Source organism: Phaseolus vulgaris, chromosome 10 (assembly GCF_051622355.1).
Source record: "Phaseolus vulgaris cultivar YP4 chromosome 10, ASM5162235v1, whole genome shotgun sequence".
NCBI classification, from domain to species: Eukaryota; Viridiplantae; Streptophyta; class Magnoliopsida; order Fabales; family Fabaceae; genus Phaseolus; species Phaseolus vulgaris.
Genome location: NC_143507.1, coordinates 4,026,226 through 4,155,045, shown reverse-complemented (window position 1 = coordinate 4,155,045; position 128,820 = coordinate 4,026,226). Strand labels below are relative to the sequence as shown.

At 32.9% G+C, this 128,820-nt stretch overlaps 5 protein-coding genes and 1 long non-coding RNA gene across 15 annotated transcripts; 3 read left to right on the top strand and 3 right to left on the bottom strand.

Annotated features, from left to right (window-relative positions):
* The first annotated feature begins 17,471 nt into the window (after nucleotides 1–17,471).
* On the top strand, nucleotides 17,472–19,786 carry LOC137818255 (stemmadenine O-acetyltransferase). Its single transcript, XM_068621555.2, has 2 exons — nucleotides 17,472–18,031; nucleotides 18,834–19,786. The coding sequence occupies exons 1-2, from the start codon at nucleotides 17,508–17,510 to the stop codon at nucleotides 19,606–19,608; spliced, it is 1,299 nt and encodes a 432-aa protein (XP_068477656.2). The 5' UTR covers nucleotides 17,472–17,507; the 3' UTR covers nucleotides 19,609–19,786.
* Nucleotides 19,787–24,429: 4,643 nt separating this feature from the next.
* Nucleotides 24,430–31,015, top strand: LOC137818256 (uncharacterized). Its single transcript, XM_068621557.2, has 3 exons — nucleotides 24,430–24,809; nucleotides 25,578–25,738; nucleotides 30,584–31,015. Exons 1-3 carry the CDS (start codon nucleotides 24,617–24,619, stop codon nucleotides 30,821–30,823), a joined length of 594 nt encoding a protein of 197 aa, XP_068477658.1. The 5' UTR covers nucleotides 24,430–24,616; the 3' UTR covers nucleotides 30,824–31,015.
* Nucleotides 31,016–34,911: 3,896 nt separating this feature from the next.
* Nucleotides 34,912–37,264, bottom strand: LOC137818257 (stemmadenine O-acetyltransferase). Its single transcript, XM_068621558.2, has 2 exons — nucleotides 36,701–37,264; nucleotides 34,912–36,472 (listed from the first exon to the last, which is right to left on the bottom strand). The coding sequence occupies exons 1-2, from the start codon at nucleotides 37,222–37,224 to the stop codon at nucleotides 35,698–35,700; spliced, it is 1,299 nt and encodes a 432-aa protein (XP_068477659.2). The 5' UTR covers nucleotides 37,225–37,264; the 3' UTR covers nucleotides 34,912–35,697.
* Nucleotides 37,265–42,634: 5,370 nt separating this feature from the next.
* Nucleotides 42,635–46,834, bottom strand: LOC137818258 (uncharacterized). The gene is made up of 2 exons (XR_011082048.1): nucleotides 46,553–46,834; nucleotides 42,635–42,943 (listed from the first exon to the last, which is right to left on the bottom strand). It is a non-coding gene; the product is annotated as an uncharacterized LOC137818258 (long non-coding RNA).
* A 936-nt stretch (nucleotides 46,835–47,770) lies between these two features.
* LOC137818260 (Core-2/I-branching beta-1,6-N-acetylglucosaminyltransferase family protein) lies at nucleotides 47,771–55,518 on the bottom strand. The gene is made up of 4 exons (XM_068621562.2): nucleotides 54,750–55,518; nucleotides 49,958–50,033; nucleotides 49,750–49,865; nucleotides 47,771–48,339 (listed from the first exon to the last, which is right to left on the bottom strand). The coding sequence occupies exons 1-4, from the start codon at nucleotides 55,306–55,308 to the stop codon at nucleotides 47,825–47,827; spliced, it is 1,266 nt and encodes a 421-aa protein (XP_068477663.1). The 5' UTR covers nucleotides 55,309–55,518; the 3' UTR covers nucleotides 47,771–47,824.
* A 6,339-nt stretch (nucleotides 55,519–61,857) lies between these two features.
* Nucleotides 61,858–96,188, top strand: SGT (UDP-Glycosyltransferase superfamily protein). 10 transcript variants are annotated; one of them, XR_016516200.1, is made up of 15 exons: nucleotides 61,858–62,321; nucleotides 66,880–67,061; nucleotides 72,655–72,891; nucleotides 75,151–75,262; nucleotides 76,929–77,099; nucleotides 78,318–78,381; nucleotides 78,528–78,585; nucleotides 78,674–78,851; nucleotides 83,684–83,814; nucleotides 89,739–89,914; nucleotides 90,337–90,439; nucleotides 90,524–90,600; nucleotides 92,951–92,998; nucleotides 93,072–93,221; nucleotides 95,817–96,188. XR_016516200.1 is itself a non-coding variant. In XM_068621559.1 (14 exons), exons 1-14 carry the CDS (start codon nucleotides 62,198–62,200, stop codon nucleotides 95,982–95,984), a joined length of 1,803 nt encoding a protein of 600 aa, XP_068477660.1. In that variant the 5' UTR covers nucleotides 61,858–62,197; the 3' UTR covers nucleotides 95,985–96,188. The 10 variants fall into 10 exon arrangements, 7 of the variants coding, with proteins under 7 accessions (XP_068477660.1, XP_068477662.1, XP_068477661.1 ...); XR_016516201.1 differs by having other exon boundaries at nucleotides 92,932–92,998; XR_011082049.1 differs by lacking the exon at nucleotides 89,739–89,914 and having other exon boundaries at nucleotides 92,932–92,998.
* Nucleotides 96,189–128,820: the final 32,632 nt, after the last annotated feature.

Genomic DNA, 128,820 nt, shown 5'->3' with positions numbered 1-128,820 from the left:
ACACTTTTGTAAACTAAAATTATAATAAAATATGCATCAAAAATAGTTATAAAATATTCTAATTTTTTTTAAATTACAATTATACAATAAAAACATTTTCAATCCTTACAAATAGTTTTTTTTAATAATAAAAAAAAATTATTAACTTATAAAGAATAAAAGAGGTAAAAGAAAAATGTACACAACAATTACAATGTTATCATTAATTGTTATGTATAAAAAATTGAAAATAATTAATTATGTTGATAAATTACTTAAGAGGAATAATAAGTATGAGAAAAATATATTAATATTGAAATTATTAAAAACATAAATTAATATATGTAAAGTTATAATAGTATATTTATTATTATATATCCAAATTTTTGCGTCCTATCTGAAGGTTCAAAATGATTTTAAAGTTAATTTTACATCAAAAGGTATACATATGTACTTCTAGGCATTTAAGAACAAAAACTTTTATAAGACGTTCCCTCTAATCCCATGTTTATTGGAAGTGTTATATATTTATATATTTATATTTATATATTTATAGAGAGAAACTTTGAATTAGTAAAACAATGTGTTTAATTCTTATGTCTTGAAATTTTTAATTTTCTTTTTTAATGTAATTTAAGATTTTTGAAAAATTAAGACAAAATTAAACTCCTTTATTCTAACAAAAATAAGTTCAAGAATATTCATAATCTATATCCATTATAAAAAAAATAAAATATGAAAATATTCATAGTTTTTGTGCTCTCATTATTATTATTGACAGATCAAAATCATAAATAAAGATCTATCATAGTATATAGTAGATGATTTAAAACTTTAAAAGAAGGTTTACAAAAACTTAAAAATAAATTTCAATGATATGAAAAACTTAGACTCCGTTTGTTTCAAAAAAACGGAGAAAAGCACGTAAACACTATTTACCATGAAATGCGAATGAATTCACATAATAAAAACAAAAGTGCACATAAATTGAAAAAAATTTCCATCCAAAACTTTCTTCGCAAATATGTAAAGAAAGTTGTATATTTTTATATTTTTTAATTAATTAACTTTAATTTATTTTTTACCCTTTTTATTTAAACTTAAATTATTATTATTTTTATTTAAAATATAATTAAAATTTAAATATTAAAAATATAATCAAAATTATAAAAAAATTATTATAAAAACATAATTAATCATATTATATATAATAAATTATAAATATAAATAATAAAAAAAATATTTTTTAATAATTAAAAAATAAATTTATATAATAATTATATTATATTAATTAAAAAAGGAAAAATAAAATAATATTATTATTTAATATAAAAATAATTTTTTATCAAATATTTATGATTATAAATATTTAAATAATATTTTAATTAAAAATCATTATAATTTATAAATAAATATATCAAATTAATTTTTAATCATTTTTAAATATAAGGATAAATATGTAAATTTACATTTTTATCAATTAAAAAATATATAATTTCAGTCACATCATTTACAAACTTTTATAAACTTTCCTCACACTTTTCACTCTATTTACCTTAATCCAAATACCTTATCTTTCTTTACATTTTTCCTTCAAATCATCTCAAATTCACTCTCTTTTTCACTCCCTAATCCAAACAAAGCATTAGAGATGTTTATTATTTAGAAATTATTTTTGCAAGCATTCTCACGAAAGGACGTGAGAAAGGACTTTGTCCTTCTTCAACTGAAGAATGACTTTTTTATATATATATATACATTATAATTGTTATACAAATAGAACAGAAATCAAATGGCGGATAACTTGTATTCTTCCTTATCGACATAAATTTCATCTTAACATGTTTATTGTTGAGAGATTCTTCTTTTGAAGTTAAAACATCTTGTTTTATTTATTCTTCTTATCTTCATCTTTGTTGGTAGATTTTTTTGCAACAATTTTTTAATGCATATCCACGTTCTAAATGTAAGGATTTGGTTAAGACGACCCTTCTTTAGAACTAGCTTTGTCAGTTCCTTGTATTGAAATTTTTTTTTGAAGTATTCGGTCAAATTCCTCTTTTGAAGAAGTTGAGGCTAACTTATCCATTAGCATTTGCTTTTCTGCTAAAAATATTGCTTCTTTACTGAGTTGTTGCAGTAAAGACTCTTTATAAAGAGATCGATTGGTTTTTAACCATTCTTTAATTTTCTCTTTATTAACTATGTCATTGTTAAAAAATTTCCATCATTTTATTTTTACTCTCTTACCAATATTTTAATCTTTACTCCCTTATAAGGATGTACTAAAGTATAATCCTAGACTAGTATCCAAGTAATAAACAAAGAACCTACAAATGAAATTAATTTGTACCCAATTACAAATATTAGTTGTTCTCTAAAATATGCATAGACTTCACTTATTTCTTTTGGAAATATTGAAGACAAAGGTCCAAAGTCATAGAATTATTTGATAAATCACTTTGGAAACTTTAAGGATATTACTCTCTTGAACCAAATGAACCAAAAATGTCTTTCTAGAGTAATATATTGTACATTGGATCATGCTTCCATATAATCATAATAGATATAACTTTATGGTATAAAAGATTGGATAAAAGTTATTTTTGTGATGAAGAGGCTTTTTCAACTCTTGAGGAGTTAGAATGTGTAATATTTTTATTTTTTAATACTAAATATTACCATCACTATCTCTATTATGATAAAATTTTAATGAATTCAAACCCACCACAATAAATTCATAGAAGGTTCTGTTTTTTTGACATCTATTGGGGGATAATGAAAACTTTCAAAAAATAGATTGGAGACTATTTGTTTATGAGAGTTTTGAATCAATGATTTTTCTAGGGTTAAAATAAGAAAGTTAGTTTGATTAGGGATTCCTAAATAGGATTTGGTTGAGATGACCCCTCTTCAGAACTAGCTTCGTCAGTTCCTTGTATTGAAGTTGCTTTTGAAAGTGTTCGGTCAAATTCCTCTTTTGAAGAAGTTGAGGCTAGATTATCCATTAATCTTTGCTTTTCTGCTAAAAATATTGTTTCTTTATTGAGTTGTTACAGTAAAGGCTCTTCGTAAGAAAATCAATTGGTTTTTAACCATTCTTTGATTTTCTCTTTACTAACTATGTCATTGTTAAACTTTTTCCATCATTTTATTTTTACTTCTTTTGTCAACATTTTTTTGCAAACATAATACTATTGAAAGTATGTCTTCTTTTCCCATATACTAATTCAAAAGCATCGATTTCCACAATAAGAAAGTTAGTTTGAGGGGATTCCTAAATAGGGTAATTTTTTTAACTATTTATTTAATTTTTATAATGGTTGTAGTCACACTAGTGCAAAAAATATTTTCTATGATGGTTTTATATGACTTTTTATGACGGTTATAATGGCGATACAGAATCAAGTGATATAAAAACTTGACACTTTCTATGTTGGTTGAAAAACTGACAGAGTAAGTTGACTTACTATGACTGTTGTATATAAATCGTAATAAAATGTGCAAAATATTTGTCATAATATATTCATAATGCACTTTTTATTATTGGTATTTCTAAGAACAGTCATAGAAATTATGACTTACTATGATGGTTCTAATATGAATTGTCATAGTAAGTGATTTTCTATGACAAATATTCATACCACCCATCATAGTAAATCAAACTTTTTATGTCATATATTACAATAACCGTCAAGTTTTTTTTTTAAACGTTTGCTTTATCAATTTTCATGCATTCATTAATAACAATCACCTGCATATTAATGTTTTCCAAACAATTGCATACAATTTTCAGACAGAGACATTCATTGATCAATTTCCCTCAATCATTAATAACAATCACATGCATATCAATGTTATCCAAACAATTGCATACAATTTACAGACAAAATCATTCATTGATCAATTTTCTTCCATTCATTAATAACAATCACTTACATATCAATGTTATCTAGACAATTGCGTACAATTTCCAAATACATTCATTCATTAACAATTCAATAATATCCAATAAACATTGTGCAAAAAAGATAAATATAACATTCATTGTATATTTAAATAAACTAACGAAATTTACATCTTATCAGAAACACTTAAAAGGAATGAAACTCAGTGCATTCTAATGTCTTTTATATCTTTATTCTTGAATGGAGATGAATCATTGAATAACAACAAAATAATTTACTTAATCAATAAAAGGTGAAATTCCCAATTAAATAGCTAAAATATTTGAGTAAATTTTTTATTACCTCTCTCCGTAAGTATACAATAAAAAGAATAACAGCAATGGATCTTATGCACCCAACAACTTTTTCCATACACTATATTAGACTTTATATCTATTTTAAAGAAAAAGAAAAATCCTCTATCAACGATCACTTAATAGCACTCATAAACTACTTATTTATCAACTAAGAAATAATTCATTTATGGGGTTGATTTATTTTAAGGATATATAATTAATTATTTTATTGTCATTTTTATGAAGATTTTTAAAAAGTAATTACCCCTTAAAATTAAACTTGAATAAATATGCACGAATTAACTTTAAGGAGGAATTGTTTTTATTGTTATCCCAAATTTAGTGTTTTTAAATAATCATATAACCTTAAAATAAGTATTAGTTTACATTATTTCTGATTAATTATATAGTAAAAAATTATTAACCTTAAACATAATAAACTATATATTTATATGGTACTTGTATTTGTTGCACATAGTTTTTATATATTTTCTTCATTTGCTTTAACCAAATGAATTAGGGTTTTTACAATTTTAATAATGGTTTAGTACACTCAGGCATATTCAAAGGCATCAATGTTTAAAAAATATACTGGTTCATCCTAGCATAACAACAATTCAAAGATTCCAATGAATTGTAGAATTAGAGTTTGTGGTAATTAGTTTCTAAGTATAAGTGTGTAACATGGTTTATCTTTCCTTCTTTTTCCCTCTAAAGATGTGAAATGTAGAACAATATAGGTTAAGATATGGAATATACAAAATACAGATTTTTTTTTTCATATAAGGGCGTGATTTCTCAATTTATGAATTAGTTCAATGTCTTTTCTTTTACACTATCTGTAATCAACAAATGTATAAAATTTACTTAGAAGTATTTAATTAACTTGTACACGTTTTTTCTGATAATGTCTCAGTTCAACACTTATCCACCAAGTAGAATTTAGTTATTGTCTTTGCACGCAATCAATTAAAAACAATGGTAATCAATACATGATGAAGTTATCAAAACATCGTCAATTAATTATCTTCTGAAAAAAATGTATTCTTAACGATGAGATGAAACTACATATGAATGGACACACCTAGAAGATTAGAGATGTCTGTTAGTCAAAAATTGCACTACAAATAGTCCATATGTTGTTCTATCTTAACACTCAAATTAAGTTAAATGAAAATTTCGATAATTTTATTAGTAATGGATTTAGCAACAAAACTAATGATAAAATTAGACATAGTCTTGAAATTTAGTCAATGCATTTGTATTAATTAAATTCCTACTTAAAGTTAATTATCAAACAAAGTTTGGTGCAAATTTATTAATTATAAGTCAAATAATTAATTTACATTGAAATTTTAGTATATTTATAAAAATTAACATAATTTGTTAACTAAGGATATAATTACAAAAACTTCAAGGACTTACATAATTAAATGTATAAAATTAAATGGCTTACGGATGTAGATATCCAAAAGCATTCAGTGTAGATTCTGATATTTGCATCTAGAAGGTAAAAAAGGCCTCCGGATCTCGGCGTCCAGAAGTCATTGTTGGAGTATGAATAGTGATATCTGGAAGTCACTTATCAGTTTCGGACGAACGAAGATATGGTGTAGGGAGAATTAGCCATATATTATGGATGGTTCGATGACAACTCGATAGCGGGTGACTTGATAAGCCCAACAAACTCTCGTTAGGATATGCTCTAAATAATTTTGATACCATATTAAGAAATGAAGTTTAAGCTTAACTCAACCTTATAAAACCAATTTATATATGAAGTTTTCATCCATTTATATACTATGAAATGTTTTTATCTCTAGTCAACGTGAGATTTCCAACGTTTATTATTATTATTTTCATATTGTTCTTGTATGGGTCGGAAAATACTCTCCTTATCATTCTGAATACTTTTAGTCATCAATATTGAACATATCCTATCTCTATTAAGGAGGGTGGAGTACTTATAAAAGATATTTCAATGTTAGAATTCATAATATGATAAGTAAAGATAATAAATATTTTCTTAATACATACCTTTATACTTGATAGTACATATTTATAAAATCATAATAAACTTCCAATTCTAAATTTAAATTAGGACAAAATGCAAAAAATTAATCTTAATTTTAAAATAAAATTATATACCTTTATTTAAATTAATCACATCATATAAAAAATTAATCATAAGCTATGGTGAACATATATATCTGTTTTCTGTACCTAATAGGAATCTTAGTAATCTTGTTATAAAAATAATTTTGTTATTTATTATGAAAGGGGAAGAGCAAGAGGTACCTGAGAGAGCAGAATTATACAGTGAAATCATGGTCTGAGAAACATTGGATGGCATCAGCTTTATCGAGAAACGTGTTTGAGAAGACAAAAGCAGAGAGACCAAAAGCTCATCAAATAATTTTGAACACCAAAAACAAAATGTGTCATTGCAACTCCTCTCACTATTTATCTTTCTTCCACACCCAATTGAATGAAGTGAAAACCATGCAAACACTGCTATAAAACACAAAAATACACCACTCAAAATAAATTAATATTAAAATATAAAAACAATTTTTTTCATACTTGTACCATTCAACCTTTGTTTATATGTATTGTTTAAGGAAAGTGTGAGTTTGCTTCCATTCATTTGAGATTAAAAAAAAAGGAAAAAATTATGGACCACTCGTATTTTTTCTTTTACCCCAAAAGTAAATAATGTGAAAAAATAATACAACTAATTGGGTTGCATATATGATTGGTTATATTGTTTTAAAAAATATTTTAATTGCTATATGTAACCTAATCAACTATACGACATTTATAACTTGTAATTAATTATGATAAGTTATAATTATTGTAAATCATAGTTTTTATTTTTATTTTTTTCTTTTAGTTATAATAAATAATTAATTAAAATTAACATTGAAAATAATAATAAGAATACCATAACAAATAAAACTATCCATTCTTCATTTTTTTTTCTTTTTTTTCACTCAATTAAAGAAACCTCGTATTTCACTCATTTCTCCTTTTTTTCTCTGAAACTTAATAAATATGCTAATTTTATTCTCGTATTTGCTTTTTTATTTTGGAATAATATGTTAATTTTTTTTGACAAACTCACATCTTAGCACAGCTTAATGTTGAATATTAAAATCAGTAAAACTGTTTTGGAGATGGTTAATTTCAAACCAAATTAAATTGATTTATAGGTAATTAAAACTTATTTTATCTTTTTTTTTTCTTTCCCAGCAAACAACTTACATTAATTTTATCCATTCGTATTCTTTGTTTAACATGTTTCTCATTGTATCTGTGACATTTTTCTCTATTTCTTTTTCTATTTTAATCGCCTCAAAATAAGCTTAAAACATTTATATACTCCCATAATTTTTTATATAATTAATTTTAAAGAGATTAATGTTGAGATAAAAATATTTGATACAATGAAAAGAAACCATAAACTATATAAACATTAGATAAATACTATAATTGTTTATATATATATATATTCAGTTTATTATGCATTACTTTATATAGTACCCATATTTTTCTGTATAGGTATCTTATTCAAGATATTATTAAATATATAATTAATACCTCTCCTAACAAATATATGAACAAGGGTTCATAACCCTTTTTGTTAGATTCAACTCACAGTGATACATTATTTTTTTCCTTCCCATAGTATTTAAATTTGATTTATCACACAATAATACATATTAAAATATAGTCTCTAGTTAAAATTCATTTAAACATGTACATATTTTAATAAAACTCAATGTTTTGAATAATTTTACTGATTAAAAGTGGTTTAATTTAAATTAAAAAATATATTACTAAAAAAAATAATCTTAAAAATAAAAAATAATTAATCACTATATTAACTAAATAAATATTATTTAAAAAAAAAATTATTAATATATAAAATAGTTTTATTATTAATACTAAATAAATTTTATGTTAATATTTAATTAACTATCAAAAGTTTAACTAACTACCTTAAAAAGTTAATGCAGATGTAACACTATAAGCCCATTTACTATAATAATGAGATTAGACATATACAAAAAAAAAAGAAAGAAACAAGAATCATAAATACTTTTAAAAAAATAAATAAAATAAACTTATATATATATATATATATATATGTTAAAATTAACTCAGGACATCAGTGGTTATGTAGTACATGATTATAAATTTAAAATCTGGATCTTATAAAAAAAATTGTATAGAAAATTTTATTTAAATGAGGAAATAAAATTTGTCAAAAACACATCTTAAATAAACTATAGACTAGGATTATGAGGAGATAAAAAAAAATCATAATTAAACTGTCCAAAAATCAAAGAAGAAAATGACACAATTTAAAGAAAAAATGAATGCAAAAAAATACCAATTAATTTAATTTCTAAGAATCCAAAAGCACAAATTTGAATGCACTTTCAGAAGAAATACAAAGATGGAGCTAGAAGGTCTGAAAAAGGCAGAAAGATACTTCTTGCTGTACACACTTTTTAGCCAAAAAAACAAAAACAAAAACAAAAGCAGCAGTGATGACAAACAATGTTACAATGTTGAACTAAAACAAAAACTATGAAGATGACAACAATTACAACAACTGTTAAAAATCCCTGTCATCTTTGATGTTGGTAGCAGTGTCATGCCTCTGTCTTACCGGTTTTGAATAGGGTTTGGACCACTGGGAACTTCATGAGCCTTAACTCCAAATTCTGCAGAAGCACTCTTTGAAGAACAGCCATGGTTGTTTGGTTCAAGAGGGTGCAAGTTCATGGCAGAAATAGTTGATTCTGATGGTTTAACGGGTTCTGAGAAAGCCATTGCATATGGGTGGGAAAAACTGAAGAGAAGAAGGAGAATGAAGAGAAAGGTGAGAAATTGGAAGAAAGGGTATGAAGTTGAGGAGGCTATAGATTGTGTTGAGGATGTTATAGGTTGTGCCATGCAATTTGAGAGAAGAAACAAACCCCAAGAACCCAGAAAAGTTCAATGGCATGAACCAGTTAAAGATACAGTGGAGAGAGAAAAAGGAAGAGAAGAAGAAGATTCAGTGTAAAAAGGTGATTTCGAAATTCGATGCACATCTGTTTGGGAAAAACCTGCTCAAAGTAACATTGAAGTTTGAGAAGAGACTTGTGTTGACAATATATGTGACTGAATTTACCACAGTCTGTGTTAGGAATTATTTAACCAGGGTTAAACCTAACCCTACTGCCACTTGAGGGATGGCAACTGTGTGACTGAGAGTTAAGTAAATATTAAAAATAATATTTAAAATAAAATATAAAATATATGATGTTATTAAAAGTTTAATGTTAATATATATGTATTTTAGATCTAATAATAATAACGAAAATATAATTACATAAATTTTAAAATAGATTGTTGAAAATTAAATTTAATAATTTAAAACATAAATTATAAAATTTATTATAAAACTTCATTAAATAGAAACTAATTTTAGAGATAAAAAATAATTAGTTATTATATTAAATAAATTAGATATTATTTTATACACTAAAAAATTAATGATATTTGAAGTAGTTTATATTATTGATAAAAATTTGGTACAATTAATTTTTTGGTTCCTACAATTAATATTCAATTTAATATAGTTGTTTTTTTAAAAAAATCAATTTGATCTCAAAATTTTTTAAAATGTTTAATTTGCTCTCTTTCGTTAGACATTAACTGTTGATGACGTGACGTAGGTTTTCACATGTGGACTGAACGAAATTTTAGGGTTTGAAAATTGGGAAAAGAAGATTGAGGGAGAGGGAGGCGGAGGCAGTGATGACTGTGGTGGTGGAGCCAAGGGAGGGTTGGCGGCTAGGAAGCGCCGCCAAAACGTCTTTTATGTGAAGGTAGGAGGGGAAGAGAGTGAGGAAGAAGAAAAGGGTCTTGAAGAATGGCTATTTTGGAGTAGGTAGTGTCAGTTTCATAGTGAGTTTAAGAGGGTCTAACACATTGAATTCCAATGAGAAAGGGGAAATGATGTGAGTTGATTTTAGATTTAGCCATTTTAGATGTGACACTTTTACTTAGAATTGAGATTTTATCAATTATATGGTGAGAACCCAAAGAAGATCCCCACTGGACACGAACTTAACCAAGTGGTTAAGTAAGTGTGAATGTTCACTTCTAGAGAGCAAAGGAAAAATACAAGTTTGTGGTGATTGATGATGAAGGGCGGAATTTAAATGAACATGGAAGGAAACATAAAAGCATGATAGAAACCAAATTGACAGTGGAGGAAAAACAAGAACATAAGAACACAAAGATACATGGAGTAATGGAAAAATGGAAGAGATGAAGGAAGGAAATGCTTATGTGATGGAAGAGAGTTGGTCACACCACTTGGAGTGTGGTCTTCCTCCAAGATAAGTGAGATGACCGCCCCTTGAGAGTTCTCCAATCACTCAAGATGAGACCTAATGCTAAGAGGAAACAAGCCTCACAAACACCTCACACAATTTATGCAAAGTAACTTTTCTATTCAAATTTAACATGAAAAATACAAGGAGTATGACACCCTATTTATAGGAGATGGTGCCTTGGAAAACAATAAGCAAGGGTAGGATGAGAAACCTAAAAATGGGGTTGCCTTTAGGGTTTGACTAAATCAAACCACACCTTAGGCTTGTTCTTCTAGAAACTAGGTAAAAAACAAGCTAAAGTGATAAGCACCCCCCTATTATTCTAAAGGCACCCTATTATACTGAAATTAAAAACAAAGACACTAGTTGATGCTCAACTCCCAAAGCCTGTGCTCTGCTCCTCGTGATCCTCTATGGAAAGCTAGGTGCTGAGGCATTGACTAGTGGATCCTGACCTAGCCCTGTGTCTTGAGTCATGCTCCTAGTCATCCGTCGGGAAGGCTGGGCTTGGTCAGTGGGCACAATCTCTCCTAGGTTCTCATCAGGAAAGAAGGGTGTGGAGTGAATGTGGATGTGATTGGTCTCTTGTTTTTGTTCTCTCACCATAAAGAAGAGAATATTGGGATGTTATGGATGTGGTGAACTCTCTTGGGTCATTTTCTATTTTCTTGTCACTTTTCCTAATCTATGAGTCTCGTGGTAAGTATCTTCATAGAAAGATACATTTGTCTAGACAAGATAAAATTATAATTAACAACAAACAAAATATTCCATGATTTCAAATCTGTCATGTTTGGTGTTTTCAGATATTTACTATAATTATATAAACATAAATATGCCAGGAACAAAAGATTGAAAAAATGACAAAAAATGATTGAACCTAACAAGTTGAATATGTTGTTGTTAATTGTTGTTGTCTTAGATTCTAAATACAAAATGAGATATATGAATTGGGCAATTGATCAACTTTTTGATCTATAAAAGACAAATAACGGATGCGTGTTAAAGTCAAGATTGAATATTTCTTTGAAATTGTTATTTGATGAATATAAAAGTAAAAAGAAGAGCTAAAAATGACACACAACAAATACACGCAGAGATACCTAATTATAAGAATGATCCACATGGTTGGAATAAATTTTTGCAAACAACCGGGTTAACCTCTTCAAATAAATCTGAGCTTCAAAAATATTTAGAGGAAGAACTTGATACAGGTGTAAATTTGAATATTATAGATTGATGGAAAATTAATTCATGTAGATTTTTAATTTTCAATCCTTTCAAACATAATTATGCTTATTTTTACAGTAGGATTTGAGTTTGCGTTTAGCACAAAAGAAAAAGTGTTTGACCTATATGATAGTTTTTATCACATAAAAAAAGTGGAGATACTTATTTGTCATAAATAATTTAATAATATATATATATATTATTGTGGATAAAAAAATCACGAAAAAATAATATATATATATATATATATATATAATTCTTTATATTTAAAAATTAAGTATTTTCTATTTTTTTTATTGATTTGAATATTTTTCTTTAATATTAAAACAAAGACAGAAAATATCCACATGAAAGAGTTTATTTTGTTATCTATTTACAATAAAAAAAATTAAAATTTGAATAAATGAGTTTAGATAGTTACAATTATTTTAATATTGTCAATAATTATATTGGAATTATTTTTTTTTATTAATTTCATTGTTCAATAATACGTATTTATTATAAAAGTTCAACAATAAAATAAATAAATCTTACATATGTTTCTTCCATGTATATATTATATATTAATCGGAAGTTTTAATTGAATAATTTGAAGTCTTGGAAATGAATGGTGGTGTGATCACATGTAATGAAGCAAATATATTGTTCACCTGTGATGTTTGTGTTCCTGACACACCAACTAAAACAAAGCTACCACTGCCTCCTTTTGCACCATGTGCCAAAGCACTAAATTCATAACTAAATTAACAACATAATAATTTATAACTGAAATAAAAAATAAAAAATAAAATAAAATAGACAATGAATAATAATATACTTTTATTAAAATTTAAAATATTAGTGTTCTAATTCTAAAGGCAAATTAATAGTATTTTCTCTGAAAATAGAAAAAAAAATTAATAGGAAAAATTTGAAAGGATTAACTATTTTTTTTTTTTTATAGTTTTATCTCTCAAGTGCATTAAAACAGTAGAAATGAAATGAGTTAATTTTGATATTTTTTTACTAAAAGGACATATTGTCCCTTTATAAGAAGGTAAGTAAGCTTCAAAATAAATTTATCTTGATTTAAACTTTTCTTCTCATATTACAATTTTGATGAAATTAATCAAAACTTTATATCATGTTTTTTTTATTTGCTATACATGCTGCTTACTACTTTTCCGATAGATCACAATGAGACCAAATTACAAAATTGTTAATGCTAATAACTTTATTATAACATCTATTATATTTGCATTGGTTTGAATTTTTTTATTTTTGTTTGCATATCTAAAATTCCTTCTTTTACTATTTCTCGATCAGAGGTAACATATACCTATGTGTGCTTTGTCCTAGAATGAAAGATAGGATTCTACAGAGAAAGAGATAATAACCATGGTGCATTGTTTGAGGACGTGGAGGCACTACGAGCCTGACTTTCAAGTGGGAATGAAAGTTGATATAGAGCTAAAAAGCTTTGCCTACCCTTATTATTATTATCGAATTCAAACCATCATAGGTACTCAAGATATTGTGTATGGAGAGGTGGATAGATAGGACTACGTCTTGCTCGATCAGGACACTTTATTGCGGGCAAAAATGACTTCTCTTTTCCCTTTTCTGGCATTCTCCCCCTGTTATAGAAGGTCAAAATAATGGAATTTCAAAAGACAATCAACAGTTTGATTTTGTTAATTGTTCTTTATTGGCTCTATATTCATATAATACTCTATTTATTTCATATAGTAAATTTTGACTTCAAACTGACTCTATTTCATTATATTACATCCATAAACTAATTTCATTCATTGAATATCCCTGTAATGTGCAAGACACTCTAACTATCACAATAAATAACAATCTTCTATTGCTTGTGCTCGAGTTCCTCCATTAACTTTTGAATCCATATAGTTTCCCTGCATCCTTAGGTAGCTGCCATGTGCTCATCAATATAAACTTGTGTTGTGTTGTTTTAGTTGCTTGTTATTTAGATAATGTATTATAGTTTTTTGTGAGAAGAGTCTAAGTGCTCTATTCACCTTCGCTTTTAGAGCTAATTGTTCCAACACCCTTCACATTGTCAGCATTGCCTAAGAATATATAGTTTATGGATTTGGGATCTAGTTTTTTATTTATTTATGAGGAATTGTACATTACATATAGAAGACAAAATAAAAAAAACACATGTAAGGAAGAATAATCAACTGGTTTGCCTTTCCACATCCGTCAATGTATTCAAACCCATTGTTGTTGATTGTGATCAACCTATCATGTAATATGAGGTTTTGACTACTTCCGCTAAAAAAACTTGGCCATTCTTGATATTTTTAACATACTCTTATTCTATCTAAGAGAGTTTTGTTCATCCTTCCGCAACACCATTCTGTTGAGTTGTATGTGGAACATAAAAGTTGTCTCATAATACTCTTATTTGTTGAATGCTAAAAAAGTTCCATCTATATATTCTCTTCCATTATCTATCCTTAAGCACTTAATTCTTTTCCCAGCTTCCAACTCTACTTGTGCTTTTGAATTTCTTGAATATTGTAAACACATTTAACTTCTTCTTGTTGGGTTACACCCAAAATCTCTTGGAATAATCATCAATGAATGATACAAAATCTTTTTCTCCTTCGAGGGATAATAATCGATGATTACCACACATCATAATGAATCAAGTGTATATGGTTGCTTTTGGTTACCACTATAACAAAGTTCAATTTATGTTGCTTGCTTATTACATAGTGCTCGCAAAAAGGTAAAACAACCTCTATGATCTTCATAAGAGATTATGTTCCACAAGGATGTTTAGACCTTGCTTTGAAAATGACTAAGTCTATGATGCCACATCGTCATTGCTTCTTCTTGACTTGTTGACGAAAATGATGCATTTGCTTATTGCAACATATGTCCCAAAAGCACATACAATTTTTTCATAATATTGTTTGTTTTCATCATTACTATAATCCTTTCACCACCTTTAAGATCACGCCTTCAATATGAATCTTACACCAAAGGTCATCTAATTGTCCAATATACAATAAAATTCTTCTCCAAGTCACGTGTTGTACACCTTAAACCGTGCATATAATACTATTTATATTTTTATTCCGACATTACCAAATCCAACAATCTCTAAGGCATAATCATTTCCCATGAACACGAATCCACCTGGGTTAGGTTCATAAGCATGAAACCAATTTCAATATGGAGTAATTGTTGCACCTGAATCCACTATCCACCTATCATGTAATTATTTTCTACCATTAGAGCTATTTTTTCTTCACTCACCATAATATCTTTGTCTTTTAAATTACTTTCAAGACAACCTTGTGAGGTTGATGCTTTAGAGTTCTTTCATCCATTCTTACTTACAAACTTCAATCTACAATGAGTTTGACTCCCACTAAAGTTTGTTTTATTATCTACCTCTCATCATTGTCAAAGCCTTTACTTGCTTTGAATACCTTATTTTTTTTCCTTTCTTCAAGAATAACTCCAACAACATCCTCAAAGTGTAGGTGTCCATTGGGATAGTCCTTCTAATTTCCTTATTCTCTTTTGCTTGAGGACACAAATTTCTTCAGCACTTTTTTGTTTCATCTTGGCTAATTCCTTTTGAAGAGTCTTAAATCTATTATCCGTTTATCACTAGTCATATTTCTTGTAGATATCATCAGATTTTTAAGTGTAGCTCTTTCTTGACCCCATGGTGGACGCCAATTGTTCACATAGTCTTGTAATCTTGGTCTGGTACTCCTTGGGTCTTGCAAAAGATTCCCTGTCTCTCAAGCTAGCTAGTGTTCGGAATAATAAATGCTTCTAACGAAAGAACGTATCTTTCACCAACAAGTGTTCATCTATTAATAGGAGTAAACGAGAACATTATTCATACTAGACCCAAATTATCTCGTCTTTTCAAGTTAATATCTTACCGTAAGATTCATTAATTTTTAAATGTTATTAAAATTTATTAGTCCTTCTAAATTGTCTACATGTTTTCGGTCTCAATGATCTTAGCCAAGACCTCGGCTATCCACATTACACATTACAATTATAAATACAAACATAATAGCTTATTAAAGAAAATAATATAATGTAGAAACTAATTAGAAATTTCTAAATCATTTATGATGTGAACAACTATCCTCTTTATATATGAGATCATCTCATGAAACTTTTCATCCTAAATTCACAAATAAATTTTTTGCACAAAATCTCTCTCAACCCACTATAACTATTTCTTTTTTAAATAAAAGCAGCTAATGACTGTACAGTTAAATTTTATACATATAGTATGCAAATAGTATTCAAATTAAGTTTTTAATCAAGTTCTTGTTTATCTTTTAAAATACAATACTAAAAAATAAGTTTTAAATTTTAAATTTTAAATTTTATTAAAATTATTTCTTATAATTTTTAATTAAAGTGTATTATTAAGATTAAAATAATATATAAAATAAATTATAAAAACTCTTCATTAATTATATAATAAATATAACTCAAACCCTTCTTAATTTAATAAACTAATATGAAAACACAAAAAAGAGACCCGTGGGTACTTAGTTGTTTTAAATAAAATTTGACATTGTCAAAGAATCTTTATTCTTTGACTTTAAGGAGATTCTTTGACTTTAAGGTGCATGGTAATGAGATTCAAGTATTTGTATAAAAGTCTTACGTCAAACTCAATGCAAATATTTTCAAAGGTACGTAAACAAATAAAATTGATTTATGCAATATCCAAATTATTCTGAATATCTCATATAGATATTCCATGCTTATTTTATTTTCTGTTGTAAAATATAAAATACAACAAAATTGTTTGACCAATATACTTTTAACGTGGGCAAGTAGTGTGATTCAGGTAATAATGTATATAAATATCTTACATTAACACCCAATTTTCTATTAAACACTCATCCCACACTAATAGTATAATATTTTTATTTTCAAATATAAATTAATTTGAGAAGAATCAACTACAAATTTAAAAATACTACATTTTTAATTAGGTGTTTCATAGGTGTAGGAAAATTGAAGGGTCCATCTAATTTTTTTTATAAAAAAACATTTATATTTTACATACAATTGTTTCAATTTTTTTTATCAAATTAGAATAGTTTTATACATTAATTATTAAAATAAATAAAATTTAAAAAATTATTAAAATTAGACGTGTCATATTGGTACCATTTCATTATAATAAAATTTCAATAAATATTAAAATCATGTCAATTTGACATGATTTAACTTAAAATTAAATTATAAATATTATATTTTGACATAATTTTTTAAAATAAAATTGTGTGACTTTGACATACCTATATGTGAATATTAATACTCTTTATCTATTTTAATTATTTTTTAAAAATTGTCTATTTTAATAATTAAACTATGAGATTAATCTTGTAAAAAGTCAAATTTGTTTCTATATAAAGACAATAATTGACATGATTTAAATTAAAATCTAATTATACAAGTTGTGATATTATATTTTGACATTTGTGTCATCTTGACACTATTTCAATTATTTTTTTTTAAATGTGATCTATTTTAATAATTAAACTATGAGATTGATCTTTGAAAAAAGTCAAAGTTTTTTTCAATATAAAGGCAAGAATTAATAGCATAGTCTTATTATACATACATAGCAATAGCTTATTTTGTGAGAAATGGAAGTGAAAGTTGAGATTGTATCTAAGGAGAGAGTAAAGGCATCATCTCCACCACCCAATAAGCTTAAACACTTCAAACTCTCCCTTCTGGACCAATTGGCTCCTCCATTTTACGTCCCTGTTCTTCTCTTTTACTCTGCTTCCGATGCCACAGACATCACAACAATATCTCACAACTTGAAGGCTTCTTTATCACAACTCCTCACTCTCTATTACCCCTTTTGCGGAACCCTCAGAGACAACTCAACCGTTGAGTGCAACCATGAGGGCGTTCTTTTCACCCACTCTACACTCCCCATTCATCTCTCAACCATCCTCAAAAACCCTCACCTGCACCGCATCAACCAACTTTTCCCATTGGATCCCTACAACCCTGCCAGGGATACTCTCTTAGAGACCATGGCTGTTCAATTGAACCAGTTCAGCTGTGGGGGTGTTGCACTTGGCGTCTGCTTCTCCCACAAGATCGCTGATGCTTCCTCTGCAGCATCCTTCCTCGCTGCTTGGGCTGCAACCTCAAGGTATTTACATTGGAGAATACTATATTCACACCAGTATTAATATTTGAAAATGGTAATACATGGTTTAAGAATCGATGTTAAGTAGAGTTTAAATAACTATTTAGTACATACATTCTGACACGTACACTGATATGACATGGACACGAAGATATGTATAATATCTAAAATAGAGGACACGAGGACACAAATCTATATATTATATAATTATGAATTATATAAATTGACAAAAAGATTTATGTGCACAAGTATGCTCCAGATTATATTTTTGAGCAGAAAAATGTTTTTCAAGACTTATTCAAAAGGATTTGTTTTTTATTTTTATAATCATAATAAAAATTTATACAATAAATTTGAGTTTTTAAAAAATTAATGTATTTTTTCTTTTTAAAATTGTATTAGAACCGTACTAGAATTGTTAGAAATTCAACAAATACTTTTTGAATTAGACACTTCACGGATACGTGTCCTACAAGTGTCATATGAGTGTCGGTGTTCGATTTGAGTATCCGACACCGATACACCACTTAAGAGAAGTGTCTAAATATTTTTTTCCATAATCCATCTTTTTCAAAACAAAATTGTAAACATTAAACTTCAAAGCCGACAATATCTCGAATACGGTTATTAACCCTAACTATGTTACCCGATCGAAAATATATTTTTAAGGACAAAACCGTAATGGAGTATCAAACTCGAAATTAGACCATAACTAACTATGTTATCTCTTGGATTGGATTTGAGGTTGGAAGAAGAACTTTTGTCCTGTCTTTAAATGTTATGTGATGAATTTGAACTTTTGCAGAAAGGAAGAGAACATATTGATAGCACCTCAAATGGAAGAAGGGGCACTGGTTTTTCCGCCGAGGAAGATAGAAATGGACATTACTCGTGGCATGGTGGGCCACAAAGACATAGTGACAAAGAGGTTCATGTTCAACAGGACCAACATATCCAGACTGAAGCAAAAAGTGGGGAGCTTAGAGTTCTTCCCCACTAGTGTTGAAGCCGTGACAGCACTCATATGGAAATCATCACTGGAAGCGGCGAAAGCAAGTTCAGAGGAAGGAAAGTTTCCGGCGTCTATGGTATCCCACGCGGTCAACATTCGCAGCAGAATGGCCTCAACTCTGGGGAAGCACTCGATGGGAAATCTGTGGCAACAAGCAGTGTCTCCGTTGGTGGAGGTGGAAGGAGAAGTGGGGTTGCGTGATTTGGGTGAGAGAGTGAGGGAAACGATAAGAAAAGTTGATGGAAATTATGTGAGTAAGCTTCAGGGTGATGAGTTTTATGAGGTGATTGAGGGTTTGAAGGAAGCAAGAAGAATGGCGTCAGAAAAGGGTGTTCCATGTTATAGCTTTAGCAGTTGGGTGAGATTTGGGTTGTATGAGACGGATTTTGGATGGGGAAAACCAAGTTACGTGAGCAGGATTGGAGTGCCTATAAAAAACGTGGTGAGTTTTATGCCTACAAAGGGTGGAGATGGCATAGAGGCATGGATAAGCTTGACTAAGCCTCACATGCTACATTTTGAACAAAATCAAGAACTTCTCCAGTTTGTGTCCTTTGATTCGAAATGAGTTCAGTTTTCTTAGTAACACAGAAGTTAAGAAAGAATTGGAGACACCGATATTTATGTTTATAATTCATTTTGAAGTTACAAAAAAGTATATGTTGTTTTGTTTTATGTAAGTTATTTGATTTTAATAATAATGTGTGATGTAATGTATACTTATATATAAAGATAACTATGTTTGTGTATATATTTATTTTTTAATTTTAAGCTATATCAATATTTTATTTTATTATTTTAGAAATATATATTACGAAAGTGGACTTTAAGCCTAACTCAACCCCACAAAACCGACTCAATGGGGTGAGGTTTGCACCCACCGAGAGTGATAGATAAAAGCTCGAGCGTGAGACTATATATTATGGGTGGTCCGATAGCGGCCCGATAGCGGGTGGCCTGATAAGGCCAACAAACACTCGCTAGGATAGGCTCGGAATGGCTCTGATACCATATTACGAAGTGGACTTTAAGCCTAACTCAACCCCATAAAACCGGCTCAATGGGGTGAGGTTTGCACCCACTTATATACCATGAAAGGCTCTAATCTCTAGTCGATGTGGGATCTCCAACCTCACCCCATTGAGCCGGTTTTATGGGGTTGAGTTAGGCTTAAAGTCCACTTCGTAATAATATAAGAGGTTTTTATCATTTTATTGTGGCTATAATCAAAAGTAATTTTTTTAACAACTTCCCACTACCTCTATATAATTTTTTTTTTCACTTTCCTCTCCATAAAAAACTTCTCACTTCTCTCTCTCAATTGCCCATTTAAAATATTAATGTATCTGAAACCTCACTCCCTCCTCACGTCCTTCTCTCTTAGAGACAAACGCATTCTCACTTCTTTTTTCTCTTTCTCTTCTCTTTCGTGTAGATAGATACGTATTCTCATCCTCATTTTTTTTTCTTCTATTTTTTCTCGTTTTGTTCCAATTGTTCCATTCTGGTTTTGTTCCAATTGTTTCATCTTCTTTACATGCATTGTGTTTTTGTATATAGTTTTTTTATTGGTTTACAATTGTTAGTTTACAATTGTCGTCATCAAGCAAATGGTGTTTGGTCCATTGGTTGAATTAAGACGAGTGACTCTTTGTCCAACGCGCTCTCTTCTCCAATTCCCCTCACTCACTTTGTTCCTCCAAATGAGTAAGTTTCTCAAAAAAAATTTCATAAAACACTACAACTGTAAACCTAACCACATTTTGTTTTCTGCATTTCAGATATCCACATGGCGTAGTTGCTTATTTCTTCACTATTTTTTCCCCAAATCCTTTTTCTTTTTATTAAAGACTCAAATGTTCTTTTTTTTTCTCCTATCAAGAGAACTAAAATGATTGTTTTTATAAAAATTAACTATTCACTACTTCTTCTTTGTCTTCAAAGATAATTTTTTAAGCCTTTAAAACTAAAAAGAGATAAATGTTTTATTAAGCTTATTTACATGTTTCTATTTTGTTCCCAGGCTTCTTGGACAAAAAGTGTATAATTCATTAATCTAGAGGGGTAAAGAACACCAAAGGAGGAAGCTCAAAGATGAAGATAGAAACAATAGTGTTTATTTATTCCCATTGACTCTTTTATGTAAAGGAAATAAATGGTTACTAGAAGATGATGTAATCATATGTTTATATTTGTTCGGATGTAACATTGATAGTGACACTAAAGTTATTAAAATATTCTTTCTCTTTCGTATATTTAATTGATGAATTCTGTTTTAATAAATCTTATTAAATGTATAATATATATATATATATAACCTTTTTTATTCAATTTTTAATATTAAACATAATTATAAATAACAAAATAAAAATGAGGATACACACTACACTACGCTATTAGTGCTTGTGTTTTTGTTAGTTTATATAATGAATTTAATGTAATGATATCTAATGTGTTTTTTATTAGATTATAAATGTATGAAACTCAAGGAATTATTTTAGAGGTATGAAAATTAATTCCTTCACTTATCACTTCATTAAGGATTTAATGGTTTTTTTAATAAATAATTCAAAATTTTGAATTATTTAGAGAAAATATTTAAATATGGAGGGAGTTATTAGAAGTTAAAAAAATGTATTTTATTTTATTTTATGATTTTAGGTTTTTCAAAAAAAGAAAACTAAGGAAGGAGTAAAAGAAGAAGAAAAAAAATTAATTATTGTCAAAGATTCTTTAAATACTTTAGAATGGGTTTAGATAAATTTTGAATCCTTCTATAGAAAGAATAAAGTTAAAAAGAGTGTATAATTTTTGTATTGTAGCTTCTTTGTTTTTGTTTTTCTATTAGACTCTTTAAAAGATTTGGATATTTGTTTGCGTGTAACATCATTTCTAAAACTTTCTCTGTTTGTATAAATTATAAAGATTGAAGTATATCAGACTTTAACTAAGGTTTAATTTGACGAAATATAATCTAGAAATCAAATAATCTCTAGAATAAACAAATTCTTCTGTTTACTTTTGCATTTTTCAGAAACCTTCTCTCTTTTGTAAGATTTGAGAATGTTGATGCATATCAATGTCTTAAATAAGATTTATTTCATTAGGAAGATATATTTTATAAAGATAGAATCAAGAAGAAGAATATCTTCAGTTTCTGAAAGCCTCTGTTTAATATTTGAATTTTGAAAACTTTCTAAAAGGATTCAATTGAGACATTGAATAACATTTTTGATACAAATGAATAAATAATATCAAAATGAGTTTTGAAAACATTCAAGGATCATTAGTAAACATTTTAAGAATACAAATATTGATTTTAGAAACTCTCCGATACGTTAGACTGTCTATCATCTATCACGAAAATAAAGAGTAGACCGTCTAACACAAAGAAGAAGAATAAATCTTATAACACATTTTGCCTTTTGAGATTGTCTATGGGTTAAACTCCAATGAGATCGTCTAGCTAGTTTAACATGATAAGACTTTCCAGCATATTGAAGTTTGTGAGACCATCTAGTACTTGTAGTATTGTGAGACTGTCTAACAAATTTAACAATGTGAGACTGTCTAACAATTAATATTATAGACTTGCTAATAGTTAAACTTTGATACCTGGACATCAAGAATTTTTTTTATAACTTTAACACATCGAGTTGATTGGCCTATGCTGAGCAGATCACTAATCCCCATAGACCCTCTTCAATCCTACTTCTAAAAACTATAAATAAAGGTCTTGGGGTAACATTAAAAGCATCGAGAGGTAGTGGAAAGGCATGCATTGAGAGAAAGCCTTCCAAGAGGCATTTAATGAGTTTTAGAAGGATCAAATGAGATCTTTAGAGGTGGTTTTGATGATTTAGACTCAGAGAGTCTGAACTTCTGAATCCAATTAGGTTAAGTAGGTCAAAGTCTTAGAAGAAGTGAAGACCAATCTTTGGAGAAGTAAGCCTTGAAGACAACCTAGCCGTAACATCAAAAGAATCATTCTTGTTGTAATTTAGCTTCTCATCAAATGAATATTTAAAAACTTAGTTGTTGAATATGAATGCAAGTTTTCATGATCAAATATAAAACAATCCAAACATTCCGAACGCTTCTCACAAAACAGTGACACTTAAGCATCGTGTCTAAGGGCAACATAACATAAAAAAAACTGAAACATCAACTATCAAAAGATGAAATGTCTCAAAGGGGTAAAAAAACTTACCATTGATATTGAAAACCCCCTCATTAATGCACATTGGGAAATGCACCATTATGAGACACATCTTACCAACTAGAAAAGTCGAATAAACTTAACCTCGTAAGACTCACAAAGTATCAATCTCAAAAGATGGTTGTGAAAATGCAACCTCAGACTTTATTTACTTAAATTTGAACACTAAAACTCGTTTATCCCTTAAATCGGTCCACCTGCACCTCATTCATGGATTCCGAGCTTGAGGTGCTTATGTACCTATCCATTTCCAAGATATACAAAAATATGCATAATATAAAATCCAACCAAATTAGATGTAGTCTAATCAAATCGAATGCAATCCAATCAAATCAGATGAAACCGTATAACTCGAATATGTATTCATGTGTACAATTAATAATATCTCTTATTTATTTTGAATATCTCAACCAATGCCCAAAAATGTTCGCAAATACTGACCAATTCCACAGAAGTACTCACCCAATTATGATACTCACTTATTACTTATAAATTATTTTGCTACTTTTACTGACTTGAGTGTCAAAAAATCTTCTGTATTTGAATTTTTTCTCATCATCTTCAACAACTTGACGATCAACCATCTGAAGTATAAACTCAACTTCTTTTGAATACTACTTTTTCACATTGGGAGAGTGGTCGATAAGAGATAGTATGTAAAAAAAATCAAAATAAGATTTTGTATAAATTAATAATGCCCACAATTACAATTTTTTTTAATAATTTGAATTTAAAATTGTATTTATTAATTGATATATTAATAAATTATCAATTCAAAAAGCTTTTTTTTTTCTATTAAACCAATATAAAATTAATAAAGAAAACAAGAATCATACAATTTTATCATTTCAGATAAATTTTAATTAAATAATTAATTAAAGGGGTATGTTTAAAACAATGTCAGAGAAGTGTTTCTTTGTATGTAGCAACTTCAGGACAATTAATTAAAGGGTATTTTTTTGTATACCTCCATGCATTCTTCCTACATCTTAAGTGTAGAAAGATTGGATAATTTAGAAATACATTCTATATTTTATAATACATTTTAAATAATATAATCTAAATATATTGTAGATTATATAAATCAGAAATTTAAAAACATATTTTAAATTATATAACTTAGAACATATTTTTGAATTATAGAATTTAAATGAAGTAAAATGGAGAATATGCTTGCGAGTTTTACCATCCAAGCATGTGCAGTAGCCCGTGAAAGTGAAAGTGCAGGAAGAATCGAAATATGAATAATTTTCCATAATTAAATGTTTTCAGTTTCATAAGATCCCTTTAGAAAGTTCAGTTCAGATCTTTTAGACAAATCCAACTTGTGGGGTTAGAGGCACAGCAAGAGAGAGAGATGAACACTGTACTTTCACCTTCAGCGTTTACAACGTTGTCCAAAACCTATGTTTCTTTTTGTCCCTTATTTTCCAATTTTTCTGTTCCCTCGTCTTCCAAATCCTCGCACATTGAACTTCCCCGCAAAAGGGGTTCTCAAAACACTGCACTTCGCTGCAACTGTAGCATCTTGCCCGGCGGCCCTGGCTCTGGTACATTATTGTTCTTTCTCGCTCTTGTACTGCTAGTGATGTTGCTGATGTGTTCTTCAATGATGTGAAGAGGGTTTTTATTTTTTTAATATCAAGTTTTGTTTTCATGGGTTGCTGCTGTTTGAAACAAAATTCACCCTTTCTGCTGTTTCTAGTAGCTTATGTTGTTACAGTATTATGTTTTTTCTTTTCTTTTTATTCGTTTTGATTTCACACATGCTGAAGGCATTTAAGAATTGAGGATTGGATTCGTGGGGACTTAGGAATTACAAGAATGTCCATTATTTAGGGTGTCTGGTTGTCTTTTTGCCTTTTAGATTTTATAAATTTTTTCGTAAGGCTGTTTTCAAAAACTATTTTGTGGATAGTAAGAGACGGGTAAGAAGATGCAATACTTTTAGGAGAAACGAGTATCAGAAAACTGAAAGTAGAAACCAAAATCAGCAAGATGTTTTGGTTTTTTTTATTTTAAAACTTAGAAAAACGCATTCCTTTTGAAAACAGTTTTCAAAATATACTTTTTTGTTTGAGTTTTTATTTTAGAAAATAGAAAACAATTTTGAAGAATAGGAATCAGACAGACCCTTAGACTAATAGTAATGTTTCACATAGTATATTGGGTTAATGATAATCCATTCTCAAGGATTTACTTTTTCAAATTTGTAGTTTATGTTTACATACTGGTAAATAGTTCACTTAAAATTCTCTATCTGTTAGGTGTTTTATTATGTTTTCTTTCTCCAGCTAATAAATGACTGAATTATGCAGGTGACAGTGATAGCAGCAACAGAAGTATCCTGGATGCATTTTTCTTGGGAAAAGCAGTAGCTGAAGCTCTAAATGAGCGCATTGAATCCACAGTTGGTGAGATTTTGAGCACCGTCGGTAGATTGCAAGCTGAACAACAAAAGCAAGTGCAGGACTTTCAGGTATGGAGCTGTTTAAACTGGCATTATCTTGTGCTGGATTTATGTAATATGCTGTATCGTGTTTACCTCATGACAACGTAAATTGTAATACTTTCCTATTATTTTGTATGTAAGTCTATTAATTGGAAAGTGATAATCTGCTTAAAGATTTTATGTGGTAACATGATCCAGCACTCTCTACATTTTGGATGCTCTGACAATTAATGTTTGATTGTAACTAAACTTTTAGAGTATAGTTCAGCCCTTTCATTGGACCTTAATTTTCCAGTACAGGAAAACGTTTGTTATTGTATTTCCAATTTGAAAATGATATTATAGGTAATGAGGACTGTCAATTGTCCCAATAAACTTATTTCAGATTCCACTTGTTACCAAAATACATTTTTTTTATTTAGTCTGTCATCACTTTTGTACTCCAAGGTGTTTCGGGCTGTCAGGATTAAGTTACTTACCGAGCAGGATAGTTATGTACATGAAGACATATTGTTGAGCTATAGAATTAGAGTCATGCTGATGAAGAGTTGAGAAGATGAGTTGGAAAATGAAAGTGCCAAACAATTGGGATGCTGATAAACATTGTGATATAGAATAACTAGAATGTTGTATTCTTTCTAGACCAAGAATGTGCAACACTGCTACATTCTCTAAAAATTAACACAAAGAAGACAGAATAACTAAATAAAATAGGACAAGAAAGGCTGTTCTTTTCCTTTCTCCAAGTGCAACAATGTTTAAGATTGTAAACTCCACGTAAACAAGGGTCAATCTCTATTGGTTGTAATTTTAGGCAGTTTGAGAAAGAAGAGGAGAAGGCACAAATAATACAAAGGAAAGAACATAGAGGAGTCTTTGGTTTTAAACAAGGGTCAATCTCTATTGGTTGTAATTTCAGGCAGTTTCTGTAAGGAGAGGAGAAGACGCAAATAATACAAAGGAAATAGAGGAGTCTTTGGTTTTATAGTGGAAATTATGAGGGAGAGTTTACTATTTTCAAAATCAAATTTCTGTTTTGGAATATTTGTCTCCTGAGCACATATGGAAGTGTTTTTTCCTAGAACACATTTTGGGTTTCTTAAATTTGGTCTCCTGTGCACCTGAGCAGAGAAGTTGAAGCAAAAAACATTACCAGTTGTTTTCTTATTTTTTTATAAAAACTCTGTAAACAATTTTAAAAAATTAATAGATTTTGGGTGGGAAATTGATGAAGTATTGTAGAGTTGTTTTAGAAATTATTTTTTAACAAAGAAAATGAGAAGAGAATCAAACAAGTCACAATTCTCTTGGGGCATGAGGCGTAGAGAAGAGATTCATGTATATTGTAAATCTTTAATCTCTGACCTTTGATCATATTGAAACTGGTCAGAAGGTATCCGTTTGTAATTAAAGTATGACAGGCCCATAAATAAGAGGTATGAACAGAGAAGGAAGAAGGGAGATGAATGAGTAGTGAGTTGGGTTAACAGACTCCAAGAGTGAGGATTGAAATGAGATGAGAACAGGGAGGGACATGTGGCATCTGATGATGAAAAGAGAGAGAAGAAAGGCAGGGGAGGAATAATAGAAATGTCACCTTGCACGGGAAGGGATGTTGTAGGAGGGTTTGTAAATTGTTATAATTATAGAAATAAGGCACAAATCCTTTATAATCAGGAATAAGTAGATTATATGTATATTATTAGGAATGTTTTTATTTAATCCCATTATCATATTTTTATCATTAGAGGATATCAAATCTTCTCTATTTTTGTATTGATTCATTTTACTCAATAGAAATAAAGCACTCGTATTGTCTCAGAAACACGGTTGAATATCAATGTCTTTCACTTTCCTATAGTTTAACATGGTACCAAAACCTCTTGAAAACTGTGCTGGCCCAGTGGATCCATTGTATCTGGGAAGATTTATTTTATGCAGACCCTAGTTCACTATGTTCGGCGACACTTCTGATAACTTTTATAGCGACCGCTAGGTTAGGACAGACACTAATCTACACATTTGTCCAAGTGTTAATCGGAAAGTCACTCATGCACCCACCCTCACACATGTCCTTTTTGAATGTAGATCTGCCACCCTTGCTAATGTGTAGGATCATGTGCAGCGGTGACTGCCTTCTGGCCACCCATTGTTGTGTATGCCTTGTCCATCCAAAACACAACCTGGTGATTGTGGCTCCACTGAACTTTGTTTAGTGGTTCGATATGTGTTTCTCTGTCCTATGATTATATTATTATTATTATTATTCTTTTCCCAAATTTCAACAATGTCTTCTAGCACCTAATCAGCATCCAAAACAGAATCTCATATTTTCTAGGTATATCGTTCATATTGAGAAGATAGACTGGTTTAACTAATCAACTTGGGCTTCAGAAATCGAGTTATGGTCAAGTGGGTTAGGCTTCAAATTCCGTATCGTTTGCCAAATCTGTTCCTAAAAAAGAATGTGAACAATGGATGAAGATTGATGCTCAACTACATAGTGTTATTAAATCCACTCTCTACCCCTAACTCAAACCTAGTTTTTGTCCCCATGAGATGTGTACATCAATTTGGGGGTGAGGTCTATACCAATGGTATTCTTTGTTAAACTTCATGTCTTCTTACTCAACAAAATGGAGTAATTAAACTCAAAGGCAAACATCCTATTAAAACTATTTGGATACTTCTTTTTCACCATCATCTTCCTCGTCGTTTTTGGGGGAATAGTGTTGTAAACTTGTAATAACATGCTATCTCATTAACTAGAAATCATCATAACTCTTTAATGATAAGGTGTACCACCCTTTGTCTTTTTTCCTCATTCTCCTCTAAACAGTCTTCCTCCATGTGTTTTTAGTATGACATGTTTTGTACACAGTCTCATGCCTGGTTGAAATAAACTATCTCTTCAGTCATTCAAATGTGTTTTCTAGGGATATCATCATTCTCAAAAAAGGGTATTGATGTTTTTCTTCTGGTGTCTTTTTCTTTGAGCCTGTCCCATACTATACACCCATTCCTTCTAGTGAACTGTCAATCTTCTTTGACTTGGGATGCTTCTCTAGCCCCTCTTTAGGTATATCAATGCTGCTCTTTACTTATTGACAATCCTGCGTGAGACCTATCTTCGATACATAATGATATAGTGTAGGCCATGCCTGATCCTTCCTCGAGACTATCTCCCTGATCACGGATGTTGGTGTTTATACACTTAAAATAGGTCTTGATGGTAAAATTGATCATTATAAATTTCGCATGGCTACCAAAGGGTGCACACAAATCATGTACAAAATTACATTAAAACTTTCACTTTTGTTACCAAGATGACATTTATCTGTCTTCTTTTCTCTATTATAGCTACTTGTCACTGGACTCTATTACAACTTCTATGCAGTAATCTTGAGGAGGAAGTCTAGTATATTTGTTATTCAGGAGCAGTCATTTGATATGTATGACATCTTCATAGGTCCCTATACGGCCTTAAGCAATCATCGTGAGCATGGTTTAGGCAGTTTCAGACTGTCAACCAACAATTTCGAATGATACATAGTGATTTTGATCATTCTCTATTTTACCATCATTGTCCCAAGGATTTATCCACCTAATTGTATGTTGTCCAACTAAAACAATATTTTGCTCAACAATTCTAGACAAGATCTTGGACACTTGATGTATTATTTCCTTGGTATAGAAGTTGCACAATTCAAGGATGGTTTGGTCATATCTTAGAGAAATGTGCTCTAGACATTTAAGAAGAAACCAAGATTTTAAATGGTAAGTTTGTGGATCCGAGTGTCAAGCTTGTACTTGACCAAGGAGAACCATATTATGACCTTGAGAGATATGGACGATGAGTTGGTAAGCTAAATTACCTTATTATGACTCATCTAACATTGCATTTGGAGTGAGTGTATTAAGTTAATTTTGAACTCTCCTTTTCAAGATCACTGGGATGCAGTCTTGTGGATCCTAAATTATATTAAGAATGCCCCTAGAAAAAGGCCTCACTCGTAGAGGATAGGGAAATTGGATATTTTGATGTTGACTGACCAGGGTCATCAAGCGGTGTTCCACTTCAGGGTATTTTGTCCTTGTTGTAAGTAACTTAATATTGTGGAAAAGTAAGAAAGAAAATGTTGTGTCAAGCTTAAGTGTAGGAGCAAATAAAGGGCAATGAAGTTAGTTACTTGTGAGCTTATATGGTTAAAGAAATTCCTCATAGAGCTTAATTTTGAAGAAAAATCCCAAATGCGCCTTGTATGTGACAACTAGAAATCATTGCCCTTTGCTTGTAATTTTGTCTCTTATGAGAGGACCAAACATATTGAGGTAGATTGGCATTCCATAAGAGAAAAACTGAAGTCTAAAGACATCACCGCTAGATTTGTCAATTATAGTGAATAGTTGCCCAACACCAAGTTGATAAGAGAACGAAGGATCGATCATATCATAAGCTCCAACTAAGGGAGAGTGTTACAATTATAGAAATAAGATGTAGATCCTTTATTATCAAGAATATTTAGATTATATATGTATTATGCTCCAACTAAGGGAGTGTTACAATTATACAAAATAAGGTGTAGATCTTTTGTAATCAAGAATATTTAGATTATATATGTATTATCAGGAATATTTTAATTTATTGTCGTATCATATCTTTATTATTAGAGGATATTAAATCTCTATTTGTTGTATTGATTCTGCCTTTTTAATATAGATAAAGTACCTGCATTATCTAGCTTCTCACACATAGATTTTATATTTTGAAGTTGATCAATGCCTTTGCATTCCACTTTCTAGCTTCTACCACTTTCCATGTAGATTATATACCTGTCTGTTAGCTGTTAGAAAATAATAATGCTGATGCAGGAAGATGTGTTGGAAAGAGCCAAAAGAGCAAAGGAAAAAGCAGCACGTGAAGCTATGGAGGCACGAGGACTCATTTCAAAGTCTGCAGTTGAGACAAAAGTCACAGATTCAGGCAATTTCAAAACTTCAAATTCTGCAATAGATCCACTCACTTCTGTTCAGTCTACTGATGCACCCGAAACAGATTCTGAATCTGCCGGTGAGGAGACGCCTAGTATTAGTTCAATAAGTGGTGAATGATCCATCCTTGTGTATTTGGCCCTCAACTTTTGACTGATTTATACTGAATTTGCTTCATCTTTTATTTTCTCCAATTGAAATATAGTATCATGTTTGTAGATGCATAATAACTTTTTCATTATTCCATCTTTTTCTTCTGGATATATTTTTTTTTTCAGAAGAGAATAATATCAAATTCTCAATTGGATTGTCCTTGTCTGTTCCTCTTTGTAACAATTTATTTAACTGTGTTTTTTGAGATATCATTGACACTTACCATGACTATTCTAGTGACCAAGCTTAAAAATGTTGGAATATTACCATATACCAATGATAGTCTTCTATCTAATATTTGTTGTGGACGTGCACTTCGACCTTAACTAATGATAGAGCTATAGAGCTCTCATTTTCTTAGATACCAAGGTTTTTGTGAAATTTTCAACATTTGTTAGTATTTTCTAACATGATCTGCATGACAAAAGTCTCTACTAAACCGAAGGTTCAATGTTTTAAACCAAAATATCTAAAGCTTGGAAACGTGGATAAGAAAGCAGTATTAGTTTTATGAGCCTCAAGTAGAGAAGCTTGTTACTTGTAGAGTTATTCACTTGCCTCATCATGTTTATCCTTGTCCATTTCTATAGAAGATGAAAACGCAAGAGTTCACATTACTGTTTTTTTGCATGTTTCATACATATTGAATCCTTTTGGCAAGCCTCTGTATTTTTCTTGATGGGTGAAGATAGACACTGTTATTTTCTGTTTTTGCTATTTGAAGAAATTTTCAAATTCTGTCATATTCATCATAAACCATTCTTCATTAGTTTGGTAAAGTTTCTATAGAGCAGTTTCTTTCAATTGCTCTTCTGCTTCACGTTGCTTCTAGATCCATCCATCCAACACATGCATGCATTTTTTCTGCATTGTTCTCGTTTATGAACAAATTAAATTCAACTTGATCCACATGCACCTTCATTTTTCTGACCATGAGATTCATGAACTGTCCAAATTCTATGATTTCGTTGGCATTCATATTCACTTCATTCATCACGATTTGCAGCTGTTGGATTATTTTGATTCAGTGTTATGTTCAAATCCATATTCCACACTTTAAAAATACTACCCAATCTGAAATTAAAAAAATGTCTTGGATGAAAGGTTCCAGAAGTTATGCCTGAGAAACATAATTTTAATGTCATTCATCTTTCGGAGATTATAATTAAAAATAACACGAAAATAACAGGGACATTATGAATTTTCTTCCTGCAAACCCATGATTTCAAGCTGCATTCCCTTAAGTTTCAAAATTTCAATTTTAATCTTACGAAAATAAATTGATTATGGTGTACATTGAGTGCGTTGGTGTTGGAGTGTCTTAGAAAAACCAGCAAGGCTATGTAATATTTACAGAAGCAATAAAGGATGTTGAATCTTTGATGAAGAACAGAATCGTAAGAGAAGAAAACGAACATGGAAGATGAGAGAACTGAACAAAAATATTATTGAGTAGTAAAACCACATAAGTGCAAGAAAACCCTAAAAGGGATCTTAAATACAAGGGTGCAAACAGCATAAACATAAAAGTAAAACTGGAAAGGGAAAAAAGTCCAACAGAGCCCAAAAACCCCAAAAGCCCAGTTTTGACAGCCCCCCTCAAGCTAGGAATAAATATCTTTCATTCCTAGCTTGGAAAACAAAATGTTAAATTGAGAAGTAGTAAGGCTTGGTGAAGAAGTCTGCAGCTTGTAATGAGGAAGGAATAGGGAGAAGTTTGAAAAGGCGTGTGTTGAATTTCTCCCTGACAACATGTATGTGTAAATCATGCAACATGTATGTTATCCATTGAATCTCACAAGTGGTTATAGCAAGGGCACGGTATTTTGCCTCGGATGAACTTCTGGATATAGTTTGTTGCTTCTTGGACTTCCAAGATATAAGAGACTCCCCCAAATATACAGAAAAACCAGTTATGGATTTGCGAGTTTCAGGGCATGTAGCCCAATCAGAATCACTATATGCCTTTAATTGAATGAGAGATTTATTGTGTAAGAATATACCTGTGCTCGAAGTTCTTTTAAGGTAGCGAAGAATGTGCATTGTTGCCTGGTGATGCTCATTGGTTGGGTGTGAGACGAATTGACTGAGGTGATTTACTGAGAAGGAGATGTCAGACCGGGTGTTGGTAAGATAAATGAGACGTTCTATCAGTCGTCTGTAAGCAGTGGATTCTGCATCTCCAAGGGGAATGCCTTTTGTGGCTGAGAGTTTAGTATTGTGAAGCATTGGTGTGGGAGCAGAAGCGCATCCCAGCATGCCAACATCTTTGAGCAGGTCCAAAATGTACTTTCATTGGCTCAAGTGAATGCCAGTGGTATTACGAGCCACTTCAATACCAAGAAAATAAGTTAAATCACCAAGATTTTTAATATGGAAAAAATTGTGTAACAAACTGGTGATGGTAGAAATCTCCATAGGATTAGTCCCAATGAGAACGATGTCATCCACATAGACCAGCAGTGCCGTGGTGTGTTTGCCATCATGTTTCAGAAATAAAGAATGGTCAGCAGTGGAAATTTGTAATTATGTGAAAGTAGAAAGCTTGAGAGTTTAGCATACCATTGTCTACCTACTTGTTTGAGTCCGTAAAGAGATTTCTTAAGGCAATTAATGTGTAATAATGACGTACATTTTTTCTAAAAAATTGTGACTATTTATATATTTATTGTGGACTAATTATTATTAGGCCAGATTAGAGTTTGAATCATGACTAAAAACATATTACCTAGTATTTCTGCTACTTAGACTCGTTCATCTTTTTCTGATATTTTAGATATGTTGATCGTCCGGTTCCAACCAGTACATTTAGAAACACGAATTCTATTTTCTATTTTTTTTTATTTGTAGAGAAGTTAAATGTTATATATGTTATTTTTGTTTTTTAATTTTTAATTTTAGTTTTTAGAAGACGCAATCTTGTTTTTTTTTCAAATCCAAAAATCATGGAATATTACGAGCAATAACGGTGATGTGCTGCTTAACACATCATCCTCGAAACATGCACTGTTGGGTATGAATCAGGTTTGCAGTATTCTATGATTTTTAGATTTAAAAAAGTCATACATTAAAACAAGACTTTTATAAAAAAATTAAAAACAAAAAAATTATGTATATAATATTAAACTCATCTAAAAATAAAATTATATAAAAGTCAAAATTTTCAAAACATAACTTTTATTTTAATGTAAAAGTAAAATTTATTTTAAAGTGATATTTCTCAAATACAATTTTTTAATTTTTGTAATTTTTTAAGAATATGGTCGTTTAGGTAAATTAAAAAAACTTAAACCACTGTAAATGTAAAAACATAAATATTCCCACAACTTCTTGATATTTTCAATTTCATTTAATGTTATATGCTATGTTTTCAATTTCATTTAATGTTATGCTATTTTTATCAAATTTGATAGGTAAGGATAAATTTGGCTAAAACTCCAAACCGACAACCTTCATTTATTTAAGGATAAATTTGGATAGACAATTTTATCAAATTTGATAGGTAAGGATAAAAGACGTAAAATAGCACTTTTTTTTTTCTTTTTTCATTGACATCTTTTTCTCTCTTTTTATTTCAAATTTGCAAACTTTAAAATTCGAATACATTCTAAATTTTAGAATTTATAATATAATTATGTTTTTAATTTTTTTTAATTTAAAAAGCATTTTCTAAATTTTAAAATATATTTTAAACTTTAAAATTTGAAATATAATAGTATTTCGAATTTTAGATTTCGAAAATTTTACAAGTTTACAATTGTACCGGTATGGCCGAGATGCCGAGACCTGAGAAGACTTGGCCGAGAGGCCGAGACCTTAGAAGACTTGGCCGAGAGGCCGAGACCTTAGAAGACTTGCCCGAGGGGCCGAGACCTTAGAAGACATGGCCGAGAGGCCGAGTCGACCGAGAGGCCGAGACCTTAGAAGACTTGGCCGAGACGATCGAGACCACTGGAACATGGCCGATGGCCGACCCATGCCATGATGATTTGGCCGATGACCGACCCCTATTACAGTTAACGCTCAAACCAAGATCAGTGAAGCTAATCTATCATTAAGAATTAGGTAATGCAAACCTAAGAGGTGTCCACCTCGATAAATGGGCCCAACAAGGTAGGCCCACTAGAATAATATAAATAGTACGCATCCCAAGGAGTAAGGTATGTCATTTATCACTTTGAGAGCTGACCACCCGCTTTACTGACTTGAGCGTCGGAGTGCCTTCGCAGGTACCCCCACCATCCGGTGTTCAGCCGAGGCCGAGGGCCGAAGGAGAAGCAGGAGGACGAAGAGAACCTCAGTTCACTACCCAGTCATCTGACCGACCGAAGGAAGGAGAAGAAGACTTCAACAGTTCTCTAGGTCCATCTCCCTAGCAGGAACAACAATTTAAAAATATTTTTTTATTTGTTAAAGCTCCAAAATCAGCTGCATTTATTTTTGTTTTGATCTCAAATTGGTATTATCCGGTTTAAAATTTAAAATTTTGTTACAATTTTATTTTTTAAAAAATTAAAAATAAAATACATTTAATTTTTTTTTTATCTATTCTTAATTGATATTAAACTAATAAACTTTCCAGAACAATTTTTAAATATGAAACCCATTAACATTTTAAGATTGAACAACTCTTTTAAATATTTCTAATAATACGATTATTCACAAAAACTTATTTTAAACTTAAAAAAAACAGTGTAGTGGTAACCTCAACTTTATTTAACCTTTTACAATTCAAAATACGAACAGCTAAAATGTAAATAACTTTTTACTTGGATGTGAAATAACTTATGTGTTTACCTATAGCTGTGAAACTAATATTTTTCTAGAACACCTTATTTAACTCATGGAGAATCAAAGGATAGAAAGTGGAGAAGTTCTGGATTTTGCTGAAAATGTAACATGTCATTCGTAGTCAAGGTTATCCATGCTTCTATGCCATCTCCAACCTTTGTAGGCATCAAAATTACCACGTTTTTTATAGGCACTCCAATGGTGCGCACGTAACTTGGTTTTCCCCATCCAAAATCCGTCTCATACAACCCAAATCTCACCCAACTGCTAAAGCTATAACATGGAACACCCTTTTCTGACGCCATTCTTCTTGCTTCCTTCAAACCCTCAATCACCTCATAAAACTCATCACCCTGAAGCTTACTCACATAATTTCCATCAACTTTTCTTATCGTTTCCCTCACTCTCTCACCCAAATCACGCAACCCCACTTCTCCTTCCACCTCCACCAACGGAGACACTGCTTGTTGCCACAGATTTCCCATCGAATGCTTCGACAAAGTTGAGGCCATTCTGCTGCGAATGTTCACCGCGTGGGATACCATAGACGCCGGAAACTTTCCTTCCTCTGAACTTGCTTTCGCCGCTTCCAGTGATGATTTCCATATGAGTGCTGTCACGGCTTCAACACTAGTGGGGGCGAACTCCAAGCTCCCCACTTTTTGCTTCAGTCTGGATATGTTGGTCCTGTTGAACATGAACCTCTTTGTCACTATGTCTTTGTGGCCCACCATGCCACGAGTAATGTCCATTTCTATCTTCCTCGGCGGAAAAACCAGTGCCCCTTCTTCCATTTGAGGTGCTATCAATATGTTCTCTTCCTTTCTGCAAAAGTTCAATTTAATCACATAAACATTAAAAGATACTAGAAAAGTTCTTCTTCCAACTTCAAATCCAAATAATATTGTCTGGTTTGGAGTTTGATCACCGGTTTTGTTCTAAAAAATATATTCACAATTGGTTAGCATAGGGTTAATTACCTTCCATTACGGTTAAAGTGTATTTAAGCTGCACTAATACTGGTGTGAATATAGAATTCTCCAATGTAAATACCTTGAGGTTGCAGCCCAAGCGGTGAGGAAGGATGCTGCAGAGGAAGCGTCAGCGATCTTGTGGGAGAAGCAGACGGCAAGTGCAACACCCCCACAGCTGAACTGGTTCAACTGAACAACCATGGTCTCTAAGAGAGTATCCCTGGCAGGGTTGTAGGGATCCAATGGGAAAAGTTGGTTGATGCGGTGCAGGTGAGGGTTTTTGAGGATGGTTGAGAGATGAATGGGGAGTGTAGAGTGGGTGAAAAGAACGCCCTCATGGTTGCACTCAACGGTTGAGTTGTCTCTGAGGGTTCCGCAAAAGGGGTAATAGAGAGTGAGGAGTTGTGATAAAGAAGCCTTCAAGTTGTGAGATATTGTTGTGATGTCTGTGGCATCGGAAGCAGAGTAAAAGAGAAGAACAGGGACGTAAAATGGAGGAGCCAATTGGTCCAGAAGGGAGAGTTTGAAGTGTTTAAGCTTATTGGGTGTTGGAGATGATGGCTTTATTCTCTCCTTAGATACAATCTCAACTTTCACTTCCATATCTCACAAAACAAGCTATTGCTATGTATGTATAATAAGACTATGCTATTGATTCTTGCCTTTATATAGAGAAAATTCTTGCCTTGATCATCTGAATATGTAAAATATAAATAATATTTTTAAGAAAATTTTAGGTGGACCCCTTCAATTTTCCTACATCTATCTATGAAACACCTAATAAAAATAATCATGTTAGTTGTGATATGATGGCACTATTTATCTGAGAGTTATCAGGAGTCAACTCTAAACATTAAGGACGCGTCTAGTCAAGGAACTTTCAAGTTTGATGTGATCATGGATTCAAGAATACACATACAAGAAAGAGTAGTTACAACAGAAATGACAAAAGCTATAGAAAGGAAGAAATAAGTCCAAAAAATCCAAGAAACTTTTAGGAGAGGCTTAACTAGAAGCTTCAGGAAGTTCAGGAGATCTCATTTTTTTTTCTGATAAAAAATGTTTTGTACCGATTATATCATTTACATTATTTCGAGTAAAGAGACTCTAATTAAGGACAAATATGTACTACTATTGTTTGAAGAAGGAAAAACCATTTAATTCATGAATGAAACATATTTAATGCATCATCTATGTTCAAGTTTATCAGATAAAAGAAAGACCTCCATATTAGTTGAAGCTCCTCAACGGCTAAAAAATGATTCGCAACTTTGAGCTTTGTCTTAGAGTGTGACACATTTAATTTTGACTATTTATGTGTTAGCCTTTGTCTTAGAGTATAACGTTTGGTCCATTGAGTTCCGTTGCAGTATGACCATTGTCTAACACTATCTGTGATATTATCTTGTGCATCTGATGCATTCTTTTGCTCATAAGATTGTTTTGTTTTTAGTTTCGACTGTTCTTATCATTATAAATTTTTGTTATCATCAAAACATGTTTCTAATCTTTTACTATAAAATAATCTATGACTGAATCTTCGTAACACAAACATCCAAAACCAACTAATAAACAAATTAAGAAGTCGAGTATTGAAATTTATCTTTGACTCTCCGTACATTTTAAGACATTCATTTGAATTCTTGTAAGCCTAACCAAGTTTTCAAGAAATTATTGTTTCTATTCTATTTGACTTAGGTTATCTAATGATTGATCCTTGGATGAAAGTTGTTTATTGTTAGTTACTTCATCAAAATTGTTTACTCTCAATTCCTAGTCTATTATTTGTTTTTACTATCTAATCTTACATGCATGTGTTGAGTTTATAATCCTTTTGCCGTCATCATTATCTTAAATTTATTCATGGTTTTGAAAAGTAGTTAGTTCTTGGAATTCTTTTAACAAATAAAGTTTAAAATTTGGTCAATAAAATATAATTTCAATTATGTTTATCTAAATAGAAGCATGTATTTAAAATAGAAGAAATTGTGTATAACTTCAAGTTAAGTTCAACTATATTTTCTCAATAAACTATTGAAGAAACATTATTAATTAAATTCATTATTCTTAAAATTAACAAAAAAAATAAAATAATAAGCAACACTTTAATGCGTACAATCCACTAATTTTCTATTATTCATCCATTACTTTATGAATCTCCATCTATTGAACACTTTCATGCACCAACAAGAAGTAAGAGAAAATGACATCTTAACCTAAAAGACATTTCACTTCACTTAGAAGAGATTAGTTAATCTTGTAAATAGTAGCTATAAGATCATATCAGATTCCAGAGAAGAACAAAAATCACTTTATTCCATCCATATATATATATATATGTTCCGTGAGGTTTTAAGCATGGAAGAATTTATTTATGTAAAGGATCCACTTATTTAATCGTAAGCCACGTACATTAATTGATTCACTCCACGCAAAAAAATACTTATACATTTTTCCATTTGAAATAGAATTTGTTACAAATTCAGGAACTAGAAATTATATACTCTTTTGCTTTAATCATACTTGTGTAAAGCGACATGGATAAAACTCTGGCTGTATTATCGTGAACATTTCAAACTTTCTACATATTTCCTTCTCAGCGAAATATATATATTAATTAGATTAAAATAACATGAATCAAATATAAAAAAATAACTTAATTTTGTAAAAAGATTGTCACCAAATGGAATTAATAGGAAAATAATTCGGCACTAAATTTATTTTATGAAAGAAGGATTTAAGTGTGAAGTGATAGTAAACGAAAATTAACATGAAACATGATGATGAAGCAAAATTATAAAGCAAGTGAGAATGACTTCATTTCTGAACTTTTTCTTTCTTATTCCCATATATATCGCTAATTGTTTGGTTCACAATAATAAAAAAAAAACAGGAATGAAATTGAAAAAAAAAAACTTTATTAACTCTAGAAGACTCTATACACTCAACAATAACAAAAAAAAAACACAAGAATGAGATTGAAAAAAAAAACACTTTATTAACTCTGGAAGACTCTATACATAGTCTACTACAACATAGAGCATAATCTTTATATATAAAATTTAGATTAAGAGAATAATAAAAAAAACCACTTAAAACAATTCAGTCTAATAAATGTCTGCACTAGACGATCTATGACACTACTATTAAACGATATTCTACTTTCTTCTATCTGAGTATCTAATCACCTGATTAAATTTTCTATTTCTTGTACATTATTTAAATTCAATTATCACATTACCCGTTTCTTAAAAAGAGACCTAATATGTTGGAGTAAAATTTGTTAACATATTTGTAACATAATTATTTATATATAAGGATAAATGAGAAAAGGGAGGGGAATGATAAAAGTTATTGAAGATAAGATGAGGAGCACTAGCTACAAGAAAACTATTGACTTGTTTGAGAGTTAGTCATATATAATAATAATTATAATAATAATAATAATAATAATAATAATAATAATAATAATAATAATAATAATAATAATAATAATAATAATAATAATAATAATAATAATAATAATAATAATAATAATAATAATAATAATAATAATAATAATAATAATAATAATAATAATAATAATAATAATAATAATAATAATAATAATAATAATAATAATAATAATAATAATAATAATAATAATAATAATAATAATAATAATAATAATAATAATAATAATAATAATAATAATAATAATAATAATAATAATAATAATAATAATAATAATAATAATAATAATAATAATAATAATAATAATAATAATAATAATAATAATAATAATAATAATAATAATAATAATAATAATAATAATAATAATAATAATAATAATAATAATAATAATAATAATAATAATAATAATAATAATAATAATAATAATATAATAATAATAATAATAATAATAATAATAATAATAATAATAATAATAATAATAATAATAATAATAATAATAATAATAATAATAATAATAATAATAATAATAATAATAATAATAATAATAATAATAATAATAATAATAATAATAATAATAATAATAATAATAATAATAATAATAATAATAATAATAATAATAATAATAATAATAATAATAATAATAATAATAATAATAATAATAATAATAATAATGGCACCGCGTGAATACCAAAATGTGCATACCTCACTCAATCCACCATAGCCCATCAATCTAATTAATTAGGTTTACGTCACAGCATCGATCATCAATTCCACCACATTCCTAAACTACGCGCAAAGTGATTTCGGCTACATGTATAACTATTTTTCACATATACTAGTGGAGAAATATAACTCTAAAGATAAAGATATGTATTAAAATTAAGATAGTCCACATAATTATCTATTTAGAAGAAGAAAAACATCATATATGTATTTAGTCCAAATTTATTTAAAGACAAATCAACTTTAATAAATTCACGTGACGGAAAAATAAATAAAGCATTTTCACGTGATTATTTATTTCTATTGCTATAGTTATAGTAGAATTTTACAATTTTATGAGTTTTAGAAAATCGTTGCATTTCTCCTTATTAGTATTGTGTTAGAGTCCTCTCAAATATACATTACAGATAAAAAAAAATCTTTAAATTGCACACTTTACATGTTTTATAAGTGTCATACGCGTATCAGTATTCAAAGAATACAACATTTAAAAGGTGTGTCTGAGCTTCATATATATATATAAAATATCATTTTCTCATATTAAAAGTAAATATTGTAAATTGTTTTTACAGTATGCAAAATATACGAACATACACGTAATAATATAAAATACATCAAAATGGATGCAATCCGACCAAATCAAATGCAATTCAATTAAATCAAATATAATTGTATAACTTCAATATTTATATAATAATAATTGATTGAATGACAAATATTCAATAATCAATCATATTTATTATTTATTTTAAATATTTAAAAATATTTAGAAATATAAGTCAATCTCATATAAAGTATTCCGACTTTGTTTGGATTAGAAAGTGTAGGAGAATGAAAGATTAAGGATGTGAGAGAGTAGAAGTGTAAAGATTTGAGAAGAAGACGGAAGAAAGTTGAAGTTGTTTAAATTTGTGAGAAAAGTTTATATACTTTATCATTCTTAATAATTTAAATATTAAAAAATCTTCTACCTATAAATATCTCATTATTATCTTCAACAACCTGAACAACCATGTCTCATTTAAATTGAGAGTTTATCTTGATAGGCAAACAACGTCTTGTGTCTGGAGAGACCTACACTTTTTTGGTGAGAACATTAATAAAAACTTTGCAAGTGTCTCAAAACAAATGACCTTCCAAAACATGAAATTTTCTTTATACGCCAACACATTTTCCTTTCTTTTATATTTACGCAAGCTCCTTTTAATCCTCTGAAATTACTGCAATTTAATCTCATTCATGTTTATTCTTCTTTCAATTTCGGTTTTTCCTTTTAAAAATTTAGACTTAATTAAATATCTTTACGTTAATATTAGTATAGTAATAACTTGTTTAGCTCCATAAATCTATATTATTTTCGAGTTCATTATTTAACTTATTCTAAATAAAACTAATAAATTAAAAACTGAAAAGTGTCAATTATCTCTAAAGAATTTATAATCATATAAGTTGTTATTGAACGGAAATTAGTTTTGTTAAAAAAATATATAAAACATTTTTTAATTGAAATAGTAAAATAACACATTTCTAGGCTTCTTCCTGCACCTCCATAGAGAGCTTCCTCTGCACCCCATAAGTCATGCAAAAGACTGTTTTGTCCTTAAAAAAATAAATTCTGGATTCTACAATTTGAAAATATATTATTTTCTATTTACATCTTAAATTCAGAATTTTTTTTTTCTTTAACAAAATACATTCTAGAATACAAAATCCGGAAGATATTCCTAAATCAATAATTTGGAATATATTTATTTTAAAGAAACTCATTTTGGAATACCTTCTTAATTCTTTAATCAGAAGTTTTTATGGATCACCCCTTCCAAATGAAAAACATCAATAGAATAAAGAGTATTTTTTATATTTTAAGAAATATGGAAGTGCCACAATAAGCTATGGAAGCAGGAAGAAAGAGCCCAATCTAAACTATGAAATCGAATCCACATAATGAGGCTACTTACATTGCTTGTTATTATAGTAATGGTATGGAAAATATGGGTTTTGACCACATAATCCATAAAAAACAAATTCTCTTCAAGTCAACCTGAACGTAGAAGTTTCAAAAACATTGTCACCAGCTTTATTACGGATCATACTTTATTAACGGCTCCCCATTGCTAACTTGCATCAACAAGCAATCCATATGCTCCTGTTCCATTAGAAAATTAAACCATTAGGACAAAACGTTATTTCAAATTCTTCTTTTGACATGAAAAGAATGCCCAAATTCACTTTAATATTGTCAGTCTCACACAAACTTGGATGCTGTGCATACAAACTCGCCGTGAAAGAAATTTAACGGCTCTTGTTTCCAATAATGGAGAATCACATACTAGTGCACAAGGTTGTCAAGTGTACATCATTATACTCAGTGTCAAATTGACCCCATAAGCGGGACCACCACCCCATAGCATGTTGCCACCAAAAGCAAAACTCCGTATTTCTTCTAGAGAATATTCTAACTGTTCCAGAGCAACTAGAAAGAGATTCTTTAACCAAAAAGAAGTCAATTCAGATGTAGGATACCTATCCAAAAGTTTTCGCAACTCAATCATGTATGATGGAATCATCACACTGAGACATGGTCCTTGTTTCTAATAACTTAGAAGACAACAGGGCTTCCTCAGGAGTCATAACTATACCAAAGCTTATAACAAAACAGATACCACCAGAGAAAGAAAATACAAGACTATATTGAACTCTTCTAAGGGAAATGCAAGACTATATTGAACTTTTCTAAGGGAAATGCAAGGCTATATTGAACTCTTCTAAGGGATCCATTCATCACCAAGAGGAAGTAATAAAGCATTTCATAGCACTAGGAAGGCACAAGTACTCAGATAGATTATACAAGTGTTATTAAAAATGATCATGGCAATGCAATGGCAGAAATCTATGTCTCATGGCAGAAATCACACTAGTCCCACGCCGTAGCCCCAAGGAGGAAGAAGTCTAGTTCAATGCAACCCAGCCTAGACCTAAGGCAAAAGAAACCCTGATTTGGTGGATTCCTTAACCCGACCACCTCAAATAGATTTAAAAATAAAACGGGCTATGTTGTACAATCTGAGCCAAACCCAACCCAAAATTAAAAAAAAAAACTAAGCCAACCTTCGTGAACCATTTGTAACCCAACTACGGTAGCTGCAGTTAGCCACCAAAGACACTGCCACTGCATGCAACCTATTCCTCTACCTCATGCAACCTGTTTCACCGCCACCTGCCACCTTTTTCGTTGATATCAATTCATTGTAGCACCACAATCAACCACAGCAATGCCACCACTTGTACGCTTCCCAACGCACTCCCCTAGCCCAAACTACAAGGCTCTAATTTTTTTCTTTTTCAATTACCTTGTTGGTTTTTCTCTTATTCTCCCCTCATTTTTTTTTTCGGTTTGTTTCTATTATCTCGTTGGTTCTACTCTTATAAGGGAGAACCACCAAAGTAACTCTGATGGTGCCACCACTACAAGTATGAGGTCCACAGAGGAAGCAACTTAGGCAAGAGGTTGGTGAACATCAGGCACCAGCAAAGCTGGCATGGAGTTCGAGGGCACGAGGAAGTGTGGATGAGCATTTGGGGTAGTGTTTTTCCGATTGGATAGATCAGAACAACTATATAAAGATAAAGGAACCATTGTGCTGAAATGGTATTTCTCTGTGACAGCAAAAATGGTTTATTTATATTAAGAGAGAAAAATCAATACAATAAATAAAGGAGATTTTATATCTTCTAAACCCAAAATTAATAACATCAACAATAAACGATAAAAAGTCTAAGTTATCTTCAGCAAGACACAGAAGTAAACACCAACAAAAGTTCAATTACAAGTTTCCAACATGGGAATTATCAGTCATCATTTTGTAAATCCAAGTTTTCTTTATCATTTTCACTATTACTACATCTTTAGATTTCAATTTTGGAAATTAATATCCCAAAATAGTCCTCTAACAAAGCCCAAATGTCTCTATTCAAAAGTATTTTTTAAATCAACACATAGCACAATGTAGCGCTCACTACTGCTGTGCTATTCAACCCGCTATTATTTGGTCCCCTCTCCACTACGGCAGCCCCCTGTAGTGGGCAGGGGGCTACTCTGCTCCTCTACATACACTACTATGGCAATGCTATAGCGGCACTATTTAAAACCTTGATACAATTATTCCATCATACTGCCATTAAGCCACCAAAGGAGTAATGAGATGAAAAAAATCTAAGGCTTAATTACAGCTTAATCTCAAAGCTGAGAGGAGAGAGCAGAGTTAGGGTTATGTCAGTCAAAAACTTCTTCCCATGTTCATGCCTGGTTAACCAGAAGGTTCTATGAGCTGGATCACATCAACCAAGGTGTCAGCAACCAATCCAATCCACCTTTTTGTTGGATGGGGCAAGGTTAGCTCATAGGTTAGTTAGCACACTTTGATAGTTATAAATCAAGTCTAAATTTAGAAATGCAAGCAGTTGCTAACCAATCATAGGTTGGTATATGATTACTTTATTGATATAGCCACTATGTTCCAAGCTACCCAGCACCCAATACCTTCACACTTCCAAATGTAGAGAATAGAATTAGGTTTTGAGAATGTTGGGCAGTTAAGTGCCAACAGAAGCAAACGTATATTTAAAAGGAGATTAGAATACTGACATGGATGAGTGGACATATGTGAAAAATGAAGGTAGTTGGGTCACAATAGAAGACAACTAGAAAGGCTCCAAGTAGAAAGGAGAGGTATGATTATCAGGATGACCATAAGAAAGATTAGGACAAACCATTAGAAACTATCTTTATTTGAACAGTTCTATTATAACCAAAAAGAATATAATATTTTTATCAAGAGATTCAAGACTGATGCTGTTCATTGACTAATGTATCTAAACCCTCTCACTAGGACAAGGCCTGGTTGTAATTTTTTCATAGATCCTATATAACCAACCAAATCAACATGAGGAAGCCCTATTTCTTACAATTTTTTAAAACACTGAATATGAACATAATTAAAAGACATCCCAAAACAATCCCAGTAAGCCCTAGTACAACAACAACATCCTTCGTGAATCATGACCAGAGTTTTATCTGTTCCAAAATGCTTCTGGTTCCTTCCTCCAGTCAAGAATTCCTAAAATTTTCTCACATTAGTAGACATGATAACATGCACAGCATGGTCAAATATTAAGAACCTTAGACCATACAAATATGGGCCCATAGCTTAATAGCCAATTGAAGGAGACAACAGAACACTGTAAGCAAAAAAAGAAAAAAACAACCAGTATTTTTAAATTTGAATACAAACAGTTGAAACCATGAAACCCAAATATAACTTGCAATCAGGAAGGTCAATACCCCACAGACACAACTTCTTTCTCATAGGCAGAAGGAAGAAAAAGAAAACATAAAAAAATAGCAGCAATGGTAATCAAATCAATCACAACAAAATAAACAGAAAGATCAATGGCTAAGGGGACAAACCTAGCTACCCAAACTGCCCCATATGCAGCACAAAGAATTTACAGAACAGATCCAACATAGCATGATGACCATATCCCTCCTCAGATAAAAAAATTAAACTTCGAGTTACTTAAGATCTCTCTGTTTCCACACCAGTTCCCAGAAAAATATAATATTCACAACAATAATAAACTCAGTTGAATAAACTTGACAACGAAAAAGAAAACAAAAAGTATTCAGTACAACAACACAATAACATGGATTATAAAAAAATGGAAAAAGGAAGACATAGTGATTGAAGTAACGAACCGAACAAAATGAGTTTACTAATTGGAGGTGGCAGAAGCATGTTTGTTGGAAGAAGAGGAGTAATTAGGTGGAGAGTAGAAGAGCGCAAACGCCATGGTTCCTGGGAGCACCCCATACTTAGCCAACGCTGCCACTTTGGTGATCACTGCCTTTCCCTTCATAAATGCCATTCCTTTCCTCGCCTGATTAACAGCTCTTCTCTGTAATTGGAAGCCTAAGACAGAGATAGGGTTTTCCGTGACGAAGGACGAACCTCTGAAAATGACATGCATACATATACATTTTATATATATATATATATATATATATATATATGATTTTAGTTCTTATTCATAGAATAAATTACCTTAACATTATACCACTCATATAGATGGTAAAATAATTTTTAATATGATAATTATTAATAAATTTTAAATTTTAGTACGGTTAATATTTTGTGAGTGGTCTTCATATATTAGTAATTAGTTCATTAAGTATGTATTAAGTGGAGTTGTAATATTTTGTATTTTGTCGTAAATTATATGAATGATTTTAAATATCAATTTAATATAATTGATTTATTTATGGTTCGTAAAATTAATTTATTTTTTAATTGGGAAACTAAGTAATTTTTTTAAAATTTAAAGCTTAACTATTTTGAATGCTTTAATAATAGGTGATCAACATGTTTAAATAAAATATATTTATGTTAGAATAAAAAAATAAAATATTGATATCACACATGAGTTTTGAATTGGATCAAATTAGTACAAGGATTTGCAAATAAAAATTGTATTTGAAAGAGGTATAGGTTGTTGTTCAAAAATTAGTTTCTTCCTAAACAAACTTTTTTTATTTGATTATTCAACTGTTTCTTGTGGATTTGATATTTTTTTTTAGGAAGAACTATAATTGAATAATTGCATTTAGGAATTTTAATATTTTAATGGGTCAATATGCAAATTTAAACCATTACCTATCTTTTCTAGTAAATTAAAAAAAGACATAATAGTAAATTACACATTTGTAAAATGCATTGATTAAAAATGGACCATAAAATAAAAACTTGTTTTCTGTTGTAAGTTCCTTTACCAATACCACATCATGTTTCAAACGAAGCAAAAGTTTCTCTTGAAACCAAAGGTTCATTTATGGCATGAATTTATAAGACCTACTTAGGTTCACACATGACAAGAAAGACACGTTTCATAGCAATTCACAGTGTTAAATTTGGACAGATTGAATAAACACGCCAATAGAATCATGAATAGAGATTCCACGTGGGAGTGACAACTATTTACACTGTTTCGGCCTAAAATTTTCAGAATCTAATAGTTTCACCATTAGTTTTTCTAGCTTCTTTGATTGTAAAGTAGGTTTAACTACAATTGGATTTCCATAAACTGTGCAAGGGTCTTTTCCCAAAAGAGGACTTCCAAAACACCACCCTCCAGGCGTAAAGTGACCCTTTGATTTTCTCAGGAGTTCCTTGTCAATTTTGTCAAGAACTGGATCATCCTTGGCAAACTTTCGAGCAAAAGGAATACCACTACGTACCATGTCATCAAAATGCTCCAACTTCAAGAACAATGGATGCTGTTTTGGTGGGTTGTCCCACCTTATATAACGTAAATCATGATTAATGGTCGTGTTTTGATAGTCCTTATTATTGCAAATGACAGTATGGAAGTAGCCCTCTGGGGATGAAAGAAAATTTGTGTAATACATCAGGAGAGTGCGAGGAAGATTATCCCAACCCCAAACACAAAACTCCAGAAATGACTTTGTCAAGACAATCCACGGAGAACCTGGATGAAAGCCACAAAATACCATTAGGTAAAACAACTAAGACTTATTCACAAATACTAATAAGAAAAAATATCAAGTAAAATGAAGCTTCTCTCGAATTAAAAATAATGTTATGGTAATGCTTGTAAAGAGAGTTACCCAGATCGTCTAACCAACCCCAACAATCGTCTACCACAAGAATAACGTATAACGTCAACGCCGAGTGGAAAACGAGAGTCTACTGTGGCGAACCAGGAAGGAAGAATGAAGGAATGAAGAAGAAGGAGAAATGAATCTAAGCGCAAACTCGAAGATTACAGAAAAGGAAGGCCAGACAGAAGGTGTTCACCGAGATTGATATCAAGAGAGAAGAAAAACAAGAATGAAGATATGTGTTCTGTTCTGTCTAACATAGGAATCAACCTTGCTTTATATATAAGGTTGATTCATAACTCCTAACCAAACAGTCTAGTCAATTTGACTAGGGTTAACAAAATTATCTAAAAAATAACATCCGCACCCTAATGATTTGTGTTTTACTGTTGCTCAACTCCTTGTGGAGCACCAAATTGCACTTTTTATTCCTTAATTACTATGGTATACGTAGCATGTTTACTATGTTATGCAAAAGCTCTGTGTAATAAACAAAAAAAATTAAAAGCAACAGCAAGACCTGTGATGTTTCCAGAAATATACCTATGAGCTAATAAGAGAACTCCATTGCAATCTTCTAAAGAAACTTGTATGTTTGATGACTCAGCCTTCAGATTGGATATCAAGTACATTTACTTGGGGTCAATTTATTTTATAAGAACATCGAAACAAATTTCAATCATTTGGTCAATGAAATGGCTGAGCATTCATTCCAATGCTTTGTATAGAAAGACAATACAAATATGCTAACCACTTTCTCAATAACGTTTTAGATCACTTTGGCTAGTTAGACCATTAAATTCATGTAATGACACATCTAATTAGAATAATTCCTTAATCCCCTATTATATTGAGCTATGGTCAATAAGAAATAACAGCATTTGCAGAGCCTATCATGCATGCCGAAGTCATTGTTACTCTGCGATGCTGATCTTTATGACAATGAATAAACTAAGGTTCCCTAGTGCCATAGGTCCCCACTTCAACAAGGTATGAGGGAGGGTAATTTTCAGAAGTCTTCCCCATACATATGCAAAGAGATTGTTTCCATGACCAACTGGTCACCAAGGTGGAAGGTTAGTGTTACACCAGGGTTCGTCCCCCATTCATATTTAACACAACAAAACAAAACAAAAAACATAAAAGATAGAATAGGAGGTGCATAAGAGAAACTTAAGCAGCATACATTTATAAAGAAAAATAAGAAGAGAAAAAAATGGGGGATAAGGACTAGAAGAAAATATGTCAAAGTTTTGGAAATGCAGCATAATTAATACCTGTGAATAATTTGAACGATGAAGGAACAGATCTCTTCTCTTTAGCCCAGTAAACGCCAGATTTCTTCAAATGATATAAGCCTGGATCTATAATGATCGGTCTAGCTCTTTGATGCCTGATGCCACAGTTATTACAGGTACACAAAATTATGAACAAATAGTTTAGCAACAAATTGAGACAATGTCAAAGAACAGATAATGTACATACTCTTTCCAACCAATATTACTTGTATGCTCAATGAAATTTAGATCCCTTGGCAAGAACGAAAAGATGTGCAAGAGATCTGAAGCAAGTTACATGGAAAAAAGTCAGCAAAATAAACATAATTTATATTGGTGAAACAGACTTGGATTCATTAATATATATGTATTAGAGATCTTATATCGACTGGATATATGATCAAATTATAGTATATAAGTGGGTACAAACTTCATCTTACAAGCCGGTTTTGTGAGGTTAAGTGAGACTTAAATTTCACTTTTTTAAAATAGTATCAAAATCATTTAAATATAAGTGGGTGAAAGTCTTACCTTACAAGTCATTTTTGTGTGTTTTAGTTAGACTTAAATTCCATTTTTGTAAGAATAAGAAGCCAAAAGCACTAAAGAAAAGTACTTGTTCATGTAATTGACTTATGATACAAAGTTAGATGAGGATGGTCAAATGAGAACTTGAAACATTTCCTTCCTATCCATATACTAACTAATACAAATGTGGCATCTTAATAGAAGAAATAAGGGATTTCTTTGCTGAATATAATGCTTAGCTTGCAGACTTCCAGCCAAAATCCAAAGGTCCCAATTCTCTCATAGGTAAGCAAGATAATCTCTTCCTTCACCTTTCCTCTCATTTAAATGCAACATGCTAGATTTCTTCAACCAATCAACTTAAATAACCATCTAAACTAGATGATAGAGCCCTTCTTTCAATTTAGTCACACCAATCATCTTCAAAGAGTTCATTTCTTGAATTTTGAAAACATCATTAGAGAAGGTGAGTGTGTAATTTAGCAGGAAATTAGTTTGGAAAGAGAAATGAGGTTAAATTTAATTTAGGAACAGGAAGAACATTATGAATAATAATGTAATTAAGCATGCCTCAGTAGGAAACTTAATATGAATAGGTTTAATTTTAAAATAAGCTTGAAAACAATCGAAAGAACAAGTGATATGATGATAGGTAGCTCCTAAATCTATTATCCATGGAGTAGAGCCTAAATGATGTGTGGACAAAGCAAGAATGAAACTACTAAAAATGCAATTGTTAGCAAGGCTTGGGTCTATATTTTGTGGAGAGTGAGAAAGGTTAACATGACTAGATTGTGTTGTCGCTTGTGCTTGTGCCAATAGAGTCACTAGGTTGTTGGAATAGAGCAATTTAACATTGATACTGAGCTACTGTAATATTAGGAGCACTTGAACTATGTAAGGAAATAAATAATTATTTTATTGATAACAATTACACAAAATTTATTCTCAGCACCTCTATTTGTAACAATCAAACTCCCCAAAATAAAGAAATAAAAATATGTTGAAATGAATAAGAAAATTCTAAAGATATTTTTCTTCTAATTACTATGAGATATTAAGGATATTTTTATCCTAATAATCCTCTATTTACATTACTTCTCCTCAAATTGGTAAATGAATTTCGATCCTTCCCAACTTACCAACAAAATCAAGGAATCTACCCTAAGGAATCCCCTTAGTAAAAATATCAGCTATAAGTCTTGTAAGGACATGGGTTGTAACCACAAGACCTCTCTTAAAATTTCAAAGTCTTATCGTGTTGTATTTGATTATGCGTCATGCTCATGGCTCTGACTTATCACAATACAATTGCATAGGAATGTCAACCTTGATTTTAAGATCACCAAGTATGATTTTCATCCTAACTCCTTCAAATGCACACACACCTTGAGCAAGGACTCAAAATTCAACTTTTACAATGGAATGAGATACTCTTTATTTTGTTTTTTTTTTGCTTGCTTAGGTTATCAAACTTTCTCCAATAAACATTCAATGCCCATAAGTAGATTTTTTGTCAGTAATAGAACTTCCATAGTCTGCATCAGTATAAATCTTCATGGTCAAAGTGTCTTCTTTCCTTCACAGTAACCCCTTTCTTGGGTTTTAACTTCAAGTACGGAAGAATTTGGTAAATTTCTTGCATGCATTTTTTTCTTTGATCATGCATATACTGACTTATCACACTAATTGCATGAGTAATGTTTGGTCTCATGTGGAATAGATAAATAAGTTTCCCTATCAATATCTAATATTGGGTCTTTTCTATAGGAGTTTTCTCTTCACTTTTAATTTTATGATTATGTTTAATAAGAACTACTCGAGCTCTACATCCCAACTCCCAGCGTATCTATTTCTTTGAGGAGATCAAGTACATATTTTCTTTCCTCTTTTTTAATAAGCAATCTCTATTCCAAAAAAATACTTTAGTTTTCCCAAGTCTTTCATTTCAAATTGGGCTACCAATTTTTCCTTTAAAATCAATTTCTTTGTTTCATCGTCTCGTGCAATATTCATATCATTGACACAAACCATCACAATAGTGAGTTTACCTGTAACAAAGTGTTTTTAAGAATAAAGTATGATCCCTTTAGCTGTGGTTATGTCCTAACCATTGCTTTTGTAAATCTCTCAAACCATGCCTTTGGAGATTGTTCCTGTTGTAGATCTCACATCCACTAGAAATGAGAATATTTCATTGTATATAAATGGGTGCAAACCTCACCCCATGATTCGGTTTTATGGGGTTGAGTTAGGCTTAAAACCTATCCTAAGAGGAGAAGAAATAAAAGTTGTAAAAATAACATAACAAACTTAACACAGGACAAGCAGGTTTTTAGAGTTTTATAGAAGCTAGGGGAGAAACATCAGAATTCTCATTTTGGGCCAACTGGCTTGATATGGGCTGCTCGTTTGATAGGTATCCATCATAAACAGAAAACAATGAACCATAAACTTCTCCTCTAGGATTATCATGTAGCCCACCCCCAAAGGTAGAAAAATATTATTTTTCCTGCTACTTTGTAGAAGCATATTAACAAAAAGAAATTAATGTTGTGACATCAATGTTTATGACAGGTGAAAAATCCTATCCATAGGCAGATTAGCACAAAACAGAATAAGTAGGAGAGAGACCGCATTGATGATGAGAAAATGGAAGATGCTGGAAATAGCAAGAGCAGAAGCTACCAGCCAAGAAAAGTCCTTTGGCCCCAAGCATAATGTCAAAATAACTACCATTACCTTCTTAGAACTTAAGTTTAACTCAACCCTAAAATTCAGTTTATAGGATGAGGACTGACTCCTACTTTTCACTCCTTTGTAACATGAAGCCAAAATAACACAAGAGAAAATGAATTTAAGCAGCCAAATCACATGGAAAAAGTGGGAAAGTTTGTTATACCAAGGAGACACATGTCAAATGATCCAGGAGAAAGGGACCCGAGAAGAAGCACTAGGCTAAGGAGGAGGAATGTTTTATTGGAAGGCTTTGGAGAATGAGAGGGTATCCATGTGGTATCGCCCAATTCCTTTTGATTCTTCTCTCATCTTTGAGCTCATCCTTCTCTGTTTCCTCTGTTTGTTCTAATTCTTTCTCTATCAGGTTGTTGGTGTGATTGATTGTGATCATTGATAACTTGATTCTACAGTCACTATAGTTGCTCCATTATAGCCAATTACAGTTTTAAATCCCACTCACTGATACTACTACTTTCAGTTCGTACCCTCACTCTGTTATTTCGTTAATATACATCCATAATTTTTCATCCTTCCATCCCACATTTACTGCAATTTAAAGTTTTTTTACGGAACTAGATTAAGAATAACAATAAATATAACAATCTTTGAAACAATTTTACTAAAATAATCTATTTTTCTCAATAAACACACTACTTTTATTGAAGACAAGGTAACTAATTTGGGGACAAATTAGACATATAAAGATCAATATTTCATTAAAAAGTGATACATTAAAAGTCTAAGACTGCTATCATTGTGGGATATAAACTATTTTTACTACAGCATTGGTCAATATGCAATCAACAACACCCACCCCTCATGTTGATGACGGGGAAGTTGGACCTCTCGAGATGGTTCAATAATAACATAATAATGGCTGGTCTTATATGCTTAAGAACATCTCCACTTGTTTACAATAGTTTTTTCTTATCAATAAAAATATTGCTTTAATATGGCCCTATAAACATAACTTCTTTAAAATCGAAGAGTAGCATCAAATATTGACACGGACACTATCTCGGCACGCATAATCTCTAAAATATAGAACATGGAGACACGGATTTATATATTACATTATTATGAATTTTGTGACAGGAGATTATCATCATCGATGGAAAAAACATTTTAGTTGAAATTCATTTTTAAAGACAAATTAACAACTTTAACAAATTACACAATATATAAAGATATGATAGGAGATTAAATAAAAACATTCTCAATAATACATATATAATTTAAATATTTCTTATTATATATAGAATTTGTTCTTTATTTCTATAATCATAATAGAAACTTATACAATAAGTTTAATTGTCTTTTGAATTACACATTTCACCAATACATGTCGAGTATCGTACGCATGTTAATGTACGTGTCAGACACATGGACACAGCATTTAAAAGGCATGTCCAACTTTTTAATAGAACACTTCACCGATACGTGTCATACGCATGTGTGAGACATATGGACACACCATTTAAGAGGCGTGCCCAGCTTCATATCTTCAATTTTAAGAATTCTATGTTTGTATTATTTAAGGAACTCGTAAACAACTTCTATTGGAAATGGTTGAGAGCAACCGACAAGAGCAATTCTAGTAGAATCCTAAAATCTGGGTTTTTGTTCTACGAGTCAATTCTAACTGTTTCCCATGTGTAGATTATTCGGTGAATGTGCAATCATCTGGAAAAGTGTAACACTAGAAATTAAAAGAGCAAAGAGGAGTGACAGACCGTCTTGGGAGAGGAGAGGATAATCAGAGGCACTGAGATTGAGAAACCAGTCCCAGTGGGGAACCCTCTTGAGCAACAAGGCAATGCCGTGAAGAGTAGAAGCAACCATGGTGGGGCCCTTGTAGGTGACCAAATCAGACTTACCCACGACCATGACGTTCCCAAACGCCGCAAACACAGTCTCGAACTTGACGTACTTGGCCAGCTCGAGCCTCTCCGCATCAGAAGCTTCTAGATCGAGATGAAGCAGGTAGTAGTTTCTGGGATGATACACTGCCTGAAGGACCCTCTTCAGCTGCGCTTCCTCCCCTTTTGTACCCGTCAACAGGTACGCCAATCTGGGAAGACCCACTCCAACTTCTTCCGTTAAATTGAACGAAGAAGAAGACCATGTTGCAGAAGAATAAGAAGATGGTTTAGATGAAGAAGAAGAAGAAGAGGGTTTGGTGAGGGTAAGAAGCAAGAGGGTGATGCATATTGTTACAATGGCGATCGTCATCATCCATTTTTTTGGTCTGTAGGAGTGGTGGTGGTTGTGGGAATTATGGTTTCGTTTCATGTTTTTGGGTGTTTCCAATGCTTCTTAGCTGTTATTTGTTGGGTTTGTTGTTATGTTTTTTGTCGGCTCCAACGTTGGTTGAAATTGGGCTTGAATTAGGTGGGGTAGCGTGGATTCATTTGTGTGATTTTCTGACAAATTGTGAAGGAGACCTGCTACTGCTTCTCGTTCTTATGTCTCTGTCAACGCAAGTGTTAACATTGTCCTTACTTCTATCTTTAAAAAGTAATGATATATTCATAACTAAGTTTTTTATTTAATTGTTATTAGAATTTTTAATACTATTATTTTAATATTTTTTTATATCTATTTATATATAAATGAAATTTTTTATTTTAATATTTTTTTATACAATTTTAATTTTAATTTTATCCTTATTTAATATATCTCATTTTATTAATATAATGAAGTATTTTATCATTTTATATAAATTATTTAAAAAATAAAATTATTTTTTAAATTAATATTAATGTACAGTTTTTATATGACTTATCATTTTTTTCTTAATTTTTTATTTTAAGGCAACAACATAACAAAAGAGAGAGTATTCATACATTTTTACACCAAATCTCACATATCAAATAAAATAGCTTCTATTTTTTAATCGTTCTCTTCACTTTATTTTTTGTTTTTCAAATTTGACTCATCTAAAAATTATTTATGTATGTATATTAAATTTCTATTATCATAAAAAATGAGTAAAAGAGGAAAATGCAAATACACAATCACAATGCACCTGTATTTCCGCTAGTTATTATAATATAAATTTCTTTTTTATTATATATATTTATATTTAAATTTATCACATAAAAATTATATATATAACTTTTAAGATTATCAAAGTATAATATTCTATGAATACATTTCAAATTTTAGGAGTGTCTAATTTTTTTAAATTATCTAATAAATTATAAATTTTCAGTTTAATTTTGTAGAAAAATGTTTTATTATTATATTCATTTTTTTAACTAGTTCCTAAAAAACTTTAATTTTTTTCATGATCTCTTATTTATTTTTATTATAATAATTGATATTTTGCATCACATAAAAGTTAATGTATATAAGATGCATTGACAAAAAAAAGGTGGGATATTTAAACTGAAATTTTTAATTTATTAAACATTTAATTTGAAAGGTTGTTAATATATATCGCGATATAACATTTTTTTAAAGTTCTTTTAATATATACTTTTGGTCAAAGCCTTGTATAACTTTAGTCCATGTATTCTTTGTTTTTTTTTTTTTTCCTTTTAGTTTTTATACCTGTTAATTTATTTAGTTTGATTACTGTCTTTATCCTTGAAGTATAAGAAATGTTTCTTTATCCTTATATTTGTTTATCAAATCTAATAGAAAATATTACTTGGATAAATTTGAATTTGGACTTAGTGGTGTAACAATTTTTATCTACAGTTAGTTTTACCCAATCTTCACGACTGTGGCACATCAGAGTATGCAATTACTTTTTCACCTATGATCTATGGAGTGGTAAGAAAGGTATAAGATATTTATGTTTTAAATTTTTAGATTATAGAATTTTTTATACATTCTAAAATATATTTTTGAATTTAGATATTAATAATAGTTGTTTTGTAATCAACTTAAAATGATACTAAAGAGATTATAGTATAGATATGGTCATAATGACCTCAAGTCGTCTTTTAACGAATTCAATAGTAATTTTAATAGATCAATATTCAAAACCTATATACAAACAATGAGGTGTGATAACATTAAAAATTAAAAGGGGTTTAAGTGTGTTTTAGGAGAGGATTAAGATAGATAATTATACAATAGTAAATAAAGCAAGTTAATTCTTAAGCTTTTTCAACAATGAATTCTTCATCAGTTCATAAAAAATATATCTTTCATTCAATCGTCCAAACAAAATTGAATTGACTAAACATACGTCAACCAAAACAATGGTACCTAATTAATAAAACATACGTCCACTAATTTATTCAATATCTTACTCATTTCCATGTATCTACTCATAAGTTTTTTTAAATACTTTACCTCTTTAAATCATGCACCCAAAAGATTGTTCAGAATAATGCAAAATTAAACCAACAATAGTTTCAATTAAAGAAAGAAATTAATCATCAACATTCATTTAGGAACAATTTTCAAAACAAAAATTAAAACTCCAAAAGATCATACCATTTAATGTAGTCCGATATTGAAGAAGAAAACTTCAATTGCATAGAACTTCACAATTCATTGTGAAATTACCAGAAAAAGAGTTTGTTCTTCTATGCAGAGGCAAAACGAAAGAATTGCAAAAAAGAAAATAAGGAAACTAAGAAAATGCTAATGCTTTGTTTTCTTGAACATTGTTGTGAAGCTCAATGATTTCTCCTTGAAGCTTGCATCTTTTTATAAGTTTATTTGCTCCAAGGATCTTGGAATAATATTTTAGTTCAAATATTAATCACAATTGCTCAGTTTCCAACTTTTTATAAATCTTGGGTTTTGTTTCGAGTTTTATCATAAACTTTGTTTCTTCATATTTTTGCAAAATGATTTCCTTCCAATTTTGTTTGTGAGATATTATAGATTTAATTATGCAATTCTTCTACTCATATTTTGTTTCCCATTTTGATTTAGAAAAACAACTTAGACTTTTGCTTGATCAGGACCACTCACAACGATAAACGCTTCCTTCAGACTTTTTGCCTGATCGTCTAGACAAACCATCTATTATGAGAAATATTAGACCACCAACTACGTCTAGAACACAAGATTAAAAAAATAGTCAAGGCCAAAATAAACCGAGTCAAACGAAACTCAATTAAAATAGTGAATTTATTCATGATTACAACTTGAGATTCTATCGTTAAAGCTTTAAATACATAATTCTAATTTATTTCTAGATTTATTGATTATGTAATTTGGAATACATTTCGAAATTACACAATTCGAAATGCATTTTTGGATTCTCTAATTTGGAAATATATTGTATATTATCTAATCTGAAATATACTTAGATTACACAATTTAAAAACACATTACGGATTATACAACCTGCAATGCATTTTCAGATTACGTAAATCAAAAACATATTCTAGATTATATAATTTGAAATATTTTTCTAGATTGTGTAATCCAAAATACATTTTTGGATTCAAAAATGCATTTCCAAATTATGCAATCGAAAACACATTTTTGAGCTTTGTTCGAATTGCACAATCCATATTAGATTTTCAAATTATGCCGTACAAAATGTTTCCAACTCATGGATAATTTAGATTTCGGACACACTTATGGAGATGAAAAAGAAGGTATAGAGATGCTAAAAGAAATACCCATAAGGTTTTTGGCTTCTAATTCATGCATTCTCGTAAGTTTTTCATATACCTCCCAATATTTCAAAAAATCACTTTACTTCTTTGCCTTTTATATTTGTAATGGGCTTTATTGTTGTCCATGGTTGATAACTCATGGTACATGATGTAGTTATTACTAATAAAAAAAAGTTGTTAGTAGAGAAATTTGACTTTTAAAATATAGTTTGAAAAATATTTGGTGAAATAAATCCAATTCCCAATACTAGTTCTAGCTAGATTGTATTATATTAAAGCTCTCTAAATATGACATTTCTAAATTTATTTTTGGATTTTGTATTGTAATTTTTGAAAGATAAAAATTACATTTTGCAAATTAGAATTTGAAGTTATAATGGTAGATGTTTCATATTGTATTATTTCGGGAAAGGATCTCATTGGAATCATTCTAAATAGTGCAATTTGAAAGTTCATTTTATAATTTTAGATAGGTTCATTTGTAAGGTACTGTCAAATCACCTATTTGGAAGGTGATTTATGACTTTCATAATAGTTAATCTATAAGTTAATTTGATAATTATGGATAACGTAAGTCGTAAGATATTTTGAATCACCTACTGCAAAAGGTGATTTATGTCTACCAAAATAGCTTATCCATAAACTGATTTGATAATTTTAGATTGACTCATTTGAAAGAGTATACTAACTGTTATGAATTATGTAAGCCACTTTAAGATTTCTTGTTTTAGAATGAGTTTGTTTGATAAAACTATAATAAATGATATTTTTGGAGTAAAATATCAAACAAAGTCTATATTGTTAACTGATATGGATGAAGTTGGTAATATTATGATATTGACTCATCTACACATGAATTAGTTAAATGTATTTGTTATTTTTGCTCAAAAGACGAGCAAGTGACTTATACTTATATTGTAATGTATTTGTTTGATGTTTGGTAGATGAGAAGACTTACTTGAATATGTCTATAGGGGTAGTCTTTAAGTTTGGGTTTGTCATTTCATATTGAGATCAAATATAACAAATGCCTTAATAAGAAAGGAAGACATACATATTAGATTGTGGAAGGGTGACAAATACATGCGTTATAAAAAGGATTTAAAACTCACTATATCTAGAAAAAGGAAATGTGATTTTCCTTTTAAATTGCATGAAAAACCAATTATTAGAACAAAAGATCAACAACCCCATAGTTTTGATTAAGTGTTTGTCAAAACGAAGTAAGAAACATGAAGAATTGTTTGAAAGATGTTGAAATATGAAAACAAGCATATCATGCAAGATGCAAGTACTTCATCTGAGAGGCAATACAACATCTTGCAACTTTTACTTTGTCTAATAAATGAAACATTTATTGGTTGATAAGTGCACATAAGCTTTAAGTTTACATTGTACATACAAGAACATACTTTAAATTTATTACTGTGTTGTAGGGAATGTCTTCATCTTGTATATATTGAGACAATCCTCGCAAAACACACGTCTACATCAAGATCTCTTGGGATACAAGCTAAAGTTGTTTTGTTTCAAGAACCATTCTAACACAATTTGAAGTCAACTTTGGCCTAGTTATCTTCATATACGGTCTCTACTTTTACTTTGTTTTAAGTAAAAAACTATTTGACCTAACATTGATAAGTATTGTCACCTATCATAATATTTTTAGAAAGGGGAATGAATTTAATGTTGTATGAAACACATTTAATGCATCTTTACATCCACGCTCAGTAGACAAAGAAGATGAAGTTATATGAGTTGTAAAGCTCTCAACAATCAAACAAGGAATTACAACAATTCCTTCTTCCAAGCTCTATAAAAAACTGTCTTTTTAAGAAGAGAGATGTGATCAAGTACAAAGTGCTAAAATGCTACAATTTTTTTATCTAACCTTAAAGTTTTTGTAAAAGAACAATGTTGTGTTCATATAGTAAATTAAAAGAGAATGTATATATTTGTATATGTTGTTGAGTCTCGCTGAGCCTGACACAAATTGATAAGAGTTTGACCATACTGAATTGTTCTCGCCGGTTGACTCGAACGACAGTCTTTGGCCTACCTGTCTCCGCCTATGAATCAAGCTTCCTAGGGTTGAAGAACCTTTCACCTACAAAGACAAAGGGCGCCTTGGCGGCCGTTTGCACTCTGACGCTCAAGTTAGTACTGGGGCAAAGAAACAGTAAGTGTATAAAGTAGTTTTAGTCTTAGAAACAATAAGTGTATAAAGTAGTTTCAGTCTTAGAAACAACGTACCTTGCTAGGGTTTTTACCACCCTTTATATAAGTTGTAGCTAGGATTTACTTTTGTTATGTTACCCATGTCTATGGTTCCTTGGCGAACGTTCCTATGCCGCTATTACACAATCTTAGCATAATCTGGCACATATGACTTCCCTTTACTAGAGTTCAACGACTAACAAAATGGCCGCCAATGTACCAACTCATGCACCAATGCTGTGGGGCCATCTATTCTATGGGTGCCCTAAGTATTCACATGCCATACATGAAGCCTACCATTGGAAACCCTACTCATGTTCTAGTATCTGAGTGTTTTATTGGGTAACTGATATTGTTTTTGGGGCCCACCTTACACGACCCACCATTACTGTCGGACACCGATGTCCGATGTTTGAGGTCTTCTCTGGAGTCAATAACTGGTCAATACATGAACTTAGTTGAGTCTCACATTCTTGTATTCTCCTAACCATAATTCTAGTGATTGATCATTTGTTCATGAGTCTTCCATAAAATCTTATCATAAAAGCTTATTACCTTCTCCAATATAACATCATGACGTAAGACCTAAGGAACAATTGTTATAGAGATTGACTTTATTATATCCAAATAGGATATAATTTTGTACACAATAAATAATGCTCAAAACCAATAAGTAATGTTAAAAATCAAAGAATTACACCATATACAAGCCTTACAAGATCTAGTAGATGTTATGTTGTACAATCTAAAGGAAAAAGTTTCTACAACTCACCAATTTTTTTTCATGAAAAAGTAACTTCACATCTAAATATTATTTTTGTTATAAATAAAAAAGGTAAAGTAAAAAATTTATATTTACAGAAATGCAAAAAAAAATTATTAGAGGTAAAAAAAAAATCCCTGGTATAAAGCAAACGAAAATGAGTAGCAATACGTAGATTCTCTTGCCACCAACAACGCGGACCCCATTTCCCTTTTTATCGCAATTTGTTCTAAAAAATATCAAATCGAATCGATCGTTTCAGCCTGTAAAGTCAGGGGAACCTGGAAAGAGAAAAAAAAGATAAAAACTCTTTATGTTTTTTTGAAATTCCTAAATAAATTAATAAAATCTTCTTTTTTAGGACCGAAAGTCCTTAAAAGTAAGGGTTACAAGTTCACGGGTTATGATTTTACCAAAAATGATTCCTTATGCGGTGGCTTTCCTTTCCACACGCGTGTGGCGCACACGTGTTCTCTTCCCTCCCCTACAAACACGAGGTCCTGTTCCAATTTCGTGACAGCACCGTTACCCTTCTCTCGAAACTTCTCTTCTTTTCATTTCTGCAATTATTCTGAACGCTGCTTGCGACAGATCTAGATCGCCGGCAATGGCGGACTTGCCGGAAGATTGCCGGAACTCTTCTCACAGTTCAAAGGATCCCGAAAACCGCAAGGACGTGGAGGAGAGTGTGCACTCTGCTGCCAATGGTACAGAGAGCTCTTCAGCCTCAGGTTACTGTAACTCTCTCTCTCTCGACACTTGTATTTTTTCATTGAATTTCTGTTTTGTTTAGTTAAGTAGTGGTTAACGGGAATTGGAAAAAGGAGTGGTAACGGACACGAAGAGAGAAAAAGGGGAGAAAACTAAGTGATTGAGTTAATTTCTTTTTGATGAAAGCTAGATCGCCAGATTATTATTTTTTTCTTTTTTTAAAGTTGCTCAGGTTGCTGTGCTGTGCCGAGTTGTTTTTTTTTTGGGGAAATGGTGTGAACCGAAAATATGGGATCAGATTCCTTTCGGTGCTGGGATAAGCTATTGGTAATGTATTTGAACCCATAATATAGGGTGTAAATTATGTGATGAAAGATGTGAAAATTACGCTTGGCGGGGTTAATGATCGGTATTTAGTTTAGGGAAGGCGGAGGATAAGCGGAATTTTGCTGTTCAGAGATATCGATTAGAGAAAATAATATCTAGATATGCTCTGTTTAGTGATTAGGGCATGCATAAGGTGGTCTCTGCAAGGTAAGGTCTTTTGAATTTGAATACAATCTAAACCCTTTCTCTTGGAGTACGGCTGCAGAAGGTGGACTCTCTTTTGACTATAAGAGCAAGTGAGTTTAGAATAAGATATCAATTAATTAACAACGGGGTTGCAGAAGGTGGACTCTGCTTTGACTCTTCAATCCCTCCATTCTAGATGTCCACATTGTGAACCCTCTTTGTATCTTGCAATACACGGATTTCTCAATAGACCTAAGAATTGAAGCTTTAATAATAGCTATAAAGTGTAGGTACGGTTGGCTATATAAGGGGGGTTTGAATGGAGTCTTAGACTTCTTTTTGCGGTGGACAAAATAAGTAGACTGTCAACAATAAAAATGAAAATATAAAGAGCAGCAAGAGTAATGAGATATTAGCACAAGAAATTTATCCGGGTCCTATCCCTTTAAGCAATTGCTAATGAGTTTTCACTAACCAATTAGTTACATGAGTATTCTCACCTCTTTAGGATACAACGAATATTCTCACCTCTCTAGGTTATAACACATATTCTCACATCTCTAGGTTATGACAAGTATTTTTACTTCTCCAGGTTACACCTTCATAACCTCCCCCTGAGATTAAGAACTCTCAAGAACAGTGTTGTTAAATTTGAGGATCGGAAAGGAGATAAAATATCGTAACTCGAGAGATCATAACTCGACTCGTAAAGAGTCAGTGGTATATAAAAAATAATGTGAATATGAAAAATAATATTCATTATATAAAACAATCAAACATATATTATAATTTGCAAGATTAATACATAAAAATAAAGAAGAAATAGAACATATAGAAAATGTGACACCGGACGCACGAGCGGTAGAGAGGCACGACAATGGAGGCACATGTTTGATATTAGATTTTTTTAGGGTTTCCTTTTGGGCCTCATTCTTGGGCTTCATTTTCAGGGTTTTTTTAAATGGACTGAGTCACGGATCAGAGAGACTCCTCGATCCGGCTACCGACTCACTGGATCGCTTCGATCCATTCAGGTAGCAATCCATCGTGCGATTCAGCACAATTTCTTCTAAAAAATCGCAAGATCTTACGATCTAAATCGCGATTTTAACAACATTGCTCAAGAAAACAGAGAACATTCTCAAATAGAGCACAAAGAAAACTCATAAGGATATAACTTCACAATGTGAAGAATTACAATGGTTTAACACTCAACCCAAAAGACTAGATGCTCTAACAGCTCGATTGGACGCTCACTACAACTTCTGTATTTTCAACAAGATCACCCGTATAACTTTTGTTGCTTGGTTTGCCTTACTTTTGTTCTTCACGTGCAATCTTTTTTTGTAGTTTTTTATATTTGTCCTTTGTTATATGAATTGGTTAATTTTGGATATTGCAATATCTTCATATCTTCACCTTTTTTCGTGCTAGACGTTCAAAATAGAAAGCTTGGATTTGTAATCTTCCAATTTGTTTTTGCTTCAAATTTGTTTAAGAAAATAATTAGAATGTATTTGCAATATGGGTTAGTAAGAACAAATCAGAACATAATTAAAAACGTCTGATACTAAAATAGAGTATTTTTCAATTTATTCAAATTGTTTTTGTTTAAAAAAGCTTGAGAGATATTCACAATATATTAAAAAAGATATTCGCAAGATTTATTTGAACAAACCTGTTTAGGAAAAGATTTATTTAAAGATATACAAAAAACAAAGTCATTTCACAAAATATGCAAATTGAAATATTTTCGTTTTTGGGCATAATATCCCTTTGATTGAATGCATTTCTAGTAGATATATGTGCTCAGAAGATTTCGTTTAAATGTTATACTAAAAAAAATGTTACTCAATAAACACGCTCATTTGTCTAGCATGAAGAAGACGCTTAGAAAGTCTACTGTATATTGCAGCTATACAAATCCTTGTTAGAACCAGATAAACGATTCTAGTTGTTTTTGATATCCTCAAAACACAATTCCTCATATGATCTTTTAGTCATCAGATCATTTAGTGGGTCATAGATCGTCTAGTGTTTCAACATACCGTCTATAGGTTCTTAGACTGTCCAAGGTCTCAACGAAATCTTGTGTTAGTTTTTGTTCACATCAAAACATAAGAACATAAACTCTACATATAATATTTTGATCATTAATCCATCTAGTGGTTCAATAGATCATCTCGAGGCTTAATAAACCGTCTAAACAAATCGTCCAAGGTCTCAACAATCTCCCCCTTTTTAAGATGAAAAAAAAACACTTATTCAAACACAACAATAATCAATTCAAACACCAACAATAAGCACATTGCGAGATGCTTCTATTTCTCCTTTTTTTACATAATCAAACAAGAAATCTTCACTACCAATTTGATCTTTAGAGATCATAGAATTAGTAAAAACATTTTTAAAAAAAGTAAGGAATCAAGAAAGATGTGAATGAAATTCCTTAAGATTTATCTAACAAGAAGGTAGCTGAAAATCATGAAATGAATAAAGTGATACAGTTTACACTAGAAAACCTTTCCAACTCTCAGGTGTTTAGGCTTGTGTATACGCACTCAAAAGAACTTCATGCACGCAAACACTATCATAAGCTTAGTAAGACTAATAATAATATCTTATGAGTTTCTCTAGCCGAATATATATCCAAGAAATCTATTTCTTAATCAAACTCTTCTGATGCAGAGGTACCTGCCATGAGACCAATTTGGATTTGCTAGTCAAATTTTAAGTTAGAAGAATCTAAATCCTCCTAGCTAGACATTCATCCTTCTTTGAATTGCCTTTTTTTTTCTTCTTCTTCTCTTTCTCCTTCTCCCCTTCCTTGTCCTCAAGATATGGACATTCTAACTTGTAATGTCCAGGTTTTTACACTTATAACAAATGACCTTCTCCTTGTGGTCTATATGTGCTTGAATATTTTCCCATTCTTCTTCTCCATCTTCTTAAATTTGTCGGTGAGGAAGAATAACTCATCATTGCCTTTGTTTGAACTGTCTAATGTATTATCTACTTATTTACAAACTATCAGACACTATCCTTTTCTCTTTGTGTGAAGTCTTGAATGCAAGATCTTTCACTAACCATCTTGGCATCACTCTGCAAAACTTGTTTATCAAAATAGAAGAATACCTACCAGTTCTTTCATGGGCATGTCTTCCAGGTCTTTAGACGTTCTTGGAGCAATTTCCTAGGCGAGGGGGAAGGGTCCTCAACACTTTATCATTAATCTCATATTGGTTCCAAGAGATCTCAAACTATTAAGAATAGTCTGCAGCCTAGCAATCATGGATTGGAGCTCTCATTCGTCCATGGTGAACATGTCGTATTTGTGTCTAGACATAGTAAGCTTGTTTCTCTTGACCTCTTTGGATTATATGATAAGGCTAGAGTCTCCCACATCTTCTTTGCACTTGTCAACATCATCAAAACCTTCTCTTCAGTCTACAAAAATTGCAAACTTCACCTTCACTTATATCATTACATTTGCACCGACAAGGTACCTTTTTAAGTAATTCTTTCTTTCAACAATAAGTTTGATATCTTGATATACATGAAGTTTGTGCAAATAATGTGAAAAATAAACATAAAAAATTAATAAATTATATTTAAGGATATAATGTATGATCTTGGGTTTAAAGAATGAGATTAACCAGAAACTTGATAATTGTTACTATACTGATTCATTTTATCATGTTTTCACTTTGTATCTACACAAGAAAAAAATCTTTAGAATAGAGAAAGAAAAATGTACAAAATATTTAAATAGGAAAGTTATCCTCCTAGAAAAACCAAAGAAAAGTGGAAACTAGAGATACAAGAAAACCCAGTAAGTAGAAAAGATTGTCAATGCCTTTATATTTTCAACAAAGAAACCTTCTTGATTGCGTAAAGTTGATTGTGCCAAGGAGCTCTTAGCATTGTGATATCATACTTGATACATCTCTTGAATTTCTTTTGGAAGTCTTTTCCTTTTATTTTCTATTCTAGAACGTTTTGTTTAATTTTATGCTCATCTTGGAACTATATGTGTAAATGTTCTTATTTTTGCTCCTTATTCAGACATTCCTGGCAAGGCGTTGTCTAAAGTGGCCACGATGCCAATAGACATATCACATGGAGATAAATTAGAGTCAAGTTCAAGTAAGTTTAGGATTGAAAGGTCAAAGACAGAGAGGATTAGACACTTGAGTCCTGAAGATGCAGCTCAAATTTTTGATAACAAAATTCCTGTCCAGGAGAAGGTATATTGTTGTGTTTTTGTCCCTTTTACCAAATACTTGATAAATTTTTCATACATTTTGGTAAATTCTTATGCATTGTTTGGATAGGGGATTTGGTAAGAAAAATAAAACTAGAAAAATTGATGATTTTTTTAAAGATGTGATTTGATATCTACTAATATGGAAATGTGTAAACCAAAAAATTAGGATTACTTTTCTTTGTTTGTTCGACTTGAGAAAAAAAGAAGACAATAGAGAATGAATTTGAGAGAGTGAATTCCCTTTCTTACAATCTCATTTATAATGACATTGGAGATCTCAAATAAAATGAATGAGAGGAAAGATAAGAGAATATGAAAGGTCATATCTATAAACTAGATACAACATATTAAAGAAAAAGGAAGAATAGGGTAAATCCCTTGTGTATATTGAACACATAGGGTTATGTTTATATAGGAAAAGAAACATATGGGCTAAGCCCATTACATAAATATGAGATATCTAACAATATCTATAATATCTCATAATATCTAATTATATCTAATAATATCTAATAATATCTAATAATATCTAATAATATCTAATAATATCTAATAATATCTAATAATATCTAATAATATCTAACACTGTCCCTCAAGCTGGTGCATATAGATCATATGTACCCAGATTGTTACAAATATAATCAATCCTAGGCCCTCGTAAGGGTTTAGTAAAAATATATGCTAATTGATTATTTGAATTAACAAACTCAGTCTTGATATCTCCCGATATAATATTTTCTCCAATGAAATGACAATCAATCTCAATATGTTTTGTCCTTTCATGAAAAACTGGATTTGAGCTAATATGAAGAGCAACCTGATTATCACATATAAGTGTCATTTGAGTAACCTCTCCAAATTGCAATTCTTTAAGTAACTGTTTAAGCCAAATAAGCTCACAAGTAGCCGAGGCCATAGCTCTATATTATGCTTCTGCACTAGATCTTGCCACAACACTTTGTTTCTCGCTCTTCCAAGAGATCAAGTTATCACTAATGGAGACACAATAACCAGAAGTTGATCTTCTATCAGATGGAGATCCTGCCCAATCAACATCTGAATAACAAACGACTTTAGTATGGTTATTATGACCATATAACAAACCTTTTCCAGGAGAGTCTTTAATGTACTTCACTATACGAATGACTGCATTCCAATGATCTTCACATGGAGAATTAAGAAATTGACTCATCACACTGACTGGAAAGGAAATATCAGGACGAATAACACTGAGATAGTTCAATTTTCCAACTAATCTAGAACAGTGGCACCTGAATCTAGAACCCAAGGGCCAAGGGAAGTGGAGTGAGTGAGACCAACAAAAGATGTACCTGAATGTGCAACAGAAGCCGTGGAATTAGGGTTCTGACAATCCTCATACCATTTAAGAAATTCATTGAAAATAGCAGGCTGGCCTAGGGTATCAATTGAAGTATGGTCCATGGTAGAAGGTTGCACAGGGGCAGTTTGAGCAACCCCAACAAATTTAGGAGGACGACCATGTAAGGCATAACATCTGTCAATTTTGTGGCCAAGTTTGCCACAATGGTCACACTTGTGACGCTCTTTGCCCGGCTTGTGAGGGCGAGTACGATCACTATGCTGAGAGACTAAAGCAGAAGAGTCATCAACATGAGACGTTATATCAGTGGTGTGTTTACCTGGGACGCGCAAAAGGGTAGAACAAGTGGAAGTAAAATTGGATACGATAGGAGATCCCAAAATTTGATCACGAATGTGAGAATAATCATCAGGAAGACCATGTAAATCCAATAACATGAAAAACTTGGATCTTTGTTATAGTTCTTGAGAAGGAGTGGGGGCAGGAGGTAATAACTCATTAAAATCATGAAGAAGAGCATGAAGTTTACCCAAATATTCCGCCATTGTACCATCAAGACCTTTTGGAGCAACAATTGGGAGAAGATTTTGACACATACCATAAAGGCGTTGAGTATCATTGGTGTATAATAATTTTGCTTGTTCCCAAACTTCTGAACATGTCTCATAGGTACGAAAAATTTGTTTTAAAGATGAGTGAATGGTAGATTTGATAACAATGCATAATTGAACATCAATTTTGAACCAACGGGAAACCTATTTTCAACAACAGTAGGATGAGTAAGATGATCAACATAACCTTGACTCTTAAGCCATAATTTAATATCTGATGCCCAAGTGTCATAATTGGTTCCATCCAATTTGTCAATGGAAAGATGAACATTGATGTAATTAGTATAAATAGATGGATCAGACATAATGACTGCGGAAGAAGCCACAGTGGTAGCGGCAGCGGAAGCGGAAGAAGCCATAGAAGACAAGGACAAATCCAGTCACCGGTTAATTGGCGGCAGCAACAAAGATGAAGGCTCCGACAGCGTCTCCGGCGGAGGCTCCAACGAGATTCCGACAGCGGCTCCGGCAAGGCAGTGGCGGCTCCGGCGAGGCAGTGGGACGGTGGCTGGAAAATGCCAGTGATGGGTTCACCAATAAAAATTGAACCCTAAACCCTAACCTTATGCTCTAGATACCATATTAAAGGAAAACAAAGAATAGGGTAAATCCCTTGTGTATAGTGAACACATAGGGTTATGTTTATTAAAGGAAAAAAAACCCATTACATAAATATGAAATATCTAACAATATCTATAATATTTCATAATATCTAATTATATCTAATAATATCTAACAAAACTTATACAATCAAAAACACATGGAGAAATATGAAATAGAGGTTCATTTGAAAATAAAATGTAGTAGGGAACATATGGTCAAGTGATGAAGAAAACATTTTGTTATTGAGTAAACAGGTAGTTAGGATAACTGTGTAAGTACAAGTAGACTGATGCAAAATGCCATGTGAGCTCAAGAGTTTAGAGAAATCATACGAAAAACATTCTTTGCCATTATTGCTTTGTGATTACTTTTCGAAATTGATTTATGATTTTATTAAGGAAAGACATAAGAATAGAAAAAATAATTTAGAATGATCTTTGATTAGATACATTCGAGTGCATTTAAAAAACTCGTCAATTAAAGTAACAAAATATCTAAAACCATAAGATGAAACACGACTTGGCCCCCAATTATTAGAATGGATGATAGGAAAAACTAGTTATATTTAAATTCAGAATGTTTAGGAAAAGTAGACCTAATAAGTTTTCCTAATCATGTCCTTCGCCAATCAGTTGACCCTACCACATTCTTGTATATGAAGAGTGGGCATCAAAGATAACTGAACAATTCAATGATTTGGTTAATTGACTTAAAGGACTGAGATTAAAGGGATAAGCAGAAACAAAAAGAACAAATTGAGGGAAACTTGACCAATTTCTTAGGAAGCTACTTTAGATCCGTTTGCAAGGGTTATGAAATGAGGTGTTTTAGGAAAGGAGAGAGAAAAAAACCAAGAGGTATTACTAGAAATATGACCAGAGGCACCTAAGTCAATTATTCATGGATTTTGACTTTTCATGGATTGTGAAATATTGGGAGTTGTAGATGATTGTGCTAGGTTGTTAGATTGCAACCTCAAATATTCCTGATATTTTTTATTAGAGAACTTTGGCTAAAAAACTGCAAATTTGGAAATATTGGCTTTCTTCTTTCTTGTCAAGAAAGCCATGTAAAGAGTAACAACTGTTTTGGTGTGACCCATTCTTTTACAATATGGGCATTGAGGACACCCTTTACCACCATGCCCTCCTCTAGTGGCATGACCTCCTTTTCCATGAATAGAAATCATGGTAGAAGACTCAACAATTTTCTGAATATTTCTACTCTTAATAATTGAACACGAAGGAGTCTTGTTGTCAGGTTTTCCATAAAAAGAACTTTCAGACCAATTAAAATTTGATGTCTAACATGATCAAAATCTGGCTTTAGTGCATAGAGGATCATAATAATATAAAACTTATCCAACTTCTCTTTTATCTTATCTAATGAGTCAATTTCCAAGAATATCTTTAATTCCTTAGTTGCAAATTGAGTTTCAACAATAAAAGACATCATATCATTATCAGATTGCTTGAGAGAAGCCAATTGATTAGCAGAATTGTAGAGGTGTCTGATATCATTTGCAAAAATATTTTGGGCCTTTTTCCAAAAAGAATTAAAGGTTTTGAATGACCTAAGAGTGCTAAAAATATTGAGCTTTACTGATTGCCAAAGTAGAGCACAAAGTTGAACATCAATGTTTTTTTTCCTACTATTGAACTTGATTTGGTGGTACTCTACTCTCATACTCTTCTAAATAATCATGAAAACCTAGGCCAAGGAACCGAAGTTTAACTGAGGCAGACCAAGATAGATAGTTTTTCCCATGTAATTTCTCAAAAGTTCTAGGAGTCCCAAAATGCTGTTTGTATAGTTATATTTGATCAACACTAATTCAGCTACTTCAAACTCCACTGTATACTTTTTTTATCAACAAATTTCTTCATTCGATGTTGTGCCTTACTCAAATGAGTTTTTAGTTGAGTGATGGTGAGATCTCATTACTGTAATAACTCTTTTTGGGAAGGTGGATTAGTGTATTCCAATTGATAGTTGGCAGTAGTCGGGGGATCTCTAACATACACAACTCGAAAGGGAGTCATGCCAATGCTAGAATCGAAGGAACTATTGTACCAAAATTCAGCCCATGGAAGTAACTTACTCCATTCCCTTGGATTATTCACCATGAAACATGTCAAATACATCTCTAAATATGCATTGAGGGCCTTTGATTGTCCATCACTTTGAGGGTGATATGCTGAGCTCATGGTAAGAGTAATGCCACTCAACTTGAAAGCACCAAATCTATGAGCCTCACGTTAATAGAAACTTAGAAGTGCATATAAAACAAGAATTATTGAAATACCTCTGTATTGTATTTTAAGTATTTAATTATTGGATGTCTTACATAATGGAAAGAAAGAAGACTGTATGGGTGAAACAAAATACAAAGAAGAAAGTAAAAGATGTCCGTGAAGGGCCAGAGAGAACATAAGATTCTATAGAATTCCCCTCCTCTCTCCTTTTCTCTAATTCTTATATAAAGATCTCATTCACCACACAATCCCTTAATGTTTGATTGGCCCTCCATGTGCACTCACTTTTTCTGTTAACCTTGTCTTCCTCATCCTCTGCCCTCCATGGCCCTCCAATGGTTTTTCCATGTTCTTCTCTCACCACTTCATCATTCCCATGTGACTATGTAATGACGATTTTGCCCTCGTAACAGATCCTAGAATTGATTGTGTGTAACAAGTTTGGTGCATATGATTTATATGCTCCCGTTTGAGTGTGTTAAATGTATCTTATGCATGGGCCTCAGTCCCATCTCTATGCAAGGCTATGCTACATATTATATATATGCGCGTGTCTGTGTCTCTCTGCCATGTAATATACACAAGGGGATTCCATAACAAATGACTATACTGTTTCTCTCTACACAATGTAATTATGAGTAACAGTTACAGAACCTAAATATAGACAAGGTTGACTTTCTTAACATTATTATCATCATTATCTTTATTTTTGTTTTTAATCGTGTATGACTGGTACATCAGTTGATTTTTACAACTGTGCAGCTTAAATTGTTGAACAGAATAGCTACTGTCAAGGATGATGGAACTGTAGAATTTGAAGTTCCTGTAGATGTTGAACCTGAGACAATTGTTGCTCAATCCAAAGAAGTAAATCATGTTGTTGATGATTCACATGATGCAACAGACTTTCATTACATCCCACCATTGAATATAGTCATGCTTATAGTTGGTACACGAGGAGATGTGCAACCATTTATTGCAATAGGCAAACGCTTGCAGGTATAGAGGCATATTCTTATGTCCTAATTTTCTCTTTTCCTGCTTCAATAATGCATACAAATAGGCACATGTGGAGATTTATTGCATTTTTGTTAAGGTAGGTGAATGATTGTATCTATAAAGACATTTTATTATGTTTTCTGTTTCTTGTGTATTGGTTAGAAATTAGAACCATTCATGCACACGAGGAGATTTGCTGCCCTTGTTAAGATGGTGTGAGTGCTGTATTAAGTTTGTCGTGTACTTTGTTCTTTTGGTAGTTGTTTATCTAGAGAACTGTTGTAGTTTTGCATGTTACAATTCAAATTGATTGGGGTGGTATGCTCAGGTCCTTGCCCAATATTCTTGTATAAATAGGAATACAATAAATTTGATTTTCAGTTTTTGTTAATGATATAATAATAACAGGTAACTCTTCTAGTCTTGCTCAAAGGATTATCGATCAAATTAATTATGCCTTCACTCTTAATTAGCTAGGTTAGGTTGATTATATCTTGGGAGTAGAAGGCAAAACTCTTTAGGATGGTTCTTGTTGTAAATAACAAATAATTAGGATAAAAGTATTCTCAATATCTCCCTAGTAAAATGTATCTTCAGAATCTTATTCATTTCAACATATTTTTATTTTCTTAATTTAAAGGTTTTGATTATTACCAATAGAGATGTTAGTATATAAATGAACAATTCTTTATTTCCTAGCATATTTTAAGTTGGTATCAGAGCCTAGTCTAGCTAGGTTTGTTGGATCTATTGTACCTAGCGACTCCCGAAATGTTTGGTTCCACTCTTGGGAGTTTTCAACGTGAGAATGTATTGGAGATCTCACATCAACTAAAGATATGATCGAATTATAGTATATAAATGAGTGCAAACCTCACCTTACAAACATCTTTTGTGAGGTTAAATTATGCTTAAAGTCCATTTTATTTTAACCCAAAGCAAATATCTTTGTGATCTTCTTCATTGATCCAATGTTTGAAGCTAGTTCTATTTCTTCCCCTATGGCCTTTAATTGCAAATTATCATAGAATATTACAATTTTGTCGAGATGCACTTCATATACATCTGTGGTTGGTGCTCTTTAGGATGCTGTTTTCACTCATCTCAAAATAAGCAATGCTATGAACAAAGTGTCTCAATGTATAGCTCAACTTGTTGAATCTCATTGGACCGTTGTAAAAAGGATTCTTTGATATGTTAAGGGGACTCCTCTACATGATATTCATCTTACTCCTATGACCTATGTCTCTCCCTTTCTTCATCAAGCTTTCTTTGATGCAAATTGGGTTGCTGATCCTGATGATCGATAGTTGGTGCTTCCATTCTTGGACCAAATCTCATTTGGTGGTGGCCTTGGAAACAAACTCGTGGTAAGGTCTAGTACAGAGGCATAGTATCGTAGTCTTGCTCAAATAGCTGCCGAAATTCTATGGATTCAAACTCTTCTTAAAGAACTTAGCATATCACGTGGTCGTCTTGCCATCTATTGTGATAATTAGAGTGTGATGACTCTAGCTTGCAATCCTGTTCTGCATGCCAGAACCAAGCATATGGAAATCAGTCTCTTTATTCTACGTATAAAGGTTCTATCCAAATGTCTCTATGCTCAACATATTTTAGCCCAAGTGCATTGGGCTGTTGTTCTTATCAAACCCCTATCCCCTTCTGGTTTCATGTTTATTAGGGACAAACCCACCTTGAGTTTAGCTGGGAGGTGACTGTTGTTTTAAGCTTGTTGTGTAGTTTGTTTTTTGGTAGTTGTTCATCAGCTGCGCTTTTTCAGCTCTCTCGCTCTCTCTCAATATATATACACATATATAAAGAGGACTGTTGTAATTAGGTGTTTTACAATAAAAGTTGCCTCTTTTCTGTTTCTCTTTCTTCTCTCTCTCTCCCTCTTCTTTTAAGATCTTAATAGGTGGCAAATGATTGTTTCATAGAGTCACTTTATTACTATTTATGGCTCAACCAAAAAAAAGCCAAGAGAAAGGAAATATTTCAAATACATAATCCATGTTTTGGCACTGCTCTTTCACTTGGCTCTGATGTATGTGGCTGGTATATTTATGCTGTATATTTTGTTCTTTTGTCTTCACATTTCTATTTACTAATTGGAATTTTCTATTTTCTGGTGAAAATATTATCATTGAATTCCTACCCGTATTAGTTTAATGAGGAAAATATATGAAGTGAATAATTTGTATTTATGTTATTTACATATTCAAATTGATTGCTTTTTAATTCTTTATTTAAGTGCAGGACTATGGCCACCGAGTTAGATTAGCAACCCATTCAAATTTTAAGGAGTTTGTTTTGACAGCTGGGTTGGAGTTTTATCCATTAGGTGGTGATCCAAAAGTTCTGGCTGGTTGTATGTACTCTATACCCATGTACTAATTTCTTCTTCTACTGACTGGCTGGGTGCATGATATTCTTAATTTCTTCCGTCCCACGTTCCTTTCTAATGTGGTTTTTTTTTTATTTGGCAATTTGATAGAAGAATTTTCAATGAAAATATATATTTTTTAGTTTAGAAATAATTAATACTCAAGTGGCTAGTCAAATCAATAAGTTTTTCTCTTAAACTAGTCATTTATCATTTTTGATAATCAAGTGATTGACAATAATTGGAAGTTATTCAATGCTGAAACACTTGACTCTTAAATCATTGACTTGTTAATGTGCTACTTTGTTATGTTGGTTTTGGTGTATTTTGATATACAAGCTTGTTTTGAATTTTTATTATTTTTTTGGCATGGATGTTGCATTTGTGCGAATGGGTGTGCCCTTTCAGGCCTGATTCAAGAATTGATTTTTGTTGTTGAATAACATGTTTTACACAAGTTAATATTTGTAGATGCTAGTTATTGTAAATTAGGGATTTGATTAATCCCCTTCGTATTTGTTAGAGATATAAGTTGATGATGTTAAAGATATGTTCTGATTACATTAGATAGGGAGATATGATATAAGTTGATTAGGAAATAACTTGCCAAATATTTCCCATTATTATGTAATGATTTTCTTCTTAGTATTGTATCCTTCATTATAAATAAGAATACTCATGTGTGTACCCAAGACACCGAATTCATATATTCCTTATTGGTTTCTCTCTTTTCAACATGTTATCAGAGGGATACGATCATTTGGGACTTGTTTCTGTTACTATCCTTTCAACAATATTTATGATTGCAACCTAATTATTCATGATAAATAGGTCTAAATATGATTTTAGTCCCTCAAATTTAGGATAACTTTTCAGGTCTCCCATATTCAAAATGATCCTTTTTAGTCCTTATAATTTGAAAAATGTCTATGATAGGAACCGAAGTAAAAGTAATAAAACAAAAGAAAGATATTGACGATACTACATTAAAAATACATCATGGTGTTAAGCTTTGGTACAAAATGAACAATAAAAGACAAACAAATAATAGAGATTATTGAACCCTTTTCTGAATAAGAACCACTTCTTTTCTCATCTCCACCAAATATTCCTTCTAACTAATTCCTTCATCCCCCTCTAGACCATACCTTTCCTCTATGTATAATTCTTTTCATCTCTCTTTTCACTAGTCACTTACCTTCTGTTTTTTATTTCACACCTGCTTACCACTTTTCTTCTTTATTTGTTTGCTCCTAACTGCCGGCCCAATAAGCCCAACAATGAACCCATCAGTTTGTTTTAGTCCTTCTATCCCAAATACCATAAAGATTTTCTTTATTTGACTAGAAATGAATATTTTAAAAGGAATTTGTCTACCTAAATTGTTGAAGATCCCACCTGCCTAGAGATATAGTTAAAATAAAGTATTTAAGTGAGTACAAACTTCATCTTGTTTATGTCGAAGATGTAGGGACAAAGGGACTAAAATGTTTCTTTTGTGGAAATTATAGGGAAATGATCAATATTGAACTTGAAGGACCAAAAACAAACTTGTACCAGATTTGAGGGACTAATAAATATTTAAGACTAATAAACTTCTCCCCTTTACAGCTATTTCTATATTTTTACTTTTGAATTCTTTCTGGAGCAGATATGGTTAAAAACAAGGGCTTTCTGCCATCGGGACCTTCCGAGATACCTATTCAGCGAAATCAAATGAAAGAAATCATTAATTCTCTGCTTCCTGCTTGTAAAGAACCTGATATTGATTCTGGTGTCCCCTTTAAAGCAGAAGCAATCATTGCCAATCCCCCTGCATATGGTATGCTTTCTTGTTAGTTACATGTGGGTAATATGGTTAACTGAATTTGTGCATCTATATTTTACCATCTAGTGAATATGATGAGTTTCTAAATTATGAAATAATGTTGGATTAGTGTTTTTGTTAGCATACATAAGCAAGCCTGAAAAAGTTAGTTTATGATCTGTGTGAACTATAAAGGTGGATGCTCATTTGGCACAATATCCCTAATGTCCTTTGCTAAGTTATCTAGCTCATGGAAGGGCTCTATGATCATAGATTTGGGAAATCAAATTCATCGTTGGGAAAACAATATCAAATTAGCCTCTAAGCTATAGATAGTTCATAATAAAGAGCAAACCCTTCTTTGTATTACTTAGTTATTTATTAACCTTTGGCTTAGGTTTATGAACTTTCCCTTAAGCTTAGTTGGACATACCATAGTTTTTTTTTTCTTTTCATTTTGTCTTCCCAAACTTGAAAGACAAATGTTGTGGTTTAGCATTTGATAAGCATCAACCTCGTATCAAGGTCTATGCTTGGATAAATAGGGGCAACACAGAGGATTACACTTGTGGGCTGTTGTCAGGAGTAGCTAATTTCCCAATGTCCCAGGAATAGACAACTAACAACATTTATAGTTAGTAAGAGGGTTGTTGATACCTAATTTATGGTTTTATAGAAAACCAAGGAAGGAAAAACCAAATGATATATTAATTCTGAAAAATCCTTAATACATTTTTTCATAATTGCTAGAAAACAATCTTCCAATCTAAATATATTGTCGGACCACATGATGTTTTTTTTTTCATTTTCTTTGTTGGTTGACTTTGGCCTGTCTTTGTTGGTTCCAGTAATGAATTGCCCCTTATATCGCATTGGTTCCTGTACCGCCTAGGATAGACTGTTAGTATCAGAATATCTTCTTAGCAGTATGTTTTAATATCTAGCAATTTCTAGCCATGGCTGCCATCAACCGTTCATCTCTGTTGAAATTAAGAATGCATTTCTTCATGTACATTACAAGAGAAGCTATACATGAAAGGAATACTAGCTTTTGTATGTTGTCATAATATTTTCCATTCGCTCTCAATTTTGGGTTACTCCTTTTGATAATGTTGTCTTTCTTTCTCCTTTCTTGCTACTTGATCCTTTGTTTCTGCTTGTCTAACTAAATTAGCAAATATTACTCTTTAATTAATATCTTGTACAATGCTATTAATATTGGTACATCTTTAGGGCATACCCATGTGGCAGAGGCACTTAACATTCCAATTCATATTTTTTTCACAATGCCATGGACGTAAGTTTCATCCTGTTTTCGTAATCTTTAGAATTTTGTTCTCTTCTATTGTTGTTTTAGTTCTTCAACTATTGGTTGTGTTTCTTTTAGTTTTCTTGGTGATTCAATTTTGCATTTTATGCGAGTACTTTCTCATTTCTTCCCAGGCCAACTACTGAATTTCCACATCCTCTGTCACGTGTAAAGCAACAGGCTGGTTACAGGGTGAATTTTTTCTTGATTGCTGTATCTTATAATCCCTCCTAATTTTAGGCTTCATGTTTATCTAAACATTGGTCATATTTATCTTCAGCTTTCATATCAAATAGTTGACTCTTTAATTTGGCTTGGAATACGGGACATGATTAATGATCTTAGGAAGAAAAAGTTGAAGCTACGACCAGTCACATATTTAAGTGGCTCACAAGGCTCTGAGACTGAGATTCCACATGCATATATATGGAGTCCACATCTTGTTCCTAAACCAAAAGGTGGATGCTCTAGATCCCACTCTTCACATTTTTTTTTCTATAGTATTGTTATATTAAGTCCCTTGATAGTTACAGTTTCTGCTCTGTGCATCTGTGTGTTTGTTGTTATGGTTTTCTTTCTGACTATTACAAGAAATGCTGAGAGAAAAGTTAGAGAGAAAGGAACACTTTGTATTTATTATATTCAGTTTGTACAAGTGATGAGCTTCTGTTTACATAAATTATCAGTTAGATTGAGTTTGAACCTTAGAAACTGAAATTGAGAAGGAGGCAGTCCTGGTAAAAAGATTAGTCCACTGGTCAACATCTGGAATATACAGAACTCCAATTTGCTAGGCCAGAACCTTTCGTGAAGAAAAAGATATAAAGTTGCACATGTCTAATTCATGCATCAAGGACCCCACTTGTGTGATTGATGCACTGCATTAATGTTATCACAGAATTAAGGGAGTGTAATGAGGTTTCATAATACCAGATTTATAATGTGTTTGCATGGGATAAATGTTAGTACCTCTAGGACGAGAGGTGACATTAGATGAGGAAGTCGAGAGGTTGGGTAAAGGGTCAGAATTGTTGTTAGATGTTGGTGAGGAATGAGTTGATGGGGACACTATAATGGATTTGAGGGAGATGGCATGAGATGGGGATGGAAGGGACATGGGGACTTAGAGAAGAATAAGGTGGAAACAGTTCAAGTGGAATCTAGTTTCTCTTGAAGTCTTTAGTGGTGTAAATAAGGATGAGAAAGAGTTTGTTGAAGGAAGAGAAAAGGAGAAGAATAAAGACAAGAAGCATGGGAAAGAAGAATAAAGAAAAAGAAATACAAATGAGATTCCAAGGAAGGCTAACGAGAGGAAGACTCCAAGCCTTGGAAGAGGAGATTAGAAGACATGTCTTTAGATGAACTTGAGAGAAGTTAGAACCTCATGTTTTGAATTTGACAGAGAGCTTGGACAAAATTCATGCACTCTTGAAGTTAAAGTGTCTTTTGGAGCTTCTAAACTACCACATGTCACTTTCAAGTGCACAAGAGGTAGTTTGACTCTTCCAATTGACCCTTTCATTTCAAGAGTCTTGTGTCCATTGGAGACTAGTTAGGTGCCTCACATCTGACTTCTCCAAGAGTCATCATTGCTTTTCCAAACGTAATCATTTCATCTCCCTAGATTCAAGGAACTAGCCATGTGCACTCCCCAATTTCAAGGGATTATCATGTGCTAATCAAGAATAGTGGAGTTAACTCTTGATTGGTAAAAATTAACTAATTTTTGTTGCCTTTCCATTCCTTGGACGAATTCCTACTTCTAAAAAGGAGTCTCCTCCATTTGTAAACACACCTTGAAGACTGAATGAAATTCTCCTTTGTAAGTTTACTTTGAAAGTTCTCTACTTTTATTTTGGTTCTTATCTTGAGAAGCTTTCTCAAGTGGTGAATCTTTTTGCACTTATGCTTCATTGAAGGTGGCATGTTCTTGTCCATTTGCAAGTTTCAATCCATTTTTTAATTTCTTTGCAAAATATCCTTGATCTACATGTTTTTCATGGGTTTTTGGTGGAAAACGAATTTAAATCACCATGGTTACATGCTTCCTCAAGCTTCTTTTTCTCCAACACTTTTGAGGTGATCAAGATCCTTCCAACCTTCTAAGGTTTACATCATTTAGTTTTGTATATTTCCTGAGAAGAAGATAAACATTTCCAACCTTTGAAGAAGGTGGAATAGCCAAAGAATGAATACTCATGAGATCTTAATTCAAGCTTATGTGAGTGGTGTGGACAAAGGTATGGAAAACAAGCACAAATGAAAAGCTTTCAAATGACTTAGTCCAAGAAACATCTAAGCTTAATGGCAGCTTAGGGAAGTTTGTTTGAGATATGCGATAAGAAAAAGAAATTGGTAACCCACCCTCTAGCTAATAAGGGGGGATAACCAAACACTTAAATACTCCACCAAGCATCCCACACTACTTGATGTGGGACTTGGGTACCCCATGACACCTAAGTTCCTACATCTTGACGAATTTCACTCTACAACACGCTACTCAGTGACACTTCACTCAACTCCCTTGTAGGTCAGAATCCTTCGTAGGTAGCTGTTTTATGAGACATCGACAACCAATTATGATGGCAATTGACAAGTACCTAAGCACTTGGGGAACCCAACCTCAAAAGTTAGCAATTAAGAGCGGGTGGGAACCAAACACTTAAATACTCCACTAAGCATCCCATACTACCCAATGTGGGATTTGCGTATCCTATAATACGCAATTTCCCCCTTAAGAACTGACGTCTCAACGAATTTCGATCTACAACACTTCACTGAACTACCTCGTTGGTGAGAACTTTTCACCGATCATAAACCTTTGAAGTCCTTTCCAAGACATCGTCAACCAGTTTTGATGCCAATTGACAAGTACCCAAGCACATGGAAAACCCACCCTATAAAAGCTCGCTATAAAATGAAGAGAGAAACACACTTAAATATTCCATTGAGCATCCCATACTACTCAATATGGGACTTATGGAACCCCATGATACCCAAGTTTAGTTTCTATCATAACATTGCCCCTAAGAGCCTACATCTCGACGAGTTTCACTCTACAACATTTCCTTTGGTGACACTTCACTCAATTCTCTTGGATAAAATCCTTCATCTATCAAAACCTTTTATCCCTTTCTAAGACATCAACAACTAGCTTTGATGCCAAGTGATAAGTATCCAAGCACTTGGGGGACTCACCCTCAAAAGCTAGTAATAATGGGGGGAGGAACCAAAGCTTAAATATTCCACTAAGCATCCCACACTATCAAAAAGCCATGATCCTAAAAGGAGAGAAGAAGAGACACTTGAAAAAGGAGAGAAAGTCCTAACTCAATAATATGACTATACTTACACTCAAGAATACCACTTTTGTGGAGCAGAGGAAAAATTACATGTAGGGTGCCTAATTGGTTGAGGTAATTAGTGAAAGTGAGAAATTCAACAACCTAGACAATTCAGACAACCTTAATGGTGGAGTTAAATTACGATTTATCCATTGATTTATTTGCTTAAAGATGGAAAGCACCTCCAATATATCTTTAAGCAAATACATAGATATAAAGCAAGAAATGGCCTTAATAGATGGCATTCAGCAAGAAAAGTTATTCGATGTATTTGCTTAAAGATGGAAAGCGCCTCCATATAAGTGACTACACATCAATTATGAAGTGAATTGTATGTTATCAAAGTGAAAATAAAGGGAACTTTATAACTTTAACCATGGAACTTCCATATGGTTAGTCATCTTATGGAACATTAGGTTAGAGCCAATGTGAAGAAATGCTTGGTTACCAGAATATAGTTTTACTTGCTAAACCTCACAAAAGTATAACTTTGATGAAGTTGCATAAACCAAGCAAAGCCATAGCTCGTTATTCTGCTCTAGCTCTAGATCGATTAACTACACTTTGTTTATGGCTTTTCCAAGAAATATTTTCTCCGTTCGATAAACAATACACTGTGGTTGAGTATCGAACATTAGTAATCTTGCCTAATTTGCATCACATTGTGTTTTGATTTCATTAGAAAAAGTTTTAGAAATACAAAACACTTAGAAATACAAAACACTTTGGATCGATTTTTCATTAATAAAATCCAACTACATCGACAATAGTTATCGATAAAGGTAGCAAAATATTTAGAACCATAAGGAGTAATAGTATGAGAAGGATCCCAAATATCAAAATGAACTAAAGAAAAAGGAGACAAAACTTGTTTGTTTAATCTATTAGAAAAGGGCTAGAAAATATGTTTCTCTAACTGACATTCTTAGAATTCAAAGTTGACATATGTTTGAACTTTGGTACCATCTTCTGCAAATTTGTCAACTTGGGATGTCCTAATTATGCGTGAATCATCATTAGAGAGATTTAAAATGCACATGATAGTGATAAAGAGGGATGGTAAAGGCTATGTGACTGACATATGATACCTGATATTAAATTTTGCAAGGTAATATTATTTTTAGTGAATGTGAAGATAATGTAATAGGATTTGGTCAATCTATTGACAAAAGTAAATTAAATGGGCAATTATGGACATAAAGAACAAAGTCAAGAGTAACAGATGGGAAGGGTTGGGTAGTACCACTGCGACAAGTTTGTGTTTTTGAACAATTGGTAGGCCAGTTGTTAGGCATTATTGCATGTGCCATCCTACACTGGTGGGAGTTGTGGAGTTGAGAAAGATGACATGCGTAAGGGTGCACGAATGGGTGGTTCATTTTGATGATTGTGTGATAGGATAGATCAACTTGACATGATCCTAACCTCATGCTTGTCAGAGCAAAGGTAGGTTGGCCAAAAACTCGTCGGAAAGTCTTTGGTGATGATGCCAGAATAGTGCTAGAGAGCATGGTAGAATAGTTTGCTAGAAAGAATTTCTTCTAAGATAGTGAGTCTATTGGGCCGACACTATTTTTAGAAAGGCTTTACATACCTTGCTAAATTATAAGAGATAAAGAAACATTGAATTGAACCCATGTGTTTTTTATATAGCAAAGGTGCTTTATTTATATTTGAGAAAACATAATCAATACACTAAGTAAAGTAGATATGGCATCTTCTAATAGTAAAGATATGATACGTGAATAATAAACATGTTAATAACACATACAATGTAGATATTCCTAATTTTAAAATATTTGCACCTTATTTCCATAATTTATCACAATAATTTATTTTCTGATTTATCATTCGTCTAATCAATAAAAGGATCTTAAAATATACACCTATACTATCTTTTGTTACTTGATTCTTGTTTAAAGAATCTAATTTTTTTCGCTTTACAGATTGGGGACCCAAAATTGATGTAGTAGGATTTTGCTTTCTTGATCTTGCGTCAAACTATGAACCACCCGAGTCCCTTGTAAAATGGCTTGGAGATGGTGACAATCCTATTTACATTGGATTTGGTAGCTTGGTGAGTCTTTTTTTCCTTTCATTATATAATTATCTTTTCACATATTTTTGAATGCTAAACGTAAATGTTGGAAGTATGCATCAACTCTTTAGCCTAGCAATTTTAAAGTGTATAATTGAATCTTTGTTGATGTGAAGGTCATTGCTCGAAAAGTAGTGTTTATAACTTCCATCTAGTAGTGATTATGTGAAGGTTCCAGAAGATATATCACACCAAAATATGAAATACAAATTATCACCAAATGTTATTATAAATGGAGTTGAATATTTGGTTAAATAAAGAATGATTGAATGGGTATTTAACTCTGTACTAGTAGTATATATATATCTTGACAATAAATCACTATATGCTTAATCTTCAATAAAGGAAGACTTTAACTATGTAAGGAAAAAAAAAAATTCTTTAATTGATAACAATCAAGGTTATCAGAATCTAGAGTCTATGAAGACTCATGGGAGGTTTAAACTCGAATCTTAGACTCATATGAGTTTATTTTATATAAAAATTCAATAAAAAAAACATAACTATTCAGGATACAAATTCCACAATATTGAAATAAGTAAGTTCATATAATACACCAACAAAATGTTAGTTCTCAAAGTGATAACATAATAATTAAATAACTAAAACAACACAAATGTTCTCAAGTTTATAAGTATCATTCATCTAATCCTCTAATGAAATCGTCCCTAAGATCATGATCACCATCTTCAAATTCTTCTTCCTCATTCTTCAGTTATCCATTCATCATCAGACTCAATGTCATCAAATGTGAGAGCAACAATTTTTCTAATTTGTTTGTATTTCAACTTCCAAGTTATTCATCACTTAAACCAAGTCATTAATCTTTTTCGGATGCAAACAATTTCTTCTTTTTGTATGAACCTATATTTAAATATGAAACTTAAGTAAATATATAAATCAAATCAAGAAAATTAAAAACCTTAAATAACTTCCTGAAATTGAATTACCATTTCAAATGAGCTCCACTTATTCTCACTTGAAAAACTACAAGTCAAACTCACAACTCGAACAACAAAATTCTTTAATTCTAGTGTTCCATCCCCAAACATTTCCCACTATTATCATCATCATTTCTAAAAGTTGGTTCGTAGTGCAAGTGGGGGTTTAGGTAATAGGCAATTGCATGCAAGGGCCTTTGAAGCTGATTATCCCATTTATGATCAATGATTTTCTAAATAGGTTCATAACTAGAAATAATTACATAAACTAGTACTTAAATTTAGAATGAAAAAAGTTTAGAAATGTTACCTTTTTTTTGATATTATTAAAGTTGCATTTAATCTTCTCTTTTGTGCTATCCATCTCCTCATATGAGTCCCATTGCGGGTTTTGCATCCGAATCCACCAACCGAAGGACCACCATAAGAGGGGCAACAACTTTTAAGCATGCACTTACATTCTTCCAAAGCCAACTATCTAACACCATTTACATTTTCATCAAGTCTATTTGTAGTAATAAAATCTTTTGTAATTATCAAATCCTTCAAAAAAGGAAAAAAATATGTTGATCGACGCCTCATAGCTATCGCTACACTACCGGTGCGAATAGTTTCTTTTAACATTTCAAATTCGTTATTTTGAAAACCTCCCAGATTGGTGATTCTAGATAAATGTTGCGGATTGAGAATTCCGAAAATGTGTTCCGAAATGACCAATCTAGAAACATGTTCCAACTTTTGGGAAAATCATAACACTTCCCCAAGCATCCATGACTTCATCTCACTCCTCTCTTGGATTGAATGACATTTTACACTTTGCTTTCACAATATTTTTAATGTGAAAGTGACAAGATTCAAAGTTTATCGAAACAAAATCTTTATTACATTCATTTGAACAATATTTCTATCACTGACTAAGACCCTAGGGGGGAATCAACTCTAAAAAACAACCATTTATGTGTTTCAAGGGCCCACACAAAGTTCTTTTCACTTTCAGATGCCAATAAGAGAAATGCAATGAAAAAGGTCATCCTAATGGAGGTTACAACAACAATTTAAAGTAAGGGCATCCTATACCTGTTAGTTTTGTGAGTACTATCCATCATGAACACTTTCTTAAAGGAATTCACCAGTTTCACTACATCAAAGTGTGTCCAAAATATATGTCAAATTTGTACGCTCATTCAAATTAATTTTTTTCTTTGGTAAGATTAGTCATGACCAAGGATAGATGCATCCCATGTGATTGTGACATGTAGTCATTTTAAATAACAAAATTCTCATATTTTGTAGAGAAATAAGGAGGTATAGGATATGACTCAACATAATCAATTATGCTAAGGCACATAATCATGACTATGTGAGACACATAATTATAATTTATTATGTGCCTTGACATAATCATGATTATGTGAGGCACACATAATTGATTGTGCTTGCAAGCATAATCTTTTATGTTAGACCATTACATGTCAAAGCCATCAATCATATATATTATATGATGAAGAAAAGAATACATGACTCCTAAACATTAGCGAACACAATTGCAATTTAAAGGCTTCACATGTTGGGTAGATGGCAAAAAAGTTGTTACTTGGTGAACCCCCACACAAAGTGTGCCTTATGAAAATATGCACTAAACGGAACGAACTGTGCAAAGCAATATGTTAAGACCTTCCTCCAAAAGGCCTAGCTGTTAGCATGTTTACATAATCAAATAGAGAAAGTTAAGCTAAATGTACAACACAAAGCTTTAGAAAGATAGGACACTCACCAAATGGACAACATTAGGAAAACCATGGCAAGGAGGTTTTTAAAGGTAGGAGGCGAACAACATTAGGAAAACCATGGCAAGGAGGTTTTTAATGGTAGGAGGCGAAGAAGGTTTCATGAGTTTGTTAATGACAATGTGAAGTTGCAACTTTTGGTTTGACATAATTTTGGTACTGTGTTGTAAGTGCAAGGCATTGGGAGGTGTTTAACCAAGTATGCACTCATAAAGCACCAAGTCACATGATTTTGGACAATTCCATGCACCTTAATCTCAAGGGACATTTTCCTCTCGCCTTTAAGGTGCATGGAATTGTCCAAAATCATTGTCTTGAATTAGCCATCACAAACACCACATCATTCATGGTCTTTTGCTATAAACGATTTTTTTATTGATGTGGACCTAAATAATTATAAAATTAATTAACACATCATACTAGCTTCTAAAAAATAGTTATAAAATCAATTTTATAAAATAACATTCGAGTTATGCTTACTACTGGATGAACTAGAAGTTAAACTCAATACTCTAATTGCAAATCTTTGTATTTCTGGATGTTCATCACCATACGATTCCCACCATTATGATGGAGTTTTGGTTTTGAATGCACATTGATCAATGATTTCCCAAAAGGGGAGTGTAGCTAAGTAAGATAAAAATAAATAAATTAATCTCTAATCAAGTTTATTATTCTAAAAAAATAAATTAGAAAATCAAATATAAGTGAAAGGTAATTAGTTATTATATTACCTTTTACTAACTCCATCAAAAAAACTTTGTTTATTCCCTTTAGCAATATCCATTTCTTCATAAATAAATCCCATTCTCATTTGAATCCACCATGTACAACACCTTAATTAGGGGAAAACACGCGTCATGCAATTCGAAATATTTTTCAAATATCAAATTTTCCACAAACCCATCACTAGTCTTTACAAATTGACTAGATTGCCACTCCTTGGATGCGAACATCCAATAAGTGATCCTTTATTTTTATTCAAGCATCCCTAAGTCAAATAACAAGTGGCAAAATGAGTATTGACCGGTCTTATCAAATCTACCCGTCTAGTATATTTGTGCGATAAAGAAATAAGCCCAATTCTTGAATAGATTTAAATTGTAATTTTCTTACCATTGGCTGTTGTGTCACGACGGAGTGGTATTTTCTTGTCAAAATCTTGCAACATTAAATTCTTCAATTTCTTTGTAATTTGCTGCATTATCGATTACAATTTCGATGACATTATCTTCCCCAACCTCCTCAACTCCATCATCCAATTTCTTTTTTAGTTTTCTTGCATATGTCAGAAACGTCAGGAGACTTCAAAACGTCATTCTCCTTTGGACTATTTACCAGAAAATTATGTACAGTCCTTCTACTCCTATCAATTTATCCATTTGTCGTTATTGCGCACCAATTTTTCTTCAAAAATAGTTTATGTTCTTCCAAGATTAGATTGGTCTTTCAACTTGTTGCTTCAAATATTTCACCCTAATTTCATGGTATGATGATGGCTAAAATCCGATATCATGTTTGACAACCAACTCAAGCATCCTCCTAAACTCTCCACTCTTTCTTATATTAAACGGAATAATATTGTTGCAAGAAAAAAAGAAAAACAATTTCTTGGCATGCATCCTCCCTCCCATGTTTCTTGAAAATAACATTGATAGTAGTTTGAGTGCCCCTTATCTTGAAAATACTTGATGACTCTTAACTCTCTTCTTGACTTAGTCTTTTTCTAGCCTTTTTTGAATCACCCATACTACTATCCCATAAGCCTTCTCTAGATATTGAACTTGTAATCAAATTTTGTTGCAACACAAAAACCACATCTAACATTAGTTTTTTAACATCTTCAGGAATTGTTATACATGCTCCAACATCCTTTGAAATCCCTGCTAGATGATGCTTTAATCAATAAATCCCACTTTTTAATACTTTCTCACAATATTTATATTTCACATTTTCTGCTTTCCTATCAATAGAAAAACAATGACTAAATGCAGGATGCTCTAATTCCAGTTCCTCTTCTAAGACTCTCACCTAAACCACTTGATGCCATTTTTATCCCTTTTAAATCTAAGCAAAATTGAGCATCGAGCATAAGAACATTCAAAGGAATAGATTGGCAAGCACGATAGCAAAAGGAGCAAAGTGATGAGCAAAACAAAAAGAAGCAAGAAGGATAATAAAAGAGGTGAGAGTTGGGGATTGGGAAGGCTGGGAGCGATGGTTGTGACTCGTGAAACTCCACATGTGCCTCGTGGGTTCCAATTTGCGATGAAAAAAGGTAATGAGTATTGGGCCTTATCATCGGTTGGGTCGGTTGTTTTTAATTAGTAATGGGCTGTCAAACCCTAGCATCAGAAGACAAGAAGGATCGACAAGACCCATGATCCCCGATTAAGCGAGCAACATCGCATACTTGCTATGATCCGTCTTGCTTGCGATCCACCTTTGTTCCTCCTCCATACTTGCATGAGTTTGCGATTTTACTATCGATTTTAAGAGCATTGCATTTACTTGATGCATTGTTAATGCATTACTACAATTTTGTTGCATACATTCATTATGCATTGTATTAAAAGAGAAATCATAGTCCATTTCAACATTTGGGAACATGTTAACTTTGTCTAATATACTCGTGTCAAAGTCTTCATCCATACTAAATTTGACAAAATCAAATGTTAAGTGTGAAGAAATATAAAATAGAACTAAATATTTTTATGTCCGAACATGTAGTCTGGAAGTAAAAAAAAGGTACTCTGGTATACAATATCTGTTTTCCAGAATGTCCAATTCAGAATACATATTTTTGACTTTAGGAATACGTGTTCCAGAACATAAAAAATGGGTTTTCAAATACACTTTCTGGATTACGTACTTACATTTTGATTTACCAATCTGGAATGCATTCTGAATGTTCTGGATTAGGCGTACTTGCTCCGGAAAGGTTGTTCTGAAAAGTTTCCAGAATAGTCATTCTAGAACACTACTTTCACTACTCTGAAATGTTCTACTTGGAAATAAAAATTCACGTTTTGGAAACACCAATCCGCAGACAGAGTATCTTTTCCTTCAATAGGAAACCTCTATTTCAGAATTGATGATCCGGAAACATGTGGAACAGCCATTAAAATAAATGAAAACTCCATTTATCATACTCATTCTTACCTTTTCCACCCAGTGGAGTCTATCCAACTTCAAATCGCTTCCAACACCAGCCACCACAGAAGAAAACATAAGGAAGGAGGATCCAACATTCAAATAAAACACCAAGGGTAGAACGGACATTTTTTTAAAAGTTGTGGGGGTGCTGGTAGCAATTAAGTGGGTGCAGGAAACAAAGCCATTAACTATTCAGTAAGAGTCTTCCTTTTTTGTTTTCTAATCTAACTTCTTTTAGCTTCGTGTTTTTTGGCGTAAGTTTCTCGTTTAATAGTTTTACTGTGAGGATATCTTAACCTCGTTTCTATGTTTTGTTTTGTTATAATTTTATATCATTAAAGATTGTAACATTAAATAGGGAAAGTTAAAAATCTTGTATGGCTATTAGTATTGAGGAATTCTTAATGATTGTATCCTTGTGTAATTAATTGTGATTATAGTTAAAGCCGAATTTGTGGTGGATGAACTCACAATTCAAAATTCTGTTACATCTTTCATTATTTTCTTGTGGAGGATATCTTATCCCCATTTTTATCCTTCTCCTTATCAATTTTTTTTTTCTAAAAAAATCAATAATTATTTTAATCTGATTTCTACTCTCTCATTTCCTATAACAGCCTGTTCAAGAACCAAAAAAGATGACACAAGTAATTGTAGATGCATTGGAGTCCACTGGACAGAGAGGCATAATCAATAAAGGATGGGGAGGTCTTGGGAATTGTAAGAATATTTCTAGTTTTTGTTTTTTTGTTGGAATAGTTTGATAGTTTTATGTTTTTTTCAACAACATATTTTTCTTTCCAGTGGCAGAACCAAAGGACTCAATATACTTATTGGATAATTGCCCTCATGATTGGCTTTTCTTGCATTGCAAGGCAGTGGTAAGACTATCTAGTTATTCTTAGAGGGTGTTTGGTACCAGGGAAATTTTTTGATACTCGAAAATTATTATTCCCATGAACCCTGTGAATTATGATTCTTAGGGATGACTAAATTTTGTTGGGTTGGTTGGAAATATTTTTAGGAATATTTATATGATTTTTTTGAAGATCAGAGAGTAATATGCTATCTTTACTAAAATCCTTAATTTGTTGTGCATTAAATTATTGAAATAGAGTTATATGATTTTTTTTTTTTTCTGTAATACTTTTATTTTAATTTACCATTGTTTGATTCCCACCCCACATGAGAATGCGGTTTGCAGGAAAACTGGCTAAACCATTCTTAAGAATCTTATCTTTTAAAAGGTAAGTTAAGCACGATAAACATACTTTTCAAACTTTAAATTCTCGAAAAACTAAATATTTCCTAGTAGTAAAAGTCACATTGAATTATTAGAATAAAAGGTCATAGTTCTACTGAAATTTTAAACTGTTGTTTGGATTGAGGGGAGAGTAGAAAAGAAAAGAAAAAAAGTGAGATTGTTTGAACTGAGAGAAAATAAGTGAAAAATTTGTAGCAGAGTTGATTGATGTGATAGAATAGATGTAGTTGTATATGCTTTTGTTTGGAAAATAATTTTAATAAAAATTAAATGGAAAGAATAACTTTCTAGAAAGTGTAAATTAAAGTAAAAATTAATTTTAATTTTTAAATTAAAATAAAAATTATTATAAACTTTAGTAAGCAAAAAAAAAAATCAGAATAAAAATATATTAAAATAACTTACAAGAATTTAAACTAATTTATTTTATTTTAATATTTAGTTTTTCTAATATAAAACACATATTACCATAATTTAAATTAATTTTGATTTTATTTTATTAATCATATAATATTTTCGTTTTAATTTTTCATTTTATTATAATATAATAAATATATTTATAAATATTTAAATATTTTTTTTATTTTATATTTTAACTTGGATTTAAAGAATGAGCTAGACAATCAAGTGCTGTAATATTCTTAGTCGATCCATCAATTAATATGGAATTAACCACTTCATAACATATGACCTTCCTTTCCCTCAATCATATATGACCTTTTTCACCTTTTCTATAGTTGAACCCCACATTCCGTACAATAGATTAAGAGAAGAAACTTTCATATTGGTTCTTCTAGGAACATCTACATAATCCACCTTATCCCACCAATTATTATCTAATAAAGTATCCTTTCCAAATTTTGTGTTTCCAACGTCATCTTCCTTGTAAGAAGACCATTGATCACTAATCACCATCTTTTGGAATCCTTTCTTCAATTGCTTAAATCTTTTGAGCATTACAATAGTGGAGGAAAATCTTGTTGGATCAAGGAAAGCAATTCAATGAATTGAAAATGGACAATCTCATTGTGTGACTCAAGATGAAAATTTTAATAAATGTTACATCTTCCACAGTTTAGGTAATCCAAGGATAGACTTGGTAAACAACACATAGATAGAAATTCAGTTTCAATCATTAAAACTACTGCTTTACTAACAATTGCATTATTTGTTACTATTAAGAAGTGGACTTTAAGCCAAGTCAACTTTATAAAACTGGCTTATAAGGTGAGGTTTGTACCCACTTATATACCATGAAATGTTCTTATCTCTAGTCGATGTAGGATCTTCAACACATACCCTCACATCGAGACCTGACCACTCGTGTTGTGACTATATATTTATGGGTGATTCGAAAGCGGCCCAATAGCGGGTGGACTGATAAGCTCAACAAAGACTCTAAATAAACTCTTACCATAATAAGAAGTGGACTTTAACCCTAACTCAACCTTATAAAACCGACTTATAAGGTGAGGTTTGCACCCATTTATATACTATAAAATGTCTTTATCTCTAGTCGAAATGAGATCTCCAATAGTTATTATTTGCACATCATTTGATTGCCCAATCTCCATAATTACCTCTTGTCATATGCTTGGCTATGAAATCTTTGTTTAGGTTCTTGTTGATGGGTTTAGTTTGGTCCCACATCTTGTTTTTGTTTATTCTTTTTGATAATATATTGCGAATGTTGCAGATGATTGATACTGACTGTGGTGCTAACCTAGCTATGATTGCAGTTAGTACAATTACACTCTAGCATTCTTGCTTTTGATTAAAGATAGGACATGCTGAATGATTCTTAACTTGAGTAATTCATTGAATTCCAAAATTTGGGAGAATGTTACTGATTTTAGGGCTGCATGTATGTAGAGGGTCAGGTTACATCAGTATATTTATCAATAAAATCTTGTGTGAATTATCTATTTGCAAATTATTATTCTTGTAGTTTTACCCATTTTTTGCAGGTTCATCACGGGGGTGCTGGAACAACAGCTGCAGGGCTTAAAGCTGCTGTAAGAAATTAGTTGCTTTGTAATATTATCATGTCTTCTGATAATGTTTTTTATATGGGTATTTTTTTGGTAGTGCCCAACAACGATAGTTCCTTTTTTTGGTGATCAACCATTTTGGGGTGATAGAGTACATGCCAGAGGAGTTGGTCCTCCACCTATCCCAGTTGATGAGTTTTCGCTTCCCAAGTTGGTTGGTGCAATAAAATTTATGCTAGATCCTAAGGTAAATATAAGTTTCATGACATAACAAAAATATATGCACAAATATTTACTCTTGTAAGTTTTCTACACAAGTTATAAAAGTAAATATTGATGCTAAACTCAACAAGCAATATGAAAGTATAGTTTATGTATAATATATGAAATGTTCTCCTAATGTCTACCGTGAGAAATACTCAAAATTGATATCTCGATTAACTTTTGGACCTCTAAAACAAGTTTAAAATGGTATTTATATTGTTGAACTGTATGCTTTTTAGTAAATACAAAATAGTATACAACTTTAGAGATTTTTGGAGATTAGTGTAGATTATGTTCTGTTTTTATTTCCTATAATGCTTGTGTATAAGGATTGCTATATTTAGGAAAGCTTGTTGTATTATAGAATATCTAATTCCTACATTTAGGATAACTTTTTCCTATTTTTCTTGTTACTTGTACCTCAATACATGTACCATTTCGGGCTTTGTATCAAGCCAATCATATCCAGATATTCAGCTGTGCTCTGTTTCAAGTTGGTAAATGAATCATATTCATTTGATTAGATAAAGTTTGAAACTCCTTGTAGTCTCACCATCTAGTCCCTGTGTTTTTGGCACCACCAGTCTCGTCTGTGTTACTTAGATCTTGTTAAATATTTTACTCATGCAATAAATGTTTCATAGTTCCCCCACTCTTCAAAAGAAGGGCTATTGTGGCTAATGTGTTTCTCCATTGCTTTCGCATGTGTTTCTCCTTTCTTCTATGTTGTGGGTTGGTTTTTTAAGTTGTCTTCCAGTCAAGCCACCCAATCCTTGTCCTCTTTTACTTATTCTTAGAAAGTGAACTTTAAATTTAATTTAACCTCATAAAATCGACTTACATCTAATGTAAGGTTTGCACTCACTTATATATTATAATTTAGCCATATTTCTAGTCAATGTAGAATCTCTAACACTTAATAACTCCATTTGCGTTTTGTACCAAATGATGTGCACCTTACAAAAAGTTTAGGTAACTAGTGTTCTGCTCTAGCCTTTTGTACTAATTTTCACCCCACTTGAGTCTGCATATGATTTTCCCATTGTTGTTTGTAAAACTATGTATTTTATTTTTGATCCCTCTTTCAATCTATAACTTCCCTAGTTATCATCATTTGCCTCCCTCATCCAATGTTTTTTCACTATTCCTATATCTCCATTGGAAGTACTTTTTGACTGATGTTGGTGACTATTAAAATCTAGGGAGGATAGAAACATTAAGTTGAAACTATATGTTTCTAAGGCAACACATGTGCTTTATTTATATTCAGAAAAAAAAAATTAATACAAGAAATAATGACAAATATATCACATATGGGAAGAGATAAAAAAGTTCCTATTAATACATGTAATCTAGATTTTCCTGATATTGTAGGATCAACTTTTTATTTCTATAACTATAGCAATTTTTCTGGATATATAGGATTAGCTTCTTTTTTCTATAATTATAACACTCCTCAAGCTGGAGCATATAGATCGTATGTACTCAACATTTTGCAAATATAGTCAATCATTGGTCTTCTAAGAGACTTGGTTAATATATCAACCAATTGTTCACTAGAGTTGACAAATCTAGTGGTGATGTCTCCAAATTCCAGTTTTTCTTTTATGAAATGACAATCCACCTCAGTATATTGAGTCCTCTCACGAAAGACAGAATTAAAGGCAATATGTAGTGTTGCCTGGGTGTTTCACAAGGTGCATTTGGGAGTCATTAGAATGAACATTTTTATGGTATGGAGCAAAATCAAATAAATTGACGTCAACATATACAAAATACCTATGAACATTTTTATGATATATACCATTTCTACTTGTTATCTCCTCAAGAACTCAACAATTACAATTACTGCTGTCTGTTGAGAAACTCTTACTTTCGAGGGGAGATTATGAGGAATTTAAGTGTGGAGTTATTGGATAGAGATGAGTGAAATGAATAATATATAAGAAAAAAATACTCACAAACTTAATGATTTAAAGGTGAGTTAGAGATGGTAGCAGGTCCTATTATATGGTATCTCTGGTTACGTATCAGCATGACTACTCGAAGAACCCAAGCATATAGAAAGATTTATAGGAATTGGTGTTATGAGCACGTATATGATACTCTGTTTATAAACAAGAATAATAATACAACTAACGTAATCCCTAAATTTAGAAGATGACAATTCAGTCCTCTCTTCCTTTCTTCGTTAGTGATAAGTACTGCGCATCCCCACCAAATCTTTGGCACACCCTGCATTGGCAACTGATCTGCCTGAAGCCACCGCAAGTGTTTGGGCGGGCACGTGCCTTCTCTCGTCATGTGACTCCCGCACAGCTTACTGCTCTTGAATGCCTTAGAAAACTTGGGACCGCAGTGCATCTTAAGTTTATGTCAAACTCCGTTTTATGCTTAACTTATTTGTTTTATATTCCTCGGAAGGGGTAATCGTAATCGGGTTTAAAGTTAGGCTGCAAATGAAGGAAACTTTAACTTTTTAGGTGTTCTTCCAAGCAATGCAAACTTAGTGGAATTTTTTGTTCTTGGGTGTGTTATAGCTAAAGATAGCCTTTACATTTGCTTAATATAATTTCAGGTAAAGAAACGTGCAATTGATCTTGCTAAGGCCATGGAAAGTGAGGATGGAGTGGCAGGAGCGGTGAAGGCATTTTTTAAGCAGCTTCCTCAAAAGAAACCAGAAGCTGATGCAGATCCGCAACCATCTAGTTTTTTTTCTTTTAGAAGATGTTTTGGTTGTTCCTGATTCGAGTCCAGTGGATCAACACCCACCTTTTTTTTAACGTGAATCGCAAATTTTTACTGCATTTATAAGATGTGCTTGACTTGTCACCCTGTCAGGTGATTGTATAAATTCTGTGCATGCTTCTATTCTCACTGTTTAAGTTGAGTTTCAATATGTAAGTAAATTTTCTGTGGCTTTTAATTGATGTTATGTGTTCGGAATGTATTTTTGTTCTGTATCACTGTTTTGCACTTCACATTATATGTTTTTGATTATGACCGTAACCAGATGTTTGGTATTCTAAACCCAGCATTTAAAGTTGGGAAATCTTTGCAAAATATAAATTTTTTGAGAAACTGTGATTCCGAGTAAGAATTTTTATTAACAAACCTAATTGCAACACAAATGATATGAAGACTTTTACAATGTGTTAGAGAATTCGATTTTTATACTTCTAGCTAACAACCAAACAAGTTAACTAATTAACTAATAATCTAACGTCTGGGTTGGTGTAAACCCAGTCCTGCGCTTGATCTGCGAAATGTGGGTTGGGTTGGCTGTTTTGCATTAGGAGTGTGGGCTTATTTTTGTCTTGCATAAGAAGTAACATATATGGGCCAGTTCGAATAAGAATTTTTTTTTCACAAACTTAACTTTATTAATTATAAAAAAATTTATTTTTAATCAAAATACAAAAGAATGATAAATATGAAATCTAATTTCTATTTTTCCAATTGAAACAACAAACACTTTGACTTGTTTTCTTATTAATATTGTCATCATAACAACTATCAACAAATTTTTATTATTTTGTTTTAAATCTTTTACTTGATTATTCAATTATTCTTTGTGAGTTTAATATCCGTTTTTAGAGACAAATTATTACTTCTAACAACGGAGTGTGTAAAAAAGTTACCAATCATGTTGTCGAGGCCTCACATCATTAAAGTCTTACGCTGTTGAGGCCTCAAGTCATTAAGCCCTCAAGCCCTCGTGTCATTGCGTAGGCATAAGAGCTAGAGGAACTTTGGGAAGAAAAAAATTAGGTATGACAATGCACTATCTCATTTTATTACCTTATGTCTCTAGTTTCAATGCCTTTTTTTTATCAATGCAAATAATCTTAGAGTATTGCTAATGTTACTCATGTGTAACATTGTGTTGCGATTTAAATGTTAAATAAGATACACTCCTTGTATTTGAATAATATTCTGACTTAGGGTCCATAAAATGCTTTATCCTTTCATATTGTTCAAGTTTCATGTAGTTAAACTAATGAAGTCTAATGAAGTTTCATGTGCCCAATTTTGGTTCTTACAATCCTTTAGTCCTTTTCATCGATGTCTTAGTATTAGTTGCATTATTTTCCTTTTCTAGCTTAGATTTGGGCAAAGAAGACACTTATCAACATAATTTGTTATTATCCAATCCAAGTGGCTTCTACAATTCCTTCTACTAGTTTTTTTAGAATCTTTAGATCCAATAGATACAACTCTAACAATATTATTATCCCTAGACCTCATTATCCCCCACCACCCTATTGTGTTTCTCTCGAACAAACAATACTAATATTCATAGATAGAATAGGTATGTAGAAATATTTCTATTTGTTTTGGGGTACCCTAGAGTGTTTATGACATTAGAGAAATATATGAAGGTTGTTCTATTACTTGTATTGAAGATGTATATATATGGAAGTGGATTGCTGTTCCCTGGAATCGATTATCTCTTTTAACCCTTTCTATTTTTCATTTCCATTTTTTTGAAGTGCCAAACATGTAGTTTGATTACTTTTCATGGTTTGATTGACCCTCTTTTTATTTTTAAAGGTTTTGAACTTAAGTTTCTTGTATTAGTTACTATAATTCAGTTTTGATATGATATAATTCATTTTTAATGGTTGTTTGTACTAGATTGAACAACAAGCTCAACAAACATATCAATGTGAGAACAAGTAACTTACACCAGTTTTTCCTTATTGATATTCTTACGATTCTTGCTGGTATGTTGTCACATTATGTTTTCTGCTAGTTTAGGACTACATTTGGTTTTAGTTCATGGCTAAGTATTGTAATACAATAGGTTTTGTTGGTGCTACTATCCTGGAATAACAAGTATTGTTGAATTGACATTAGTTCATACCCAAATTATAAGAAATATTATTATATTTCAAACTCGAAAAGATGATCATGTATTGTAGGTTCAAGTGGCATGTACAAGTTTACTTCCTGTTTCTCAGTACATAGAAATTAGCTAGTATGATAAAATTAGCTAGTATAGAAAGTTTGGTTTGGCAGTAATTTTGAATTGTTATTTGTAAGTAATACTTTTATCCCTTGATGTTTTTTAAATATGATTTGAGCCTTGAAATTGGGTAGCCTCTCTCTATTTGCCTTTTAGCATTTTTGTTACCTGAAAAAGGAAAAGAGATTATTACGTTTTGCATGTTGGCTTAGGATCCTGTTGTGTTGTGTTGTGCTTGATTGAAGTGATTCCTTTAGTGCTGAACTTGATTTGATTTCCATGGTGTGGTTGTGACTCTATTAGAGGATTTGGTTTGGTTTATGTTGTTGGTATGTGGCTATGTGGTTCTACAAGTTGGTCCCTCAAACTGTTCCTATTCTTATTGCTTTGGCTTGATATTGTCATGTGGTTCCTACTAGCAAATTACCCAGGGATTTTTGATCGTGGAAAATCTGTGGCAAAACCATTATTACGCGTGCGTGGATTTAGAGAATTTTCCACAAATTTTGATCATTGGAAAATTTTGATTTTTATTGTAATATCAACTTCTTAACTTTCTTGTTGATGTTGTCTGAAACTAAAAGGTTCTATATACACAGAATCTAGTACAAAATACAGAATTTCATCTATACATATAATAATTTCTGTATATATAAAACGTAGACTAAGAAATAACAGAAAATCGTAGACTGTGTTTGTTTATGCTGTTGCAATTTTAGCATTTTTTTATAAGAATTTAGGCACACCCTTAGTATCCACATAATTGATTAATTTATTCTTTGTTGATAAAAAAAAAATGTTAAGAAAAAAATTATTATGACAATTAAAACGCTATACTTAATTATCACATATATACTCGTATACTTGAAAAGCAACTCCAATATTACCACTAAAAGTGTAGTGGTTGACTTCTTAGTGGTTCTGTATATCTGTAAATGGATGGTCAATGGTTTCACATTCAGAGTCGATGGTTTTTATTCGTCTAGCAGTAGAATGGGAATTGGTGCCAAAGTTTTCTGAAATGATATTATTATTATGTTTTGCTATTGCATTAACAAAACATTTTTTCATTATCATACTTTTTTATAAGTTCGCATGTTTATGCAAAAAAGGGTTAAATTTTATTTTCAAAATTATGCCTAGATTTTCTATGATCCCGTCAAAAAAGCAAGTAGAAATCCACAGCAATTTAAAATAAAAAAAAATGATTTATATAAGCATTTTAAATTATTCCTTATAAAGTTAAATAAAAGTTAAATATTTATTTTATAGTTTTTAATTACTACGCCTTACTAGTTCACTCTCGGTCTGGGACTTACTACACCTTACTCCTTGGGTGTTTTGGTCTGAAATTTTTACAATACGTCCGTCACTGTGTCTATTGAGTTTTGGCTGATATTTGAGCCCCAGATTCGTCCCACACGATTGACAATAAACTTTTTATTGATCAATGTTAGCGCTGAAAGGAAGGTTCGTTTATGTGAAACTGTTTAATTTATTCGTGTGTGAATACTCATTTCGCCCTACTTTCTTCAATTTTTATTCTGCGTCCGTATTGCGCGGAAAAAATTCACACAAGTACTTTCATATGTTGTTTGCACCCTAGTAAGGAGGCACGTCGATAAAGGAATCACTAAAAGAATATACGGGGAAGAAAACCCAAGACGGTTTGTTTTCGAAAAACCAGTTTTGTTCACTCTCGGTCTGGGACTTACTACGCCTTACTCCTTGGGTGTTTTGGTCTGAAATTTTTACCAGACGTTCGTCATTTTGTCTATTGAGTTTTGGATGAGATTTGAGCCCCAGATTTTTCCCACAAGCCTGGAAATAACGTTTTTATTGATCACAACTTCGTTTGTGTGAAACTGTTTGATTTTTTTCGTGGATGAATACTCATCCGTTTGACCTGAAATTTGTCGCGTTTTGTCCCGAATTCAGTGCAGATTCTTACGTGGAATTTCAGGAAAAAACTATTTCGAGAGAATAATTTTTCCGACTTTGTCATGCAAATCAAGACTATCCTCTACCAAAACTTGTGAAATTTCGCCATACTTTCTGCAATTTTTATTTTAAGTCCGTATTGCACCGAAAAAATTCACACAAGTAGTTTCATATGGTTTTTGCTCCCAGGTAAGGAGGCACGTCCATAAAGGAATCACTAAAAGAATATACAGGGCAGAAAAGTCAGGACGTTTTGTTTTCGGAAAACCAGTTTTGTTCACTCTCAACTGGGACTTACTATGCCTTACTCCTTGGATCTTTTGGTCTGAAATTTTTACCAGACGTTCGCCATTGTGTTTATTGAGTTTTGGCTTAGATTTGAGCTCCAGATTCGTCCCACGGGACTGACAATAAACTTTTTATTGATAACTGCAAGGGCTGAAAGGAAGGTTCGTTTGTGTGAAACTGTTTGATTCTTTTCGTGTGTTAATACTCATCCGTTTGACTTGAAATTTGTCGCGTTTTGTCCTGAATTCAGTGGAGATTCTTATGTGGAATTTTAGGAAAAAACTATTTCGGGAGAATTTTTCAGAAAATTTCATGTAAACCAAGCTCTACCAAAACTTCTGAAATTTCGCCATACTTTCTGCAATTTTAATTCTGCGTCCGTATTGCGCTGAAAAAAAATTCACATAAGTACTTTCATATGTTGTTTGCGCCCAGGTAAGGAGGCACGTCCATAAAGCAATCACTAAAAGAGTATACGGGGAAGAAAAGCCAGGACGTTTTGTTTTCGAAAAACCAGTGTTGTTCACTCTCGGTCTGGGATTTACTACGCCTTACTCCTTGAGTTTTTTGGTCTGAAATTTTTACCAGACATTCGCCACTGTGTTTATTGAGTTTTGGTTGAGATTTGAGCCCCATATTCGTCCCACTAAACTGGCAATAAAGTTTTTATTGTTCACTGCCAGGGCTAGGAAGGTTCGTTTGTGTGAAACTGTTTGATTCTTTTCATGCGTGAATACTCATCCGTTTGACCTAAAATTTGTTGCGTTGTATCCGGAATTCAGTGGATATTCTTACATGGAATTTTAGGAAAAAACAATTTCGGGAGAATTTTTCAGAAATTTTCACGCAAACCAAGGCTATCCTCTACCAAAACTTGTGAAACTTCGCCCTACTTTTTGCAATTTTTATTCTACGTCCGTATTGCGCTGAAAAAATTCACATAAGAACTTTCATATGTTTTTTGCGCCTAGGCAAGGAGCCACGTCCATAAAGCAATCACTAAAAGAATATACGGGGAAGAAAAGCCAGGACGTTTTGTTTTCGAAAAATCAGTTTTGTTCACTCTTGGTCTGGGACATACTACACCTTACTCCTTGAGTGTTTTGGTCTGAAATTTTTACCAGACGTTCGTCACTATGTCTATTGGGTTTTGGCTGAGATTTGAGCCCCATATTTGTCCCACAAGGTAAACTTTTTATTGATCACTGTCAGAGCTGAAAGGAAGGTTCGTCTGTGTGAAACTGTTTGATTTTTTTTCGTGGTTGAATACTCATCCGTTTGACTTGAAATTTGTCACGTTTTGTCCCGAATTCAGTGGAGACTTTTACGTGGAATTTCAGGAAAAAACTATTTCGGGAGAATTTTTCATAAATTTTCACGCAAACCAAGGCTATCCTCTACCAAAACTTGTGAAATTTTGCCCTACTTTTTGCAATTTTTATTCTGTGTCCGTATTGCGCTGAAAAAATTCACATAAGTACTTTCATATGTTTTTTGCATCGAGGTAAGGGGCCACGTCCATAAAGGAATCACTAAATGAATATAGGGGGAAGAAAAACAAGGACGTTTTGTTTTCGAAAAACTAGATTTGTTCACTCTCGGTGTCGGACTTACTACGCCTTATTCCTTGGGTGTTTTGGTCTGAAATTTTTACCAGACGTTCTTCATTGTGTTTATTGACTTTAATTGAGATTTAAGCCCCAGATTCATCCCACGAGACTGGCAATAAACTTTTTATTGATCACTGTCAGGGCTGAAAGGAAGGTTTGTTTGTGTGAAATTGTTTGATTTTTTTCGTGGGTGAATACTCATCCGTTAGACTTGAAATTTGTCGCGTTTTGTCCTGAATTCAGTGGAGATTCTTACGTGGAATTTCAGGTAAAAACTATTTCGGGAGAATTTTTCAGAAAATTTCACGCAAACCAAGGCTATCTTCTACCAAAACTTGTGAAATTTCGCCCTACTTTCAGCAATTTTTATTCTGCGTCCGTATTACGCTGAAAAAATTCATACAATTACTTTCATATGTTGTATGCGCCCAGGTAAGGAGGCACGTCCATAAAGCAATAACTAAATGAATATAGGGGGAAGAAAAGCCAGGACGTTTTGTTTTCGAAAAACCAGTTTTGTTCACTCTCGGTTTAGGACTTACTACGCCTTACTCCTTCGGTGTTTTGGTATGAAATTTTTAGCAGACGTTCGTCACTGTGTCTATTGAGTTTTGGCTGAGATTTGAGCCCCATATTCGTCCCACAAAACTAGCAATAAACTTTTTATTTATCACTGCCATGACTGAAAGGAAGGTCCGTTTGTGTGAAACTGTTTGATTCTTTTTGTGTGTTAATACTCATCCGTTTGACCTGAAATTTGTCGCGTTTTGTCCTGAAATCAGTGGAGATTCTTACATGGAATTTCAGTAAAAAACTATTTCGGGAGAAATTTTCAGAAAATTTCATGCAAACTAAAGGTATCCTCTACCAAAACTTGTGAAATTTCGATTTACTTTTTGAAATTTTTATTCTACGTCCGGATTGCGCTGAAAAAAATTCACACAAGTACTTTCAGATGTTGTTTGCGCCCAAGTATCGAGTGACGTCCATAAAGCAATGACTAAAAGAACATACTGGGAAGAAAATTTAGGACGTTTTGTTTTCGAAAAACCAGTTTTTTTCACTCTTGGTCTGAGACTTACTACGCCTTACTCCTTGGGTGTTTTGGTCTGAAATATTTACCAGACGATCGTCACTGTGTCTATTGAGTTTTGGCTGAGTTTGAGCCCCAGATTCGTCCCACAGGACTGGCAATAAACATTTTATTGATCACTGCCAGGGCTGAAAGGAAGGTTCGTTTGTGTGAAACTGTTTGATTTTTTTTTAGAGTGAATACTCATCCGTTTGACCTGACATTTGTTGCGTTTTGTCCCTAATTCAGTGGAGATTCTTATGAGAAATTTCAGGAAAAAACTATTTCGGTAGAATTTTTCAGAAATTTTCACGGAAACCAAGGCTATCCTCTACCAAAAGTTGTGAAATTTTGCCCTACTTTATTCAATTTTTATTCTGTGTCCGTATTGCGCTGAAAAAATTCACAGAAGCACTTCCATATGTTGTTTGCCCCCAGGTAAGGAGCCACGTCCATAAAGGAATCACTAAAAGATTATACGAGAAAGAAAAGGAAGGACGTTTTGTTTTCGAAAAACTAGTTTTGTTTACTCTCGGTGTCGGACTTACTACCCCTTACTCCTTGGATGTTTTGGTCTAAAATTTTTACCAGACGTTCGTCACTGTGTTTACTGACTTTGGCTGAGATTTAAGCCCCAGATTCGTCCCACAGAACTGACAATAAACTTTTTATTGATCACTGCCAATGTTGAAAGGAAGGTTCGTTTGTGTGAAACTGTTTGATTTTTTTTGTAGGTGAATACTCATCCGTTAGACTTGAAATTTGTCGCGTTTTGTCCTGAATTCAGTGGAGATTCTTACGTGGAATTTCATGAAAAAACTATTTTGGGAGAATTTTTCAAAAAATTTCACGCAAAACTTGTGAAATTTCGCCATACTTTCTGCAATTTTTATTCTGCGTCCGTATTGCGCTGAAAAAATTCACACAAGTACTTTCATATGTTGTTTGCGCCCAAGTAAGGAGGCACATCCATAAAGCAATCACTAAAAGAATATACGGGGAAGAAAAGCCAGGACGTTTTGTTTTCGAAAAACCTGTTTTGTTCACTCTCGGTCTGGGACTTACTACGCCTTACTCCTTGTGTGCTTTGGTCTGAAATTTTTACCAGACCTTCGTCACTGTGTCTATTGAGTTTTGGCTGAGATTTGAGCCCCAGATTCATCCCATAGGACTGGCAATAAACTTTTTATTGATCACTTTCAGGGCTAAAAGGAAGGTTCGTTTTTGCGAAACTGTTTGATTCTTTTTGTGCGTGAATACTCTTCCGTTTGCCCAAAAATTTGTCGCGTTTTGTCCCGAATTCAGTGGAGATTCTTACGAGGAATTTCAGGAAAAAACTATTTTGGGAGAATTTTTCAGAAATTTTCACGCAAACCAGGGCTATCCTCTACGAAAACATGTGAAATTTCGCCCTACTTTCTGCAATTTTTATTTTGCGTCCGTATTGTACTAAAAAAAATTCACCCAAGTACTTTCATATGTTGTTTGCGTCCACGTAAGGAGCCACGTCCATAAAGCAATCACTAAATGAATATACGGGGTAGAAAGTCAGGACATTTTGTTTTCGAAAAAACAGTTTTGTTCACTCTCGGATTCGGACCTACTATGTCTTTCTCCTTGAGTGTTTTGGTCTAATATTTTTACCAGACGTGCGTCACTGTGTCTATTGAGTTTTGGCTTAGATTTGAGCCCCAGATTCGTCCCACAAGACTGGCACTAAAATTTTTATTGATCATTACTAGGGCTGAAAGGAAGGTTCGTTTGTGTGAAACTGTTTGATTCTTTTCATGTGTGAATACTCATCCGTTTGACCTGAAATTTGTCGCGTTTTGTCCCAAATTCAGTGGAGATTCTTACGTGGAATTTCAGGGAAAAACTATTTCGGGAGAATTTTTCAGAAAATTTCACGCAAACCAACGCTCCTCAACCAAAACTTGTGAAATTTCGCCCTACTTTCTACAATTTTTATTCTGCGTCCGTATTGCGCTGAAAGAATTCACACAAGTACTTTCATATGTTGTTTGCGCCCAGCTAAGGAGCGACGTCTATAAAGGAATCCCAAAAAGAATATACGGGAAAGAAAAGCGAGGACGTTTTGTTTTCGAAAAACACGTTTCGTTCACTCTCAGTTTTAGACTTACTACGCCTTACTCCTTTGGTGTTTTGGTCTAAAATTTTTAACAAACGTTCGTCACTGTGTTTATTGACTTTGGCTGAGATATGAGCCCCATATTCGTCCCACAGGACTGGCAATAGACTTTTTATTGATCACTGCCAGGGAAAAAGGAAGGTTCGTTTTTGTGAAACTTTTTTATTTATTTCGTGGGTGAATACTCATCCGTTTGACTAGAAATTTGTCGTGTTTTGTCCGGAATTCAGTGAATATTCTTATGTGGAATTTTAGGAAAAAACTATTTCGGGAGAATTTTTCATAAATTTTCACGCAAACCAAGGCTATCCTCTACCAAAACTTTGAAATTTCGCCCTACTTTCTGCAATTTATATTCTACGTCTATATTGCGATGAAAGAATTCACACAAGTACTTTCATATGTTGTTTGCACCCAGCTAAGGAGCCACGTCCATAAAGCAATCACTAATAGAATATACGGGGAAGAAAAGTCAGGACGTTTTGTTTTCGGAAAACAAGTTTTATTCATTTTTGGTCTGGAACTTACTACGCCTTACTCCTTGAGTGTTTTGTTTTAAAATTTTTACCAGACATTCATCACTGTGGCTATTGAGTTTTGGCTGAGATTTGACCTCCAGATTCGTCCCACAGAACTCGCAATAAACATTTTATTGATCACTACCAAGGCTGATAGGAAATTTCGTTTGTGTGAAACTGTTTGATTCTTTTCGTGAGTGAATACTACTCCGTTTGACCTGAAATTTGTCGTGTTTTTTCCCAAAATCAGTGGAGATTCTTACATAGAATTTCAGGAAAAAACTATTTCGGGAGAATTTTACAGAAATTTTCACGCAAACCAAGGCTATCCTCTACCAAAACTTGTGAAATTTCGCCCTACTTTCTGCAATTTTTATTCTGCGTCCGTATTGTGCTGAAAGAATTCACACAAGTACTTTCATATGCTTTTTGCTCCCAGCCAAGGAGCCACGTCCATAAAGGAATCCCAAAAAGAATATACGGGAAAGAAAAGCGAGGACGTTTGGTTTTTGAAAAACATGTTTCGTTCACTCTCGGTTTGAGACTTACTACGCCTTACTCCTTGGGTGTCTTGGTTTGAAATTTTTACTAGACGTTCGTCACTGTGTTTATTGACTTTGGCTGAGATTTGAGCCCCAGATTCGTCCCACAGGACTGGCAATAAACATTTTATTGATCACTGCCAGGGCTAAAAGGAAGGTTCGTTTTTGTGAAACTTTTTGATTTTTTTTCGTGGGTGAATACTCATCTGTTTGACTTGAAATTTGTCGCGTTTTGTCCGGAATTCAGTGGAGATTCTTATGTGGAATTTTAGGAAAAAACTATTTTGGGAGAATTTTTCATAAATTTTCACGCCAACCAAGGTTATCCTCTACCAAAACTTTGAAATTTCGTCGTACTTTATGCAATTTACTCACAGAAGTACTTTCACATGTTTTTTGTGCCCAGCTAAGGAGCCACGTCCATAAAACAATCACTAAAAGAATATACGAGGAAGAAATGCCAGTACGTTTTGTTTTCGGAAAACCAGTTTTGTTCACTTTCGGTCTAGAACTTACTACGCCTTACTCCATGGGTGTTTTGGTTTAAAATTTTTACCAGACATCCGTCACTGTGCCTATTGAGTTTTGGCTGAGATTTGAGCCCTAGATTCGTCCCACAGGACTGACAATAAACATTTTATTGATCACTGCCAAGGCTGATAGGAAATTTCGTTTGTGTGAAACTGTTTGATTCTTTTCGTGCGTGAATATTGATCCGTTTAACTTGAAATTTGTCGCATTTTTCCCCGAATTCAGTGGAGATTCTTACATGGAGTTTTAGGAAAAAACTATTTCGGGAGAATTTTACAGAAATTTTCACGCAAACCAAGGTTATCCTCTACCAAAACTTGTGAAATTTCGCATTACTTTTTGCAATTTTTATTCTGCGTCCGGATTGCGCTGAAAAAATTCGCACAAGTACTTTCAGATGTTGTTTGCGCCCAGGTAACGAGTGACGTCTATAAAGCAATGAATAAAAGAACATACTGGGAAGAAAATTTAGGACGTTTTGTTTTCGAAAAACCAGTTTTTTCACTCTCGGTCTGAGACTTACTACGCCTTACTCCTTGGGTGTTTTGTTCTGAAATTTTTACCAGACGTTTGTCACTGTGTCTATTGAGTTTTGGCTGAGATTTGAGCCCCAGAGTCGTCCCACAGGACTGGCAATAAACTTTTTATTGATCACTGCCAGGGTTAAAAGGAAGGTTCGTTTGTGTGAAACTGTTTGATTTTTTTCGAGGGTGAATACTCATCCGTTTCACCTGAAATTTGTCTCGTTTTGTCCCTAATTCAGTGGAGATTCTTACGAGAAATTTCAGGAAAAAACTATTTCGGTAGAATTTTTCAGAAATTTTCACGCAAACCAAAGCAGAAAAAATACACACAAGTGCTTTCATATGTTTTTTGCGCCCAGGTAAGGTGGCACATCCATAATGGAATCACTAAAAGAATATACGGGGAAGAAAGGCCAGGATGTTTTGTTTTCGGAAAACCAGTTTTGTTCACTCTCAGTGTGGGACTTAAATGCCTTACTCCGTCGGTGTTTTGGTATGAAATTTTTACCAGAAGTTCGTCACTGTGTCTATTGAGTTTTGGATGAGATTTGTGACCCAGATTCATCCCACAATACTGACAATAAACTTTTTATTGATCACTGCCTGGGCTGAAAGGAAGGTTCGTTTATGTGAAACTGTTTGATTTTTTTCGTGGGTGAATACTCATCCGTTTGACCTGAAATTATTCGCGTTTTCTACCGAATTTAGTGGAGATTCTTATGTAGAATTTCAGGAAAAAACTATTTCGGGGGAATTTTTCACGCAAACTAAGGCGTGAAGTTTTGAAATTTTGCCATACTTTCTGCAATTTTTATACTGCGTTCGTATTGCGCTGAAAAAAATTCACACAAGTACTTTCATATGTTGTTTGCGCCCGGGTAAGTAGACACGTCCATAAAGGAATCACTAAAAGAATATACGGAGAAGAAAAGCCAGGATGTTTTGTTTTCGAAAAACCAGTTTTGTTCACTCTAGGTCTGTGACTTATTACGCCTTACTGCTTTGGTGTTTTGGTCTGAAATTTTTACCAGACGTTCGTCACTATGTTTATTGAGTTTTGGCTGAGATTTGAACCCCAAATTCGTCTCACTAGACTGGCAATAAAATTTTTGTTGATCACTGCCAGGGCTGAAAGGAAGGTTCGTTTGTGTGAAACTGTTTGAATTTTTTCGTGGTTGAATACTCATCCGTTTAACCTGAAATTTGTCGCGTTTTGTCCCTAATTCAGTGGAGATTCTTACGAGGAATTTCAGAAAAAAAACGATTTTGGGAGAATTTTTCAGAAATTTTCACGTAAACCAAGGCTATCCTCTACCAAAACTTGTGAAATTTTGCCCTACTTTCTGTAATTTTTATATTGCGTCCGTATTGCGCTGAAAAAATTTACACAAGTACTTTCATATGTTGTTTGCGCCCAGGTAAGTAGGCGCGTCCATAAAGTAATCACTAAAAGAATATACGGGGAAGAAAAGCCAGGATTTTTTGTTTTCGAAAAACTAGTTTTGTTCACTCTCGGTCTGTGACTTATTACGCCTTACTGCTTTGGTGTTTTGGTCTAAAATTTTTACCAGACGTTTGTCACTGTATCTATTGAGTTTTGGCTGAGATTTGAACCCCAGATTCATCTCTCAAGCCTGGCAATAAAATTTTTATTGATCATTGCCAGGGGTAAAAGGAAGGTTCGTTTGTTTGAAACTGTTTGATTTTTTTCGTGAGTGAATACTCATCCGTTTGACCTGAAATTTGTCACGTTTTGATTAGAATTCAGTGGAGATTCTTACGTGGAATTTCACGAAAAAACTATTTCGGGATAATTTTTCAGAAATTTTCACGCAAACAAAGGCTATCCTCTACCAAAACTTTTGAAATTTCGCCATACTTTCTGCAATATTTTTTCTGCGTCAGTATTGCATTGAAAAAATTCACACAAGTACTTCCATATGTTGTTTGCGCCCAGGTAAGGAGGCATGTCCAGAAAGGAATCACTAAAAGAATATACGGGGAAGAAAAGCCAGGGCGTTTTGTTTTCAGAAAACCAGTTTTGTTCAGTCTCGGGATGGGACTTACTACGCCTTACTCCTTGGGTGTTTTGGTATGAAATTTTTACCAGACGTTCGTCACTGTGTCTATTGAGTTTTGGCCGAGATTTGAGTCCCAGATTCGTCCCACAAGACTGGCAATAATCTTTTTATTGATTACTGCTGGGGCCGAAAGGAAGGTTCGCTTGTGTGAAATTGTTTGATTTTTTTCGTGGGTGAATACTCATCCGTTTGACCTGAAATTTGCCGCGTTTTGTCCCGAATTCAGTGAAAATTCTTACGTGGAATTTCAAGAAAAAACTGTTCCGGGACAATTTTTCAAAAATTTTCACGCAAACCAAGGTTATCCTCTACTAAAACTTGTGAAATTTCGCCCTACTTTCTGCAAATTTTATTATGCGTTCATTTTGCATTGAAAATATTCACACAAGTACTTTCATATATTGTTTGCGCCTATATAAGGAGGCATGTGAATAAAGGAATCACTTAAAGAATATACAAGGAAGAAAAGCCAGGACGTTTTGTTTTCGGAAAACCAGTTTTGTTCACTCTCGGTCTGGGACTTACTACGCCTTACTTCTTGGGTGTTTTAGTCTAAAATTTTTACCGGTCGTCCGTCACTGTGTCTATTGAGTTTTGGATGAGATTTGAGCCCCAGATTCGTCTCACAACACTGGCAATAAACCTTTTATTGATCACTGCCAGAGTTGAAAGGAAGATTCGTTTGTGTGAAAGTGTTTGAATTTTTTCTTGGGTGAATACTCATCCGTTTGACCTGAGATTTGTCGCGTTTTGTCCCGAATTCAGTGCAGATTCTTGCGTGGAATTTTTGGAAAAAACTATTTCGGGAGAATAATTTTTCCGACTTTGTTATGTAAACCAAGACTATCCTCTACCAAAAGTTGTTAAATTTCGCCATACATTCTGCAAATTTTATTCTAAATCCGTATTGCGCCGAAAAAATTCACATAAGTAGTTTCATATGGTTTTTTCTCCCAAGTAAGGAGGCACGTCCATAAAGGAATCACTAAAAGAATATACGGGGAAGAAAAACCAGGACGTTTTGTTTTCGGAAAACCAGTTTTGTTCACTCTCGGTCTGGGACTTACTACGCCTTACTCCTTGGGTCTTTTGGTCTGAAACTTTTACCAGACGTCCGTCAGTGTGTCTATTGAGTTTTTGCTAAGATTTGAGCCCCAGATTCGTCCCACAAGACTGGCAATAAACTTTTTATTGATCATGGCCAGGGCTGAAAAGAAGGTTCGTTTGGATGATACTTTTTTGTTTTTTTCGTGGGTGAAAAAGTATCCCTTTGACTTTAAATTTGTCGCGTTTTGTCCCAAATTCAGTGGAGATTCTTATGTGGAATATCAGGAAAAAACTATTTCAAGAGAATTTTTCAGAAATTTCGCACTACTTTCTGCAATTTTTATTCTGCATCCGTATTGCGCTAAAAAAATTCACACAAGTACTTTCATATGTTGGTTGTGCCCAAGTAAAGAGACACTTCCATAAAGGAATCACTAAAAGAATATATGGTGTAGAAAAGGCAGAACGTTTTGTTTTCGGAAAATCAGTTTTGTTCACTATCGTTCTGGGACTTACTATGCCTTACTGCTTGGGTGTTTTCGTCTGAAATTATTACCAGATGTCCATCACTGTGTCTATTGATTTTTGGCTGAGATTTGAGCCCAATGTTCGTCCCAAAGGACTGGCAGTAAACTCTTTATTGATCATTGCTAGGGCCGAAAGTAAGGTTCGTTTAGGTGAATCTTTTTTATTTTTTTGTGGGTGAATAAGCATCCTTTTGATTTGAAATTTGTCGTGTTTTGTCCCAAATTCAGTGGAGATTCTTACGTGATATTTCAGGAAAAAATTATTTCGGAAGAATTTTTCAGAAATTTTCATGCAAACCAAGGCTATCCACTACCAAAACTTGTGAAATTTCGCACTACGTTCTGCAATTTTTATTCTGTGTTCGTATTGTGCTGAAAAAAAATCACACAAGTACTTTCATATGTTGGTTGCGCCCAAATAAAGACGCACGTCCATAAAGGAAGCGCTAAAAGAATATACGGGATTGAAAAGCAAAGACGTTTTGTTTTCGGAAAACCAGTTTTGTTCACTCTCAGTCTGGGACTTACTACGCCTTACTCCTTGAGTGTTTTGGTCTGAAATATTTACCAGACGTCCGTCACAGTGTTTATTGAGTTTTGGATTAGATTTGAGCCCCAGATTCCTCCCACAAGACATGCAATAAACTTTTTATTGATCACTGCCAGGGTTGAAAGGAAGGTTCGTTTGTGTGAAAATGTTTGATTTTTTCGTGCGTGAATACTCATCCGTTGGACCTGAAATTTTTCGCGTTTTGTCTCGAATTCAATGGAGACTCTTACATGGAATTTCAGGAAAAAACTATTTCGGTTGAATTTTTCAGAATTTTTCACACAAACCAAGGCTATCCTCTACAAAAACTTGTGAAATTTTGCCCTACTTTCTCCAATTTTTATTCTGCGTTCGTATTGCGCTGAAAAAATTTACACAAGTACTTTCATATGTTGTTTGTGCCCAGGTAAGGAGGCACGTCCATAAAGGAATCACTAAAAGAATATATGGGGAAGAAAAGCCAGGACGTTTTGTTTTCGGAAAACCAGTTTTGTTCACACTCGGTCTGGGACTTACTACGCCTTAGTCATTGGGTGTTTTGGTGTAAAATTTTTACTTGACGTCCGTCAGAGTGTCTATTGAGTTTTTGATGAAATTTGAGCCCAGATTCGTCCCACAAGACTCGCTATAAACTTTTTATTGATCACTGCCACGGCTGAAAGGAAGGTTGGTTTGTGTGAAACTTTTTGATTTTTATCGTGGGTGAATACTCATCCGTTTGACCTGAAATTTTTCGCTTTTTGTCCCGAATTCAGTGCAGATTCTTATGTGGAATTTCAGAAAAAACTATTTCCAGAGAATTTTTCAGAAATCTTCTCGGAAATCAAGGCTATCCTCTACCAAAACATGTGAAATTTTGCCCTACTTTCTGCAATTTTTATTTTGCATCTTTATTGCGTTGAAAAAATTAACAGAAGTACTTTCATATGTTGTTTGCGCCTAGGTAAGGAGGCACGTTCATAAAGGAATCACTAAAAGAATTTACGGGGATGAAAGGCCATGACTTTTTGTTTTAGGAAAACTAGTTTTGTTCACTCTCAATCTGGGAATTATTACGCCTTACTCCTTGAGTGTTTTCGTCTGAAATTTTTCCAAGACGTTCGTCACTGTGTCTATTGAGTTTTGGCTGAGATTTGAGCCCCAGATTCGTCCCACAAGACTGACAATAAACTTTTTATTGATCACAACGAGGGCTGAAAGAGAGGTTCGTTTGTGTGAAACTGTTTGATTTTTTTCGTTGGTGAATACTCATCTGTTGGACCTGAAATTTGTCGTGTTTTGTCCTGAATTCAGTGGAGATTCTTACGTGGAATTTCAGAAAAAAACTATTTTGGGAGAATTTTTCAGAAATTTTCACGCAAACCAAGGCTATCCTCAACCAGAACTTGTGAAAGTTCGCCCGACTTTTTGCAATTTTTATTCTGCGTTCGTATTGCATTGAAAAAGATTCACACAAGTACTTTCATATGTTGCTTGCACCCAGGTAAGGAGGAACGTCCATAAAGGAATCACTAAAAGAATTTACGGGGAAGAAAAGCTAGGACTTTTTGTTTTCGGAAAACCAGTTTTTTCACTCTCAGTCTGCGAATTACTACCCCTTACTCCTTGAGTGTTTTCGTCTGAAATTTTTACCAGACTTCCGTTACAATGTCTATTGAGTTTTGGCCGAGATTTGACCCCAGATTCGTCCCACAAGACTGGCAATAAACTTTTTAATGATCACTGCAAGGGCTGAAAGGGAGGTTCGTTTGTGTGAAACTGTTTGATTTTTTTCGTTGGTGAATATTCATCCGTTGGACCTGAAACTTGTTGCGTTTTGTCCTGAATTCAGTGGAGATTCTTACGTGGAATTTCAGGAAAAAACTATTTCGGGAGAATTTTTCAGAAATTTTCATGCAAACCAAGGCTATCCTCTGCCGAAACTTGTGAAATTTCGCTCTACTTTTTGCAATTTTTTTTCTGTGTTTCTATTGCGCTGAAAAAAATCACACAAGTAATTTCATATGTTGTTTGCGCCCAGGTAAGGAGGCACATCCATAGAGGAATCACTAAAGGAATATATAGGGAAGAAAAGTCAGGACGTTTTGTTTTCTGAAAAGCAGTTTTGTTCACTCTCGGTCTGGGACTTACTACGCCTTACTCCTTGGGTGTTTTGGTCTGAAATTATTACCAGACGTCCGTCATAGTGTCTATTAAGTTTTGGCTGATATTTGAGTCCCAGATTCGTCACACAAGACTGGCAATGAACTTTTTATTGATCATTGCCAGAGTTGAAAGGAAGGTTCGTTTGTGTGAAACCTTTTGTTTTTTTTCCTGGGTGAATACTAATCTGTTTATCGGTAATTTGTCGTGTTTTGTCCCAAATTCAGTGGATATTCATACGTGGAATTTCAGGAAAAAACTATTTCGGGAAAATTTTTCACGCAAACCAAGGCTATCCTTTACTAAAACTTGTGACATTTTGCCCTACTTTGTGCAATTTTTATTCTCCGTCCGTATTGCGCTGAAAAAATTCACACAAGTACTTTCATATGTTGTTTATGCCCAGGTAAGGAGGCACGCCGATAAAGGAATCACTAAAAGAATATACGGGGAAGAAAAGCAGAACGTTTTGTTTTCGGAAAACCAGTTTTGTTCATTCTTGGTCTGGGACTTACTACACCTTACTCCTTTGGTCTTTTGGTATGAAATTTTTACCAGACGTTCGTCACAGTGTCTATAGAGTTTTGGCTTAGATTTGAGCCTCAGATTCGTTCCACAAGACTGGCAATAAACTTTTTATTGATCATTGTCAGGGCTGAAATGAAGGTTCGTTTGTGTGAAACTGTTTGATTTTTTTCGTGGTTGAATACTCATCCGTTGGACCTGAAATTTGTCGCGTTTTGTCCTGAATTCAATGGTGATTCTTACGTGGAATTTCAGGAAAAAACTATTTCGAGAGAATTTTTCAGAAATTTTCACCAAATTAAGGTTATCCTCAACCAAAACTTGTGAAATTTCGCCCTACTTTCTGCAATTTCTATTCTACGTTCGTATTGCACTGAAAAAATACACACAAGTACTTTCATATGTTTTTTGCGCCCAAGTAAGGACGCACATCCATAAAGAAATCACTAAAAGAATATACGAGGAAGAAAGGTCAGGACGTTTTGTTTTCGAAAAACCAGTTTTGTTCACTCTGGGTCTCGGACTTACTACGCCTTACTCCTTTGGTGTTTTGGACTAAAATTTTTACCAGACGTCCGTCATAGTGTCTATTGAGTTTTGGATGAGATTTGAGCCCCAAATTCGTCCCACAAAGTTGGCATTAAAATTTTTATAGATCACTGCAAGGGCTGAAAGGAAAGTTCGTTTGTGGGAAATTGTTTGGTTTTTTTTCGTTGGTGAATACTCTTTCGTTTGATCTGAAAATTGTAGCGTTTTGTCCCGAATTCATTGGAGATTCTTACGTGGAATTTCAGGAAAAAACTATTTCAGGAGAATTTTTTAGAAATTTTGACGCAAACCAAGGTTATCCTCAACCAAAAACTTGTGAAATTTCAGCCTACATTATGCAATTTTTTTTTTGCGTCTGTACTTTGCTGAAGAAATTCACACAAGTACTTTCATATGTTTTTTAAGCCCAAATGAGGAGCACGTCCATAAAGGAATCACTAAAATAATATACGAGGAAGAAAAGCCAGGACGTTTTGTTTTCGGAAAACCAGTTTTGTTCACTCTCGATCTGGGTCTTACTACGCCTTACTCCTTGGGTGTTTTGATCTGAAATTTTTTCCAGACGTCCATCACTGTGTCTATTGAGTTTTGGCTGGAATTTGAGCCCCAAATTCGTCCCACAAGGCTAGCAATAAACATTTTATTGATCTCTGCCAGAGTTGAAAGCAAGGTTCGTTTGTCTGAAACTGTTTGATTTTTTTCGTGGGTGAATACTCATCCTTTTAACCTGAAATTTGTCGCGTTTTTCCAGAATTTAGTGGAGATTCTTACGTGGAATTTCAGGAATAAAACTATTTCGGGAGAATTTTTCAGAAATTTTCAAGCAAACCAAGGCTATCCTCTACCAAACTTCGTCACATTTCACCCTACTTTCTACAATTTTTATTTTGCGTCTGTATTGCGCTGAAAAAATTTCACACAAGTACTTTCATATGTTTTTTGCGCCTAGGTAAGGAGGCACGTCCATAAAGGAATCACTAAAAGAATATACGGGGAAGAAAAGCCAGGGCGTTTTGTTTTCAGAAAACCAGTTTTGTTCAGTCTCGGGATGGGACTTATTACGCCTTACTCCTTGGGTGTTTTGGTATGAAATTTTTACCAGACGTTCGTCACTGTGTCTAATGAGTTTTGGCCGAGATTTGAGTCCCAGATTCGTCCCACAAGACTGGCAATAATCTTTTTATTGATTACTGCTGGGGCCGAAAGGAAGGTTCGCTTGTGTGAAATTGTTTGATTTTTTTCGTGGGTGAATACACATCCGTTTGACCTGAAATTTGCCGCGTTTTGTCCCGAATTCAGTGAAAATTCTTACGTGGAATTTCAAGAAAAAACTGTTCCGGGACAATTTTTCAAAAATTTTCACGCAAACCAAGGTTATCCTCTACTAAAACTTGTGAAATTTCGTCCTACTTTCTGCAATTTTTATTCTGCGTCCGTATTGCGCTTAAAAAATTCACACAAGTACTTTTATATGTTGTTTGTGCCCAGGTAAGGAGGTACGTCCATAAAGGAATCACAAAAAGAATATACGGGGAAGAAAAGCCAGGACGTTTTGTTTTCTGAAAACCAGTTTTGTTCACTCTCAGGATGAGACTTACTACGCCTTACTCCTTCGGTGTTTTGGTCTAAAACTTTTACCAAACGTTCGTCATTGTGTCTTTCAGTTTTTGCTGAGATTTGAGCCCCAAATTCGTCCCACAAGACTGGCAATAAACATTTTATTCATTAGTGCCAGAGCTGAAAGGAAGTTTCGTTTGTGTGAAACTGTTTGATTTTTTTCGTGGGTGAATACTCATCCGTTTGACCTGAAATTTGCCGCGTTTTCTCCCGATTCAGTGGAGATTCTTACGTGGAATTTCAGGAAAAAACTATTTTGGGAGAATTTTTCACGCAAACCAAAGCTATCCTCTACCAAAACTTGTGAAATTTCTCCCTACTTTGTGCAATATTTATTCTACGTTTGTATTGCATTGAAAAAATTCACACAAGTACTTTCATATGTTGTTTGCGCCCAGGTAAGGAGGCACGTCCGAAAATGAATCACTACAAGAATATACGGGGAAGAAAAGCCAGAACGTTTTTTTTTGGAAACCAGTTTCACTCACTCTCGGTCTAGGACTTACTACACTTTACTCCTTCGGTGTTTTGGTCTGAAATCTTTACCAGGCGTCCGTCAGTGTGTCTATTGAGTTTTGGCTGGGATTTGAGCCCCAAATTCGTCCCACAAGGCTAGCAATAAACATTTTATTGATCTCTGCCAAAGCTGAAAGCAAGGTTCGTTTGTCTGAAACTGTTTGATTTTTTTCGTGGGTGAATACTCATCCTTTTAACCTGAAATTTGTCGCGTTTTTCTCGAATTTAGTGGAGATTCTTTCGTGGAATTTCAGGAAAAAACTATTTTGGGAGAATTTTTCACGCAAACCAAGGCTATCCTCTACCAAAATTTGTCAAATTTCGCCCTACTTTCTACAATTTTTATTCTGCGTCCGTATTGCGCTGAAAAAAATTCACTCAAGTACTTTCATATGTTTTTTGCGCCTAGGTAAGGAGGCACGTCCATAAAGGTATCACTAAAAGAATATACGGGGAAGAAAAGCCAGGGCGTTTTGTTTTCAGAAAACCAGTTTTGTTCACTCTCGGGATGGGACTTACTAAGCCTTACTGCTTGGGTGTTTTGGTATGAAATTTTTGTTGGGTTTAATAGTGCCAAAGTTCAAGAGGGGGGGTGAATTGACCTTTTAAAACTTTCTCGCAGAAACAATGTTTAACCCAGTTTTACAGAAAATAAATCGATTTATGTGAAAATGAACAGATTTATTTCAGCACTGTTTTTGTTTGAAACGTTTTTAATACAGCAAGGTTAATCACAAGACTATGCAGATAGATTTTCCAGATGCACACACACAGATATCAGATTGAAAAGCAGTGAAACACAAAATAGTAAGCTTCAATTTCAAGCAAGTGATTAAGGTTCAATTGATAGCATGCTAATTAATTGAGTGACCTTTGCAAACAACCTGTTCCAGTGGCTTTTAACAGACTATGAGTGTTCTTCTTGATGTCAAGCAATTTTCCAGAAATTAAGAACATTGAATCACAGAACAACAAGCTTCAACTTTAAGCAATTGTTTAAGGTTCAATTAATAGCTTTGACAGTTTCTTGAGCAACCTATCACAGTCAATCTGTTCCAATGGCTTTTAGCAGATTATATATGTTCTTATCAGATTCAAACAACTTTTTCAGAAATCAAGAACATTATGCACAGTGCCCAGAAAGAACAGATTTATTTTCAATTGAACAGATTTATTTCTTTGCTGTTTAATCAATTATGCAGAAACGAAATTGCAGAGAGTGAGAGAGAATGAACACAAGCAGTTATACTGGTTCACTCAACTGAGCTACATCCAGTCTTCACCCACAACAGGTGGAAATCACTAAAACACAGTACAACCAAGTACAATTCCCACTGTTCTTGAAACCTACAAGAACTTAGGTACTCTTGCTGAAAAAAACCTATTTCAGCACACACACACCCACTCTTCAAGAACGCCTATCAAGAAGAGTGTTCAACCAAACTATTACAAGAAATGAGAAGTGAAACGACTACACCTGATTGAGGATACAAAGATCTGCCTTAAACCAGTAGGCAAGATTGCTAGAACAGTAGCAACACCTCACACCAAGCTTTTGGAACCAAACAAAGAACAAGAACTTTGTGATTTTTGAAATCTTTGAAGAACAAATGCTAATCCTTTGTAAACACTTAACTCTCTGCTGTCAAAACTTGTTTTTGCAAATGTATGAATCAGTATTTAAACTCAGAAACAAGTTTGCATTTTATAGAAAGCCAACTTATAACAGATTTTTGAAAAACAGTTAAAGCTGTTATAAAATGAATTTGTTATTTTCAAAATTTGTTATAAAATAAAATGAACAGATTTATTTTCAAAAGCAGTTAGAGAATTTGTTAAGTGAGGAGACTTAGTCAACCATTTGGTGCTGAGATAAAACTGAAAATCGTTTAAGCTTGACATGGCACCAGAGACAAAAAGAATCTGTTCATTTACAGATGAACAGATTTATTTTTCAAAACGAAAACAGAGAAAGTTTAACTATTTAAAACTCAGTCGTTTTGAAAAGAAGAAGACTTAGTCAAAATACCTGATGCACAAAATCTAATTTTTACAAGACTTAGCCAAGGCAATAGTGTAAAAATGAATCTGTTTAGTTAGAAAAGAACAGATTTATTTTTATGCAGTAAACGTGTTTTTTGTAAAACATGTGAAAAACATTTTAAGAAAACTTATGCTTGTTCTTATCACATGGCCAGTGGTTATGAGGTGAGTTACTCAGCAAAAAGCCCACTCTTAGACAACCTCTAAGCACTACCTAAGACATACTTAAAGCAAAGCAAAAAACAAATGAAAAGTACATATAGGTCTTCATCAAACACAACATATAAGCCTTCATCAAACACAATCTTGAAGGGGCAGCAACCATCTTCAACAATTTTTACCTGACGTTCGTCACTGTGTCTATTGAGTTTTGGCTGAGATTTGAGTCCCAGATTCGTCCTACAAGACTGGCAATAATCTTTTTATTGATTACTGCCGGGGCTGAAAGGAAGGTTCGCTTGTGCGAAATTGTTTGATTTTTTTCGTGGGTGAATACTCATCCGTTTGACCTTAAATTTGTCGTGTTTTTGTCCCGAATTCAGTGAAGATTCCTACGTGGAATTTTAGGAAAAAACTGTTTTGGGACAATTTTTCAAAAAATTTCACGCAAACCATGGTTATCCTCTACCAAAACTTGTGAAATTTCGCCCTACTTTCTGCAATTTTTATTCTGCGTCCGTATTGCGCTTAAAAAATTCACACAAGTACTTTTATATGTTGTTTACGCCCAGGTAATGATGGAGATCAAGCTCAAGTGGACATGGAGGCCAATCACCAAGATCAAGAAGAGGTAGAGGCTCAAATGGAGGACGCCCATGGAGGTCAAAGCCCACCTCAAAGGCTTACAAGAAGCATGTTCAAAGCTTTAGGAGCTAGGGGACGTTTATTTACTCTTTTTGTAATTTCTTTGGTTGAAGGTGCTTAGAGGGAAACATTAGAAACCTCTATTGTTAAAGCATCTTTTAGTCTTTAGTTAGGAGTCTTATGAGGGGGGGTGCGTTAGTAGATAGGTGTAGGAGTAAATAAGGAGGTGCCAAAGTGAGGGAAGAGGTCACACCTTCCTCATGCTTGGTTTAGGCGCCGGTTCTAGTAGCTTTTAGGAGGGAATTTTGAATTCTTTTAGTTTGATTTTCAGCACCTCTAGGCTATAAATATAGGTGCTGCCCTTGTACATTTCAGATTGGAATTTAGACTAAAGAAACTATACTCAATTTTTGAGAGAGCATTGGAGAGCTTTGTGCCTTCTTCACTAGTCTTATCTTGATGGTTCCTTGGTTACCTCAAGTGGCGGCTTGCACACTCATCTAGGAGTCTCCATCCTTCTAGTGGCGTGATCATCCAACCATACATCCATCTTCATGAGCTTTCTCTTCTCTTTCCTTCCTTCTCTTTCAATTGTTCTTGTTTTAGCTTGATTCCTTGAAATTCTGTTCGGTGTTCTTGCTGTTTTGTGGTTTTTTGGTTCGGTCTTTTTATATTTCTGTCCATTCATCTTGTTCCTTTGCTTTTCCATCCTTTATATTCAGTTCATTTCAGTTTTTAGCTAATTCTATTCGGTGCAATTGCTTCTTCTTTCATTTTAATCGGTTCAATTTGACTATAATTGGAACTTCCATATGAGTTTGGATTAGGTGCTAGTTTTGGTGAGTTCTTGACTTAGAACATTGATCCAATTCTAAGATAAAGTGCCTAACTATTGTCCAACTGAAGTTGATTCCTAAGAATGTCAAGAATCATTCTCTTCTTTGCTATTGGAATCACATCATGTGGTATCAAGAGTTTAGGTGTGTTCTTGTTTAATTGTTGAGTTATGTAGCACTTTATTTCAAGAGCTCTTTTAATTTCTTGCAATTTAAGTTTCTGTTTTAGGCTTATTTGAGTTTGCTTGCTGTTTTAATTTTTGTGCCTATCATATGTTTGAGTATTTTCTTTTTTTTGAATCTATACAAGTTTTGTCTTAGTCTTGTTTTTCCATAATTGTCATCACTTCTTGTAGTACTTTTATTGCTTTTGTTGTTTCTTGCTTTAGTGTCATAATTTTATTTTATTTTCTGAAGTTTGATATTGATCCTTTGTGCATTTTCTGTTTTAGATTGAGTTCATACTTGTATTCTAGACCTATACAAGTTCCTATACATCATTTTCCATTATGTCTTTACTAGTTCATAATTCTGTTTTTCATTCCTATTAGGATTCCTCTGTTTTCTGAAAAAGTGCTTACTGTTTTTCCTTATTGCAATTGATTTACTCACTGGAAAATTCTGAAATTCTGGATTTGTGTTATTCAAAGTGTTATAAAAGCATAGAAAAAAGAAGTACTCAAAAATTCAAAGTACACAAAAAATGATAAATAATATACAAAAAGTGTACAATTCTGCCGAAAAAAATACGGTAATCTGGCAGCGATTTTGAAAAATTTATCTCAATTAATTGGCTTACTGTTTTTAAGTGATTCCAGTGCCATTATTGAGTTAACATCTTGAAGTTTCTGTGGTTTAAATTTCAAAATCCAGTTCGCTTTATATCATTCCAGTTAAATCAGTGAACATCAAGCACAGTTTGCATAAAAAAATATTTTCCAGTAGCTAAATTTTTTGTTTTCTTCATCTACTCTAGTACTTTTCTTTAAGTATTCTTTTGTGTGCCTACTTTCTCATTGAGTTCTTTAATTTTCTTGCTTGTCTTTTGTTCATTAATCTTTGAGTTTGTCAAACATCTAGTATTCCTTTTGTTCTAGCCTTTTCTTTGCTTATACTTTTCTCGTTTGTCCTTATTGCTTCATTGGTTTTGTTGTGGTTGGCTTTGAGATTGGTGTGCTTGCTTTGACATCTTTCATTTGAAGATTCCAAGACCTCAAGATCAGATTGGTGCAAGGACATTATTTCTTTGAGAGTGACCTATTTTTCTGCCTCAATTCACTTCGGCAATTGCCAAGCTCACTGTTTTTGCTAATTTTGTTTCTTGACTTGTTTGCTGTTTTGTGTGTTTGCTGTTTTTAATTTCAAATGGCTGGATTTTCAAGTGATGCATCCTACAAGCAGCATTCTCCTTCCAAAGCTTCAATCCTTGGTGAATTACATGAAGCACAAAGATCCATTAGACGCTTGGAAGAGAAATTGCAAAAGATGGAGGTGCAACAAGCTAGACCATCTCTTTCCATCCATGATGAGCATCATTCACATAGACATTCAACAAGAGCCTCTTCAAATGATTTTGGCCGTGAAGAAGAGCATAGGAGAAGGAGAACTCCACCATAATTTCATGGACAAAGACACCATAACCAAGGGGAAAGACATCACTACGACAATGGCTTCTATCAAGATGCAAAGTCTAGGCTTCCTTCGGTCAAGCTTCCTTGTTTTAATGGCTCTAGTGATCCTAATGTATATTTAGATTGGGAGGCTAAGTGTGAACAAATATTTGAGATCCATGAGATCCAAGATGAGCATAAGCTTAAGCTAGCCACCCTAGAGTTTAGTGATTATGCCATGAAATGGTGGTATGGTGTTGTAAAGGACATTATCTATCACAAGGGTCCTCCCGTGGACTCTTGGAACTCTTTAAAGGATCACATTCGCACTAGATTTGTGCCCCCACATTTTAGGAAAGACCTCATGTTGAGACTCCAATGGTTTCAACAAGGCACACTAAATGTGGATGAATATTATAAGGAGCTAGAGACGCTTGTGCTTAAAATTGAATTAGAAGAAAGTGAGGAAGCTATGATTGCTAGGTTTGTGAGTGGTCTTAGGAAGGATATTCAAGACATTGTTGAGTTACAAGAGTATTCATCATTGGGTTCTTTAGTTCATCTTGCAATGAAGGTGGAAGCCCAACTTGCTAAGAAAAATTCTTTCAAAAATGCTCCCAATGATGGTTACTACAACAAGTCTTGGAGGAACAAAAAGTCTTTTTCTAAATTTCCTTCCAAAGATTCTTCTTTCAAACCCAAGGAAACTAAGCCATCTACCTCTACGCCTAAATCACCCACTAGAACGTCTAATACTAAATGTTTTAAATGTATGGGTTATGGTCATATAGCTGCTAATTGTCCTTCCAAACGAAGTATGTACATGCATGAAGGCATTGTAGTGAGTGAGCATGATTCGGATTCTCCTAAGCATTCATTGCATTCTAGTGCATCTAGTGAGGAAGAGAGTGAGTGTCCACTTGAAGGGGATTTGTTAGTTGTGAGAAGACTTCTTGGACAAGTTTCACAACCTTTTGAAGAAAGTCAAAGGGAAAATATTTTCCACACAAGATGTCTTATTCAAAACAACATTTGCTCTTTGATAGTGGATGGGGGTAGTTGAGCAAATGTGGCTAGTACAAGAGTAGTAGATAATCTTGGATTGCCTACTATCTCTCTTACAAATCACTGTCAGGGCTGAGAGGAGGGTTCGTTTGTGTGATTGTTTGATTTTTTTCGAGAGTGAATACTCATCCGTTTGACTTGAAATTTATCGGGTTTTGTCCCGAATTCAATGGAGATTCTTACGTGGAATTTCAGGAAAAAAAACTATTTTGGGAGAATTTTTCAATCAAACCAAGGTTATCCTATACCAAAACTTGTGAAATTTCGCCCTACTTTGTGCAATTTTTATTTTGCGTCCGTTTTGCGCTGAAAAAAATTCACACAACTACTTTCATATTTTTTTTTGCGCCCATGTAAGGAGGCATGTCCATGAAGGAATCACTAAAATAATATACGGGGTAGAAAAACCACGACGTTTTGTATTCGAAAAACCAGTTTTGTTCACTCTCGGGATGAGACTTACTACGCCTTAGTCCTTGGGTGTTTTGGTCTGAAATTTTTACCAGAAGTTCGTCACTGTGTCTATTGTGTTTTGTTTGAGATTTGAGCCCCAAATTCGTCCCACAAGATTGGCAATAAACTTTTTATTGATCACTGTCAGGGCTGAAAGGAAGTTTCGTTTGTGTGGAACTGTTTCATTTTTTTCGTGGGTGAATACTCATCCGTTTGACATGAAATTTATCGTGTTTTGTCCCAAATTCAATGGAGATTCTTATGTGGAATTTCAGGAAAAAACTATATCGGAATATTTATTCAAAATTTTTCACGCAACCCAAGGCTATCCTCTACCAAAACTTGTGAAATTTTGCCCTACTTTCTGCAATTTTTATTCTGCGTTTGTATTGCGCTGAAAAAACTCACACAAATACTTCCATATGTTTTTTGCGCCTAGGCAAGGAGGCACGTCCATAAAGGAATCACTAAAAGAATATACGGGGAAGAAAAGCCAGGACGTTTTGTTTTCGGAAAGCAAGTTTTGTTCATTCTCGGGCTGGGACTTACTACGCCTTATTCGTTGGGTGTTTTGGTCTGAAATTTTTACTAGACGTCCGTCACTGTGTCTATTGAGTTTTGGCTGAGATTTGACCCCCAGATTCGTCTCTCAAGACTGGCAATAAACTTTTTATTGATCACTGCTAGGGCAGAAAGGAAGGTTCGTTGTGAAACTATTTGATTTTTTTCGAGGGTGAATACTCATTCGTTTGACCTGAAATTTGTCGTGTTTTGTCCCGAATTCATTGGAGATTCTTACGTGGAATTTCAAGAAAAAACTATTTCGGGAGAATTTTTCACGCAAACCAAGGCTATCTCTACCAAAACGTGTGAAATTTCGCTCTACTTTCTGCAATTTTTATTCTGCGTTCGTATTGCGCTGAAAAAATTCACACAAGTACTTTCGTATGTTGTTTGCGCCTAGGAAAGGAGGCACGTCCATAAAGAATATACGGGGAAGAAAAGCCAGGACGTTTTGTTTTTGGAAAACCAGTTTTGTTCACTCTCGGGATGAGACTTACTACGTCTTACTCCTTCGGTGTTTTGGTTTAAAAATTTTACCGAACGTTCGTCATTGTGTCTTTCAGTTTTTGCTTAGATTTGAGCCCCAGATTCGTCCCACAAGACTAGCAATAGACATTTTATTCATCAGTGCCAGAGCTGAAAGGAAGGTTCGTTTGTGTGAAACTGTTTAATTTTTTTCGTGGGTGAATACTCATCCTTTTAACCTGAAATTTGTTGCGTTTTCTCTCGATTCAGTGGAGATTCTTATGTGGAATTTCAGGAAAAAACTATTTCGGGAGAATTTTTCACGCAAACCAAGGCTATCCTCTACCAAAACTTGTGAAATTTCTCCCTACTTTGTGCAATTTTTATTCTACGTCAGTATTGCATTGAAAAAACTCACACAAGTACTTTCATATGTTGTTTGCGCCTATGTAAGGAGGCACGTCCATAAAGGAATGACTACAAGAATATACGGGGAAGAAAAGCCAGAACGTTTATTTTTTTGGAAAACCAGTTTCACTCACTCTCGGTCTAGGACATACTACACCTTACTCCTTGGGTGTTTTGGTATGAAATTTTTAACAGAAGTCCGTTAGTGTGTCTATTGAGTTTTGGCTGGGATTTGAGCCCTAAATTCGTCCCACAAGGCTAGTAATAAACATTTTATTGATCACTGCCAGAGCTGAAAGCAAGGTTTGTTTCTGTGAAACTGATTGATTTTTTTCGTGGGTGAATACTCATCCTTTTAACCTGAAATTTGTCGCTTTTTTTCTCGAATTTAGTGGAGATTCTTACGTGGAATTTCAGGAAAAAACTATTTTCGGAGAATTTTTCACGCAAACCAAGGCTATCCTCTACCAAAACTTGCGAAATTTCTCCCTACTTTGTGGAATTTTAATTCTACGTCTGTATTGCACTGAAAAAATTCACACAAGTACTTTCGTATGTTGTTTGCGCCCAGGTAAGGAGGCAAGTCCATAAAGGAATCACTACAAGAATATACGGCGAAGAAAAGCCAGAATGTTTTTTTTTGGAAAACCAGTTTCACTCATTCTCGGTCTAGGACTTACTACACTTTACTCCTTGGGTGTTTTGTTCTGAAATTTTTACCAGACGTCCGTCAGTGTGTCTATTGAGTTTTGGCTAGGATTTTGAGCCCCAAATTCGTCCCACACAGAGCTGAAAACAAGGTTCGTTTGTGTGAAATTGTTTGATTTTTTTCGTGGGTGAATACTCATCCTTTTAACTTGAAATTTTTCGCGTTTTTTCCCGAATTTAGTGGAGATTCTTACGTGGAATTTCAGGAAAAAAAAATTTGGGAGAATTTTTCAGAATTTTTCACGCAAACCAAGTCTATTCTCTACCAAAACTTGTGAAATTTCTCTCTACTTTGTGCAATTTTTATTCTACGTCTGTATTGCACTGAAAAAAATTCACACAAGTACTTTCATATGTTGTTTGCGCCCAGGTAAGGAGGCACGTCCATAAAGGAATCACTACAAGAATATACGGGGAAGAAAAGCCAGAACGTTTTGTTTTTTGGAAAACCAGTTTCACTCACTCTCGGTCTAGGACTTACTACACCTTACTCCTTGGGTGTTTTGGTCTGAAATTTTTACCAGACGTCCGTCAGTGTGTCTATTGAGTTTTGGCTGGGATTTGAGCCCTAAATTCGTCCCACAAGGCTAGCAATAAACAATTTATTGATCACTGCCAGAGGTGAAAGCAAGGTTCGTTTGTGTGAAACTGTTTGATTTTTTTCGTGTGTGAATACTCATCCTTTTAACCTAAAATTTGTCGCATTTTTTTCCGAATTTAGTGGAGATTCTTATGTGGAATTTCAGGAATAAAACTATTTCCGTAGAAATTTTCAGAAATTTTCACGCAAACCAAGGCTATCCTCTAACAAAATTTGTCACATTTCGCCCTACTTTCTACAATTTTTATTTTGCGTCCGTATTGCGCTGAAAAAAATTCACACAAGTACTTTCATATGTTTTTTGCACCCAGGTAAGGAGGCACGTCCATAAGGAATCACTAAAAGAATATACGGGGTAGAAAAACCAGGACGTTTTGTTTTCGAAAAACCAGTTTTGTTCACTCTCGGGTTGGGACTTACTACGCCTTACTCCTTGGGTGTTTTGGTATGAAATTTTTACCAGATGTTCGTCACTGTGTTTATTGAGTTTTGGCTGAGATTTGAGCCCCAGATTCGTCCCAAAAGACTGGAAATAGACTTTTTATTGATTACTAACAGGGCTGAAAGAAAGGTTCGCTTATGTGAAACTGTTTGATTTTTTTCGTTGGTTAATACTCATTTTTTTGACTTGAAATTTGCTGCGTTTTGTCCCGATTCAGTGGAGATTCTTACGTTGAATTTCAGGAAAAGACTATTTCGGGACAATTTTTCAAAAGTTTTCACGCAAACCAAGGTTATCCTCTACTAAAACGTGAAATTTCGCCCTACTTTCTACAATTTTTATTCTGCATCTGTATTGTACTTAAAAAATTCACACAAGTACTTTCATATGTTGTTTGCGCCCAAGTAAGGAGGCACATCCATAAAGGAATCACAAAAACAATATACAGGGAAGAAAAGCCAGGACGTTTTATTTTCAGAAAACCAGTTTTGTTTACTCTCGGGATGGGACTTACTACGCCTTTCTCCTTGGGTGTTTTGGCCTAAAATTTTTACCAGACGTTCGTCACAATGTCTATTGAGTTTTGATTGAAATTTGAGCCCCAGATTCGTCCCACAAAACTGGCAATCAACTTTTTATTAATCACTGTCAGGGTTGAGAGGAAGGTTCGTTTGTGTGACTGTTTGATTTTTTTCGTGGGTGAATACTCATCCGTTTGACCTGAAATTTATCGCGTTTTGTCCCGATTCAATGCAGATTTTTACGTGGAATTTAAGGAAAAAACTATTTCGGGAGAATTTTTCAATCAAACCAAGGTTATCTGTAAACAAAACTTGTGAAATTTCGCCCTACTTTCTGCAATTTTTATTTTACGTCCGTATTACACTGAAAAAATTCACACAAGTACTTTCATATGTTTTTTACGCCTAAGTAAGGAGGCACGTCCATAAAGAAATCACTAAAAGAATATACGAGGAAGAAAGGCCAGGACGTTTTGTTTTCGAAAAACCAGTTTTGTTCACTCTCGGTCTGGGACTTACTACGCCTTACTCCTTGGGTGTTTTGGTCTGAAATTTTTACCAGAAGTTCGTCACTGTGTCTATTGTGTTTTGTTTGAGATTTGAGCCCCAGATTCGTCCCACAAGACTAGCAATAAACTTTTTATTGATCACTGCCAGGGCTGAAAGGAAGATTCGTTTGTGTGAAACTGTTTGATTTTTTTCGTGGGTAAATACTCATCTGTTTGACCTGAAATTTATCGTCTTTTGTCCCGAATTCAGTGCAGATTCTTATGTGGAATTTCAGGAAAAAACTATTTCGGGAGAATTTTTCACGCAAACCAAGACTATCCTTTACTAAAACTTGTGAAATTTCTCCCTACTTTGTGCAATTTTTATTTTGCGTTCGTGTTGCGCTGAAAAAATTCACACAAGTACTTTCATTTGTTGTTTGCGCCAAAGTAAGGAGGCACGTCCAAAAAGGAATTACAAAAAGAATATACGGGGAAGAAAAGCCAAGACGTTTTGTTTTCAGATAACCAGTTTTGTTCACTCTCGGTCTGGGACCTACTACACTTTACTCCTTCGGTATTTTAGTATGAAATTTTTACCAGATGTTTGTCACTGTGTCTATTAAGTTTTGACTGAGATTTGAGCCCCAGATTCGTTCCACAAAACTGCCAGGACTGAATGGAAGGTTCATTTGTGTGACTGTTTGATTTTTTTCGTGGGTGAATAATCATCCGTTTGACATGAAATTTATCGCGTTTTGTCTCGAATACAGTGGAGATTCTTAAGTAGAATTTAGGGAAAAAACTATTTCGAGAGAATATTTCAGAATTTTTCATGCAAACCAAGGCTATCCTCTACAAAAACTTGTGAAATTT

Coding starts and splice junctions, on each gene's coding strand:
- LOC137818257 (XM_068621558.2), bottom strand. CDS start 37,224: ATGGAAGTGAAAGTTGAGATTGTATCTAAGGAGAGAATAAAGCCATCA. Junction 36,473..36,700: donor GCTTGGGCTGCAACCTCAAG/GTATTTACATTG, acceptor GAACTTTTGCAG/AAAGGAAGAGAACATATTGA.
- LOC137818255 (XM_068621555.2), top strand. CDS start 17,508: ATGGAAGTGAAAGTTGAGATTGTATCTAAGGAGAGAGTAAAGGCATCA. Junction 18,032..18,833: donor GCTTGGGCTGCAACCTCAAG/GTATTTACATTG, acceptor GAACTTTTGCAG/AAAGGAAGAGAACATATTGA.
- LOC137818256 (XM_068621557.2), top strand. CDS start 24,617: ATGAACACTGTACTTTCACCTTCAGCGTTTACAACGTTGTCCAAAACC. Junction 24,810..25,577: donor GCCCGGCGGCCCTGGCTCTG/GTACATTATTGT, acceptor TGAATTATGCAG/GTGACAGTGATAGCAGCAAC. Junction 25,739..30,583: donor AGCAAGTGCAGGACTTTCAG/GTATGGAGCTGT, acceptor ATGCTGATGCAG/GAAGATGTGTTGGAAAGAGC.
- SGT (XM_068621559.1), top strand. CDS start 62,198: ATGGCGGACTTGCCGGAAGATTGCCGGAACTCTTCTCACAGTTCAAAG. Junction 67,062..72,654: donor AAATTCCTGTCCAGGAGAAG/GTATATTGTTGT, acceptor ACAACTGTGCAG/CTTAAATTGTTGAACAGAAT. Junction 78,382..78,527: donor TTTTTCACAATGCCATGGAC/GTAAGTTTCATC, acceptor ATTTCTTCCCAG/GCCAACTACTGAATTTCCAC.
- LOC137818260 (XM_068621562.2), bottom strand. CDS start 55,308: ATGAAACGAAACCATAATTCCCACAACCACCACCACTCCTACAGACCA. Junction 49,866..49,957: donor AGTAATATTGGTTGGAAAGA/GTATGTACATTA, acceptor CTGTGGCATCAG/GCATCAAAGAGCTAGACCGA. Junction 48,340..49,749: donor ATCGTTCAAATTATTCACAG/GTATTAATTATG, acceptor GCTTTCATCCAG/GTTCTCCGTGGATTGTCTTG.